This window comes from Hemibagrus wyckioides, linkage group LG19, assembly GCF_019097595.1.
Source record: "Hemibagrus wyckioides isolate EC202008001 linkage group LG19, SWU_Hwy_1.0, whole genome shotgun sequence".
Lineage (NCBI taxonomy): Eukaryota > Metazoa > Chordata > Actinopteri > Siluriformes > Bagridae > Hemibagrus > Hemibagrus wyckioides.
Genome location: NC_080728.1, coordinates 14,417,691 through 14,561,869, shown reverse-complemented (window position 1 = coordinate 14,561,869; position 144,179 = coordinate 14,417,691). Strand labels below are relative to the sequence as shown.

Here is a 144,179-nt window from a genome sequence, read left to right as displayed (position 1 = left end):
GAGACCTGTTGCTACATTTACTCACTGCTTTATGTATATGCATATTTATCTGTTATACAGAGACTCTTTAACTCAGTGTTTTGAAAATCTGAGGATACAGTGCAATAAAAAAAACTGCAAAATCTAATAGGCAATACATTACATATTTTATAGTGTGTATTTTATTGTAGTTTATAGTGTTTATTTTTGTGTACAGAATTACATCACTCTTTTTATTATTATTATTTTATTTTTACTTTATTTTATTATTACTATTTGTTTAGTCATTTTATCTCTCGTTTTTCTTATTGCTGATAATTTGCACAAACATTCCTATGCACCCATGTACAATTTGTACATGTACAAATGGCAAATAAATCTCTTTATCTTTTAGGATATTTCAGATGTGAATTGGCAGTAACCAAAATGAACAGCCTACAGCTAAAATGTTCAATTAAACACAAATGAAATTATGCACTAATCAGTATGTAAATTGATTGTTTGATTTACATGTTATGTGACAGTACTTATACTAGCTTTGCTGTCACATTAGCAAAATAGTAAATGTACCAGTGATGAAAAGAACCAACAATTTTCTGCTACTTCTTTCCAAGCTTTATTTTTCTTCATGGATCTATACACATTTAATAAGAGGTTTTAACAGGATATGACAGGATAAGATGAAACCACAGTCAAATTCTTTGTGCGTTGAACAGTAAATGGGAACTAATTGCAGGTAAATGCTCATGGGTGAAAAAATGCCTAAAGAACATCCTCTCTTGTTTCAGTGTAATTAGCTCATCATGCGCATTCTGCTTCAGTGAGTGATGCAGGTAACCCTGTTGAAATCATCCTCACTCAAAAGTCCTACAGCAGCATTTGAACAAGGGTCACTGATTCACCTCAAAGACCCCAAATGAACACGGCAAAAAAAAAAAAAAGGGGTCAAAATGTCATGTTTGCTGTGCCTGGGGCTTATCACAACACGCCAAGCCAATAGCGTAGACACAGGGAGCTGAAAGATCTCACGTTTGGACAAGCTGCTTCTTATCAACATGTGAGAGAGAATAAGAGAGAGGGTGGGTAGAGAAATAACAGCAGGTTGAAAGAAAGGTAATGTCACAGACAGACAGAGAGAAACAAGAAGAAGTTGCTTGCTGGAGATGGATCCGAGACACCGGGCGAGATGCAAGGAACGAGACGTGGACAAACAGGGTCAACAATGGAAGAGAGACAGAAGGAGGCTAAATGTGAAAGAGCTTGTTCTTATCAGTGTGTGCGGAAGGAGAGAGGACAATAAGGTGCTGACAGAATGTCCTGATTGGTGTCTTCTATCAATCACTGAGGGCCATCAGTCAGACTGTTGACGGAATAACAGGTTACAGACTCATCCACACCCAGGCCTTCAGGCTGCCCAAGAAGCCCCCAGTACACACAGGACCTTTCTATTACTGCTGTGAGACTTAGTCAGTTCTCATGAGATGATCTCAATAAAATTGTGGCTGAATTCTATAACAGACTACCAGATAGCATGTTCTCCATGTCAGAATTTCCGATGAAAATCCCCGTAGAGAGGTGCGATTACAGAAAATGACTATGCTCTGCTTAAGTCATCAGTCATGTGATCTGAGCTTGAGAAGAAAAGGGGTTCATAAACAAAACGTTATTCACCGTAAAAACAACAATAAGGATATTTTTCTGTCTCTGAGCATGTTTCCTTTAACGTTTTGGCTATTGCCACTAAGATATCGGTAGCCGTCCTGCAAGTTTAGCATAATTCTATGCAGTTGGTTGCGGTTAGACAAGTGCACTATTCACACTTTGAGATTTTAACTGAAAGATTTCTTGCACTGCCAGAAGTATGTCATCAACAATTTAGCACAATGACACTAAACCAGTCATCGCTAAGCATGTCACATTAGACGTTTTAAGACCTTTGATCTCAGCTCATGAACAAAGAAGTCTTTTAAGGTGTGAGATTTGTGTCTGTGACAGAATAATTGGGCTGAAAATAATACTGTCTGTCTTTTTCATGAAACTCCTCAAACAGCATTTTAGTAACAGGAAATAATTTGATTATTATATATTTCAATAATATGATGTAATATATCACATGGTGCAAACTTTCCCGAACTGAAATATGTTCCTTTTTTGTATTTAAATATCTTGGTAGCCCCAAAAGTCAAAAAGGAGAAAGGATTCATAGGTAGATTTCATTTTGTAGAGCAGGAGCATCACAGATATTTTTGGCTTCTGGTTTCAGATTACAAACTGAATATAGTAGTCTTATGGCTATTTTGCTATGGCACTTACTCTTGACCAAAAAAATATAAATAGTAAAAAAAAATAAAATAAAATGAAAACAAACAAACAAACAAACAAATAAATAAATAAGAAGAACAATACTAGAAATATAGTATAATAATAATAATAATAATAATAATAATAATAATAATAATAATAATAATACCAAAAGTCTTGTTTAGGTTTTGTAAAAAACTGCTTTTTGAAAGATACATAAAATAATCTTTACTATCTATCAAACATACACAGGTTTATCAAATAGCAAAAGTAATAAGTGAAAGCACATACTTTGCTGTTTCTGTTTAAATAAAATTGTGTTGTCTTAAAAGGAAAGATCATCACTGAGGAGAAAAGCTGTCGATTTGGATGCTTCAGTTTTGGAGAGTGTCTTTTCCTGAACAAATATGCTTCCCTGTTCGAAGACCTGTTTCCGAGACACACAGCAGGCATTAGGATCATAATTCAGCCTTAAGGGCTTACTACTGCAAAGGTCCAGGTTAACAAATTTGCATCAACAGCCATGCTGCAGAAAATAGGTTTAATGGTAAATATATTTCACTGAGGCTCATAGAAGGGAGTCAAAATATGAAACCAGAACCAGAATTGGTGTAAAAGTAAAATGGCATAATGTGTTGGAAGAGGGGGAGAGTTTTAAGAACCTTTTATGACTCATTGAAGGGGGATTAGTGGTTAGCATGTTCACCTCGCACCTCTGTACTACATGCATGGATGTTATTGCCACTCTTTGTGGGTTTCCTCCGGGAACTCCGGGTTACTTTTCCCAGTTCAAAGACCTGTGTTTGATGATAATTGGCATCTCTAAAGTGTTAGCTCTGTGTATGTGTGTGTGTGTGTGTGTGTGCGCGTGTGTGTGCACCATCCAGGGTGTTCCCTGGCTTCGACCTCGAGTCCCCTGGGTTAGGCTGCAGGTTCAAAAAATGGCTGCATGGGATGGATGGATATGACTCATTGACAAAACATTACAAAGCCAGTGAAATGAAAATGCTTGGACGATGTTATGAGGTGGAAAATGGAATATATTGTGAGACTTATTTCAGCACAATATTGAGGCAAACAAGTAAAAATAGCTAAATCCTGTTCTACTGAATACAGTATTTTGCTTCTTCTATCCACTATAATTCCTTTCATCTTTGTTTTTGTATTTGGAATGCTTTTAATTTGTTACACACAGCCTTGTGCAACAGCATTAATGTGAAGAGACAAGTGCATACATCAAAATTTCATTCCAATCTGAAACGTGGTGGTGGAAGCATATTGTTATGGGAACGCTGTGCTACTTGAGGGTCTGGAAAGCTTACAGCCATCAAGGGAGAAATTATTTTAGAGTCGTACTGAAATTCTGTAGCTGTATATCATGATCTATGTCTGCCTTAAAAGAGGTTTTGGTCATGCAACATGTCAGTGTTCCAATATGCAGAAATAAATCAACAATAAAGTGAAGATGGAAGAAATTTTATGTTTCAGAGGCCAAGCTTTGACCTCATTCCGACTCAAATGTTGTCACATGATGTAAAGCAGGCTGTTCAAGCGAATCATCCTGAAGACTTACATATGAACCGACTATGTTTTGTGTAGAGTATATAATATGCTGAAAATAATGGTTACAGAAAGAATTACAGAAAGCAGTTGTCTTGGTTATTGAGTTATTAGATATTTATGCTTATTATTTTTTACATCAGCATCATTAAGAACGTATTTATAAAAGGTTTCTCTGGGTAGTTTCTGAAGGAACCCCCAGTTATAGAGAAACACTCATTTTTGTTCCCTCAGAGAGACAAAGGGATGTCTGTATATGATATACTGTATAGCTATCAGTATCTATCTATCTATCTATCTATCTATCTATCTATCTATCTATCTATCTATCTACTGTATAGCTATCTATCTATTATCATGGCTTGACCACTTGATTTCTGGCTGCATATTTTTGCTGACAGATGTTCTGCAGCTGGTCTTCTGTAACAGAGTATTACTGCTGCGTGTCCATCAGTGGCTATCGATAGGTTTTTGTGCAGACCCGACATTGACGTGAGCTCCAAGTTCTGCTGAAGTTGACCCATCAATGGTATCGATGTCCATTTGTTCCAGTTTAGATTGAGTTAAATGGAAACTGCACATGCAGCAGATTAGCCACAAAGCAATGCAGTGACTGGTGTGGACATTAATCTCTGGGTTTCTGCTGAAACGTACTGCCTAAAGTGATTAATTATCTGATCAACTATCTAACACTCAGGAGTGGTATAAGTCTTTCAAAGCCAAAAGATTAACAAATGGGGCTGGGGCTGAATCTTCCTAGCCTAGACTGCAGATTTGTAGATACTTGATACAGTAACAAAAGAGAACAAGGTGGGTTATTTACTCCATAATTCCAACTAAAAAGAGTAGAGAATAAATAATAATAGAGATAAATAATAAATAAAACGCTCAAGGTAGATAACCAACCAAACAAAAAAATGTACATTGTTCGAGTCTAATAGTGTCACTGGTGATAGTTTTAGCCTTCCATCTAATTTCATGACCATCTATTACTGAGAGATAAAAGTTTTCACCATGCATTTTTTTCCTAATTGTTTTGCATTTTAGTTCATATGTATATATTTTTTGTGTGTATAGTAGATGTATACACACACAGCTCTCAGTAGGTCTTGGGGGTGCAGCTAACAACAGACAGGACCAATTTTCTGCTAATTGGAGCTCCGGAAATTGCACCTCATTTCATTTTACTGCAAAGATCAGATGTGGAGATATGTGATCCACTATGACTCCCACCAAGCCCCTGGGCTGCAGGTGTGAGGGTGCGAGAAAAGAGAGAGAGAGAGAGAGAGAGAGAGAGAACACGACACTAACCATTTTTTTTCAGCCACAGGTGCAGAAGGTCAGGCCTCTGGACATTAATATGGCTTAAATACAACACGAACTCTTCCAGAGGCCAGGCACACAGGGGAAGAAAACACAAGCCAACTGCTCCCATTTTGGTTTTTCATCACCAGACACTAAAACCACCATGCTAATTCAATTGATGGACATATTTTTCTTTGAACCCCACAAGGGTAACGGTCAGCCAATTTCTAACAACTGTCACAATATTTTTAGAAAATCACAAGACACCTCTAAATATTCAAACTCGCTGTATTTATCTACTTGTCACCAAGCACAGTTCATCACTGCTAATGTGGAATTATGTCACCAGCATGTGACTCATGTGGACTGGGATAATGATGAAAACATTAGCTTCAACACCGCAGTAATAACATTTCTAATGGGATTATTCTATTAGACATGACCCGAGAAGTCTACCGGGAAAAGTGCTACTTCCTGATTCTTAGATAAAGGCAAAAGTGTTGAGGTATAAAAAAAATAAAGTAAATATCCTTTTGTTTATTAAAAAGATTTCAAAAATCAACACTAAATGCATTTTAAATTGCATTATAAGGGCCAAATGAAGCCAACAAAATGCAAATTGCATTTAAAAAAATAAAATAAAAATACAACTTATACTGATTACATTTTAGATAAAATAACTAAAAAATAGTGAATATTCATGCAAATATTTTGTGCTAATTTTATTTTGGAGATAAAGTGAACGATGCCTGTGCCATTACTTGTGCATTCTTTTACACAACTATAAATAAAAATGATATTTTACACAATGCAATATTTAATTGGAATTTTGTAAGAGGATTTAATCATTTTGGTAGATTTAAAATTGATTTTGGTCTCTTTTATTCTTCTGTTTTTGCCTTATTCAGTAGACAAACTGAGTAAGTTTTATTTTTTTTCCATTTCATATATATATTATAAACATGCTGTAATAAAATTACAGATTCCTAAATAAAGAATTCAAGTGACAAAATACCCAGTGATTTTTCCAGTGATCTGTTGCACTGTATGTGTGAGGTTTATAAACTGGAGGTCAGGGATCCTCTGGAGGCCCCAAAGCCATTGATTCACTCATTTACGTTTATTATATCTTGTTCATAGTCACGGTGGATCTGGAGCCTATCCCTGGAGTAATCAGCCTGAAGCAGGAATACATCCTGAATGAGATGCCATGCTATTGCAAGTCAAGATACCAGGTTTTGAGAAATAAAACTAAAATTATGTTGTGATTAAGAGTTTCACATTCATAGACAAATCAAAGTTTTGCAGTTGTGCTGACAGCGAAAGTTATTATTCTAGTATCCTCACTAGAAAGCACTTAAAATCTCCAGCTTTACTTGAATTTTTTTTTTTATTCTTATTCATTCTTTTTTGTTTCCATAGCTCAGATTTTTTCATTGCACTGCTCCCTCATTCTTGCTCTCCTGAACTGTTTGTGTCTCTGCCTTCTTTCATTATTGTTGTTTCAGGACTTGCAGAGCTCACCGTCTAGGTGAAGAGATGTCAGGAATGTTTATTTGGGATGCATGAGGTTGGCCACATCTTTGACAGTTTATATTCTTATGGAGAGAGCAACAGTCCTTCCTGACGGTTTTGGTTCTACATGTTTGCTTCCATTTTAATGGTGGTGAATGGGACGTTTGAGTGTCTCAGTGAGCTATTTCCCCAGGGTCAGAGCCAAGCCCTATGTGGCAAGAATCCACCATGCTGAGTTTATTTACTGTGGGATTAGGGCAAAAAACGAGACCACCAAACCTAATGAGAGAGAATGAGAAGGAAATGGAGTTGAAATTTTGCTCTCCCAGCCACACACATGAACATATAGTCTATACAATCATGCTTAAAAGGTACACACCCAGACTGAGGAGCATGCTTAACTGACCTTCTCTGACATTCACACTTGCTCATGCATTCCCAAATGGCTTATTTCTGATGCAGGATCAATCCAGTCATGGTTTAACACTGAATCTCTCTCTGATCGATACCCAGACAGATCCAAACACACACGATTATTGGCCACTCAAACACATGCTTTATCCCTCACTCATCAGCAATGATCAATGAACGCTTTCCTCATGTGTGCATCAAAATGCTCATCTGAGACAAGCTTGCCAACGTTGCTGTTAGCCAGGGTGTAAAGGCATGCAGGGGCTTTGTATCACTGACAGGGTGGAGTTATTGAGTCTTTGACCTTTCCTTTATGAAATGCCAGCAGCACGGTTCAGAGCTTAAATAAATCCCTTTTTCCTGTCAAACCACCAGGGTCTGGTAACACAACCTCTCTTTATCGATCCCTGGAGTCGCACACCACGATGCAGAGACTCCATCAAATACTTTAAAACACATTCTCTTTTACTGCAGGTTCTCCTCATCCCTCATTCCTGTAAGCACAAGCTCAACTATTTGTTATACTTGTAAAACTGATCTAATTGCTAAAACTTCTGTTTTTATAGACAGAAAGTTTCTCAATTTTATCCCAAGTTAGTTATGATGCAGTAAAACACCAAATCCAAACAACTGGCTCAAAAGATAAATGGACTAGCTTTTATAGCATGTATGGTCCAGTGTTTCATTAGTTCCCCCACTTAAGTTTCTATATGTAATCTGTTCCTACTTACAGATTTCCACACAAAAATTAATGACCTTATTAAATGTTTATAAAGCCATTAAGCCTGGAAGGAAGTAGCAGATTGTAGAAGTAGAAAATTGTTGGTGCTTCTGGTAAATGTTCTGAGTTATTGCAAGGAAAAAAAAATTCATGACTGTCATGTGTGTTAACTCGATGATATTCTTAGACCCTGACCATTGTAATACACATGAGGATATATTTTTAATAGAAGACAAGAAAAGCGAATCACTCTGTAGCTCCCTCTGGTTAAGGCTGTTTGCTAAACGCTGCGAATGTTTCTTGTGCTAACATGCCACTGAAGATAAAACTAAACCTAGCATGCAATGCGTAAATCCAACAGGTTGGCTTTAAAAGCTGTATAGAGCTACTACTATTTCATATTGGGGCTAAATAGACAGAAAATGGCCACAGGTGAAAACATGCCCACAAACTGTTGCTTTGTGCCTACAAGAGACACAATTGACGTGAGCGATTTGTCATTTTCCATGTTAGATATTACAAGATATTGCTTTCCACTTCGATGTATTTGTTTCACTCCACTGATTTCTCAAAAGTCTATTAGGAAGAAAGCAAGTCATGTGAGTTCAGTGTCACATAAAAAAAAAAAAATACTCAACAACTGCTTTCAGCTAATTAGGAAATGCTTCACTGGCTCTCAACACATCTGTGGCCTCTAAGTTGCCCTCAAAACTCTCCCTGTTCTGTTTTTGTTTTGTTTCGCCCTGCCTCCCATCTCCGTAAGAGCTATGGGTCATTCAGTAAGAGTATTTTCCATCTGACACCTCTCTCCCCCTGTCTCTCTAACTATTTTCTCCCTCTCTCTCTTTTGCCCCTCTATCTCTATTTGCCTTTCTGTTTCTCTTTCCCTCCCTTTGAGTGCGTGTTATTAAAGCAGATGTCCGTGACAGTAAAAGTGGTCTGTTGCGAATGATATAGCCATCCATCAAAGAGAGTGGTATGTGTCTCCTGAGGCTTTCTTCTCCTCTTCTGCCCTTAATGAAGTACACCAATCACTCAAAGATCTGTTCTCCCACTGTGTGTGTGTGGGCTGAACCCTTATAAAACACCGCTCAGAAACCCATTCGCTTAAATGCCTAATTATACTCAGGGACTAATAAGGTTTAATGCTTTTGAAACACATTCGCCATGGATAGAACTTAATGATAAATGTATGAACTGAATATAATAAAGTGGTATAAGTCATGTTTAGTAAAAAGTGGATCGTTATTTGAATTTATAAATATATATTAAATCCTATACTATTTTATTTAAGGTGCTTAAAAATGATAGGCACCATATTTTGAAGGAAAAAAAAAGATTATAGCCTATGCAATAAACATTACATTAAAATTGAATAATTCAGAATTTCCAGTTGAACCATAGGAGAAATTATTTATCCAAATTTGAACTGTATTGTGAATAGCAATATTTTAAAATAAATGCACATAGTCATTTTTCAAGGAAAAAATACACATTCTAAAAGGATCTTTATTTCAGTCATGTTCTGTTTCCCTGGGGTATAAATATAAGGATGCACACATGTAAAAACCTTTTTCATCCATTACTGTGTGTAAAACCCATCTATATTAAAAAACACAAGAGATAAAAAAAAGCACCAGGGTAATAACCAAAAACTTTCACATATCTGATACAAACTGAAAAATTTCCAGGAATTGGACCCATGATCATGTGCCCCTAACCCCCACCCCCCAAACCCATGAAATATGTACTTCAGCCATTTCCTCTGGGCAATAAGCTCAACAGTTAAGATAGCTGGAGTTGAACTGGTTATGATAATGTAATAAATCTCCCTTCAAACCTTCTGTGATGAATGTAGTTGCTGTTTTTTTTCTCCTTTACTGGCTTCTATTGTTGTCTTCTTTGCACTTTCTTTGTATTTAGTCTTTTGCTGACATCACACACAATGGCTGCCATGCATGCATTTGTCAGTCAGATGCTTTACTCTACTTCCCCCACTGTTTATGCTGGTATTGCACAATGCCCATGCACTCAGGTTATTTTTTTCAGATGTACACAATTGGCCCATTAAAATAATGTAATATATACGTGTTGCAGTCTCTTGTATGTTTGTATAAGGTATAAATCAATTTGGTCATTACTAATTAGCTAAATGTTCTTTTTTTATACTATTAATCTTACTGTATGTAAATGTCTGTAACTCTACTGTGTGGAAATGAATCGGTGTATCCACCGTACACACAAGTCAGAGCAATGCAGCAATGCAGTAGCAGACAGATGGTCAATGCAGCACTGAAACCTTCTTTCCCAACAGCAGTATCATGCAGCAGCTTGTACACCCTTAAAATATTAATGCAATTAATGCAATAATTATGATAAGTGAAAAGAAAGAAAAGGGGAAAAAAGGTACACCTTGATCACAGGTTCAGAGAAATCTACAGTGGCTCAGTCTGTCTAAAGAATAAGGAGATTGTGAAGAAGTGTGTGAAGTAGTGCAGAAACAAGCTACCTAGATATTTTGTTATAGAGGTAACAAAATTTTATAACAAGGGCAAGAGAGAGACAGCAGGACACAGAGATGGGGAAAGTTTGAGTAATGTGGCTTTAGCTCAGTGGAACTTATGTATGAGTTTTATTTAAATAAACCATTTATTCAGCTGTCTCTGCTACAAGAACAGAGAGGCAAAAGACAGAGCACAGAGGCACAGATCCAGGACACACACACACACACACACACACCTGAACCCTCACAAACTCTAAAATAACTTTACCAGGAGAGAAAGATTAATAAGCACTCTTGCTGTCAGAATGGCCCAAAATGACCTTTACTGTTCAAACACTACCTGAATGTTCATATTTTCTTAACATCCACATATGCACAGGAAAGAAACTCTTACATTTAGCAGCCCATGTTTTCCTTTCAGTCGACTTAAACAGTGACTCTCGATTCTTTTCTTCCCAATGTTGCAGATTTTAAAATGATGTGTTTCCAAACTATATAAACAGTGGATATGTCATTACAATCACTCTTTTTCTGTCACTGGATCCCAAATAGAGGTTTTGTAAAAGTGCACTACTGTGTTTACAGAACAATTTTCATACACTATGTAGTAAGCATTTCTACTGAAATTTCTATGGTCCACATGTTTAACAGAACTTTCAAGGGAAATGTGCATACATGACATTTAGAGGTTCCAAGTTTAAATGACACAAAGCCCAAACATAAGCAGTCAAGGGATGTATATATATGGATAAGCCACCACAAAAATAGTCCTCACATTAGGGCAAACCTTCGACCTCTAACCTCAGAACTTGCTTACTAATTACTCAACACCTCTCCTGGTTTTGGAATGTTCCTTCTTCTGGAAGAGATCTGCAAGTAGGGTTATGCTGAAGTTACACATCTTTAAGTTGGGGTGTGTGTGTGCTGGGTGGGTTGGGGAGTTAGAAATATTACCCTTATGTAATGAAGAGGTGAGGAAAAATGGGGGTCAGTGGCCTTTGGCTTAAGGGCTAAACAGAAGCTCAGGGCGTATTGACTGTAAACACAGAGAGGAGTGATCTCACTGATGGAGAGAGCTTGTGTCCTGCTGCAGAAAGCAGGCCCTCAGGAGTTCCAGAAACATACACATACACTCGCACACACACACTCCATGTTTCACTTCAGCCAAAGGACTGTCAAAGTGAAATAAACGCCTCACACCCTTCTGCATTTATTGGCCTTTCAAGGACATCATGTCAACCAATCATAAACATCACTTAGTCCTCCATGGCCCAATGAGCTCCTCCGACACATACACCCTCACCCAAAGGCCAATGCAGCCATCCATCTCTTTCTTTCTGCATTTCCCTCAGGCCCTTAAAAGTAAAGACATAAACTTCAGGCCTCCTTGATAGAATTCTCAGTGATTGATGGTAATTGCCCATACCTCAAAATGGCAGATTTGAGAGCTGTGTAAACCTGCCATTTCTCATCTCTCTAAGATATGTAGCCTCGAGCGGGGCATGTCACCCCCATCCAACCACCGGCAAGTCATGTCACACACACAACTCACGATTAATGTCCGTCCAGATGACTGAGTGTTTCTGTTAGTGCCATATTGTACTCGAATTATAGCTCAGTATAGTACCAGCTTAGAAACGATCATTGTGTAGTGTGGGAAGGTAGAAACTAAGAGTTGGTTTGAAATCTAAACCAGATGTGTATGTAGAAACAGAGCGAAGTCAGCCAGCTCCTGGATGGTGATGTTTTTTTGTTTTTTGTTTTTAAACAGGTCTGTGCGGTACAATTAAGAAATGAGTAAAATGTGGGTAGCATAGGAGACGGCAACACATTCTGGGGCTGCAGGAGGTTTTCTTGTGTACGCGTTATGTGTGTGTAGTCAAGAAGAAGTAACCAGAAACAAAACAACAGTTGAGAAAGAGGAGGAGATAAGGAACTGTGAGAAACAGAGGAAATGTTTTCCATTAAACACCATGGCATGGCTTGGTAACTAATCCAAACTCAGGATTGCTCATGTTCTGTAAGAGTTTCCAGTGATTTAAGGGGGCATGAAGCCTTTATTATCGCCACACATACATTACAGCACAGTGGAATCCTTTTCTTCGCATATCCCATCTGAGGAAGTACAGCACCCCTGGAGCAGAGAGGGTTAAGAGCCTTGCTCAATGGCCCAACAGTGGAGCTTGGAGGTGCTGGGGTTTAAACCCCGATCAACAACCCAGAGCCTTAACCACTTGAGACACCACTGCCCCATATAATGCAGTAATTCTACATGAACAGTGACTGCATCAATAAAATATGATTTAAAATTGACAGAATAAATTGATTTGGCAGACGTACTTTAAACACTAAAGTGACTAAAGTACTGCAACCCCCCCCCACCTCAGGTTTGAGTACTATTGAGCACACAACACTGTAAGTTTGATCTGCTGACTAGGGTACCAATACTTTGATCTCGTTGGAAATGCAGCACAAAGTAGTCAAACATTTAGTGTGTATGAATTAGAAATGATGTCGATCTATGTATGGATGCACAAGCTATGGTGCCATTATTTTTTCTACCCACTGAAGTGAAGAAGAACATCATTTGGGATACAACCTAAGGAAGATTTTACTTAGATCATGATTATGAAATCTGAAATCAATTAACTACATAGTGACGCAAAAACACAACATTGTATTATATAATTTTGTTGCCTCTTATATCAACTAAAAATAGGGTTTGTTTTGGCTTGACATTTGAACCAGAAGGATATCCAAATTCAGCTTAAGCAATTAATGTAGGATCTGAGTCACTAGGTGGTGAAAACAGTGACAAAATGCTGCCTCATGATCATGCCAGATCAAGCCCTTAATCAGAAAAGGAAATTAAATTCACAGATATGGATAACTGGCGAGAGGTAGTGAAAGAGGAAGAAGAAGCAGGAAAGGGGGTGTTAGAGAAACATATATGAGAAATGTGTGGAGGTGACAGAAAGGTGAACACTGGAAAATGAGCTGAGGTCCAAGGGGAGGTCTAGAAAAGACGCTTTGCTCTGAAGGAGAATATTTATAACCTCGAGGCCGTGACACAACAGAACTCTTGGCGGAAACTGTCACAACGTGACATCCTGAGTTCATATCATACTAACAAGGGAGAGTCCAAAACATGAAGTGCCCTGCCTCTTTATGGGAACACATCCATCATCAGGCACATACCCCACACAAGGCATTTTCACCACAGAAAAAAAAATCATTCTTATCATTTTTGACCAATATATAATCCTTTTTTATAGCACAGATCTTTTCACTTTTGATTCAGAATGTTTTGGTTTACTTTCAGAGCCAATAACAGCAGAGCAGTATACAGTAGGAGGCAAATCACAGGTTTATATGAATGAGCTTCTCTAATACTGTAGAAATGTATCGCAACATAATCTACGTTTAAAAAATATTAATTTTAGATTAATAAATTGTTTATTTAATGAAGCTTTTATATGTAAATTTTTTTATAGAATCTCAACGCTTTGTAATGGAAAGTCTTCAGGATTTTGCTCTTTCAGGTTTCTTGGTCACAGAAAAAAAGAGAGGATGTGATGAAAAATGTTTATAACACATTTTATTTATCATATATAGCTGCTAAAATGTAATTGATAACAGGTTTAGAACTAATTTGTTTCATAGACAGTAAAGTAGTATAAACGGATGAAAGCACAATTCATTAATAAATAAAAAATTGTAATTATTTTTGTAATTGTAAAGTTTGATGCATGCTATTTTAGGACAATGATCTACCCTGGGGTGGTAACATTTACTCCACTTTGTATTGAGTCATATCACACCACACTATACTGTATTTTATTCCATATGCAGGGAAGGATGCCAGAGATCTGAACTAAAAATCAGACTATTGTTCTGCCAAAATATCATGCTGTATAGTCTGTTATTAAAAAAATATACTAATGGAGCAAATGTGATCCAGGTGGAACTGTGAGCGGCATCATTGGTAGTGTTAGGACTTGGTTGTTAACAGGAGGTGTGAATTCGTGTAGGGTTTACACCACTTTTAAGACCCCTCCATAAAGCACATATTTCACCTCCCCCACTGCATACAGTATCAGGTTTTATTGACAGGTGTCTACTCTGCTGATCGCTCCTGCATATGCTTTACAAACCCACAGGAGTTGCACAAATACATTGGCAGATGTTGAAGCAATAAGCCCTAATGCTGAGAACGTGAATCTGTGCCAGCTAGCTTCAGATATGATTTAAGCAAAATACAGGAGCACATTTTGGCAAAAATCTACAAATAGAAGTCCAGATTGTGACCTCTGCTTAGGGTTCATATTTAATTTCTTATTTACTAAAACTACATATAGTACTACACTCCATTTCAAACACACACGTGGATACACAAACACTATTTAACCCACTCTACAAACATCAGCAGTCAAAAGTTTGAACACAACAGAAATTTATATTACCTTGAAACTCAGTATTTTGCACAATACAGTGCCTTACTGCAAACTCTGACTGAAACATTTCCAGAACTTTAGCTGGGATAGGTCTTTAACAGTTCATTGAATCTTTATGATGCTGTGTTGATTAGGGATGTTGTTAGGTCCAGGAAAAGGGAAACTAATACCAAGATCACATGACACTAACTGCACACAGGTTGACTCCAGTCAACTAATTATGTGGCTTCTAATGGAAACGCTGGCTGAATCTGGACTAATTGCAGGGTTTCAGACGAAAAGAGGGAAATAGTTGTGCAGTGAGCTTTTCTATTTTGTATTTATACATAGTTTTGCATCCAAAAATATTCATTTGGGTTCATACTTGAAAGAGATCAACAATTTTGTGTAGATTCCCAACATATAACTCAAATTAAATCCATTTCAGTTTCAGGTTGAAACATTACAAATTGTCGAGAGTTCAGTGGGCGCTGGATGAATATGTATTACTTAAGCTACTTTACAGCATAATACACAGCATTATTTTATGGTGTTTCATCTCTTTACTGAAAAACAGAACAGTATATGTGGATTTATAGAATAAAAAGCTGACTTTATATACTTCAAAATGCATTTAGCTCAGCTTTATTAAATTCCACTGTGCAGTGCTTTAAACTTGGCAGCATGTCATTGTTTTTCCTCCAAATAATGCCATCTTCATTGCATTTGACTAAAAAACAGTGCAGTATTTGTGCTATAATGAAATATAGAAACTGTCCAATTACAGTACGATATCTAGTAATATATATACTCAATGGAAACTTTATCAGATTATCAGATACCATATATGTGCGGCTTTTAAGTTATTAGTTGCAGATTGTAGCACAGCTCCTACTACCTACAGATTCTTTTATACCAGATGAGGGAAAACTCTTATCTGAAATGAGCCAGTGTGGGTGCAGGGCTAAGTCAAAATATCGACTGATTAAACTGGTGGAATCAGGTGTGTCTCGTGCTGGATTGGAATAAGTGGACTGGACCATCACATTGACCAGACAGTGTGGTGACTCATTTCTCAGCACTGATGTGATGTATTGGCATGAGAGTTTGTGTAGTGCTGTGTGTTGTTGGGCTTTTTAATCACTTCAATGCACAAAGCAAGGAAATCTCCTCTGACCTCTCTCATCAACAAGAAGTTTCACTGTCATGTATGGAAATCCCTGAGAATAATACATAAACTAGGCACCAACAACCATGTCAAGTCATAGAGATCACAGTTTCCCCCCAATCTAATGTTTGACTTGAACATTAATTGAAGCTCTTGACCTGTTTCTGCATGATTTATTATTGCTTTAAGCTACTGACCCTTTTCTTGTAATGTCTGTAGCATCTTTACTTGCACTTTACACAATTACAGATATGTGTACTGCTCAGTGTCCACTATTGAATTGGATTATACTGTATGTCCTGCACTGTCTTTATATAACTCTGCATTTTTGAATCACCATGGTCTTTTCCATGGTGTTTGTTTTTTTTTTTACTTCAGCTATATATATTGAAATGACAATAAGGTGTTCCTTTACAGGTGTTCCTATTATAGTGGCAGAGTGTACATTTCCAGTTTTATACACATACCATTACACAAGCTAACACACAGAACACTACAGTGAAATACGACCCAGAAACGAAGCACACTCAGACCTTGTATAAATCATTGACTAAAGAGCACAGTCTCAGAATTACCCCTAAGACTCAGTCCTGCACTGACCACTCTGAAATTAATGACTACCTCAATGTATTGGCTACTGTAATGGATTGAGCATTTCAAGGCATCGGTAGCCATAAGGGCACATGCAGCCCCTAGATCCTACAGTAAGTAGTGGAAAATATCGACCTCCATTAAACAATGTTTGCTACAAGCCATTGGCTGAAAGATTGCTTTGTGACATATTACACCCTGGAGCAATAAATTGAACACTGAATGCTGAGCCAACAACTCGGTCTGTGAAGACTCAACCACTTTGCCTCTCCACATCATTTAGTCTGTGGGCACCAGCTCTAGTTGCTTTTATTCCCTTTCCCATGAGAGAGCTGTAATTCATTAGGTGTAAATCAAGGGGTTTGTTTATTATACAGAGAACTGTTTGATTGAAGCCACTAATGCAAGTGACTTCAAAGAATCAAATCAGAAGTCATCACCAGATTGTGTTTAAATGTGTGGCTCAAAACCAAGACGCTGATTTCAACGCATGCAACAATGACTTGCATACAAAGCTTGGAGACTTGAAAAGTCTACTAATCGAAAGACGTGTGAATGTATAGAATACAATGCTGTGTGATGCTTTAATCATGGCATGTCGTTGCTTTCCTTGTGGACTTTACTCAAAAGAATGCAGTGCCCTGGGATTTTCACACACAGCAGAATGATTTCTCTCTTTTGTTGATGAGAGAGGTCAGAGGAGAATGGTGAGAATGTTCTAAGCTGACAGAAGGCAAATAACCGTTCTTTACAAGAGAAAAGCCGAAAAAGCGTCTCAGAATGCACAGCATAGGTGACAAGAGTGGAGCTCGATGTGTTGTAGCCCATCTTCCTCAAGGTGAGACGTGTTGCATGTTGTAAGGAGTGGGAAATGAATGGGAAATCATTTGATTATCAGCAACCATCCACGTCTACAAGCTTTAAATACACAACAAATGAAAGGAAATGCAAGCAATCAGGAAAAAAAAAAAAACAGTTCTGAACAACTTTTCCAACCCCCCCAAAAAGGCAAATTTAATTTCCCCTCAGTGAACTGTTTTGATGATAGTTGCTGCTCTGCCGGGTAAGAGGAAATGAAACACAAATGTCCTTTAACCCTGATATTAGAAAAACAGTGGCTGTGTTCCACCGACATCGCTGTCATTGTGGCATCAGAGTTCTCTGGAGCTGGCGGAGTCCTTTCATAGTCCCTGGTGCGGAACGGTTCTCTGCAATGAGAATGTGACCTTCAGTATACAACACACTCTGTGCTCAGTGAGTGCACACTTTAAAAACCATGACCTGAGCCTCAGAAAGGGAGGTACTGCAGAACATGGCTGAGCTTTATTTATTTATTTTTTGGATTTTATGAAAAGGAGAACTCGTCCTTTGTTGAAAAGCAGGCAGGATCTTCAGTGAAATGGGTCAGGGCTTTTGTTGAAGTGGCAAAACCAATACATTTTACAACAAACAAATGTGCGCATGTGAATGTACCCATAATCTGTTCCCATAAGTGCAGTGCTGTCCTGAATATTTGGCACCCTTCATTAAAATGAGTAAAAATAAATATTTGCAAATAATTTTACTTAAATCTCTTTAAAGATCATTTTTTAATGTTGTAAAGCAGTGCATTTTTAACAGGAATTTCTGAAACACTGCACAATTAATGTTTGTCAGGCCTGTGCGGATTACAATAACAACACTAATGCTTGTGCTATAATGCCTAACAAATTTTGAGACACTTTTAGTATGATCACTGTTCACTCCTCCATGAAATGGATACACTTTATTTTCCCCTTTAATTTAAGCCTACAGGTTTTCCACATTAAATTTATATTACTTCTGTTCAATAGATCAATAGCTTCTCTTATTGCTATATATATATATATTTATTTCATCAATTTTTTTTGCTTGAGTGCAAATAATTCTAACTTCACTATGTTATAGTGTATCTCAGTGTTTAGTAAGTAGTTGTGAATGGATTCCTGCAACAATCCTGCTCATTGGAAACAAGGTGCCAAGTAGGTCTCAGAACAATTGTTCCATCTGAGAGGAAAGTGTAAAATTAAACACTGTGGACACAGTATTTAGCTGAAAATGACGCAGTCCACAGTCCCAGAGGGACACTCAAGAGCAGCTTGGACTGTGTTTGTGCAGCAATTTCCAAGCATCTCTAACACAAATGAAATGCATGAACAGGAAGCTGGTTGAGAGGTTAATGTTGGCATTGTGGGGATATTTTTGGCAGAATGGACCCACAGTCGTTTATGGATTTGGTTCAATTTTGCTCTTTAAAACTGAATAGCAGTGAAAATGTCACTTCACAATAGCACTTCCTGTTAGGAGTCTGACTTCTCATTTAGCAAAAAAATGTATTAGCAGAAAAAGTGTACTGAAAAATAAAAAAACCCAAAAAATCAAAACGTAATTACAGTCTATGAATAAGAAAAAATACAATAATCAAGGAACTTGATAATGTGTGAATTTACTGGTGGAATGAAATGAAAAATAAAATAGGCTGGAATCTATCTTTGTTTTAGGTTGACAAAATTTGATACCGTGTATTACCATGCTGCCTTTCAATACCGTCTTATCATAATTCAAATAAAATAAATGGAAGAAAATGTTTAAATAACAATAGCTAATTGTGTTTCATGAGGGTTTTTTATAAATAGCTAGGACTTTTATTTATGCAGGTTAATACTAATAAAATAAAGTTTTTTTTTTATTATAAAACACAGTGATAAAAAAAAACCATTTATATGCATATCATTGTTTTAGATACATTAATTAAACGTTTTATAATATGTCAGAAATTAATTAAATAATATTTAACATAGAAGTATTAAAAATGATAATAATTATAATTAAAAAATAACCCATCCATCCATTGTACTGCTTATCCCAGAACCTGGGCAGGGTGCCAACCCATTACAGTACACAATGGATAATTTAGAGATGCCAGTCAGCCTACCATGCATGTCTTTCTACCAAGGTAAGAAACCCCCAAAACATAGGGAGCGCATGCAAACTCCACACACATGGCAGAGGTGGAAAATTAAATCCCTAACAACAGAGAAAACATGCTAAACACTAAACCTAAACTAAACATATCATAAACTGTTTCAGATGAAATAACAAAAAAAAAAAAAGATGACTCAATAAAAAATTAATTCTTGGGTTTCTGAGGGCAGAGAAAACAGTAGTTGTAGTGTTAAACTTCAATATACCACAACAGTATATGAGACTTTTATAAACATCTAACTACTGTAACTCTTTTGTGTTTTTGCATTATGGAGCAGACTGGAGCACACCTCAGGACTGCAGGTGCAGAATACAATCCTGCACTTTCTTTCAGTACATTATTCCATGTGAATTGGCAAAAACTGCAAAGAAAATCCATCCATCATGGTCTGCTAAAGACTGACTCATAAATACCATGAGGACACGCTATGCGCACTGTAAAGGGGAAAAACTAGTGAATGGGAGATGAAGTGAGTGCGACAGTGGCCCAGAGGACGAGACGAAGGCATGGAGAGTAGATGAAGGCCGGGTTTAGTGCTGCCTCAGCAGCCGTGGCTGCTTCTCATTCACCATACTGATTGCACTGCATTGGCCTCCTGTCTACCACAGGATTGATCTCAAAACCTAACGCTGCATTTAAAAAATGCATCTCTCCCATGTTTCCCCTCAGTTTTTCCCTCTTTGCCACTGTGCTGTCTCGCCTCTCCACATTCATCTCACATTTATTTCCCCTACCTCTCAGAGCAGTCTGCAATCTTATTTTCATAGTGCTTTTTTCCCCTCTTCACATGACTCCTTCTGCTGATTTCTCACTTTTATTTTCTTTTATTTCCTGCCAAATACTTCTCATCTGTGTCTTTTTAAATCCACTGATCCATATCACTGATTCTATAATTGGATCACTGGCTTTAATGCTTCAAGTTGTGCAAAAAAGAGAGAAAATTCCTGCAATGAAAATCATGTAGGATGTCAAAATAAGTGATGGATTAACTGCTACTGAGGAATCAGTTTCAGCCCTGTGCAAACAAGACTCCAAATGCGAGCTTTGAACTTGAATTGAATATTATTTTTATAGGACACACAACAAAAATGATATATATACATCATTTTCATGGACATAAATAGACAATCAAGGGGCTCCTGAGTAATATAGATATAGAAAATCATTAGGAGATTACAAGTTCAAAATTGGCTGTGGGAGGAATTGCAACATCAGTTTAAAGTGACACCTACCAATCATGGGCATCTGTGAGCTCATGTATGTGGAAGAAGGTAGATAGCGCTTTCCTCAGGGTGTGTTACTGTGATGCAGCATGAGCAGCAGTTCAAAATGATGCGGTTGGCTTGCTTTACATGTGTCAGAAGAAGCATGTGTTAGGTTTCACCCTCTCTGGCTGGTAGCTATCATATGATAGGAGAGAGCTAGCTGGTGGGTGGGAATTGGCAGGTGACCAAGGGGAAAAATAGAGCAAAAGCCAAGTATCTTCATATGTATCATTTTCAGAGAACAAAATTATATTTGTGTTAAAAAATAAGATTTACGCATATAAGCAGAGATCTTGAGTGATTTCATATGCTAATGTTTCTAACCAAAGAGCACTGTCCAAGTTTATCTCTGAACTCACTGCCCTTAAGAACTTTTCATCCTTCTACAACAAAGTACTTTGGTATAATCTCCTGTGACAGATCCAGGCTGCCTCCAGTATTCGTGTCACCATGGAGAAAGTCAAACACAGAGGCGGTTTTATTCTCTACAGTAGAAAGCTCCTGACACGGTAAATACAGCTCTGTCGTTTATCATAGACTCATCAGAGTGCTTGTAAAAGCAAGGAACACGACACCAAGTGTCAAGGTGGGAAGGTGGGAACGGTGCTCAGTCAACATACGTGGACAATACAAAAGAAATGCCTCAACGTCTTTGAAGTCCCGAAACCTTAGCAGGGAGAGGCGCTAAGATCTTCATGAACATGTGATGATGGTTTCATGGAAATATCACACACACACACTAGCCTATAACTGGTTCTTCGGGTTCTACCTGGCAGATTTCAGACTTTGTGCAGAAAATGGAAGCACACAATCTGTAGACTTGCCAATTCGATCCGGACAGACTGAGAATGCATCCAAAGCGAATTTGCTCTCATGGGCCATGCAACGGGCTTAACAAAAATCAATACTGTAATTTTCTACTTAGATAACCCAATTCTTGCAGAGTGATTTTCTAATTTCCTCCAAGAGCATCTTCGATTATTCAATCAGGGAGCCCATTCTAGCCCGCTCCGGCACTGAGGCGATAGTTTTCAAATCTGTCTCGCTGTCTCACAAGTCAATCGACTTAACCACCATGCCACCATCTGCACTTCACACTGCGGTTTTATTAGCTACCAGGTCGCTCCTTTTGGCGGACTTGCGCGTCATTACTCTCTGCCAAATGACAGAAAACCACCAGGCATATTTCAGATCAGCAGGATCCAATAAAGCAGAATTGTCTAGACGTATAAAGCAGCTTGTTTCTAACTGAGCCTACACGGGGGTTTGAGGTTGGTTTATAACCGCACTATAAATTAAAATCCTACACATATGTGGTCTAAAGCTTGGGTGGACTGGTAATGTTCTGCTTTATTAAAAATGAAACAGGAAAGGGAGTGGGGGGAAAAACATTGGTAGAAAAGCTGCTGAGGTGTCAGGAGGAGGGAGGATGTAGGGGGTGGGGAGAGGGGGTTATCGAAGGTCTTTCAGCCTTGACTTCAGAGCAATCTCTAACGTACATTTTGACCGGGCTGAGAACAATTAAAACAGAAAGATAAAATGATTTATCAAGTCTCGTGTTGGAGATAAGCTGCTTCCTTTTTCTAATTTTCCGAGAAGTGCGAGAAAATTAATTATTTTGCTTTATCTAGATGCCTTCAATCAAGCGAGCCACTGTTTCACAGGAGAAACGACACACACCAAGAGAATGACTCCATCTTTGAGAACTTACAGTTGCCAAAATGTGTCTTTTCAGATACACAGGAACACATACTGAAGGAGACTGCTGCAAGGTTAGGTTTCATGCATTTCGCTCTGGTTTGCTGTTGGGTGAGGTAAGTGTGAAGTGATGCTTTGCAACAGCTGCACCGAGCTCATCTGTCTCTCACAGAATCGTTTCCTCTTTTTCTGTCCAAGCTCAAAAATCCTCTTTTATTCCCTTGTCTTCCTTCCATTGCCAAAGGAAGTGAACAAACCATTACCAGACCTCCGTGTGAGATAAAACTACCTACAAGGCCTACACTCCACATCTGGACCTGATGAGACATCTATAGGTACCACAGTTCCATGAGTGACCTAGAGATTACTGCGTACATTGGAGCTGATCCTCACCAAGCAAATAGCCAGAAGAAAGAAGCAACACAATTACGAAGAGTTTCATCCTAGTGCTAGTTTTGCATCAATGGCATAGAGTCTCAATTTCTTTGTTGTTATTTTATCTCTTTATTTAACTCTAAAATAACTACCACTGACCCCTTAAGACAAATGTATTTTATGAGCATTATTTAAAGGTGTAGATTCATATTAGTTTTTATTTAACTCCTTTTACCATATACCAAAAACATTCATTCTGCCTGTTTTCTTGTGTCCATATTCAGAATTAAATGTCTTTGTCATGTCACACTCAACAGAAGTATTTAATGGCTCCTATAAAATAGACACTCAGGGTTTTAAGAATTTGTATTCTTTATAAGTATTTTTGTTTTTACCCAGCCTACTAGGGGCAATATATTGATAGAAAACTATTTTCTTCCCCACACAAATGTTTTTATCTTCAAAGTGCATGCTGATATTAAACTCACTTCTGCTCTCAAGAAACACTTGAGATGCCTCAAGTGTTTCTTCATAATCATCTAAAATCAGAAGCTGTTATCTTCACCTGCTAAAATTAAAAAAGGTTATCCCAACAGAGGTTAAAATAAATGTCTCACCCTGAAAGCCAGTTGTGTCCTGACCTGTGGCGATAAAATTCTGATTGAAAATGTCAAATGAGTCAATTTCAATTTCAGTGGCAAAATAGAACACCAGTGTACTGGCAAAAAGGGTCAAAGAGCCTTAGAGGATCTATTCCTGAATTTTCTTTCAACAGAACATGATAGGTTAAAATTTACATTATATATAGGTTATCTATAATATCTAATTCAGTGGATCAATCAAACAATCCAATAGCTACAAAGACTCAATAATAAATACAATAAACTGATTTCCACTGCTGTAAATAAATAAATAAATAAATAAATAAATAAATATATATATATATATATATATATATATATATATAGTATAAAAAGATTCTCTTTGCACTGCTTCATGGACTGCTAAGCTTCCCTGGCCCTCACTTTGAGAACCACTGATGCAGTGCATGTCCTAAAGACAAAAACAACTGTACACACAGACGAGTCTTAGCTCTTGAGGAAACAACCAGGGCACTATTGAGTCCCACGAGAAATCGAAAGCATTCTGATTTTTTCTTCCATCACTTTATTCATGTGGTATAAGAGTGCACGACACCATGCTTGGGCCATTATTCGTGGCCAGTGGAAACACATGGGTTGATATTACATCCCCGTTGTAATAATAAACCCGTTTCATCTCAGGCGAGATGGATCGAGAATTCCGACAGCACAGAGTCATGAAATTACATCCGCAATGCTGAGGGCATCTCTCCAAAAATGAAAATGAAATCCTAGAGCAAACAGGAAGACAGGGTGAAGACACTCATAAAACTGCCTTACAGACTATACAGAAAATGCCACTATTATAGTCAAGTTTAAATAAAGAGATCTTTTCATTTACACAAACACACTCGCTAGGCCGTGCACCAATCAGGAAGAACCAAGAAAGAGAAATGAACAAGGAAAAGGTTTGGCGAGTTTCAAATGGAAACAGTGGCAGGAAGTGCCAGTCTGCACAGTGCCAGCTGTAAGAATATTCCTGCTCATTAAAAAACAACAGAAACTCTCTGACAGAACAAAAAAGTGCATGGAGAAGAACAAGTTTTCTAAACTCACAGATTGCTTCACAAAATTCACAGCAGATGAAAGCTGAATAAAACTCACTGTCTGTTTGGAAACTGATGAAGAAGTCAACACAGGAAGTAGTTTTCTATGCTAGTTAACCTTGGCAGGTTGTTAAATCGCTGATCACTGTTCTGTAGAGTTCTGTGGGCATCTGTTCCCTATCGGTCCTCATCAGTGTACTCCCAAGGAACTGAGGTTAAAGGTCACAACATGGGAGGCCTTCTTGCAGATGCATTAACCTGACTTAACTCTGTAACATGAATAGATGAGGACTTGGCATCATCTGTGACCTTGTGAGGGGGAAGAAAACAAGTGATTACTATAAAGTTCATATGTTAATTATTAATAATCAATGCCACTGATTATTGCCTTATGACAGCAATTCTAAAGGGTTCGAATTGTTAGCCATTCAAATAACTTATAAGGAACCCTTTGCTAAAAATCTACAACTGGTTTCAATGTTCAGTTCTTTTTTCCAGCATGTATATTGTGTGCACATATAACCTGATACCTGGCAAGTCTCACACAAAAGATCTCTCTTATACCACATGCATGCAAATCTCACCACACTTTCTATCACTCTACACACATCAAGACCACCTTGAAAGAAGATGCATGAGGTTGGTGAGTCCAAGTACCTCTGATGCTCCAGCTGTAGAATCTGAGTCAAACCCAGCTGTCAACACTTTTTTTTTTCAAGTTTTCAGCTATAACCAATTGCAAACTTCTCCTGACATTCTCATCTTACCAACCAGCTTACCTCAGGTGACAGTATGTGTAACTGTTTGGCTGAATAAACAATCTGAGTCAGTGCACTAGAACTTGTCTGTAGGTTTGCACTAGAACCTGTCTGCATCTATAGATTAGCCTGGTGGAACTGTCACAAAACAAAGACTTGTAGTGGAAAAATGAATCATCTTTGGGGTCATGAATCAAATTTGCATGGGGTCTCAAATTGAGTATGCTGTTTTACTCCTCTTACATCACACCAATTTACCAATCCTTATATCCCTTATATACCTACCATGCTTTTTATCTATTTATGATTACATTTAATATTGTGGGCTGGCTGCAAGAGAAGTTAGTTCCACAAAAATTAGTATCTCACTCTCTGTCTCTCTCTCTCTCTCTCTCATAAATCTTAAATTTTAAAATTTAACACGTTGGAATGGGTTATTATTAGTATTATTATTATTATCATTATTATTATTATTATCAGTAGTAATAGTAGGAGTAGCAAAAAAAAGAAATAGTAGTATTAATATCCTTGTTCCTATGGACAGACTCTGGGTTGCCACTATGTAGGTCCCTCGAAAACCACTCTATTGTATTGACTTGGAATCAGCCTTGAAAAGGAAAACTCACAACTCACCAACTCTTGTTTTATGGCTTCCTCCAATTTCCTAAAGAGGTACAGACCGAATGCCTCCACAGCTCCTACCAACACGATGATACTAGAAAGCTTGCCAAAGAAAACTGGATGAGTTGGAATTGATGATAATGATCTGTCAGACCTTGACCTGGATATCTGGAGTGTCACTCTACTCATTCATTTATATACACTGAAGAAGAATACAGAAAATATTCCTTGTTATTGTTTCATTGTTGTTTTCAGGCCATCATCAGAATGAGTGAGCTGAACCATTACTGAATTATTAGCAGCCAAAAAACCCTGTGCTGCAACCAGCTCACAGGAAATACATAACCTGATACACTATTAATAAGTGTGTGGTCGTCTGGGAAAAGCTGAAGGATGTTGCTGTGGCTAAATTCTGGAAAACTTTTTTGTTCACTTTTCTGCAAATATATTTTGAGAGATCTCCTTTAAGAAACAGAACCTTAACCATAAATATATGTGTTCACCAAATTAATATGAAAATGATTAGAAATGAATAATGTTTTTTAATCATATATATATATATATATATATATATATAGAAAATAAGAAAATAAGAAAATCATGGCATTTATCAGGTGTGTTCCTTTACTCAGAAGATGAAATTATTTTAATTATTTGCACAGCTTGCAAATGGTAATGACATCATTACTTTATTTATTTATGTCACTGTGTTGTATGGAACAAAATGTATGCAACTGAACTGTGGGATTGTAACTACAATCTATTTCATTCCAAAATTTCTCAGTACATTCACTCCAGCACAGACTGATCTCTACTGGCATATACTGTAATTTCACAAAGGATTCTTCCATTCTTCCCTCCCGCCATCCATCAATCCATCCACCCATTCTCTACACAACTGATCCTGCTGGTTAGCGGGTAACTTGGAGCCTTAGACAGGTGACTCAGGGCACAAGGCAGGGGACACCCTGGACAGGTTGCCAGCCTATCACAGTGCACAACCCATTCACAGACAATTTAGAAATGCGAATCAGCCTACTATACATGTCTTTGGACTGGGGAGAAAACCAGAGTACCCGCAGGAAATCCCTAAGGCACAGGGAGAACATGCAATCCTGACACACACAGAGGAAATGGGAATTGAGCCCGGAACCCTGGAGCTTGAGGCAAATGTGCTAACCACTAAGCCACCATGCCCCCCTGCCCCCCGTTTTTTAATGACTAAATAAAATAAACAAAGAAATTATGGCCCTCAGGTTTGTTTCTTTATTATTTGATTGCCTTTGGTATATAATCCAAGTTCAATTTTTAATCCTATAATGTCACTTAAGACCCAGTGTAAGATACGATGCTGCAGTGCAAAACATGCTGTCAAGTTGTGTCGTCTTGAGGACACATGAATGCTGAATGGGTCTGCTCATAATTTTATGATTAGGTGAGATTTTCCCAACAATTGCTTATGACTAAAGAGTTACAGTCCAGTGATATTGGCTAGTGTTTCATTCTCTAATGGTGCCAAATGGCAGCTGGAAAAGGGAACCGTGTGTTGAGTGATTTGCAGATTTGGGGGGACTTCTGAGAAGTGGGTTTCTCACCTCTCCTTGCTCCTTTAGTCACACAGTGGGTCCTTCACTTGGCTCTTATTTCTGTTCAGTTCTAACAGCCAGGCGTCACATAAATATAGCTGCTCTTGTTAGCTGAATTTGGGCTTGAACTTAATGAGATATGACTGTTTTTTCCAGCTACAGTGCGGTTAGAAATTGAAATTCCTCTTTGCCTCACACTTTAATGCCAAATCAGTAGACATCTCCATATAAATATGTCATCTTCGGGTAAATCAGATAAATCTGAAAGTCTGTAGTGTTGAAGAAACCTGAATAAAAAACTGCCTAGACCAGAAAATCTAGATTTTATAGATTATCTATAATTTGATCAAGTTTGGAGCATTTGCCTGTGGTAAATTCATATCCATCTAGAATTATATTGGGTTCTGTCAGACCTCAATCGTATCCAGATGCAGGGCCGCACACGCTCAACCAGGGGTAAAATGGATTGGTATTCGGCACGCTCCTGAACACCCTGAGCAAACATGACCCTGGGGTGACCCTTCCCCTTACAATTGGCCCCACAGGGTTTCAAACATGTCCATTAAAGCCACCCTGATATCCTGGGGCTGACCTGCCTCATTTCATACTCAACCAGCATAACCTGCACACGCCATTGCTATACCCAACACTGTGCTCGGCTGATCAGAACAGCGCTGTAGTTGCACACCAACAAAATATGTACAAGTAAACAGACATGAAAGGAAACAGATCTGAAAAGAGGCCTAAAGCATCTGCAAAAAGAGACTCAACAGAATGTAATTCTGTTCTCAACAATAACCAGGACCCATAATCAGGGTGTGGGCCAATCCTCTGAAGAGCATTGCACATCCAACAAGCCTTCGTTTAGTTTACATTGTGCACAATGTTGAATATCTCTGCTTATTTCCCCTAATGCATTCCCTCTGCACTCTGCTCAAGAGCTTTGGCTTTCACACTCAGTTGGAGAAAACAGCATGGACTCGGAAAATCAGCAAAGCTTCCATTTGTGTATGTGTGTGAGGGAAAAAACAGAACACTGTCATTTGTAAAACAGAACAAAGACGTGGATTATGAAATTGGCACCATCAAAAACATGCATGCGGTTCGAGCAAATAGTGCCTTTCTTCATTAGGAAGTATTTGCGTGTAGGCAATGATATGAATGGCTGAATAAATGCTTAGATGTGTGAAAGAAAAAGGTCTTGTTATATGCTGGGCTTTCAGTGACGGAAAATCTTTTTCCGTCTGATTCTGACCAGACATAAGTAGAAAAATCACACCAATAAATAAATTATAACAGAAAACCTACAGGGTGTAAATTAATTTGAAGAAGAGTAGTCAATTTACACACGTCATGATTCAATCTCTTAAAGAAAAGAATCCACCCTGAATAACTTTGTGTATAAATATTAAGCACATCAGGATTTAATTAGTATGCAGTAGCTGATTCTAAGATTCATGTTATAAAGAAATTCTTACTAGGACACAGTGGCTTAGTGGTTAGATTTTGTATGTTTCTTCCGGGTAATCTGGTTTCCTTCCCCAGTCCAAAGACACTGCCCTGCACTGTAGCCTGATTGACATCACTAAATTGTCCATTGTGTGTGAACTGTGCCCTGTAATGCCTTGACACCCCATCCATTGACCCCACCTTGTGTCTTGAGTCCCCTGGCATAGTCTTCAGGTTTCCTGCTCCTCTGTGTAGGATAAGCAGTATAGAAAATGGATGAAAATCTACAAATATTGCCCTTATTCCAATGAATTTCTCGATTCAGTTTGTTCCACTAGGCCACCCTTCTCAATGACTGATGGCCTTTATCAGTCACAACCACAATGTGGAGAAAAACAGAGAAAAACAAAAATGTGTGATGGGGAAATAGAACTGTTGGAATGTACCACAGTTTATCCAAGTTTAACTTTTAAAAGAAACAGCTAGAGCTGAAATCATGCAAAAAGAAATTGATATCAACAGCAGGCTAAGTGAGTTTAGTTTATTTTGGCAAGGGATGTGCTTTTTGTTCCACTGGAGTAATTATCCCTGGTTAGCTGTGTAGATTGAAGTATTCACATTCTAATCATTTCGCAAATGAAGGATTAATTCAGCTTCACATTCCATTGTTCCATCTGATTTTACCATATAAGTTCGAAGACAGTGCTTTTCCCCATGTCCTAAAAATAGAATGAAATATGAAATCCACTACAGTGTATTGAATAAAGCAGCATTTTAGACACACAAGGATTAAAATCACTTCTAAAAGAGCAACAATGTTTACCCTTCTTAGTCTTCATTACTGGGGTTGATTGCTTAATCATGTTGAGAGGCATCTGGCAAAAAAAACATCTTTTCTCTACACCTGCCAGCTCCCTCTGGAGTGGAAGTTATTCTGCAGCCCCCACAAAATGATCTGAAAGCTTGTCAAGAGCCCCAAATTAAAAACCACAAGTAGCATGTAGTGCTTATCCAAAAAAGCACCCTCCTGCTTAATCAGATTGGAGCCTTGGAGAGCAGAACAGACGTTCTCACAGGTACTGAAGAGAGTAAAAAGATCACCTCAGAACCAGCATGGGCTTTCAAGCTTTAGTGGAGCACCTGCCAAAAGGCATTCCACTCACTTAAACAGCCCATGATTTCCCGCTGGCCTTTACAACATGACCTGAGCTGCTGTGGTGCTGTCCAAAGTTTCATTTCTACATCAACATTACTGCATAATTTTGTAGGATTACAATAAAATAAGCAGTGGGTATAATCACTGCCTCCAGTGTCCCTGAGCTCAGGTTACTTTGTGTGTCTGTGTGTGTGTGTGTGTGTGTGTTTGCAAGTTTTGCATGTTCTCCCAGGGTTCCTCAGGCTTCTCTGGTTTTCTTCAACCTTCCAAAACATGCTGGCAGTTGAATTGGCTACTTGTGTAATAGTAGACATGATAGGCACAGAACTTTAAATAATTCACCGTACATTACTGTAAATAAAGCGCAGTCAAATGGGTTAATTAGTTTTCTTTATTTCGGTTTACGTATTGCATTTCACATAAAATTTTCATGAATGTCAAGCCCATTTTACATCAAGAGCAGGCATGCATAAGAGCAGGAGACATTCATTGTGGCACTTTCTAGCACTGGTTTAGTAACCAATATGAAATAAATACCTGTAATAAATATTACCACTGCGTATGATCACATAAATGTCATTATTCCCATGAGACATTCACTTCTACACTCTGTGTCAGTTAAACTGTTGGTTTCCAACTGATACCAGAGTGCACACTGATACAGTAAAATACAGACAGCAGGATCTATTGCCTTTGAGCTGTTTAGATTCTTGACATACACTGCAAAATATAGCATTGTTGTATTTTGTAGTATTTCTAGCTAGAAACCTCGACTGTGCATTGCATAAAAGAAGCTTAATTTTAAACAGTCCACTCTGTGTACTTTAGATTTTCAAGCCACATTTATATAATGTTAATATTTTTTGGTGCCATTCAGTGCAATAAATTGCTACATGTGCAATAACTTGTATAACTTCAAATCATTATTGTCTGACGTTTTTCTGTCATCTGTTTCACTGCTGCTACATATTTGGAACAGTGTATTTCAATAATATTGGAATTTATTCACAGCTCCTATTCTTTTAACTTACTATGTATATACACTATATTGCCAAAAGTATTCGCTCACCTGCCTTGACTCGCATATGAACTTAAGTGACATCCCATTCCTAATCCATAGGGTTCAATATGATGTCGGTCCACCCTTTGCAGCTATAACAGCTTCAACTCTTCTGGGAAGGCTGTCCACAAGGTTTAGGAGTGTGTTTATGGGAATTTTTGACCATTCTTCCAGAAGCGCATTTGTGAGGTCACACACTGATGTTGGACGAGAAGGCCTGGCTCTCAGTCTCCACTCTAATTCATCCCAAAGGTGTTCTATCGGGTTGAGGTCAGGACTCTGTGCAGGCCAGTCAAGTTCATCCACACCAGACTCTGTCATCCATGTCTTTATGGACCTCGCATTGTGCACTGGTGCACAGTCATGTTGGAAGAGGAAGGGGCCAGCTCCAAACTGTTCCCACAAAGTTGGGAGCATGGAATTGTCCAAAATGTCTTGGTATGCTGAAGCATTCAGAGTTCCTTTCACTGGAACTAAGGGGACAAGCCCAGCTCCTGAAAAACAACCCCACACCATAATCCCCCCTCCACCAAACTTTACACTTGGCACAATGCAGTCAGACAAGTACCGTTCTCCTGGCAACCGCCAAACCCAGACTCGTCCATCAGATTGCCAGATGGAGAAGCGCGATTGGTCACTCCAGAGAACGCGTCTCCACTGCTCTAGAGTCCAGTGGCGGCGTGCTTTACACCACTGCATCCGACGCTTTGCATTGCACTTGGTGATGTATGGCTTGGATGCAGCTGCTCGGCCATGGAAACCCATTCCATGAAGCTCTCTGCTACTGTTCTTGAGCTAATCTGAAGGCCACTGAAGTTCACTCCATCTGAAGTTTGGAGGTCTGTAGCGATTGGCTCTGCAGAAAGTTGGTGACCTCTTCGCACTATGCGCCTCAGCATCCGCTGACCCCGCTCCGTCAGTTTACGTGGCCTACCACTTCGTGGCTGAGTTGCTATCGTTCCCAAACACTTCCACGTTCTTATAATACAGCTGACAGTTGACTGTGGAATATTTAGGAGCGAGGAAATTTCACGACTGGATTTGTTGCACAGGTGGCATCCTATCACAGTTCCACGCTGGAATTCACTGAGCTCCTGAGAGCGACCCATTCTTTCACAAATGTTTGTAAAAACAGTCTGCATGCCTAGGTGCTTGATTTTATACACCTGTGGCCATGGAAGTGATTGGAACACCTGATTCTGATTATTTGGATGGGTGAGCGAATACTTTTGGCAATATAGTGTATGTTTTTTTAACTATTTTTTTAAAATTATTTTACACATATTTTACTTAGATTGTACTGTGAGCAACTACAATTAACAATTTCCCTGAGGGGATCAATAAAGTATTCTAATTCTAAATCTGATATCAGTGTCTGGTGTAAAGGTGTCTATCTTTAACATGAGAGTGTGCTGGACTCAGCTTCGCTGTTGTCTGGGGTAAAAACAGGGATAAAACTCCAAATTGACCATTTTAATTATTATTAAATACTCTATAAATTTAAAGGTAAATACACAGAACCACATTATAAACAACAGTTCATTTTTTTTATTTGTTACATGCACAGTTATATACAGTATACAACTTGCAGTGAAATAAAAACCCAACCTACTCCTCCTGTGCAACTAAATAAATTAAATTTAAGAATTAAGAATGAATAGATGTAAGAAGAAACAAGTAGTGGTAATAGTCATGAACTGATAAATAAGGTGATGTTCTTTTGGATGGCCAGTCATCTGACTTTTAGGTGTACGTTAACAGTCTTGGAACAAACATTGTTGGAATATCAGACACAACACAGGCCAGACTATTGTTACTCAGAGGCTTTAATCAGCCAGTTCCTGTCCGAAAGGCAGGAATGTTTACTGGCAAATAGAACTTGAGATGAATCTGCACAATCTCCAAACATTATTTTGCTTGTTTACTTCCTCGTTCACACAATCACACAATTTCCTTTTGACTGATGATATAAACCTTTCATTGGGTCAATATTGATGTCTGCAGTCACGTATATGTTCATCGTGGACATAATAAATTATACAAATCTGTCAATTCTTGACATGTGTAAGATTTGTCTGATCATGTTGTACTTAATATGGCTTAAACAACTGCTATGCAGATGGGCAAGCTTAGTACATGTTTATATATGTCAATGTCCTGAGTGGTTTGATCAGCTGGACGTTATTTACCCCATTGTTTTACTAAAGCTTTGCTTCTTGCGTCTGAGCTCAGATCGAAACCATACTGTGTCATTAGCAGACTTCCTAAACATTTAGACACGTCACCTTCAATCACGATCAGATCCACGAAAGCTGCTGAGTGTTTAAATGTTTTGGGGAGGTTCTTCTCACACCACCCACTGCTATCTCATCAGACAGGCAAATAGGTTCCAGGTACCACAGAGTTTGAAGTCATGGTAGGATTTGGGTCAGTGTTTCGCCTGAGAAACCACCAAAGAGACATAACAATGCATCAGAGTATCACTAATAAATCCCTTCACAAAAGTCAGGTCCAAAGAACTGTGAGGTCAATGAAGTTTCTTACAACTGTATCAAAAAACTGCAGACTTAACTGTATTATTTGAAAGTGGTTCAGTGTAACACAGAGCCCTTAAAAACATGGTCCCTTTGAAACAAATACAGCCCATCTGAGATCCATTACCCAGCATACTTTGCTATCTGATCCATATGGGAGAAATACTAACAAATGCTTAGCCTGAGTCTCTCTGGCTGTTTATCATTACAGATTCTGGCATAATCAGTGTTTCATAAACTGGAAGGAAGTAGAGCCAAAACCTGATCGACAGAAAGTGACAGCCACCTGAAGAGTAAGAAAGGAAAGAGGGAGCAAGAGGCCAACCAATAAGTGTGTAGCATCCCTTTGAGGGTGGGCAGCTTGTCAGTAAACAGTTAGTTAGAGGGGGCAGTTGATTATATGTAACAAAGTACAAAGGCATGTTATTCAATGGACTGTCAAACAAATCTGCCACTGGTTCAAATACGATGCTTTACCAGACTGGACATGCCTATATTGTCTGAAGGACTGTAACCTCCTAAACCAGATGAGAGCCTAGTGCTGAGCCAGCTGAAATGTATGAATGGATGAAATTGAAAATGTAATCTGATCTAATGATTTACATGTTGCATCGCCGGACCCTGTGGAAATGATTCAAACCACCCGTTCTGTACAGACTCAGTGCAGTCTACAGTCCAAACCACTAACAGAGTCAGGGTAGAGTTTTATTACGGCGCCTGGCATTTATATCGAAGGGAAACTATACGGGAGAAATAAAGCAGACAATATGGTAAGGTTTCCTTAAAGTTCTATGTATTAAACAGATGAGTGTGTACTAAAAAACACTGGTGCAAAAAAAATGATGAAACCTTTTAACTAAATTTCACTCGACTAGATCTGACAGATTATGTATTAAGAAGTAGTTGATAATTTATCTATCCATTTTCTGTACTGCTTATCCTACACAGGGTCACAGGGAACCTGGAGACTATATTAAGGGACCTAGGACACAAGGCAGGGGCCACCAGGAACAATGCACACACCCTTATTTTAGAGTTGCATGCCAATTAGCCCACAACACATGTTGCTGGACTGAGGGAGGAAACCAAAGTACCTAGAGGAAACACCTGAAGCACAAGCAGAACCCCCAACCCCGGAGACAACCTCCAAATAGTCGTATCTGTATGGAGATTTACAGAGATTCACAGTGCCTCAACCAGATTCCTTGTGAACCTTTCTTGAAAGAAAAAACAAAACAAAACACACTTTCTGTTCAAATCTATATTTGTATTTTTGTACTGTTCATTGCAGATGTCCTAAGTCATGTAATTTCTGAAAATGTTAAATACACTGTGAAATAGTAAAATACACTGCATTTCACTATAGTGCAATGAGGACATTTAGTAAAGGCAGCAAATTTACTGAGATAACAAGGACATGTCTTTGTAGGTTGTTTTTTTGCGTGTGTGTTGATTTTGGCATGCAATTAAAAAGCAGGATGAATTCCAAATGTTTTTTGGAGACATCTCTGAAATCCAACAATAAATGATAGCAGTTATGTGAGCCGAAGCTTAAATGCGTACATGCACTTAATAATATATCTGTCACATTGCAAGACATGTTTATTACCATGTACATTTCCACCTGTTCAGGAAGACCAAGCAGATGTTCAAATATCTGTCCGCAGCTTATCTTCACAATAACTCCTATTAAACACACAGCCTGCGTCAGGGACTCTTCATTCTTGAGCTGGCAGCAGCCTGTGAACGCCTGCCCAGCTAAACTGAGAAACTCAAACAGAAAAGATAAACATGTGGTAAAACAATCATTTAGTCTCAGTGTGTGTGAGAGAGGGGTGTTTCTTCAAACACATTTAAATATAGTCATTATTACTTCCATGCTAGTGTGTGTGTGTGTGTGTGTAGAGATGTATTTTGATCCTTTCTGAGGACCAAATATTATGTCCCCACAGTCACCTGGTCCTCACAAATGTGATATTTTACATTGTTTGTGTGTGTGTGTGTGTGTGTGTGTGTGTGTGTGGACACATATTTAGGTCCTTTCTGAGGACCAAATATTATGTCCTCACAGTCACAGTCCTCAAAAACATAATATTTTTCATGTTGTGTGTGTGTGTGTGGATCAAATATTATGTATTATGTCCTCATAATCACCTGGTCCTCACAAATACAATGTTTTACTGAGGACCAAATATTATCTCCTCACTGTCTCCCGGTCCGCACAAACACCCTGTTTTACATCATGTGTGGGTGTGCGTGTGTATATCCTTCCTGAGGACCAAATATTATGTCCTCACAGTCACCTGGTCCTCACAAATATGATGTTTTGCATTGTGCATGTGTGTATATCCTTTCTGAGGACCAAATATTGTGTCCTTACAGTCACATGGTCGAATAAAGTGCGTCAGGGTTTGGAGGTGGAGATAAAAAATTGGACAAAGTTTATTTTTTAACAAAAACAATAAACACAGACATGCATATCTGACAGATTAGACCTTGTAGGGAAATTTGGCAGGTCCTCATGAGGATAAATGTTTTGGTTTTTTTTCTAATACATTTAATAGTAATTATACTGCAACATTTGTTTAAAATGCCAAAGTATTTACATTTGGTTTCAAAGGTTAGGTTTAGATTAAGGTTCTTCACAGAATTAATGTGCTGTATTAATTGTTACGTCAGTACAAGGTCCTTAGAAGAAGACTAAGACAAACATAGTCAAGTAGCTCAGTTCTCAGAAAAATAATGTTTTTATGTTGTTTACACGTGTGTGTGTGTGTGTGTATGTGTGTGTGTGTGTGTGTTTGAGAGATAGAGAGAGAGAGACAGAGAGAGAGAAAGAGAGAGAGAGTGAGCGCGTGTGTGACCAGACGGACAGAAACAAACAGGACACACCAGTGTGTGGACACAAATGGTTGAGTGATCACAGACGAGGACATCAAATGGCTCCCCCAGGACCACTTTCACACGGGTCAGCTGTCTTTCTAATCCCACACACTTCAAACCAAGCAGCCCAGCACTTAAAAGGACCAAGCTTCTCATCTCATATAACAGAAGCCAATGGCTGCATGTAGGAACTACAGAACCGTCCTAATTTGTCATCTGGTCAATGAGTTAAGACATATGCTTTACTGAGAAAGCAGAAGTAAGCTGAAGCGATCTGTTTTGGAGTCTCACACTTGCTCAGAGGCTTTAAATAGGGACTGTCAAGCATCTACAAGTCCAACAGTCTGCACAGGGGAGCCAATTAGACCTGAGACGTTCAGTGGCTGGGGATGAAATGACCAACTCCATTAAACTGTGCTGTTCCAGGTTTACATTTGAAAACCAAAGTGACTCCTTTTCACACAGTACCTGAGATGTCATTGCTGTCAGTCAGAATGGCTCAAGTTTAATGACAATCCCAGAACATGCAGACTTCAGCTTTAACAACTTTCCCAGATAATGACAACGTGGACTGATCCAAGGTTAAGAGTGAATACAAGGAAAGTGTCCTTGCTCCTACTTCACCTTGATATGAGAAGCTAAAAGTAGACAGTTTTCTGTTTTCTGTGTAATCAAAAAGAGAAAAGAAACAAATGATATCTGCTCGTCTTACAGACGGATAACACTTTTATGACATTTTGCTAGCAATAGATAGATAAAAAAAATTCCAAAAGAACAATACAGTTATAATATTTTAATTATAAATCCAACGCCTGCAATACTGAAGTTGCTGAACAACTCAGGAATTTTCTCCATTACAAAGCATTTTAATTGTTAAAAAGCACTGACACTGGAGACTCTTTTTAAAAATTCTAAATAAATATCTGGTTAAAATAACAATTTAACTCACCATATCAACAATTACAAACTTTTTTAATGTGTTTAGGAGTGACTGCCCTACAGGTTGTTACTACAGAAACAAAAATGTTTATACTAGATACCATACCAATCATACTTTTGGAATGATGTAAAAAGAACATATGTGTAAAGTTATGATACTTTGATTTGTGAGAAAGAAATATTGCTAAAATGCCAGTTCTTACAAACTTTGCATGTTAAACTTGAGTCATTATGATTGATAGCAATGAGACAGCTAGCACAGAAAAAACAGGACATCTCACTCTATGATGATATTCAGGTTATCCTGGTAGATTTCGATTTAATTTTAAAAGGTTTTTCGTACAGCAAGGTTAACATTAATGGCTAAGTGATTTTACAGAGCAGTTTCCGGTTTCTTTATCCTTAAAGTTCTTGGAAGTAGTTCTGAAGTTATTTTTATTTACAGTCTTGTCTTAGGAGCTTTACTCTGATTTATTATTAGATTTGAAAGTATCGGTAACAGCAAAAGCTTATCCTGACTTATAAATATTTATGTCTATCTATAGATTAGATCATTTAAAACAATTTATCATTTCATTTCAATCTTTTACCTGAGAATTTCAAATTTATGGGTAACACTGATGTGGGTTACATCTTATTTTATAAGACCAAATTATTTGTGTCTCTTCATTGAGTTGCACTGGTAACACTTGCAATTTATTATTATTATTATTATTATTATTATTATTATTATTATTATTATTATTATTATTCATTTTAGTTAGCACCATTGGTTAGACCTATTTTCTTATCATATCTTTCTATGCACTGATGATGTCCTAATTTACCAAAAACTAGAAAACCTTTTCACTAAGTACTTCAAATTTTGTTTTATTATTATTATTATTATTATTATTTTGTTACACACCTCTGCAATTTCAATTTTCACTCAGTGCAGATTTTTGCTCAGGCCCTAATTAGAAGAAAAGAAAAAGCAGAGACAAAGGGTGGGCCATTTTTCTTTGTCCTAATATATGTGTGTAGTTCTTAGGAGATGGATTCCAGAACACTAAATCTGGTATGCTTTGTTTCCGTGGAGACCGCGCAACCATAGCGATAAATGCCAGGTAACCATGACATGAAAAAAAGGACACTCCCCTCCCCAAGCCATGCATGCAAATGGGAAGTAGGGACTTAGCATTCACAGATAATAAGGAGAACACATAGAGTGAACAGTAAGGATAATCTGATGGTCTAAAAAAGCTGAGGCGAAAATATTTTAAGAGAAATTTTTAAAGCAATTACTGATTAGATGCATATAATATTCATTAACGGTCTACAAATGTATCCTTACGATTCCTTTATATTTACCTGCCCTGGGCATCAAATGAATCCTTACCAGAAATATTTTTTGTATCACATTTTATTGCCTACTTTCAGCTACAAGTAAGCTACTACAAGCTAGCTACAGTAGTCCACAAGCCTGAGAGTACTACTAAAAATACTTCTGTTTTGCATTTTATTTCCCCCTATTTCAATACACCAAATTTTAGTACAAGTTCAATTATTGACAAGAACTTAAGAGAACTCCACAATGCCCTAATCTTATTATAGTACAAAGCATTAGAGTACAAAGCAGATTACACGCTCAATATCACACATTTGCTTACATTTAAATAGTGAAGAATAAATACTGATATTGAACATTTACTTTCTTTATTTTAAGTGTTCAAAATGCAAAGCTACTTGTTTATTTATTTATTTATTTATTTTAAAATATCTCATATTTTCAATGTGATTTCAGACCTTTGGAACCCATAGTGTATACGTCTTCAGTTTAGTCCCACAAAGCAACATGCAGCAAATGAAACAGATTACACTGTTTATAAAAACAGCTGTGCATTCTGAACAACCAGAACGTTCTTCAGGATAATAAAATAGCCCTAGGCACTTGAGAACAGATGATGACAGAAACTTTCAGAATTGACAAAAACTTCCAGAATCATTGATAGAAACTTCGATTAATTGGGTTTTGGGTCCCATAATCTTGATATAACATGTTCTTGAGCAAAATAACTGGCTTTCACTGACACTTGTATAATTGGGTCATTTTAAAAAATTAAGGAAAATTCTTCTTCTTCTGATTCAGTGCACTGCACAGATAATACAGGGTTTAGTTTTATTATATTTCTTTATCCTCTTCTGAAATAAATTCCTGGATATTCTATTGAGTCAGAGGTAACAACACAATGACCTTATGCATGCTTCTGTGTGTGTGTGTGTGTGTGTGTGGTGTGTATCTGGAGGGTGTAAGTCCTCCTCTGTCAACCCTCTGGGTGTGGGACTGTACTATCTGCTATATATAGTCCTGTCCCTGATCTTTGTAGCCTCCTCATTTTACACTCATATAATTGCCATCCAGTGCCTGACATTCTGAAAGCCTTTAACCCTCGCGTATAAACCAGCACAATAAAAGTTAAACGAGGCTGTCAAGAGACCATGCATGTGGTTTTGAAGTCATGTCCACTGTGTCGACTGGCGGTCAGGAAATAAGCCCCAGTGTCAGCAGTTCATCATATGCAGGAAAGGCCGGTATGCATGGTATATCTCACGCTCCTGCTTCACATCAAACTCTGGCATCATGCCACAGCATCTGCCACATGTGCCAATGCGCCTGAAGAATAATTACATGTCACATGTGGAGCAATGACTGTAATTCATGTGCTTGAAGACGGTATCAGGAACACATGCCCCTGCCTCTGACTGTGTATGTTTGCAGCGAGAGGGCGAGAGAGCGAGAGACAGGAGGAATTACAGCTTGTCAGAAGGGAAAGTGCAACAGGACTGTCTAAATTATGACAGGTATTAATGAATGGGAATGAGCGAGGCAGCGAAGAATGGGTGGGGATAGAGCTAGAAAATGGTAATGGAGCTTAAGAGTTGCTTGTAGGAACTCTTTAGCTTTAGGTAGGAAAGAGAATGTGACGAGAATCATGACCTTTCTGAACTAGGAGCCAAACAAATATATAGCAATATAGCTTAATTACAATCAAATGATTTATAATTATTTAAATGATCTAACAATTCTCATTATGAAACTATGATTAAAGACAATGTTCTGTTATTGAAAAAGTTTTTTATATCTCAACCTTCATATAGTTATGTTTAATTACCAAATAATTTAGCTACTTACTTTAAAAGAATTCATTAAACAAAACAATTTTAAAGATGAAATAAATAAAATCGATTAAATAATCATATATGTTTTACCATAATTTGAGAAAACAATTGTCTATATTCTGGAGATTTTTGGACATGCAAAAATATAATTTCTGAAATTTGTAGTTGACATCTGTAAAGTTGTGCTTAAGGCTTTTACTTGTGAATATGTAAATATGTTGTAAAGTTACAGTTAAACCACCAGTAATACTGTAAATACAGCTCATTTTGCGAATGAAAGCACACTTAAGCAGCATTCGAAGAAGTCTATTTTCATTAAGCGAGTGTATTTGTCTTTCCAAACCAATCTGCTTATACATGAGATGTTGCAGATGAGATTACGTTGGATGTTAATAAGCATTCGTATGCAATAGTGAAAATTCAAAATGTCTAAATGATTACTTCATGGCTTAACATGAGATGTCCTGATATAGACAATGCAAGCTGGTGTGTAGTTCTCAGATATGAATAATGATGATGGTGAAAATATGAAAAGTAATATGAAAAGACTGGAAATCAGAATGACAACTTTAAAAGGTGCTTCACAAAAGTATTATGAGTAGCCATGAAACACCCATGTTCATCCATAACTTCCAAATAAAAAAAAAATATATATATACAGAAACAGTGTTGATTTTGCACATGGATGTTTAACATTATATAACATTCTCTTGTCTGTGAAAGTTTTGAATGTTCTGAAATGGGAAATTAATCAAATATTTTCAGAATCAGAATCATTTTATTCCTCTGATAAATTTGCATATATCAGGAATTGGTCTTGGTGTTTGGTCGCAACATGTTACATAAAATCCACACATCTCACACAACACAACACAATTACCACTCTACTACACAAATACTGCTCCCTATATACAAATATTACACAATAACACATTATTACAATAACAGCTGGATGCAGTTCAGGGTGCATAAAATAAAATGGAATACATGTGATATGTCATAAATAACAGTAAAATGCAATATGTAGTGTTAACAATATTAATAAATATTTGTTCAATAATATTCAAATAATAATATTAAGCAAGTATCTAGTTATATAATTTAACATGTTCTAATAATATAAGTTAATTTATACAATTTATATATCCATATTTATAATATTTATCGTAACATACTAATTTCTATATGCAATTACATGCCACTGTAACATCAAAGCTTCAAAGCTCTACAAAGGCCACATACTTTTACAGCAGGTTCCCTTGGGAATGTCCACTGAAAGCATCTAAAAATGGAGCCCGAAACATGTGAAACAAGGTCAGGGGTCACAGAGGTGGCAGGTCAGGGCCAGTCATCACATGCCCTTGGTCCTTACCGATGGCTTCATCAGTTGTTAAGTGTTATGTTATTTGTTTTACTGTCAACACTGAGCCATATAGTCTACACTGAAACCTCTTAATAAGCCCCTCAGTACGCCTGAAAACCAGCGTGTAATAAGAGATGGAAGTGTTAAAGAGCGGACATGGCGTACTTAAACGAGAACAAGTGCACCCAGATAGAGATCGGGATAGCAGACACTGCGGCAGCGCTAAAGCAAGATACTGTATCAAGATACTGTAACTTAATGATTTTATTTAGCCCAAGTGCTGATGTGAGGATGATGATTTATTAATAGAGATGGATTGAGCCTGTTAGATTGCCATGTTTATGCCTAGTGGGATTTTGCTGCCTATTTCAGGTGTCGTTGAGAGACGGCATGCAAACGGGGCTCGTCTTTCCAGCCTGCACCCGAGCTCAGATTCCTTCCCCTGTGTACTAACCTTTGTCCTTTGCCCTGCACATCACAGTGTATTCCCATATCAGCAGTCGGGTCATGACCAGGAATGGAAAACTTGAAGCAGAAAAGTGCTGGCACCTGATTTTACACCAGTCTGTCCACTCCGTTGTGCTTGCTCTGCCACTCTTGGCTGCTTTTCTCACCCTGTGGGTCTTTCACTGCTATTATATGAAGGTGAGTCCTCTCCATTACAGGAATCAGACACTGCACTGGAGGGGTCTGTAATTAAACACATCCAGTGTTGGTCATTACCAAATACCATCCCTAATTGCCCCTTATCTGAGGTAATTACTGCCTAACAGGAGAAAATGACTCCATATCATGTGGCGAGAGGCTGTGTGTGTGTGTGTGTGTGTATGTGTGTGTGTGTGTGTGTGTGTGTAAAATAGTGCTAAATTCACAGAAAAAGGGTACTGAGGGCTAGGGGATGTGAGAGCTGCTTGTAATGCAGTGGTAATGGCCTGGTTCTTGGTACTTGAACGGGTGCATTAATGTTGAAAACACACACACACACACACATCTCTAATAAAAGAGGAGATCAGAAACATAAGGGGGCGAGTAGCTCAAACATACACCTTGTTGAGTCTAGTGCTGAAAGAGACAACACAATCAAAAATGTGTTTTGGTTGGTAAGAAGTTGTTTTGGTGGACACTGAAAGTACATACACAAACACACACACAGACTCACAGAGAAAAAAGAGCTGAATATCATCTTTGTGGCTACACACACGGATCATTCAGTCTGAACCGATAGATTATACACACATGAGTGAGCTCTACCTCTATCTCAGCGCTTTTGGACCTGCTGCTGCTCTAAGCATATCACTTGCTCTCTCTCTCTCTCTCTCTCTCTCTCTTTCTCTGTGTGTGTGTGTGTGTGTGTGTGCGTCTGTTACACAGCGCCGGAGGATCGATGACTTATTCTGTCTGACACAACTATGTCGATTCAGCATATACCCGAACACACACACACACACACTAACTATGGCAAACTCTTGAAAACAATTTCAAGGTCAGCTCACTCGTTACAGCAGCCCATGGGACCTAAAAGCACATGTCCTACTTTAATGTCGTGCTCTGACACTAAAGGTGAAGTCAGTAAGTAGCACAAAGAGTCAACACAAGCCATGCAGAGGCCTCCTGAGTTCAGAATTAGAGTTTCCTCTCTGTTTTGAAAAAGGATGCTCATAAATGTGTCTTAATGAGCTACTGGCTATTTGTACATGCTGTTTTATTAAAGGAACACTCCACAACCTAAGGGCCATTCAATGGGGCCACCGATGCTCTTCCGAATGAAACTTTATTTTTTATCTTTTTTTTTTTAGCACTGAATCTAATAACACACATACTCAACTATTCAAAATGCGTATCTCAAGTAATTAATTTCATTTTTTACAAGGTCAGTGGTATCTCTAGATGCACTTTCAAAATAATTCACTGTACAGAGGAATAATGAAAGCTGCTGTCAATTAAACAATAATGCAAAGGTAACTAAATTACAATTAAATTAAGTAAATTAAGCTTTTGTACAGTTTTGTCCTTTCAGAGATGGATATTGGATAAATCTATTAAAAAAAAATGCCTGTTTCATCCATAAATATATATTGGTATAGTGTAATGATTGTGGTTTGTCTTTATATATTCACAGCAGCTTCCCTTAGACTTGCATTATACCAGATTTTCGACTGAATAGGTTCGTTTCTCACTACAAGGAAATATATCAGAAAATACTCTTGCTCAATAACACAGTACAATATGCTAGCCATGCAGTGTGTAGATATTAGGTTGGGGAAATGGTCGACTATTCGTTTAAACACAGTGATTTAGAGGTGCAATTAGTATTACGCAGAATATAACCTCCTTATGTCCCCTGTCCCTGGAGAAATCCCTTTACTCTTGTGTGAACTGAAAAAAAAAGAGCAAAATTACATTAAAGTGTTTGCCTGTTATTAAGCACCTTCCTCCCATTATGTGTGTGAAATTGGATGGAAAGTGACAGCATGAGTGCATCTGACAAGCACTAAAGTGAAGCACTCAGAGTGCTCCTGCCTCACACTCTCGCTCAGATAATGGCATTTCATTAGCATAGCGTTGGTCTAATTCCTACACACCAGTGTTGAGGAAGACATCTGTTGTGGGCTTATTTTTTAAGAAATATCTGGTGAATATTTTACCCAGCCTATGGTAGCTCTTGTATGCACATCTTGCCTTTATACAGTCTTTGGATATTATTCAAAATTGTTTTATACTATTTGCATAAAATGTTTAAAGTCTCATGCTACACATTTCAGAAACTTGTCAGCTAAATAACCCACATGCAGGAAATGTAAATAAAATAAACGCATGTCATTTGTGCCATACTACATTTAAATTGTTTTAGAATTATAGTTTTGCAATCAAGAAAACCTTATCAAGGCAATTTACAGATTTCTGCCACTTATTACTGAGACAAGAGCAAGAAAGCAAAGCCAAGTATGTAACACAGCCTCAGATCATCATGCTGAAAAATGTTTATAATTTTCACACATTTTCAGAATTCATTAGATTATTGCAGTCTGTTCAGTGCAGCAGTGTCAGCCGTTTATAGCTGAGGGCGCTGACACTGCTGCAATGAACAGACTGCCATAAGTAATACATTATAAGAGTAAACTTACAATGTTTGAACTGGGGTATCATCGTTTTTATATTGACAGTTTTATGAAAATTTCTGGTTAAAATCAAAACAAGATTAGATAACAAGGGAATACAAAAACTGTATTCACTTTTAACAGACTATATGTTGGAAACAAATACAAACAACATTCTGAATAGGAAGAACCAGAATTCACAGAGCATGCCGCAAATGCTGTCATTTCTACCTCTTTCCTTATAAGGCCACGCCCACTTTAGGTCTAAATCCGGATATAGCTTCCAGATATTTGAAGCACTAAACAGATACAGGTACAACTGGTGAGAATGCATTCCACCCATGGTACACTGATTGCAAAAACTGCAACCCAATATTCATTGTTGCAATTAGACAATACTTTTTGTAAATAACAAACTATTTCCTAGGAGACTTTGAATTTGAGTCTGTCTTCTTCTGAGTCTAAATGTCTAAGCGTGTTTCAAGTATACAGTGTTTCATCTGTTTGGATCTAACCCCGGAGCATGTTCCCCTGCTGTGAGGTTCATTTAGGCAGATGAGAACACAGCAATCATGCTCTGCTGGGAACCAAAACGACTGGTCCGAGGTGGCCTGGAAAGTGATTCAACCCTGAACTGACCTGACTGCATGAAGTGAAGCTTGGGTATCATGGGTAGTATTTAGGGTATTTTATGTAAATATACAAACTGAGCCAAAGGACAGTTCTGGATGTGATACACAAAATGATTGAAATGGGTTTTTATATCATTGAATAATTTAATTAAAAAATAATTTATACATGAAAAGGTGTACGTGAAAAATCCCAAAAGTTTACATACCCTGGTGATTTTGGCCTGATAACATGCACACAAGTTGACACAAATGGGTTTGAATGGCTATTAAAGGTAACCATCCTCACCTGTGATCTGTTTGCTTGTAATTAGTGTGTGTGTATAAAAGGTCAATGAGTTTCTGGACTCCTGACAGACCCTTGCATCTTTCATCCAGTGCTGCACTGATGTTTCTGGATTCTGAGTCATGGGGAAAGCAAAAGAATTGTCAAAGGATCTGCGGGAAAAGGTAGTTCAACTGTATAAAACAGGAAAGGGATATAAAAAGATATCCAAGGAATTGAGAATGCCAATCAGCAGTGTTCAAATTTTAATAAAGAAGTGGAAAATGAGGGGTTCTGTTGAAAATAAACCACGGTCAGGTAGACCAACTAAAATTTCAGCCACAACTGCCAGGCAAATTGTTCGGGATGCAAAGAAAAACCCACAAATAACTTCAGGTGAAATACAGGACTCTCTGAAAACATGTGCTGTGGCTGTTTCAAGATGCACAATAAGGAGGCACTTGAAGAAAGATGGGCTGCATGGTCCAGTTGCCAGAAGAAAGCCATTACTATGCAAATGCCACAAAGTATCCTGCTTACAATACGCCAAACAGCACAGAGACAAGCCTCAAACCTTCTGGCACAAAGTCATTTGGAGTGATGAGACCAAAATTGAACTTTTTGGCCACAACCATAAATGCTACATTTGGAGAGGCCTATGATGAAAGGTACACCATTCCTACTGTGAAACACGGAGGTGGATCGCTGATGTTTTGGGGATGTGTGAGCTACAAAGGCACAGGAAATTTGTTCAAAATTGATGGCAAGATGAATGCAGTATGTTATCAAAAAATACTGGAGGAAAATTTGCACTCATCAGCCCGGAAGCTGCGCATGGGACGTACTTGGACATTCCAACATGATCAACAATGATCCAAAAAACAATGCCAAATCGACCTGTCATTGGCTACAGCAGAATAAAGTGAAGTAGCCATCTCAGTCTCCTGACCTCAATATCACTGAGCCACTCTGGGGAGATCTCAAACGTGCAGTTCATGCAAGACAGCCCAAGAATTTACAGGAACTGGAGGCTTTTTGCCAAGAAGAATGGGCAGTTTTACCATCTGAGAAGATAAAGAGCCTCATCCACAACTACCACAAAAGACTTCAAGCTGTCATTGACGTTAAAGAGGGCAATACACGGTATTAAGAACTGGGGTATGTAAACTTTTGATCAGGGTCATTTGGGTAGTTTCTGTTGTAATTATGATTTAAAAAGAGTAGTTGATTGATAATAAATGGCTTCAGCCAAACACTAACCATGAGTGAAAGAAAAGTTTTTGTGTTATCATTTATATTCTCTCAAGAAATCATAAATTCTGCCAGGGTATGTAAACTTATGAGCACAACTGTATATGCAATGTACATCCATAACTAGGAAATCTCATTCCGAAAAATCAATAAAGAAGCAAACAGGTACACCCTATGTAGTGAGCATACGGTATGTATTGAGATGTGATGACAAGCTGAAGATTTTTTTTATATGAATTCTATGTAACTAAATATTAGATACTATAGGTAAATAATGAAAGCTATTTTGATCTAAAATGAATGTGCTATAGTCATTACTTTGTATACAGTCGTAGTATTATTTTCAATCCAGATTGCTAGAAAAGAGACACATTTTTCATTAAAAAGAAGGTATGAAGACAGAAACACTTAGGCAGCTATGTGGATGTCAGGATGCTTGTTATTTCTTGCCAGCTCTCTGCAAGTTCATGAGTGATGTCTCATGTCTCTACCTCCCAGTGGCCCTATTAAGCAGCACAGCCTGTCCAAACGTCTCTGCTCCAGCCGCCATGGATATCCCTTCTCTCCCTTCACAACCTGAACAAGGTCTGGACAGGGCTAAAAACCTGCCATCCCCCAACTGTCTCGAATGAAACAAGAGCGCCGCTGTGCACCAATACGGTCCTTCTGCAAGGTGATGTTTTCTGCTAGAACCAAATCAATATCGACTTTCCGCCTCCGCCTGGTCAAAGTGACCATCAGCTCCTGGTCATAACATCTGCCTGAGGGCTTTAAATCCCCATTCATCAATTCATCAAGAGCTTTCATAATATTTACAGCATGCGGCAGTATATGAGACCTGCACACATGTCCCATGTGGGGGGAGGGGGGTGGCAGCGTCGGTTTAACAGATGGGAGAAGTTGACATGTATAAGTGTCTGCCATAATTTTTTGCTCTTAAACGATTCCAAGGAGTCTGTTGCTACTCTGTTCCTCACCATAAATGTGAAGTGACGTGGTAGTATTTCGGTGTCACAGACTCCGTGGGAAAATGCGTAGAATTTAGTGCATGATTTAGCACTTCAACTTTATGAACTATACAGGGCACAATGCCAAAATTATTCTGAATAGGAAAAACCCTATCAAGTTGAAATGCACAGCACATGACTATCAAGGCACCCAAGGCAACAATAAAGAACAAAATATATCCTAGAACCTTCACAGTTCCTTCCAGAAACTAAATAATGTCCTCCATCCAGAAACATCCCTTGGTATTGTTTGTATCAAACTTTCCGATGTAAGCTCCTGCTGATGTGGAATCAGCTCTTCCTTTTATACCTTAATGAAATCCAGTGCTGCACAGGAAGCTAATCCAAGATCGACAGTGATTGTCTTCCACAGTCCAGCATGATATACTGTTTAGGATACTGATTTGCACTGACTGGAGGAAAATTGAGAGAGTTTTGAGAAAGAGGATTATTGACAACACTTCTTGGAAGATGTCTGCAAGGGAACAAAAGATGAGACAAATCAAGCTGGATACATGGAAAACATCACAATCTGTGGAATCGCAGCATTTCTTGGACATGAAGCACTTTCATATGCCAGAATGTACTGTAAATGAAAGTTGCAAAATATTGCATATGATACAGTTCAAGTTCAAGTCTCTTCTTTCAGAAAATGATTTGAATTCAGAAAAAAGCTTACTTGGATAAAAAACCTTAATCAAGGAATAATCAAAAAATCAAAAATCTCTAGCCTGGGTACCTGTGACAAACAGGGCAATTACTGCGTTTTATTTTTTTGTTTGTTTGTTTCAAAGAATCCTGCTGGACAAGTAGATTCAAAAATCAGAAGTAGAGAAAATTATCTGTCACATAACGAGAGAAAATAAAGACAAAAATAAAATCTTTTACTCATAGCCATGTTGTTAACTAATGACTTGTGTCTTATGCGCAAAAACAATGTGTAATAATAATAATAGTAGTAGTGAAAATAATCACAAAAAACATAATAATATATATTTACATTTATATATATATATATATATATATAAATATAATATATTATATTATTATATAATAATATATAATTTTATATATTAAATAAAAACATATTTAATAAAAACACTCATACTAATACTATTGATAATTATAATTAATAAAAATAATTATAATAAATTGTTGCCTAAGAAAGTTGCTTTTTTACATTACCTTATGTACCAATGTATACAGGCAAATAAACCTTGGGACTGGGTAGCACTCTGAAGCTTTCTTGCATTGTGGGCTAGCAATAAATGCATGATTTGTCCTCCCCTGGGGAGGACCTTGACAACCCGGGGCCTAAAAAATTGGTGATCTGTGTACTGGGACATAGCTTCTTTAATCAGCATATAATCTATTCTAATTTGGCTTGCAGTGATAACCCCCATCACCCCAGGACTGGGAAAAAAAGACTAAACACATCAAACAAGTGGCCTTTCACACAGCCTGCTCCTATTTATCTTCCTGAAAAGGCTTTCTTATAATTGGAGGCCCCTCACTTTATTAAGCAGGAGAATGGATATGCAGTCTATAGGAAGCATGCCCTCGCAGTCGGATGTTGAGCCAATTAAGTGTGTGACACGGATGCGATACAAACGAATAACTCGATTACTCTGGTGTTAACGCTTGATTGGCTCTTGAAGTTCCTCATCGATATTATTGACTGCAGACTTGCATTGGGGAAGTTATTTCTGACACCACAGCAAAGCTTCTCGTCTTACTCCTCAGAGAGTCCCATAAAGGAGAGGATATGAATTGACTGTAGTACCCATGTGCCGTCTCTCTCTCTCTCTCTCTCTCTCTTTCTCTCTCTCTCTCTCTCTCTCTCTCTCTCTCTCTCTGTCTGTCTGTCTCTGTTTCTGCTTCTCTCATAAATGTCATCCCACTCTTTCTACACATTAATCTCCATGAGGCCAAACGGATTTTTTTCTGGGGCTGCTGGCTCATGCCCCACTGGACTACAGGATGGCAGGTTTTGAGGACTTGTGTGTGCATGTGTGTGTGTGTGTGAGAGAGAGAGAGACAGTCCATTTTTCATACAGACGAGGCTACAGCAGCAGGGGTACGAGTGGGAAAATATGAGGGGTATTATGAAGGCGGTCATTCCTGCAGTCAAAGGCAGACACAGAGGAAGCATGGATACCGACCAGCACAAAGAAGAGAATTGCAACACTGTGTGACAAGACAGCAACCACATTAAAAAAAAAAAAAGACTCAATCAAACAATTGTGTGTATTTATTTGTGCATCACAGCATTGCGCACTGCTGCGATATAAATAACAACCATCAGAACCACTTGTGCTCCAACATTTGATATCTTATAAACAGGAACAAATGAGGGAGCTTTTGATGCTTAGGACAAACAATCTGACATCACTCTATAAACACTCCATTGAATACCGGCCTGCATCATGCCAGGGACTGTGTGAAACTGCTGGAGTGTGAAGGAGGGGGTTCGAGGGCAGTCTCGCATTGCATTTGGGTGCTGAAGTTGAAATGAAGCATAATTGGGATTCGTTCCTTTGACTCTGACCTATAGCTGCTTGTATAACATCTGATGACCTCTATGGCACACACCCAAAACTAAATGCGTAGATCTCATTGGTTGAGGGCTTAAAACAGAAGATCGTGACCTTTGGCTGAGAAATGGTTTCAAATGCCACAGCGATTTTCCTTGATGCTAAGTTTAAGGTGGCTTGTGCTGGATTATAAGACTTTATTTTGAGCACAAGATGAAACAACAACAGCAAGTCCAGTTTGTAATTAAAAAAAGCATAAAAGTGTCACGTCAGAAATTAAATATCTGTATTTCTATAAGCTGAGCATGAATAATCACAGCTCTGTCCTTAGTTTGGTGCAAAAAAAAAAATCCATGCATTTAGGCACAGATCTATTCATAAATTAATGAATGAATATAGCTTACATGTCAATAAATAGCCTCAAAACCTCCATTACTTTTTAGAAGACAAATGAATGGCTAAACCCTTTAGCAACAGCGTGTCCATAGCAACTGCAGCACCATCTCGTTTCCTAATAAATGAGGGGTCAGAACAGTGTTTTATTTATCTGTCACTATTAATGCTGGAGGAACTGGGAGACTGTATGAGTGATGCTCCTGATGATGTAGAATAGCTGCACTCAGAAAAGCTTAAAAAAAAAAAGTCTGGCAGGATGTCAGTGTCTCAGTTTGTGTTCACCTCGGACCCTGTCACTGATATCTTTCTGTGTGTGTGTGTGTGTGTGTATATGTGTTATGCTTTTTCAGCATCTATAAGCATCTTTTTGAAAACAAGATGGTTTAAGCAACTAAATTTTGTGTTTGGTGTTTTTGGTTAATTTTGTGAAAGATTCAATAGTATCTCTCTCTCTCTCTCTCTCTCTCTCTCTCTCTCTATCTTTCTATCTATCTGTCTGTCTGTCTCTCTTTCTCTCAATCAATCTATCTAACTGCCTCTCTCTCTCTCTCTCTCTATCTGTATATCTATCTGTCTGTCTGTCTATCTCTCTTTCTCATTCTCATTCTATCTATCTAACTGTCTGCCTGTCTGTCTCTCTGTCTCTCTCTCTCTCTCTCTCTCTCTCTCTCTCTCTCTATCTGTATATCTATCTATCTGTCTGTCTCTCTCTCTTTCTCATTCTATCTATCTAACTGTCTGCCTGTCTGTCTCTCTCTCTCTCTCTCTCTCTCTCTCTCTCTCACTCACTCTCTATCTGTATATCTATCTATCTATCTGTCTGTCTCTCTCTCTCTCTCTCTCTCTCTCTCACTCTCTCTCTATCTGTATATCTATCTGTCTGTCTGTATCTCTCTTTTTCATTCTATCTATCTAACTGTCTGCCTGTCTGTCTCTCTCTCTCTCTCTCTCTCTCTCTCTCACTCACTCTCTCTCTATCTGTATATCTATCTATCTGTCTGTCTCTCTCTCTTTCTCATTCTATCTATCTAACTGTCTGCCTGTCTGTCTCTCTCTCTCTCTCTCTCTCTCTCTCTCACTCTCTCTCTATCTGTATATCTATCTGTCTGTCTGTTTCTCTCTCTTTCTCATTCTATCTATCTAACTGTCTGCCTGTCTGTCTGTCTGTCTGTCTCTCTCTCTCTCTCTCTCTCTCTCTCTCTCACTCTCTCTCTATCTGTATATCTATCTATCTGTCTGTCTCTCTCTCTTTCTCATTCTATCTATCTAACTGTCTGCCTGTCTGTCTCTCTCTCTCTCTCTCTCTCTCTCTCACTCACTCTCTCTCTATCTGTATATCTATCTATCTATCTATCTGTCTGCCTGTCTGTCTCTCTCTCTCTCTCTCTCTCTCTCTCACTCTCTCTCTATCTGTATACCTATCTGTCTGTCTGTATCTCTCTTTTTCATTCTATCTATCTAACTGTCTGCCTGTCTGTCTCTCTCTCTCTCTCTCTCTCTCTCTCTATCTCTCTCACTCACTCTCTCTCTATCTGTATATCTATCTATCTATCTGTCTGTCTCTCTCTCTTTCTCATTCTATCTATCTAACTGTCTGCCTGTCTGTCTCTCTCTCTCTCTCTCTCTCTCTCTCTCACTCTCTCTCTATCTGTATATCTATCTGTCTGTCTGTTTCTCTCTCTTTCTCATTCTATCTATCTAACTGTCTGCCTGTCTGTCTGTCTGTCTGTCTCTCTCTCTCTCTCTCTCTCTCTCTCTCTCTCACTCTCTCTCTATCTGTATATCTATCTATCTGTCTGTCTCTCTCTCTTTCTCATTCTAACTATCTAACTGTCTGCCTGTCTGTCTCTCTCTCTCTCTCTCTCTCTATCTCTCTCACTCACTCTCTCTCTATCTGTATATCTATCTATCTATCTGTCTGTCTCTCTCTCTTTCTCATTCTATCTATCTAACTGTCTGCCTGTCTGTCTCTCTCTCTCTCTCTCTCTCTCTCTCTCTCACTCTCTCTCTATCTGTATATCTATCTGTCTGTCTGTTTCTCTCTCTTTCTCATTCTATCTATCTAACTGTCTGCCTGTCTGTCTGTCTGTCTGTCTCTCTCTCTCTTTCTCTCTCTCTCTCTCTCTTTAAGATGTCAGTGGTTTAAAAAATGACTCCAAAGCTGAGAGGTTGAATCCATTACTCACGTACAGTTGTTCAGGATTTACCAAAACCATCCCCCAGTCACTCGCTCAGACCCTGAAAATGTGCTTTTAATTTAATAAGTATTATCTTAAAATGATTTTTGTTGCATAACTTCAACATCGCCACATCTGGCAAGCCGCAGATCATTCTCTTGGTATCGTATTATTCTCTTGGTATTGTAGTAAATGTTACCGTGATTTTCTTTAATGACCCGCTGAAATAAGCTGTTTTGGGCTGAGGAAAATACCAAGTGGTCAGTAAAGGGTTATTAATAGGTCATTCCTGGTATTTGGTGATCTGAATGATCTGAAAATTACACATAAGTCTTTTGTGGTTTATACTGCCTTGACTTGTTTCACAGAATTATCATAAATACAAGTTTCCTACTAGGAAGACACAGGTGAAAGACCCCTTGAGTTGTAATTACGACTGAAAAACAGATCATTTTAAAGCCTGAGTTTCCCAGATGGGAGGAGTTTTAAACTTTTAGCATAGCGTGAGAGAATATAGTTTCTGTACTGAATGACAGGTTTTGTCCATTTTTCTAAATGCAGCTCATTGTTAGTGCTGGCCGATTTGGTCATATTCTTTTATGTACATCAGCAATGATTCTATGCATGTTGTACATTTTTACAACATGAAAATTGTGTATTTGACCAAAATTCCATTACCGTCGGCATGCTAGCTAAGTGAATAATATGTGTCAGGGTTTCAAAATAAAAGTAAGAAAACAAAAATAAGAAAAAATTAACATGGCATTGTCGTGTGGGGACAGTAGATGTGTTGGACTACTGATCGAAAGGTTGTGAGTTTGAATCCAAGGTCTACCAATCTGCCACTGCTGGGCCCCTGAGCTGCCACTGCTGGGCCCCTTTACCCTCAGTTGTATAAAATGATGTTGTAATTGTAAGGTTATCTGCCAAAATGCCAAAAATATGAATATAAATGTGAACAAATCGTACGAACGTGACATACTCTGCAGTAATTACCACTCGAGAAGTAAGCTAATATCAGGATAAAAGTACAATAAGAAGTCAGCGTTAATAATAAAAGGGATATATTAAGGTTTAGAAAGGCATATAGGTCAAGATATAACTTGTAGAACATAATTATAGTTAGGAGATTCATCCAAAATGATCAACATTTTAGGTGTTCTGATGTAACTGAATGGACCATAACAAGCTGGACGTACTCTAGTATCAAGATCTAGCCATCACATGGTTTTGTAATTAAGAATTATTCAGGGTAATCACGTCAGAGTGGGCATGTTATAATTGAACACATCAGCCTATTAAGGCAATATGAAAAAGAAATGGAGAATGATGGAGAATGAAGGCTACAATGAAATGGAGTGACATTCTTACCTTCCAGAGCTGGTGAAAAAAAGTGATGATATGATTCACAAAAGAAGAAAACGAAAGAAGAAAACAGGATGGACTTTCAGTTTCTTGGTGGAAAGAAGCAGATTATTTTCCAGTAATAGAATAAACATCCTGCAATGTTTCATTACTCTTATACCACAGCAGATTACTTTTGTTAATAAACAACCTATTACTCTTTACACTCGTTGTAGATTAATATTAAACTGTAGATAATTAATTATAGATTCATTATAATATTTTAAGGGTTCACTAGACAAGTTAGTTCCACTTATTACTTACTTTATAGCAGATATAACTAATGGTTCCCATACTAGTGTCCTTTTTTTCTCTGCCTCTTGATGTAGATGTTGTCAAGTTACAGAGAAACTGGTAAGACTCTTCCATGGAGAAAAACTACTACTAGGTACTGGAGATTCCTTTTCCTAAAGACTAAAGAATGGTCTCCTTATAGAAAACGTCCCTTGTTCAATAACAACACATTTTTACATTTTAAAATGTAAAATTAACATCTAAAAATCGTTAAACTATTTTAATTAGTATTATTAGCATCAACCTTTTTTTTTTTTTTTTTAGAGAAATATGATTTTAAAAAATCTTTAAAGGTGTAAAAAAAAAAAAAAAGAAAAGAAGAAGCTCTAGTCGGAAAACGTATAAGATTCCCATTTGTTAAACTTTATTGTTGAACATCTTACATAATAAACACAATTATATATACTTGAAAGACAAAAAGCATCACATTACATGCCATTAAGGGTCATTTATATAATTAATATTATTGTTGTGGATTTACAAACTCAAATTGTGTTAAAGCTATTAATTGATATAATGTTTAGAAATATTTAGAATACCAGTAATCACAATTGTTTTTTTTTTGTTTTTTTTTATAAAAAGGCACTTTTGAACACTAAAGTTTTGGTTTTTTTCTGCATAGGAAGGCGCGCTTATTCTTAGATATTCTGGAGCAGAATTTGGCAGGAAGCTCACATGCATGGATTTAAAGGCTTGTCGTCATGGTGATTTGTCTCAATGCCCATGTGATCTGGCCCCCCACATCTGTTTTTCTTTCTCTTCCTTCTCTTTAATCTGTCTAATTATTTATCATTAATTATTTATCTCTCGCCGCTGCCATGTGTTAGAGTGGGCCATTCATCGGTAATAGCAGAAATATGTCTGTGCTCAGGTTTTTTTTTCTCTTGAGTCCTGAAAGTGATAAGCATCAATGCAGAGTTTTCAGGGTTTAGGTTTATTAATATATTGCATGTATCATATTTCTTGTTATTTTAAAAAATATAAAGTGATCGTAATAGTTGCTCTCAGTCCTGATAAGAGGTAAATGCCATCACTGTCTAGAAAGTGTGCTTAAAGTGCACGACTTTGGCGCAACATTGCCCTCTGCTGGACATCTTCAGCGCTGCACAAAAGATCAGCCATTTTGTATGGGTTTTTTTTTACAGTTCACTCATTTAAACACAGCCATTAAATTCTGATAGACGGCAGAAAAAAAAAAGGAATATAATGAAATTCATATAGCTCATTTCCACACACATGGAAATGCCTCTTATAGCAGCAGTGAAGACGCCAGCTGTAATGTGAGGCATGTGTGTCCCCGACCATACGAAGGCCTTGCAATGCTAAGCATGACTGTGGTGGGGTGTGGAAATGATCTGTGTGTGTAATGATATGCATAGCTCTGTGTCAGCTGAAGTTCGATACAAAAAGACACATACCCACACTCACCCCTGGGCAGTAATATGCCGAATCGTCTGCAGTTCTTGCTCCAGGACAAAGGCGAGGGGAAAAAAGGGAAGAAAGACAGAGGACAAGTGAGAATAAGAAACCAAGAAAGCACTGAAGAAGGTTCAGCATCGACTAGCGGTCTCTCTGACGCCACCACTCACCACAACAACTACCAGAAAAGAATTCCATTAACCGCTGACCTGAACTTAGATTCCTCAGCCGGTTTCTTCTCTTGAGTAATTCTTAATATTACCTCGACAAACTAGCAAGCCAGAATCCAATATTCTCCAATAAGATATTACACAAATCACTAAATTCCAGGTATGACTCACATACACTGTAGAACGTCAAAACTAAGCTTAACTATAATTTAATGTCATTTTTATTGCCTTAAATAAAGACACCAACAAGTTATTTGACACAGATCATAAATTCTGATCTAATTTTAATCAGTATGGACAGAATAAGAGCCATCCTCCTACTTTTTTAAATAAATATAGACACTAAATACAGCACAGATGAGTGTATAGGCGTACTCAGAAACGTTGCATTGTACTCAAAGATCAAATTTCTACTGAGATCTACATTGTCAGCTATGTCAAGTTTACTGCATTACAATACTTATACACGTGAATATTCCATGTAGCTTCCCTGTAGCTAGCACAGAGTACATCAGCTGTGATCAGTCTAGCTTGTCTACTACAAGTAGCAAAATTACAAGCTTTCTAATTATGGTTTATTGTGTGATTGTCAGATCGATGGCCATAAAAGCCAATCAAATCCATTTTAAATTAAATCTATAACAAGTAACGTGTGCCCTGGTAGCTAGTTATGACAATGAATAGACTCATTCACTTACTTCTCTATGTATGTATAGGAGATGTATGCATAACCTGTCCTTGACAACTGAATTATTCGTCCTATAAACACTTCCAAATTTCCTAGTCAAATTTCTGCCATGTTTGGATTGCAGTGATTCATTTTGGATTATAAGCATCAGAATATTTTCATTGTACTGTTATCACTGAGGCTAAAAATAAAGTCAGGGATTAACAAAGGATGAAGAAATGCAACATTATGTAAGCCTAAACCACTTTACACAGCAGGGACTTGAGTAACGTAGCGCAGCACCTGTTATTCCCGAGTCAAGCCTGTTTGTTTACGTTCAGTCTTTGATTATGTGATAAAATATCAGGGGAGAGAAATGTTGGTTGTCATTCAAAGGTCGACTGAAGGTGCGGAACCATTCATCAGGTGGGTAATACAACATACAACCTTTTGTGTACTTGTACTACGCCTTCATGTGCATTGAACATCAATTCGGCTATCACAGATATGTAAGTAATGACATGGATGTTCACTTTAAAAGAAAAATCGTATGCTCGCAATTTAGCCAGTTCACATACTTTACTGCGAAGAAAGCCCAAAAAACTCTTTGAGAAAAAAAAAAAGGATTTTTAGCCACAATTACGAAAAAATAAATAAATAAATAAAACTTGAAATCCAGGAGAAACTCAGATGTGCTTCATTTGACTTCATTCAGAAGTGAGACGTCTGAACTTGGACTTATATTAAGGATACAGAGTGGGGAAAAAACATGTGTCTCTGGGCAACAAGCTATCCAGCTAACATGATCATTACTTTATAATGTATTTACTTTCACAATACAGCAGACAGTATGAGCAGTGTTACAGATTTACCCAAGGAATGTGTCAGTGTTGGCTCATTTACTCAGACATCGTTGACTTAACATCATATGTCTTTCAGACTTTCTGAATAGAATTTCTGTGTTGAAGAGCCATTTTTGTTTTTCTTCTTTTGTTTTGTTTTGTTTTTCTCAGCCAGAAGTCAGATTTCAGCAACAGGGTGCTTTAGTCAAAGGTAGCAGTAGTTTTAGCAGAGAAACAGTGTGTTTGGGTGTTTTCTTTGGGATTGCAATTCATCTAACAGGCAGCAGAGGGTTGTAAAAATAACAAAACCCTCCTTTAAGGCACACAGTTACTATTTTTCATTGTCTTAACATTGTCTCAGTGTTTGGTGTACTGAAAAAAATCTCAGTCCTCAAGACCTGATCATATTTGATCAGTCTGTCTAAGACGTGATAAAATTCCACAAAGCATTGATCTGGAGCAGGAAGTGCACCACACCACAGCATGATCAGCATCTCAAACACAATACTAAAGTCAAAAGGATAACTGCACATAACTGCATGCAAGGGATGGTTTTCTTTTTTTGTTCCAATCTACATCTACATAACTGAAACGGAGTCAATGATCCAGACAAGACAAATTTAAAGTCCAATTAAAGTCATAAGTTGTTTATTACCTTCTAAGCTGTCTTTTTTAAATGCTTCAATTTGGAGTTGTGATATTACTTTACCTGAGATATTTTCAGGAATTGGATATTCATTATTCTCTATAATTATATGTCAAAGCATATTAATAACATTTTAAATGTGTTTTTAAAGTTTTATATATATATATATATATATATATATATATATATATATATATATATATATATATATATATATATATATATATACACTACCAGTCAAAAGTTTGGACACACCTTTTAATTCAATGTTTTTCGTTTAGGGATTTATTTTCTCCATTCTAGAACAATACTGGAGATTTCAAAACTATGAAATAACACACATGGACATAAGTAATCCATATGTAACGACAACAAAAAAACAGTCAGTTGTTATTTTAAGACACGAAGGTCAGGTGTTCTGGAATAGTTCTTGCAAGAACAGTATTGTCAAGTGCATTTGCAAAACCCGTCAAGCACCATGATGAAACTGGCTCACATGAAGACCATCCCAGTAAAGCAAGACCAAAACTGACCTCTGCTGCAGAGGAGAAGTTCATTTAGAGTTACCAGCCTCAGAAATCACCAATTAACAGCACCTCAGATTACAGCCGTTATGAAGGCTTTACAGAGCATCAGTAGCAGACATATCTCAATATCCATTGTTCAAACTACATTATTGTGTATTTCGGCCTTCAGCAATGTAGAAAGAAATAAACATCAGGAAAGACCATGGAATTAGAAGATGTGTCTAAACTTTTGACTGGTAGTGTATATATATATATATATATATATATATATATATATATATATATATATATATATATATATATATATATATATATATATATATAAGAGTGTACATGATATTGCTTGTTATATTACTGATGACACATCTAGAAAGACTTGTAGAATGGAAGAGCAGGTGAGGTCAATCTGAATAGTCCAGTAGGTGTGATATTACAGTTACTGTGGAAGCTCAAAGCTCCTCTTCAAAATGGGTTTGATTACATAAATGCAGGGGAAAAAAGAAAAAGGAAAAGTAGAATTTAAAAAGACATTCTTTTAATAAGCTGTATTTGCTGATAGGGTGGTTAAAACTATTCTCAAAAAAATACAAAAAAAAAAAGTAAAAAGGCACATGATGATGTAGTAACTTCCTATAGTTTAAGGCTTTATGCATATTGATCCCCCCATGAACATTTCTGTCAATGCAGTAGAGTGTAATAAAATTGCTATGTTGAATTAATACTCTGTTTAACCCAACAAACTCAATTCCTCTGCACATTATTTTGTAATGAGTTCTCAAGCAGACCTGACCTGGGAAACCAACATCTGGAGTACTTGATCTCTCAGAGGGCCTGCATGTTCCTGACACATGTCCACATGCTGACAGTAATACAGGGGCAGATTTATGCTGCCGCAATGGCTCTGGCTCTGGACCTTCTCACATGCAGAGCTTTTGCTATCTCAAAGGCAATATCTTTCATGCTTTGATCCCCATCCTAAATCTGTCTGGCACATTTACTGCAGGGTATAGCACAGGTTCAGGAGTCAGGGCTCACTGAGTCTGTGTTACAAGAGCCTCATCACTTGCACTTGAGCTTTATGGAAGGCTGATCTATGACCTGATGTACAGTATATTCATGTATGTTATACAAAAATAATGTGATTTATAGGATCACAACAGAGAAAGAGAATGAAGCTTTTTGGCCAACATCCTACCAAGCTCGGGATCCTTCCTGAAACAACATCCTGTATAAATAATATTTAAGAATGTTTTGAGAGAGCACACTCTACAGTATATTGCACTTGCAGTGTAGGTTCTTCAAAACTTCACACTCTTACAGGTCTTCCTTATGCGTGATGTGTAGAAAGAAATAACACCTATGCTATCTCGCTGTATAAAGACAGTTTGGGGTGGGAGGCAGTTTGGCACATCCACCCACATGTACATGAATCATCTCCATGCATTACATAAAGAATAAAACACTTCAAGCGTTCTGTTATAGAAAAATAATCAGTGACAATGTGGTGTGATGCAACAAAATGTTTTTTTTTTTTACTATAAATAGTTGTATACCATGGTAATTTGCCAATGATGACTGAAGAATGACATGAATTTTTATCCATTCATAGTTACATTATAGCTGTATGTTCCACAACAGTAAAAACAGTCACCTCCTCATTAGCATCCCTCTTTCTCTTTTTTCTCTTCATTTTTTCATTGCCTTGTCAAGCAATGGAGCAACCGCAAATCCTTCCATCCTGAAGACTATCCTGGCTTAGAAAACTTAATGGAACAGATTTACCGCTGACTCTTACAAAGCGGTCACTGGAGACCAAAACTCCCACAAGACTCACCAGATCAACAGTTAAACACAATTTAAACATTTGTTCATGTGTTATATCTGCCATACTAATCCCTGTGAAGTAGCTATTGCTAGAAAAACTATAACATATTAGAAAGAGGAAATTTATATAAACCTGTGAACCGGAGATACACTATCGTCAGAGCTGCGGTTTTAGAAAATGAATCAAAACCTTCTGGCTAATCAGACTGGGAATTCAGCAGTACTGTTGGGTTAAATGGGGACATGATGTTGAAAATCAGAATCCAGTTCTTTCCCTATGAGAAATCTGTGTTTAATTTCTCTAGGGACTATGACCTATACTTTTTTCCTATACTTTCAAATCAGACTTTGCCACCATGTGATGTCAGGGCTGCCATGGACTAATCCATCTATGAAACAGCCCCACATTTTGACCCCAGCTGGAACATCTTTGTCATCTTCTTGAATGCATATACTCTATATTTAACACACCAGTTAACATTGTAAGTTGATAAAAATGCTGTTTCTGTCTCCACCTGCTGGCCAAAGCACATCACATTCTAAATACTCACTCACTTTTAGTGTTGCTTTATGCTGAACCTTATCTCTCCAGGGTTGTGAAGGATTCCTGGAAAAACTAATGAGATGAGGTGGGAATACACCCACATCCTTCACATGGCACCGCACACATTCACACACCCATTCACACTTAATCTTAGCCAATTCATCTACCAGCATGTTTTTGGGAGCTGGAAAAAAAAAAAACTAGAAAAGCCAGAGAAAACTCACACAAATACAGGGAGACTCAAGCTTGTGATCAAAACCCAGGCCCCTGTGATTTGACAACTTCTCACCATAAACACAAATCAGCATCAATATGCTTTCTAGGAGCAGTTTGCATTTATACCCTTAAGTAAGGAAGTGACCTTATCATGTCTTTTTGTTTTCCAGAAGAGTTGGCAATATCTCATAATAAACACTACACTTGTATTCAAATTTATCCCCCAAACCTTTTATTTTCAGTAACAAGGATCAGTAAACACACCTAGTACATAGTATATGCCATTGCTACATCTGCCTAAAGTAGTACATCTGCTGTCCTTTGAATAAGGCACATATTTGTCTAAAGGCATCTAGGCAACAAATATATGACATACTGGACAGACATCATCATAGTAGCACAATATAATGTAGCTGAATAAATGATAAACCAGTGACATAAAGCATAGTCTGTTATGTTAACATCCATCATCCACCCAAAATGCTTCGCTATGCATCTACATATAAATATATGCACAAGCCAAATTAAAAGAAGTGTCTTTAAATATCAGTTGCTGATAATAAAATGTAAAGATTGCATTCTTTTCCCAATGAGACTGAACTTCAATGAGATGAAGGTTGCTATGGCAACCACATTAAGCAGTGGCAGAAAATATTTTTGTATTTTTATGGTATTTGCTTCAATAACTCAGGGAGACTGCATAAAGGTTTCATGTACCTAACATACAGACCTCCAGATCTTTACAGCCCTTAAAGCTCTATAATTAAAGGCAGTTGTGTGTTAAAGGCCTCTTTAAAAAGATAAGAAAAGTTCATCCTTGCAGGTTAATGCATCAGTTATCAGTGCACTGTTTGAGAGCCTAATGTCTGAACTAAGAAGAGTAGATAACATATATAAAACATATATACTGACAAACAGCTGGCACATGACATTATAAAGATAACAAGAAACGGAATGAGTTTTTCAAAGAAGCGCCCAGTGAAAATAAGAGCTCTATGTATCCAAATATACGAGTGTCTTAGGAATGCTCATTAAATACAGTGTCTTGCACCACTCCTGAGCTATTCCACATGGTGTAGTGTTGCAGCCTGTAAATTAAATGGACTAGGAGTAATATATATTTTGCAGAAATTTTCAACAGATATATATGACTCTATGAATACTATTGCCACCGTGAAGCATGGTGGTGGTAGCATAATGTTTCATTTGCAGGGACTGGAAAACTGGTCATGGCTGAAGGCAAAACAGATCAGCCTAGGGTTACATAGGGTGAGGCTTTGCCTTCCAACTGCACAACAACGTAAAACATTCATCCAGTGCTGCACTGGAGTAGTTTAACAACAAGAACCTGAATGTGTTCAAATGATCAAGTCAAATCCCAGACCTCAATAGAGAATCTGTGGCTTAAATCATTCATTCCCATCCAACCTGACTGAGCTCGGACAATTTTGCCAAGAGGAATGAATAAAAATACCAGGATCCAGATGTGCAAAGCTGAGTGAGACATTTCCCAGAAGACTTGTGCCTAAAGGTGGTGCCTAAAGTATTGGTCTAAAGGGGTGAATACTTTCATAAGTAAAATCTTTGCCTTTTTTTTTTTAATGAACCTTTGTCTGTCAGAATCAAGCAGCATTTTGAATGTTAATCCCAATTCACATGGTAACGGAGGAAAATTTCAGAGAGGTGTATTCTTATGCAACGCACCGTAGGGTGCTTATAGAGTATGCTATAGTCCAGAAATCCCTGTTATTTTTAGCATCTCAGTAGTTCTCAGGCTCTCCGTGTACACGGTGTTAGCAAAACATATACCGCTACACATATTATTTATAGTTCATGTGAAAATGTTAAAATACCTTTGACTGCATCACATGACCTTTATATGATTTATGTACATTGTATTAAGCTTAAGAAAAAAATAGCATCTAGTTGCATAAAGATAGCAGCTTTAACTGGTTACAGATACATAGTTAAGAATATACAGTGCTCATATAGAAAATAAAATAGATTTTTTTAGATTATAAAAAAAGCCTCTTTATGTGTAATTAAAACACCAGCATTAGAATAACTGCATTATATTCTTGCTGAGACTCTTACATTGCAGAGGCAAGCCCCTTGTAAATAAATAATTAATGTAAGGTTAAACGTAGGAGTAAGACAATCATGTAAGGCTATACTGGAGGGAGAACACATTCATGCATTTTAGGAAAAGAAAAGAGAGGAATGTAAAAACAAGCATGTGATCTGGCAGCAAGCAGTCGAGGCAACATGTAGAGCTCCTGCTGATCGGTCAGTACGGGTCGAGCTTTATCCGTCTGTGCAAGCAACAAGTAAACACCATCCCACAGATCTGGAAAAAAAAAAAAACACCCCACACACACATACATGCAATATGTTTATATAAAGTTGCATATAAATGATTTTGCACTTGCATCGCAGAAGCCCATAGATGGATATTTGTGTTCTAGCGGAGCATTGTACTGCACTGAGCACTTACAGAAATGAAAAAAAAATGTAGTTCATTTTTGACTTAAAGGTCAGTGCTGTGAAAAAAAATCATCTATGGGCATCAAGATGTAGAATAAGTGACTGGATGCATAGTCACAAGTGACAAAAAGAAAGTTCTAGCCTCAAGCCAAAAACATCTGAGCATTTTAATAGTGAATAGTTAATAGTGATTTGCCATATTGTAATTAGATGTGTATGTAGTTGCATTTGTAGAAGAAGCTCTTTATAGAAGCATCTGATGAAGAGATTGAGCAGCATCCAGTTACTATGGGAACCGAGGCGTAAAGCAGCCCTTATGTCAGCAGTTCTGCAATCGCGTCAATTAGCATGTGTGGGAGTGTGTATCTATTCACGTGCATGTGTTTGAAGAGTTAGACTGGTGGTGACTATTAAAATCAAAGAGAGAGAAAGAGAGAAAGAGAGAGAGAGAGAGAGAGAGAGAGAGAGAGAGAGAGAGTAAATGAGAGAGTAAATACCCTGTGTGTAAACATTCAATTACAAATTTTTAAAAAATTATTTTTTTCTTATGAGGTTGGCGAAAGGCACAAAAAATATTTAAAGAGCAAAATCTGATGATTTGTGTAAAAGAAACTGAAAAGTAAGACGTCACTCCTTATAAATCATATTCCCTATAACATGTATTCAATAGCATCTATACAGAACTTAATAAAAAACTATAAAATATAAAATTCCCTATAAAATGGTGGATCTGTTAATGTTCCCTCAAAAAACACCACGAGTGAATCAGGTTCTATTTTAGCTAATAGGTGTTAAATTTGTGAAAGGTTTTAGGTTTTTTTTTTTAACTATTATTATTATTATTATTATTATTTTAATTTGTTTATTAATGGGAGAGAGAGACTCTGCACAGAACTATAGTGGACACTTACTTCTATAAAAATAAGTGAACCTTCTCCTACTAATAAAACAAGAACTCTGAAAAGAGGAGAAACCTGAAAAACAGTGAACAGTTGAATGAACAGTTCAATGACATAAAAAAATAAAGTAAAAATAAATAAATAAATAAATAAATAAAGCAAAAACAAACAGCCCCCCCAAAAAATAAATAAATAAATTAAATTAAATTAAATTAAATAATAAAATTAAAAAAATAAAAACAGTATATTTCCTTGGCCCAGATGCAGCTGATCGGTCTGAGCATGTTTAATGTCTGATTGGATGTCTGAGTATATAGATTTGCATGAGTTATGAGGATAATATAGTTATACATTACTGTAATCCTATCTTTAAACACTACTTTACGAATAAATTCATACATAACGTAAATATTGAGTATACCTAAAAATACATCCAGTTCTTACATAATGATGTGAGGAATTGTGTGGAGCTGCCTATCATCCTCACAGTCACACAGGTGGATTGGTCACTATTAACTGCCCCTCAGTGTGAATGAACGTGTGAAAGCCACAACCAGACCTCTATAAACAATTACTAATAAATAAAAAAAATAATAATTAGACTTAAGATGCAATTGATTAATTAAGTGATTGTACGTATGCTCATAAAACACTAAAAATGTCTAGGAAAATTGCTCACACATGATCTTCCACTTAGTCTTATATCATGGCATGTACAATCTGAACTAAATTTGACTAAGAAGCAGTCACGCTTCAATGCAGCATGAATAGACCACATCTATCTTCAGAGCTACAAAAACTGATTCCTCCTCTCTTTCACTTGTCTATTAGAGAGACAGAGAGAGAGACAGAGACAGAGAGAGAGAGAGAGAGATGAAGGAACATTACAGGCTTTAATTCACCCATAAATGCGAAGTCACTAATTATTAATGAAAGGTAGAAGCGGTCAAGTATTTTTTGTGTAAGACAATCTCTTAAAAGCATCACGAGGAAAAAAAAGCAACAGAGAGGAATGAGTGGAGACAGATGCTCTACGTACATAATGTGCAGTATATCCTATATCAGATAATCAGTGTATTCTGTTTCACCATCAATTTTCAGCTAAACAAAATATCTAAAGTTGGATACAGTTGGGTTCACAGTGATGGTGTATTGTATTCTGCATTTGCTGTTTAGGTGAAAGCCAGAAGAATGGTGAATGAAAAGTTGACCACGTTAGTCACATCTCTCTCAGAAAAGTGGAGGAGGATCTTCAGCATACTAAATCAACTAAAATACTGCGGGGGAAATCCTTTGTTTTAAAGTATATTTTGAGACTTTAGAGGTCTTTAAAGGTCTTGGTTTGTCTTTAAATATAAAGAGGTTTTAAATCTGTATAAATGTAACTGTAGTGAACAAAGTAGTGCCTCACAGTCTAAAACTAAGAGATAACTGTACTCTTATAACTTATATGGCCTAAAATGTCCTGACACTTGTCCATCACACCTGTAAGAGTTTCTGGAAAAGCTTTCTACTAGATTTTGGAGTGTGGCTGTAGGGATTTGCTCATTCAGCCATAAAAGCATCAGTGAGTCCAGGCAATGATTATGGGTGTGGAGGTTTGGCATGTAGATGACATTCCTATTCATCTCAAAGGTGTTCAGCGGGGTTGAGGTCAGAGCTCCGTGAAGGATGCTTGAGTTCTTCTACTCGTAACCTTGGTAAAACAAGTCTTCATAGAGGTTGCTTTGTGCACAGGGACATTGTAATGCTTAAACAGGTTTAGGCCTCTTAGTTCCACTAAAGGGAAATCTGAATGCTACAGCATTTAATTACATTCCTGACAAGTTTCAAATTTGTGCCAAAAGTTTAGTTAAGATCCACACATGGCAGTGATGGTCAGGTGTCTGCCATGAAGTGTATTATCTTGTCACCTTAATATATTAATTTATGGCTACAGTTATTCAAAATATGTTGTATGAATATCTTGTATTCCACACTGTCATATACCTCAAAAATGATTTGCTCTTCTGTTTCATTTAGGGTGAACTACCAAACACACATCTCCTGCTCTCCAGTTGGCTGACAAGATTGTCTTGTAGCTTTTAAACTTTATATGCCCCTGTGTGTTGACCTTTTTGGCACTGTGTCCGCTGCTAATCTCTGGGAATGTTATGGGAAATAACATTTTAGAAAGAGTAGTGGTGAAGTTTCTATAAAACTAACCAAAATGCAGCACATATTAAGCTCATGAAAATAGCTGTGATGGTTTACACACTTCTATATAAACCCTCTAGTTGATGTTTTCAAAACAAAAACAGTCATATATTTGTATATATGATCTATAACTATAACTTAGTGCATGAAGAAGGAAGGGAAGCCATGCAGTGTGGTCTGCATACTGACTGAGCCTGGTGATGTGCAAGCGGCAGAACAAGCATTTACCGTTCTCATGTTCTGAAAGCACAGCCATGGTGAGGTGATGACAACATGCTGTATTAACATGCATGATGCACTTATACACACACACAGAAACACACACACGGCAGACCTTCTGCCCACATGGCTGATGAGGAGCCAGATAGCGGGACCTGTTCATTCAAACATCAGAGAAGTCTTCTTCCTCTTCTTTATAAAGCAGATAAATAAAGCAGGCAGTCAACAGTGCTCCTGCTAACTACAGATACAGAACCAACACATACACACACATACAGAGAGAGAGAGAGAGAGAGAGAGAGAGAGAGAGAGAGAGAGAGAGAAGACAGACATGATTTAAGACAAAAGACAAATCATTAAAATACATAAACATTAATTGAACGACAAATATATGTTGATCAGCCTATTAAATATTACTGAGGAAAGAGAAATATTACTTTACACAGAAAAAAGGAAGAGAGAGAGAGAGAGAGAGTAACAAGATAGAGACTTAAGAGAAAAGACAAACTACTAAAACACAATGTTAACTGAAGCACATGTGTGCCATATATTTATGAAAAATAACTGAGTGAAAGAAAACACACACACACACACACAAAACACACACACATAGATAAAATACACGTACACAGACAATACATATATTATCATCTTAGTCTGAAATGAAACATTATCCAGATCTCATGCATGCCTACTTGTGCTGTTTTTCCACAATTATTTCTACAGAGCACTTGACCTCTGTGCAGCAATACCATCTGTTTTATTAAAATAATAACAGCTCGTTGAAGAGCATCAATTTAATTATTGCACTCACTTGAGAGGTGCTTCTGCCCACTTTGAGTTTAACTTATTAATTTATTTATTTACTCTAAAATTATTTCAAGAGTAGAATGGTTTCCACGGTGACTTGACAGTCATGTGACACACTGGTGCAGGTCCTGAACAGTGCTACTGCAGTTAGCTGACCATCCTTATGATTTATCAATAATTAAACTGACTGTTGCCTCTTTATCAGGAAAAAGGAATGTATTAGTTGTGTCTTAAAAAACAAAATGCTGTAACAACCTTATGGAAAATCCATGCATAAATTTAATATCATTTTAAAAGACAACTGTATACACCGATCAGGCATAACATTATGACTACTGACAGGTGAAGTGACACCGATTATCTCCTCATCATGGCACCTGTTAGTGGGTGGGATATATTAGGCAGCATGTGAACATTTTGTCCTCAAAGTTGATGTGTTAGAAGCAGGAAAAATGGACAAGCGTAAGGATTTGAGCGAATTTGACGCGGGCAAAATTGTGATGGCTAGACCACTGGATCTCCAAAACTGCAGCTCTTGTGGGGTGTTCCCGGTTTGCAGTGGTCAGTATCTATCAAAAGAGGTCCAAGAAAAGGAACAGTGGTAAACCGGCGAAATGGGTGGCCAAGGCTCATTGATGCACATGAGGAGCGAAGGCTGGCCCGTGTGATCCGATCCAACAGACGAGCTACTGTTGCTGAAATTGCTGAAGAAGTTAATGCTGGTTCTGATAGGAAGGTGTCAGAATACACAGTACATGACGGGTCAGGGCTGTTTTGGCAGCAAAAGGGGGACCAACACAATATTAGGCAGGTGGTCATAATGTTATGCCTGATCCGTGTAAGTGCAATTTGGAAGCTGACAACACAACGTAACTAAATATACAGTTGAAAGCAAAGGTTTGTATATTTTTTTTAAAATTTCACTTATTTCATAAAGGCATTTAGCGTCTTAGGTTTCACATTTCAGCAAAAGCAATGAACAAAAAACAGGTAATCAGTGTATGTTCAAGTATTATTAGCGATTCAACTCTAAAAGAAATGAATTTAAGGTGTCTCTTGGTTAATATTTCTACATTTTGCCTTCCTAAGTGCCTCAATCCCTTTGTGACCCAACATTGCCTTATTTTGGGTTTTCCATTTTTTTTTAATTAAAAAAAGAAAAAAAAAATTCTTATTTTAACTAGCAGCCATGAAACATATCAGTTATATCAATAAATTATATTTATTTTTACTGTATTTATGCTGTACACAAACAGCTGCTCACAAATGAATAAATGAAAGCCCAGTCCTTTAGTATCATGGGCTCACCTTACAATATCATTCCACACCACCAGAGGGCCCTAATATCATCTCCGGGTTACAGTTCCATGCTAGACATCACTTCCTTTTCGAGTGGCACTACTTACATACTGCTGCAATCCTGAGCCATGTCTTACATTTTGTGTTAGACATTCTTGTATTCTGAATCCCAGGCACTTGATTCTGTTTGCTGGGTTTTTCTGAGATATGACCATTGACTGAGTCTTCATGCCCTGTGAATGGGGGCAGGGTCATATATAAAGAGACCACTCCCACCAGGATGAAGAAATGTTTCCTCATTGGATAAAGATAATTAGCCAAAAGTTGGCTGCAGTGATACGTTTATTGAAAAACTGAGTTAATCTGTGCCAGCAAAATAAATAAATGCTCCCTCAATATAATAAGTACTGTTTTTCCTTTAATTTGTCACTTGTCTGTACTTATATGGTAACACTGATCATGTATGTACATGCATCGTGAAATATATAACTTTATATGACAGCTAATAACAATGTCGGATGCAAACTTGTGCACTTGACAGTATAATACTTAAAGAAATTAAAGAAAATAAATCTGCTATATTCCCTACAACTTAAAGATAAGACATATAGTGCAATCCAACTCAAAAAGAAATAAGTGCCTGGGATTATATTAAGGGAAACAGATCAATAGCACCCAACACTCCACCAGTGGAGCATAAGACTAAACTTGGAAGTCGTGTTATAGCGAGGGATCTGTCAATACTGCCTACTCGAGGTCCGAGGTAAAAATAGCCTTCCATTTCAGACTGACCCACAGATCTAGGTAACAGTCTATTTTAGTCGTCACTTAAACATCAGATCAATGTTCAAGTGCCTGATTGTTCTGTGTTGAATCAGTGGCTCCATGTAGATTCAAGGTTGAGGTCGTGTTACAGCGGACCTTAAAACCACTATACCTGCTGAACATAAAAGGTCCTGAAGGAAACTCTGAAATGTGCAGCATTAATGTTTAAATTATAGTTAATATCATCTTTGTCTGGTAAAGAACATCCATCAGTTGTTTTGTAAATTTTCAGCAAAACAACCTTATTATATTTCATGTAGAAGAAGAGCTTTTTTTCCCCATCTTCCTTCTTTTCAACTATAATTAAATAACATTTAAGCACATAATATTTGCATGTTAAATTTTTCTTGAATTAAATCTTGCCATGGTGAATGCGTATTACTTGTCAAATCTTTAGTATCACATAGACAATTTTAGAAGTTGACATTTGAATCCATATCACCAAGTACTTTAAAGTAAAATAAAATAGTAGAAGAAGAAGAAGGAGAAGAAGAAGAAGAAGAAGACGAAGAGATAAATTAACCTATTTAAATATTTAAATATGGAACTATGGGGCACCACTGCAAAAGTTCCTATGTTTTGAATAGCATCACTATACTGTTTACAACAGATGTAAAAGGTGGAGTGAAAGGCACCGTCTTTATTATAATAGTTGCAGCAAAAGGTGTTGCAGTAGTAGAACTACTGGCACCTACTATCTAATTCAACCCATTAGAAGATACACTATATTGCCAAAAGTATTCGCTCACCTGCCTTGACTCGCATATGAACTTAAGTGACATCCCATTCCTAATCCATAGGGTTCAATATGACGTCGGTCCACCCTTTGCAGCTATAACAGCTTCAACTCTTCTGGGAAGGCTGTCCACAAGGTTTAGGAGTGTGTTTATGGGAATTTTTGACCATTCTTCCAGACACATTTGTGAGGTCACACACTGATGTTGGACGAAAAGGTCTGGCTCTCAGTCTCCACTCTAATTCATCCCAAAGGTGTTCTATTGGGTTGAGGTCAGGACTCTGTGCAGGCCAGTCAAGTTCATCCACACCAGACTCTGTCATCCATGTCTTTATGGACCTTGCTTTGTGCACTGGTGCACAGTCATGTTGGAAGAGGAAGGGGCCAGCTCCAAACTGTTCCCACAAAGTTGGGAGCATGGAATTGTCCAAAATGTCTTGGTATGCTGAAGCATTCAGAGTTCCTTTCACTGGAACTAAGGGGCCAAGCCCAGCTCCTGAAAAACAACCCCACACCATAATCCCCCCTCCACCAAACTTTACACTTGGCACAATGCAGTCAGACAAGTACCGTTCTCCTGGCAACCGCCAAACCCAGACTCGTCCATCAGATTGCCAGATGGAGAAGCGCGATTCGTCACTCCAGAGAACGCGTCTCCACTGCTCTAGAGTCCAGTGGCGGCGTGCTTTACACCACTGCATCCGACGCTTTGCATTGCACTTGGTGATGTATGGCTTGGATGCAGCTGCTCAGCCATGGAAACCCATTCCATGAAGCTCTCTGCGCACTGTTCTTGAGCTAATCTGAAGGCCACATGAAGTTTGGAGGTCTGTAGCGATTGACTCTGCAGAAAATTGGTGACCTCTTTGCACTATGCACCTCAGCATCCGCTGACCCCGCTCCGTCAGTTTACGTGGCCTACCAATTCGTGGCTGAGTTGCTGTCGTTCCCAAACACTTCCACGTTCTTATAATACAGCTGACAGTTGACTGTGGAATATTTAGGAGCGAGGAAATTTCACGACTGGATTTGTTGCACAGGTGGCATCCTATCACAGTTCCACGCTGGAATTCACTGAGCTCCTGAGAGCGACCCATTCTTCCACAAATGTTTGTAAAAACAGTCTGCATGCCTAGGTGCTTGATTTTATACACCTGTGGCCATGGAAGTGATTGGAACACCTGATTCTGATTATTTGGATGGGTGAGCGAATACTTTTGGCAATATAGTGTATTTCCTCTTATTCCTTTATTTACTTGCAGTGCTGACTATAAGAAAATCACAGATTTATATTAATGCACTCGTTCCAATATGTTATCGTTTCTATAGTAACAGCTCTATCTATCTATCTATCTATCTATCTATCTATCTATCTATCTATCCATCCATCCATCCATCCATCCATCCATCCATCCATCCATCCTCCCTCTCTCGCTCTTTCCCTCATCCTTTGTCCTACTTATCAAAACAATAAATAACAGCTGTGGACTATCAGAAAGATACAGAGCTCTGATATGCATTACCTGTAGACAGGCCACACCGATCCCTACGGCGCCGATGATGAGCAGGTGGTCAGCCAAGAACTGCTCCAGCTTAGTAATACAGCCACCCTGCAAGACACAACAACACTTCAAACTCCATAGAACAGCTACAAACACCAAGCTGTGCTCTGCTGTTGTCAGGTGATAGCGGGTCACCTTCACACACATGGCAGATATATTTTCTGTACAGACTACACCGTTTTCTACAACCTTGCCACCATATTTTCTGTTCAGTCAGACAGAAACTAAAACATTCATCAGAAAAAAAACCTGCAAAAGCTGAAAAGCTTTATTAACTAAAACCTTTTATGAAAACCTTTTGTATTTCTCTGCTTTGCCAAACTCATCAATCACGATGATGTTTTCACTGTTACAAGACAATGTGAAAATGTGCCCCAGACATCACCAAACATCACAAAACTCCTAGCAGACACAGAGGCTTTCATACATGGCCACCAGGCGCTACTCTTCCTATAACACACACACACTCAGCTAAGTCACCCAGCTAACATGTGTTCAATCAGTTTCACACACTTTCATTGTTTTTAAGAAAACGTCATTCATTACACACACTGCATAGTAATAAAATCAATTTAATAAAATCATCAAATATGTCAGTATACTGTCATTTTAGAGTTTAAGCTCAATATACACTCAATAACTTTCTAATAGCTATTGGTTAAACGGACACCATCTCAGGAACAGCACACAGAGAGCAAGCCAGCTAATGTTAGCCAAAAACATGTCCTGCTAGTTATAAAAACAACTCAAACTGAATGAAATGTCAAATTTCAATATATATCGATCTGAAAATTAAAATATATACTCCGGAAGTGATGAGGCATGAGAGTTTCATTTATCGAGTTAGTTGTCTCTTAGCTAGCTAACTAGTTACTCGTCTAACTACTAACTACTAGCTAACTACTACAGGTTTTAAAGCACAACGCTATGTCAAGAAGAATGTCATGCTCTGCAGTCCTGTACAAACTGTGTAACCTTTTCCCTTAAAACAAAACAACGTTTGTACTTGTAGTTATTTAGCTAAGTGGTGAATATCAATTACGGCTAGACAAAATAATGGCAATTTCTCTCTCCCGTGTTAATTCCTGTTACAACTGTTTAGTTTCCTGTCTAAAGCATATTATTCTGTAACAACAGTTAAACGATTTGGAAAGCCATGCAGTCATGAGTAATAACAGTAAAGCGGATCTGCTGACAGGTCCTGAAGTTTAGGGAGTTCAAATATTTACACTCTGTCATCTGGCATTAGAAGATTTTATTTAGTTAACAGATTTTGATGTATGACTACACCCCTCTCTTAAATCTCACCCCGATGGGGCTAATCAGGTTGTGGACTGATTTTGTAATGTAATGTACTATGTATGGCTCAGTAGGGAGTTAGCTCTAGCATTAGCACCTTCCCTTCAGACCAGAGAGAACTGTTATAATGTCAATATGAGCACCTGCTAGACTTACAGCTGTACTTTCCTCATCCACACCTTCCCCAAGTGGCGTATTAAAAGATTATGCAGTTCCAGTGCTGGTCACATCTTTATCTCATTTAAAATCACTTACGCTATGGAAATGAGACCAAAATTCGCTTAACACATACCTCCACTTTGTAGATGTTAGAAGGGTGGTCTCTCCGTCCACAGTAATGGGTCACTGTTTTGCAGCAGCTGTCAGGAACCACCCTCTTGTCAGCTTCTTGGGACTGGATATACTTGCTCTGCTGCCAGTCAATGGAGTTGTTGCTTCCACAGCACTTAAACTGCAGGGTGAAAGGTCATAAAATTCTCAATAACATCAGCTCTAATAGTAGAGGTTTACATTAAACCCCTTTTTTTTTCCAGTGTGTTCCATAACCTTGCACAGACTTTTAGTGGTTGAAGGTAGCGCCTTCAAATATTAGTGTGAATGAACCAATCGCAAAATGAACCAACCACATTCAGTCTCATGTTCTAAAGCAATGTTCATATAGTTGTCATCAATCCAGTGAGTTTGATTAACCCCAAATAAACATAAGCTGTTTCTGTAAGATTTTCTTCATATTTTCTTGGTGGTTTCATCTGACTGCCAAAGCCAGGAGTTTGCAAAGCAAGTAAAGAATCTCATTTTTGAAAGGTATCAATCAGGAGAAGAAAAAAAACCCCACTAGACTTACCAAGTGGAGAAAAAGGAGTACCACAGTAACATCACCAAAAATTGTATATCTATCCAATTGCAAACTCCAAAATTTATCAGCGATACTGTAAAGTGACCTAAAACAACATAGGAGTTGGCAACAAAATATTGGTCGCTACCTGCATATGACAACAATCTCTCATATTCTTCAGATCAAGGTAGAACCATTTGGGATATTAACAGAAGACAGTTTATGACCCACCATACCATTGCTGAAGCATAGTGGTGGCAGCGTTAATGCTTTGGGGATCTTTCTCTTCAGCTCGGAATAGGGCTCTAGTCAAGTTAAAGTGGAGTCATGGATAGCTCAAAATACCAATCTATTTTTGGCACAAAATCTGCAGGAACAATGAAATCCCAAAGCACAAATCCAAATGAATAAATCAATGGCTTGAGTAGAAGAAGATCAAAGTTTTGGAATGAATATAGTCAGAGTCCTGATCTAAATCTTATGGAATGGGAAAAAAACCCACTGTGGAATGACTTGAAGAAAGCTGTGCACAGGAAATCCACCCCACCCCACAAATGATCCAAAGAGATCTGGGAGGAAGGGCAAAATAATTCGGTAAATAATTAAGGTCAAATCTACTGACTGCTATATAACAAGCAAAAGGTGATATTAAGTATTAGGTTACAATATCAGCTTGTTTTCTCTTCAGAATGGTGTTGATTGTTATCTCACAAAGCCGATTTTTTTTATATTCACAGTACATAAATAGCTGCTTTGTAAGAGGAACAAACACTTTGGGAAATTGCTGCTATATATAAAAAAAAAGGAACAGTAATTTGGCTTTGAGTAGTCCTTAAATGTGGTATGTTGTTTACATGAGGAATTGAGTATTATATTAATAATCAGGACTGGATAATATGCTTGTCTTCGTGAACATGTAAATGAACTCAGTGACTAAGTGCCTCAGTCAACCCACACACTTTTGGAAACAACAAAAAAACTGGAGACTGAAGTTTTCAGATGGTGGGGAAAAAAATGTTTATGTGCTGGTTAAAAATAGAGAATGCTGATAGCCGTGTTTCCTCTCACAGTGTGTCTTTCCTTTTGTGTGTATTAATCTGAGCTCACTTGACGCACAGACTCCACTCAAGCATGTTTACTGTCTCGTGAATTTGTCAAATAAGATCGGAGAGATCTTAAACCTGACTTTGTTTTAATCGTTACAAATCCCAGGTTACTGTACAATTATTTGTTTATATAATATAGATAATATGTGTTTAAACATATTATCATCTAGTAACTACTGTACTATCATTAGTATTAATTGTTCATTAAAATTACTAGATAACTATGTTTTTGAGATAATGCTCTTATATGACTTCAAGTATAATAAATATATTATTCAAAAATAAAATAATAAAGAAATAATATTATAAGAATCCAACAGAAAATTGCATTCAAAGGCAGTATTACTTTCCAAACTGCGCTCAGATTTAACTTTGTCACCGTTTCCTTGTTTAATTGCTAGTCATTAGATGTCAGTAAACAAAAAGAGTTTCATTTTTAAAATTAAAAAATATAAAGGAATAAACTAATAAAAATAGAAATGCAGTATTATTCCTGCTTATCACAAATATGTTAGATTATACTGTATGTTGACATGTTCTTGTTAAAATTGCTGTTAACTGAATGATCACACTGACTCTGCATAAGCATCATTATATACTCATCCTTACATAATACTGGCATCTATGTAAAAAATAAAAAAAAATATATAAAAAAATACTATCCCCATGCAAAGTTTATGATCCTATGACCTGGTCAGGATTTTTAGTTTGGAGTTTCTTACATCCTGCTGCAGTTGGTCCACTGCCTTAGTGATGCTCTCCTTCCCTTGCTGAGCGTAGTTGTCCTGCATTGTCGTACTTAGGTGCTGCTTCAGCTCTTCACTTAACTGAGAGAAAGTGAGGAGAGACGAAGACAAATAAATGAGGGACGTGAGGAAGAAGTTCAGACTAAAAATCAAGAAGAGTGTGAGACATACAAGAGAGTGAGAGGGTTTGAGGATTGAGAGAAGAAGAGGGATCTAAAATCCTCATGAACAGTCATTAATGATGCTGTATGTTATCTAGATTAAAAATGTTGGAGGTTTGCTATAACTGTGAGCAATACGTAAATGATAAAAACATGTTGTGAGAAAAAAATGCGCATAATAGCTGATATAGAAGGAGTCTCCAGTGTCGGAGCTTTGTAATTAAATAAGTGTTTCAGCTTGGAAGTCTTAAAGTGCGTCCCACATCTTGTGCATTATTCTATGCAGTTTTGTAGTATAAACAGTTTAAGTAGTATGATCACACAAAAAATTCCAACAAGAATAAATGCACGTCAAGTACCTGAAAAAGAACAAAAAATTCAAAATGGCTGACGACATTTAAGTCGTTAAATATGACTATGTTAGTGTCCGTGTCTTTCTGCATGTTTGAATGGGCTTGTATATGTGTGCACAGTTGTTGACTCACCCTTTGATAATACACATATGCTAGAATTCCAGCAACAAGTTCAATCAGGAATATCACCAGCAAGCAGGAGAAATACTGCAGGAGGACAAGAGCAAAGAAAAGCGCAGTAAGCACAGGTTAAATTCCATTAGCTATCAAGGTCTAAATTATTATTCCAATAAAGCCTGGTACAAGCTCAATAATGAAACGATTAGGGCCGAGAAGCACATTCTATCACAAAGTCTCATTGACATCATATCAAGATTGATGTAGGGTGAACTATGACACACACATACACTTCCAGGCAGATAGGCAGCTGCTTCATGATTTCTTATTAAATGTTTGAAGTTCTTAATAATCTATTAGGTTCTGGTCGTGTTTCATCAGTACAGAGTACACAGAAAAGCTGTTCTTGCAGTTCTGTTGTCTGATCTGACTGGACATGTGTTCAATCTGTCTAATTTAGTTTCTTTAGGCATTTTAGGGAAACAGTAAAACAAAAAAGTTTAATATATCAAAATATTTGATCAATTATACCTTGTACTATCAATGTACATTGTACATAACTGCAGAAATGACACTGTTCAGGTGTTTAGAATAATTTATAATCACACTCTCCGGTGTCACCCAAATGAGGATGGGTTCCCATTTGTGTCTGGTTCCTCTCAAGGTTTCTTCCTCATACCATCTAAGGGAGTTTTTCCTTGTCACAGTCGCCACAGGCTTGCTCACTACCCATGATTTTGTCTAACATCTAGGACTTTTTGTATGTTTTTTGTTCCTATGTTCTGTAAAGCTGCTTTGAGACAATGTTTACTGTTAAAAGCGCTATACAAATACAATTCAATTGAATTGAATATCACCAGATTTCATTTAAAAGTAATCACCTACCTTTGTAGTAAATCATATAACTTTATGTACAACAAGGCTGAAACACACAACCTACAAACGCGGCTGTTTACTTTTGTCTTCACAAAAAATATCTGAGACTTATACAACATAGAGAAACATGCCAGTACTACAAACATTCAGTGCTGCAGTGTAATAAAGGAATGTAAATCAGGTACACAAAAGGTGACAAGAATATTTCTTGTTAGTTAAAGGGAAAGGGAAACAAAGGAAAAGCATACAAACTGAGTTAATTAGCAGTGTAAATGCACCTCCAGGCTGAATATATCTCCTCAGTACTACTACCAGTACCTTGTCTTTTACTGCCTCCTTCACTATCACCTATGTGCCTATGCACCACCAGAACCATGCAAAATTTATGAAGCATCTTTTAGTCAGGACTAATCTCCATTTTCATCTACATTAGCTCTAAGAGGTGCACTTAAAGAAAAAAAGAATACCCATTCATCCTTGCATTTTTAATTTGTTCATAAGTGAAGTGTAAACTGTGAAAGAATAACATCACAATACCACAGTATCATCACTAACATTCCCCTCATTCCCAACCATGTACACAAAGCTCCGCCCCCCAACTGTAGGACTCAACAAAAGGAATGATTGTCATGGAATCAAATGCTCACTCATCTGCTTGAAAGCCAAGTTATAGCACTATAAACATTCAGATTTTGGCTCATATTGATTTATAAGAATTTATGATACCACTTATATTGGTTTTTGTGGTCAAATGTGCCTTCACTGTATTGTTTATTCTTTCAATTCAAATACACAGTGCATTTATATAACTGTCCAGAAGGGCATGGGTAATTCTGTGTCTAGTTTTATCTCATTCACCAGTAACAAGCGTTGCCAGTGTTTATTTGGTTTTTACTGTGTTACGTATTGTAAAGGTTTTTCGAAGCACAGAATGGTTTACTGCTCGAAGGAGAATTATCTGGCTGTGCTGGGCACTAACATGGGGGATAAGTGAAGGGGTGTTAGGGAGCATCTATATAATGACTGACCAGAGGATCGTGTAAACACAAAACCACGGTCATGAAACCACGGCTTAAACAATCAGTTTTAAATCATGATCCAAATATATTCCAGGTTATGAAAAATTGATTATTGCACATTTCACTTTTTTCAATACAAGCATTTGAAGTCTAATTGAATTCATTTGAAATCTAACTTACTTAATACATGCAGCGATCCATCATTTTCATCATTTCATCACCCATATTTTCAATGCTTATTCTAGAGAACATTTCTTCTGCTAATAATTTTGGCACCCGTCAAATTCTGCTATCTGTCAAACACATCTTTTTAAACATTTTAAACATATGTTATAAGCACACAATACAGTGTACACTGTGTATGGGATGAAGAGTATGGGATGAAGATCATTAATCATTAGCATGATTGACAGAGTGATTGACAGACAGGAAAAACAAACAGACAGAACACAAACACTGGCAGTGTCAATGTCAGGAGAACAGCTGGCACAAACACAGACAAACATACACACACAAACACACACACACACACACACACACACTTAGATGGCTGAAGATAATTCCTGTCAGCAAGACAGGAGGCAGAACCTTTAAAGAGGCAAACTCAAGGCCACTCATTACAGTGCTGTACAGCTGCTCGCTCTCTCTAAGCTGTGACCAGTGTGATTGTGATTGTGTGTGTGTGGGGGTGTGTGTTTCTGTTTTTATGATTAGATGTATGAGAAGTTTCTTTTCAAAGCAAGCAGAATGTTAAATATACACATAGTTCAGTCGCAGAGAGAAAAAGAAAGACGGAGATAAACCTAAAGGTGGCACCTTTTCTTCCCTGACTATCATGCAGCACAGAGAGGGTCAGCTATAAATAGAACAGCTCTAATAGCCACGTAGTCACAACCTCTCTCTCTTGCTTTAAAAAATGGAGGAGAGTGGGACGAGTGTCAGCTCATTTGTCAGACAGTTATGCTCAGAATCAGCAGCAGGCCGTCAGATAGTGGACAGGAAGCTGACGACTAACAAGACATGTAATTACATGATTTATCTGCTTCTTTTTTTTTTTTCCACAGTCTGTTAGTGTGAACAATAACTTTAGATACTGGACATAAATGACCAGTGGTGTGGGATCAGTAAATGTGAGTGTACCATAGACAGGAGGCTCCTCTGCTCACGGATGACAGCACAACAGCCCAGGAAGCCCGTGACCATGACCAAGCCACCAGCCAGCAGGAGGATGTAGGCTGACACGGCGAATGTGCTGGAGGCCAGTAGGCTCAAATAATCTCCTTTATCAATCAGAGTCCAAATCCCCACCCCCATCACGGCCACTCCCCCCATCTGAAAGAGTGAGAGAGACAGAGAGAGAGAGAGAGCAAGAGAGAGCAAGAGAGAGAGAGAGAGAGAGAGAGAGAGAGATGAGCTACATCTTAATTAGCAAAGAACAATTTGGTCATTCCATCAAAATGCTAATTTTCGCAATTTCTAAAATGGAAGATATTACACACATCCGATTTTTCACCTTATAGGCGAAAATGAATTATCATTTAATTCATTTGAAAAACATTCATAATATATTCATAACATGATTTTCATACATCTTAAGCATTTCTGAGTCATTTCTGACTCAACCTGAAAACATCAGATTTATCATTTTTTTATATGATGTAAAACCTAACAATGAACCTACATTGCACATTTCACATTATACCTGCAACTCAATCTGTTACACAAACAAGTAAAACTGTTAAAACCTCTGAGATCAGTAAAACACATAAGGAATAAAACATTTTGGGGTGGGATGTTACAGAGCATTTATGCTAATACAAAAGCGTGATGCAGAACTGATGCTTTTCTCGTAACACCACAACTAGACCAGTGTTTTATTGCATTTATACCACAGGAGTTTTATTCATTATAAAATGGCATGCCAATTTTTTTGTTACATTTATAGTTATGGAACAAGTTGGTTTCTGTAATCACTTATGTTATGATAACATTCCCTTACCAGCCACTCATATTTCTCTTTATATACAGTATATAAGCCAATATTGTAAAACAGGTTTGCCAGATTACTGAGACACTGCAAAGCATTTTGCATAGTGGAGTAAAGTGCTGACACTGGAGACTCCTTCCATTCATGTTAAATAAACTTTCTCCTTATAGAAAGCTTCACCACAGTAACATATTTCTTGCTAAATAACAACATTTTTGGATTTTTGTTTTGCTAGAATTAAATGACGTAAAGTTGTCTACTGTCAAGCTCCTGTGTGCTAGTTGTTATTATTATTCACATAATCATGTATTCTGTCTTGCAGCTGATACATTAATACATTAATCAACCCTCAGACCAGATCAGTATAGAGACTTTAACAGCAGTGTGGTGTATTCAATGTTATTGATTTATCCCTTTAAATTCTTATAATAATATAAATGACTTTTGCCAGTTTGCTCTTTCAAAACACTAGTTTAATTTAATTTAATTTAGTGCAAAGTGCATTTTTTTATCATAAATTATTTAACAAGTTAGTTTGTCATATATTAATTTGTCATATATTAATATTTTTTGTCAACCTGTAATTGACAAGGCAGGAAAAAATTTCTGGGACAAAAAGAAAAATAAACAGAAGACTAGAAGGAAAAAAGAATAAACGAACAAACACACAAATAATAATAATAATACTGAATACATAACTTCCTAATAAATAAACAAATAAATAAATAAATAAGCAATAATAAATAAATAAATAAATAAATAAATAGCTGGCACCAATATTGCAAATCATTCTACATTTTTTTCATATCTTTCAAATTGCATGCTTAATAAAGCTGTTAAAAATAATTTTACAGCTTTCTACACACTGCAATTTGATCATGCACTTCCATTCTTTCTTTCTTGACCCATCCCTCATACTTTAAGGAAGTTCCAGTGAACTCTCCCACATTCCAGCCCTCCATTCGCTTTCCTTCTAAATCTAAACAAAAGCCACAGCAGAATCAGACCCACCCTCCGGGGACTTCTGCCTGATGAGCTACCCCGCATACCACTCTGCCCACTTCACTGCTGAAGCCAGCTTTGTTTCAGACCAAAAAACAAAAAACATCTGTGTTCTCTAGTTTCCTAGGCTCTGGAGAGGCTCAGATTTTAACAGACGTGAAGAAAAATATTATACACATTAAAGAATAATAACAGCAGCTCAAGATTTAGATTCATGTGCAATATATTATCGTTTCTATAGTAACAGTTCATTCACAGGGACTTGTATGTCAAACGCTCACTATAATCAATGTCTAATAATCAAAGCCTGTAAAAAAAAAACAACTGTTATTTAACAAAGACATAATTGTTATGGTACAGCTTTCTCTAATAAGATTTCTATGGAAGGAGTCTCTAGTGTCAGTCAGTTAAGTCTATCTGCTTTCTCTGTAAACTGACAATCTGAGGTATTTGTTCACTTATTAATTTTAAGTGATACCTCTGTAGCTGCTATAATGTAAATGATAACTGGAGTTAAATTGTCCCCCCAGATGTTTCACAATAAAATTAATATATATATATATATATATATATATATATATATATATATATATATATATATATATATACTATATTGCCAAAAGTATTCGCTCACCTGCCTTGACTTGCATATGAACTTAAGTGATCCTAATCCATAGGGTTCAATATGACGTCGGTCCACCCTTTGCAGCTATAACAGCTTCAACTCTTCTGGGAAGACTGTCCACAAGGTTTAGGAGTGTGTTTATGGGAATTTTTGACCGTTCTTCCAGAAGCGCATTTGTGAGGTCACACACTGATGTTGGACGAGAAGGCCTGGCTCTCAGTCTCCGCTCTAATTCATCCCAAAGGTGTTCTATCGGGTTGAGGTCAGTCAAGTTCATCCACACCAGACTCTGTCATCCATGTCTTTATGGACCTTGCTTTGTGCACTGGTGCACAGTCATGTTGGAAGAGGAAGGGGCCAGCTCCAAACTGTTCCCACAAAGTTGGGAGCATGGAATTGTCCAAAATGTCTTGGTATGCTGAAGCATTCAGAGTTCCTTTCACTGGAACTAAGGGGCCAAGCCCAGCTCCTGAAAAACAACCCCACACCATAATCCCCCCTCCACCAAACTTTACACTTGGCACAATGCAGTCAGACAAGTACCGTTCTCCTGGCAACCGCCAAACCCAGACTCGTCCATCAGATTGCCAGATGGAGAAGCGCGATTCGTCACTCCAGAGAACTCCAGAGAAGATTGACTCTGCACAAAGTTGGTGACCTCTTCACACTATGCGCCTCAGCATCCGCTGACCCCGCTCCGTCAGTTTACGTGGCCTACCACTTCGTGGCTGAGTTGCTGTCGTTCCCAAACACTTCCACGTTCTTATAATACAGCTGACAGTTGACTGTGGAATATTTAGGAGCGAGGAAATTTCACGACTGGATTTGTTGCACAGCTGGCATTCTATCACAGTTCCACGCTGGAATTCACTGAGCTCCTGAGAGCGACCCATTCTTTCACAAATGTTTGTAAAAACAGTCTGCATGCCTAGGTGCTTGATTTTATACACCTGTGGCCATGGAAGTGATTGGAACACCTGATTCTGATTATTTGGATGGGTGAGCGAATACTTTTGGCAATATAGTGTATATATGTATATATATATATATATTTTTTTTTTTTTTTGTCACACACATCTATGCACAATATGACATAAAGTGAATGCTTTTGATTGAACATGTCAAAGAAAAACTGAATAAAAAAAATAAAAATAAAATTAGAATTACAATAAAAATACAATTTAATTATACAGGTAGGACAGGAAAAATATAATGCATATAATCTTAAGAAGCATAAGACTCCTTGTTCATTAACATATTAGAAAAATTGCTGTTTTAAATGTTGTAAAAGTGATATAAAAGGAATAACACACTTCAGAATGAGCTACTACTGGAAAAATCAGCTTTGGCTTGGTAACCAGATCACACCTTCACGCCACTATTTCATAGATTATTTTCCTCTAACAGCTTACACAGTTAAACCGAGCTTGATATAATATCTAAACCTGTTTTGTTATATTATCATTTTTACCCACCACCAAACCACTCATATGTGAATTTTCTTAAGAGGAACTGTTTTAAAAAGTGCATGATTTCACTTCCTGAGTGTAGCTGCTCACTGTTTGCGCCTGGATTTTTCCACAGCTTGTTCTTGATGCTGTGAAATTTCCCTGAAGATCAGCGTCGAAGTGATTTCAGGCTACAGACATATTTGTATGACAATCTCAGGGAATCAGTACACAACGCACACACACACTCGAATGTGTTCAGAAATCTTATCAGGCTTCGCTTTTTGCTGTTAGCTTTAAAACAAGTCTACAAACAAATCCGACTCTAGAGGGTGCTGTCCCAGTTCATGGGCTACTGAGCTGCCTGATCAGAAGCAAGAAATGCTGGCAGGCAGAAAGGAACCGAGAGCTGAGAGGTGGTGGGGAAATAAAAGACTGACTTGTATTTCTGCCCCCACATCGCTACTGACAATGACTCACACACATACATAAACATACGCTCAAACTTCCTCCCTTTCAATTTAAAAGTGATTTCTCTTCTAGCCACGGGCTTTGTGAACCATTAGGGCTTGACTGAGCTCTATTATTAAACATTCACTGTTTAAGAATATCCTACACACACACACACACCACACCCACAACCCACCTGAGACTCTCCAACACTGATTTGATCTTGTGCAGTCTTTACTTCCACCCTCTCTGACTCTAGTTTTAGCCCACAGATCAAACTCCCACACTTTTTCCTTAAACACCGAAATGCATAAAGACAGACATAAAGCACACATTCTACACTTGCTCCAGACTCACCCAGAACAGGAAGTTGAAGACAAAGAGAAGGTACTTGAGACAGACTGTCACCCAGTCATCCTGGTCATTCTTATACAGGCTCCCCATCTTTCCTGCAAAACAAAAGAGTAACACAGATAACAATACAGCCATATTATTTAGGGCTACATGATAATAGCCACAAGTGTTTCACAAAGATTGGATTGACATTAGTTTTATAAAATCACACTGATGTAGCAAATTTGGGAACAGATTGCATTTTATCAATTTAAATCAACTGAATTATACTGTACATACACAATATACATAATATACATATTCCTGTGTATTTGTATATAATGAATCTAGAAATAAAATCCCAGTCCAATACCGTCTTATAAAAAATTGTACCAATTGGAACAAATGAGTGTAATGCGCTTCAGATTTGTTTGCTTTTTCTATTAATAAAGTCTAAGAAAATATACAGATGCTAATCGCGCCCCAAAAAAACCATTTCTCGTTCCAGTCAAACCGAGTTATGTGTTAATTGAGTTAATTGACTCAGTTAACACATGACTCGATTTGACTGGAATGAGAAAGGTTAATGTGTATGAAATGTTACATTAGCCACTGTGATTTTAAAAGCTGAATATAAGCAAAAATAACACGAACAAATATGTGAATAACAAAACGAATGATACTTCACATTGACGACTGATATAAACCTGTATAAACAAATGTAAAGTCTTATTTCAAGAAGCAGCAGCTGTTATACAGTGACTCTGGCAGTCGTAAAGCGGATGTAACACCTCATCCACTGAGTTTAGGTTGACCGTGAATTGAATGTGTTTTTACGTAAGAAAAATATGGCATATGAGAATTGTGAATACTGTAACCATAACAACGCTCTTAATGAAACATTTCACTGGTTTACATATACTCACTAATGATGCAGTATGTTTAATGAACTGTTCACAATTACAATCAAAACATTCTTAACTTTGCAGCTGAGGTATTATTTGAAGTAGAATTAAGGATAATGCTTAGAATAAGAAGACGACTTTATTATTGATAAAGTCCAGCTGTAAGTCCAGTACAGCTGGATTTCTTTACATATCCCAGCTTTAGATGTTGGGGTCACAATGCAGGGTCAGTAATCGTACAAGGCCCCTGAAGCAGAGAGGGTTAAGGGTCTTGGTCAAGGAACCAACAGTGGCTTGAACCCCCTTCTTCCAATCAACAACCCAAAGCCTTAACCATTTGAGCCACCATTGCCCCTAAATTAAAAAGCACTATATAAATACAATTAAATTGAATGGAAGAACTAATACACAACTAAAGGAGTAACAACAAAAACAACAGCATCAAGAGGCTGATGACTGGAGTGAGCCATTTTTTTTGGTTTTGTTTACCGGAGAGACAGCAGTCAAACTGCTCGTTTCTGTGACATGTTAATTACTAGCTTGGCCCATGAATTGCCAGCGTATACAAGTGACAAAGACTATCTGAGGGCTGAGCGTGGTAGCAACATGTGTCAAAACAACAGGCAAATAATGGCCCCCGAAATAAGCATGTTTGGGGAGAAATGGTCAAAAATATACACCAAAAAACACCCAAATCCACACAGCTGGTTCACTGAGGACAGATCAAATATAAGACCACATTGGCCTCAGGTTTTCTTATTGCTGGTTGGTGTATTTATTATTGACTTTAGATGTATGTACAGAATGTGTCAAGAACAAATGGATCCATTAGAGTGCTAAATGATGGAGAACAATTCCCTCATCTCTGAGGTGCTCCATCAGGAGATCTTCTTTTGAACATTAAATACAGATGAACATTAAATGGTCCAGAAAGCTAATACCCAAATCCCAAAGGTTTAACGACGATGAATAGAAACCTAGAATGTGCAGAGCAAAGTACAACAAAGCTGCAAGTGGCACCATTGATAAACTCTATACTATCTATACTATCCTGATATCATTTGGTAGTCAGGTTCCATTTCCTGATGCATGATGGGATAGAGTAGCGCTTAAAATGTCCATCATTCCTCGTTCATTCATTCTGAGTTGTTTTAAGTATATCCTACATTTGTTGTCCCGAATTTTTCACCATTGTTATGTACATTCATTTAAAACACTTATATAAATAGTTCCTAAACATATCTGAGGCAAATAATAAATTGATGCAGAATTATTAGCACCCCAGGTGCCCCAGACTGCTGCATGCAGTAATTTTTCAGGGTAGACGTACTGATTGACACATAAAACGTTTTCTTAGGTTCATGAATTTTTGTTTCCTGAAATCTGAAATAAGGGAAGAACAGCTGAGCCTCCTGCTGTAATGTTTAACAAGGTTGGATATATGCAGGTAATATCGCATTCTCCCTTATGCAGAATATTTCAAGCTCAACACCATTCCATTCAATTTTTATAGCACTTTCACCACTGCAACGAAAAAATATCTTAATTCAGGATATGAATTATGTATTTTAGATTTAGCCCTCCTTTTAAGTTTCTGCAGACCACAAACTTTTAAAAAGGTTCAAATCCAAAGACTGAGATGGTCAACGGAAAACACTGAATTTCTGTCTCGTTATCAAGTTGATTTATGTATTTTGGGGTTTTTTAACTTGTTTAAAAGTCTATCATCCAAATATTAACCTCATGGCAGAGACTTCCCAGGTTTGAAGTTTTAATATGGCTAAATATTACTTCAGGTTTCTGCACATTTTCTGTGTTTTCCACATTTTCTACACAGTTTCTACATATTTTAGGATGTCATCTTCTTCACAAAAGCTTCTGAACCACAAGCCAAAAAACAGTTCAAAAAAGCATCAGTAAAGCATCCACCACTAAGATTCACACTGGGCTTGGAGGTTTTCTTTACCAGTGGTGTCCAGAAAAATAAAATTGCATGTGTTCACAAAACACAAATCCAATGATGCTTGGTGAAGTAACTGCTGGCTGCTTCTTTGTGGGCTGCTCTCAGAAAGGGCTTTCTCATCTCCACACCAAGCAGCTTGGATGAGGGCTGAATGCTTATGCACCCAAATCCTGGCCAAATCATAAATGTTGTAAAAGTTTCAAATTTGGCCCTGTTTGCGTTTAACTGTATTTCTATCTGTTTTCACTCCGCCTATCTGACTGCCTTAGATCAACAAACCTTTCTCTTTTGAGATTTTTAGTTAAAGGCAAATGTGAAGTTACTGGAATTTACTACACATTATTCCCATTGTGTGCTGGTCAAACTGGTAGACCATCTCTGGAAACTGGTGAGCTACTTTCTAACTTTCTTATTTCCTTGAAAGCAACTTATCCATAATGTTACAGCAGTAGCAATAATTCAGAAAGTTTCCTTTCTAGGAGTATTTGCTTTGTTCAGGCAGCTGGTAAATGGTAGTCGGATCAGGCGGAATCAGAGAATAAATAATGCAAATATCATTTGTAACTGAAGCTCAAACTACTTTTGAAAGATTAACTCAATTCCCAAGGATTTTAACTTACTAACCTATTTTCTTTCTGCATTTGCCCTTTATACACATGCTGTGCCTAGTGGGATTTTGCGTTGAATTATTTTTATTTTCAAAGGTTGGAAATTTCCTTCAGTTTCCATTGACACAGCAAACATCTTTTGAAATGGAAAATTTTCTGCTAATGGCTTTAGAGCTATATTAGCCCAATTCCCAAGAAGTTGATGGTTGGTGGATCTGTTTTTATGGCTGAAGTTGAACCGAAAACTATATATGATTCTGTTCTTTTCTGGATTTCCATTGCATTTCACATTTCCGTTTTTCCTCAATTTCCATTGCTGATCCCAGAAAGCAGAGAAAATATAATGTGTAACTGAAGACGTTAGAAATAGTAACCTAATTTCCAAGCAGTTTAGGTTAACGATCGTGTTGGGTTTTTTTTCCACGGCTGAAGTTGATCCTAAAACTATACACTTCTGTGCCAAGTTGGAGTTTTCCCTGGACTATTTTTATATTGAAAGGCTGGACAGGAAGTTGAGTAGAGATCATCTGAATCTTCATGTTTTTGGTTAGTAGCCTATTTTAGAAATATTGATTCCCTGGGATTTTTATGTTATTTATGTTATTTATGTTTTGATGCTCTTTCATGTCTAGTGAAATTCTTTTTTTTCTCCTCAAATTATTTTTACACACAAATACTGCAGTTTCCATTGCAGACACAGGCCTCTCTTTGCCAAACATCTAAGTGAGATTTATTTTAGTTTGTTTTTGTTTAGTTTTTTTTCTGGCTGTACAACACGACTGCGGGGGAAAACACTTGGTTTCTTGGCAACGGGGAGCAAAGGAGTATAAAGCCGCCAGTGTTTCCACACCATCACTGGCCTCAGTGTGTGTTATGTCTGTTATGACTGTATGGAAGCTCCTAAAATGAGAAGCGGAAATTTAAGCCCTCTTTCTGCGCCCTACAACAGGACTTCCTCCGGTGCTGTTATTTTTTCAGGAAACTGACTTCGACGTGAGTTAGATCAAATGTACTATAGGCTACAACCTTACTCTAAATCTAGCAAAAAGCGTGTGTGTCATGTGTATCTCCGCTCCATCAGAGCACCTGCATTTCTCTCTGCTGCATTGTGCATGTCGGGGAAAGTAGCCCATAAAAACCCCAGCGCACATCCGTGCTACTTTTGCGATGTAGGCCAGAAAGCGGCTTGAAAATTAAAGAAAAACTCACCCAAGACGAAGAAACTCCTCGTGGATTGTCTTCTTTTCTATTTCCCACGGCGCGCGCGCGTGTGTGTATATATTTGTTTGTGTATGAGTGAGCGAGTGCAGCTTGTTGCTTGTAGAGTGTCCGAGTGGAGGGTCAGTGAGGGGCGGGGAGGAAACACGGCTCCATCCCGCCCCTCTGCTGCAGGCCATTCCGCTCCACTTTCTATTCATCTTCCTGCACATGCAATTCCACACAGCATCCTAATCAGCATTTCTGATCAGCACATGCACGCTTTAGGATAGATAGATAGATAGATAGATAGATAGATAGATAGATAGATAGATAGATAGAGGACATGGTGATTTAGCATGTTTGCCTCACACCTCCAGGGTTGGAGGTTCAAATTCTAGCTCATGTTCTACCCATACTTTGGGGTTTCCTTCAGATTTTCCAACCAATTTCCTTCCCCAGTCCTAACAATCTGACTGGCATCTTAAAATTCTCTGGAGTGTGTGAACAGGTGTGTGTGTGTGTGTGTGAGAGAGAGAGAGAGAGAGAGAGAGAGAGAGAGAGAGATTGTGTGCCTTGGGATTGGTGTCCCCCACACTGTACCCCAGTCCCCATGGATAGACTTCAGGCTCCCTGTGTAGAATAAGCTGTACAAAAAAATGTATAATAATAATAATAATAATAATAATAATAGTGTAGTTATGAATTTTGAGATTATGCCCTAGTATTAAATTAATAATTATTAAATTAATAAAGAATATTTTAACTTCCTCAGGCCCCCCTTTATGTAATATTTTATGTAATGTTTCAAGTAATTATACATAAGTAATATTTCATTACACGGTTAAGGGAGAAGTTTAATTAGGAATAAAATAACAACTACTATATGACCAAAAGTATGTGGACACCCCTCCTAACGGTTGAGTTTGGGTGTTGCATCTACACTCATTCCTAACTGTACAATCAGTGCATATATATACAATGTAGACAAACACTGGCTGTAGAATACAGAGTGCTGAAGTACATAATGTGTAAAAAAAAAAAAAATTAGCTATCCTCTGTCACATCACATCACTTTTTGACAACTTCTGATGTGTTTTGAAATTGCCCCTGGAAGTAACATCAGTCCAAGAACTGTACATGAGGAGCTTAATGGACTTTCTTCACAAAAGCTCAAGATCAGTATATGCAAAGTCTCAGCTGGAGTGGTGTAATGTACGCTGCAACTGGACTCAGTGGAAACTTGTTGTCTGCAGCGGAAATGTGTTCTCTGCAGTGATGAATCATGCTTCACTTTCTGGCAGTCTTATGGGCAAAAGTGAGTTTGGCAGATGCCAGGAGAACGCTACCTACAGGAATGCAGAGTGGCAACAGTAAAGTGTGAGGAGGAGGGATAATGGGGCTGTTTTTTCCCAGTATTTTGCCTCCTGAGTTCCAGCTGAAGGGTACAGTTCATACATTATAGACATTATATGCTTCCTACTTTGTGACAACAGTTTGACTCTGCCTGTTCCAGCAAGTGGGTTTCATGAAGACTAGTTTGGAGGAGGAACTCCAGCTGCCTACACAGAGCCCTGACCCTCATCCCCATTGAATTGTGAGAAAGGATTTCATTTATCAAACATCCTTGTCTTATCTCACAAATGTTCTTTTGACTGAATTGCCAAAAGTTCCCACAGACACACTCAAAATTTTGTAGAAAACTTTCTCAGAAGAGTGAAGGCTGTAATAAAACAACAAAGTGGCTCTAAATCCATATTGTCACTTTAATAAGCCATGTCTGAAACTAAAGTGAAGTCTAAGTGCTTATGAAATCCCACAATGCACTGCTTAGGGTTGAAGTCTAAATAACGTACACCAGATGTACAACTGTGATGGACTAGCTTCCCGTCCGAGGTGTAGTTCCATCTAGCGTCCAGTGTTCCAGTATCTGCTTTAGGCTGATATGTTTAGAGTAATAATAAAATATAGCTAAAATATTTCACATTCAAAAGGGAAAGCATCAAGTATGCGAAGTAATCATATGAGTATGACTGTTTAATCTTATATACCAAAGAAACAATCAGCTGTCTTCTACTGATTTAACTACACATAGATTATACAAAATTTGTAAATTAACCTGCAGTAGCCTTTACAGTTTCATTATGCACCTTAACAATTAATTGAAGGTATCCTTTAGAATCCTTTAGTTGCAAACATGTATCTCCAAACTCCATTTTGGTACCACTTTCAAGTGTATGAACAGTCCAGAATTTCAAAATAATGTTGAATATTAGGACATATCGGGCTGGCACTGCACACATTAAACAGTATTTGCTCCTGGAATACGTCTGCACTTCACAAAAATAGTCCTAGTCTCACTTGAACACTGTAGATTTGTAAATAAATAGCTGCTGCTGTAATCATAAAAAAAAGACCTGTGCTCATCCCAGGACACTTATTCACAATATTCTCATACTCAAAATCCTTTCAAGACACTTAGAACTGGTTGTCTATTCTCTCCAGTATATAGAAATTATTTATCGCCACTATATTTAGTCTTGTTTCTCTTCCCATCATCTCTGGCTTACTTTGGATTTCTGCAAAGCTCCTAGTGTTTAATTAGCATTTTTCCTGTAATAAAAATGGTTGTAAACTCATACTCATGAAGGGCTTGCTTGTTAATCCAGGTGTTAGTGTAGGAATATTTGTAAGCTTTTCATTACTTTCGCACACTAGGTCCAAAATTAGGAGATGCTGGCATAAGCAGTTGGCTGGAAGTATGCAAATGCAAACAGTGACATTTTCCAAAACTTCCTTTTCATTCCCTCCGAAAACAACCTCAGCCACCCTTTCCTGGTCAGACAGGATGGTGAAGCAAGAGGAAGATTTGTCACAAGTGTCCTTTTCATTATGCAAAGTACAGCATCTGCTGATGAAGTGCTAGATCTTGTCTGACCCTCAGTGTTTAGGTTAATTTGATATTTTCCACAGTGAGCCAAGGGCTTCATTGATTAGACAGGCCTGTTCAGCTTATTTATGCCTGCCAATAGCAGGAAGGACTTTTATTAAAGAAATAGCCTGCAGTGTCCTTTTTCTATAGGCTGCAAGAGGTGTTGTTGCTGAATGAATACCCGATGCAGAAAAAGAAAAAGGAATACTGCCTAATCCAAAAAAGGAAAACGTTAATATGGTATGCCGGAGAACACAAAATGGCAATCTTATTGTGTAGGGCATTTGTGAGATGAGTGATTATACCTTGCTTCCTTGTTGTCTTTGGTCACCAGACCTAGGATTTCTCAATTTGTTCTCATTTCCAGAAACCCACACTACTCTATATCTGTAATTCAGAAAGGCCAAAACTTCATCAGAAGACAGAATGCCACAGAAAGTGGGTACAAGCCAAATTCACCCACCTCCTATGCAACATCCGAGCCTATATGGAAGGTAAGAGGTTTTTTATCTGTATCTGTCATATCTGAACCAGCGCAAAGAGTCTAGTGAGAAGCCCTGTGGGCATTTAATGTGCCAGATGTCATCAGTAATTGACATTCGGACTCTGATAAGATGTTTAATGAAGTTTCACTGACATTGTCTGAAAGGGAATACAAACAAGCCTATTTTTCTGTTCAGTAGCAAGCTCCACATGATGATTTTTCATTTCTCACAGTCTGGATTCAAGGCAAATTAGGATATAGGAAGGGGAATATGATTCCAAAACGACCAGCTGCGGTCTTGCAATTTGAAAAATACAATCATTTTCAAACCACATTGTCACTGAAAATTGAAATTCATCAAGCATAGGAGAGGACTTGGCAGTAAGCAAATAGCTAATTAATTGCATGGAATAAATAAAATTGGGTGACTGAGAAGATATGAATTAATTTGATATTTTTCTTTTCAAACCCTCATTGTGATTCTAGTTTGGTTTTTGTAAGGCACATCCCTGTCTGTTTTCTTGTTAGTTCAATTATCACTGGGGTTTGTGTGTCCTGTTTAAGGCTTTTTAAATGGTGCTCTCACGGGGAGGGGGATGGTGACAGTTGTGTGTTTTGAGGGTACGGTCCAGCAAACACAGTCAAAAAAGGAGCGGAGAGAACACAATACAAATTCTCTGACTCAGGCAACCGCACACACACACACACACACACACACAAACACACACACACACACACTATGAGAGAAAGAAAGAGAGAGAGAGAGAGAGCTGCTTTTTGAAGTGTTTCTATAGATTAGACATTGATTTCTATTCATTTGTACATTCTACTTGTTTACTAACCTCAAAGTTTATCTTATTATCCATCCAGCCATCTATTGTCAATACCCGCTTTATTCCTAATTAGGGTCACAGGGGTCTGCTGGAGCCTATCTTTGCCTTCACAATCATAATTTTGACTTCTTGCATCTTTAAAGTGATAAATACACACGCTGGATAGCTTCAGGCTTTGAGCTGTAAACCTTTCAATAACCATATAAGGTTAGAACCTTCTGAATAAAATGCTGATATATTAGTAGAACTGGCAACCTTAGGTAAGCTATCAGTTAAGTATGAATGTCGCTACCCTTAACCAATTAACCACCGTATGTGTTTCAAGGCCAAGCAGGTGGCAAATGTTCTAGCCTGAATTAGTCTTTTGAAAGCATCAGACTTTTAAAAAAGTGTGATGGTGATTAACATATGTGGAATACTGAATAGAAGAACATATTTCAAATATTCTATTTGTATAAGAACTCACTACTTTAAGACTAAGAAACATTTGCTGCCTACATCTATTCAAGGATGGATGGCACATGTATTCAGCTAACCGAATAATAAAATGGATCCTTGGACACTACAATACATAAGGTCGGATTTTCAGTTGTGTTGGTTTATGCAATGCATGACTGCCATGAGTGGGTGTGTGTCCTTCAGTGTAGCACCTGAGCAATATTGTATATCCACTAGAAACCCCCTCATCAGGAGATAATGCAGAGGCAACAGTATGAGGGTTTCAACTCAATCAGGGTATTGAAAAAACGTTTACAATTAAAGCAGGTAGGTTGGAGTCATGTCAGCTTATACATATAACTGTAAAACCACTTCTATGTAGAGCCTACATATTTCTAACAGCTGCTTAATTGTAGCCAGGGATAGAGTCGCACATAGGCTGGCACAGAGTTTCTTGAATGTTTTGCACCCAGTGACACCATCCAGAGTAGGAGGATTTCCCTATGATCGCAGCACATTATGTAAATTCCTTTCACATTCTTTTGGTCCCTGGGCTTTACACTCCTCAAGCTGTAACTCCGCATTTTATTCAGATTGCTGGATGTGTCAATGTAAGTTTGTTTGTGAGTTAGTGAGTGACTGAGTTAAGTAAAATAACCCCATTTCAAGTGGCCACATAATATCCTTTCACCACACCTATCATATCACATGTTTACTAGTTCATGGTAAAATTTCATCTTTTTTGTGCTCCTGTAATCATATCTTATATCACCTGCTCACATGCTTAGAAGAAAACTAGTAAAATGTACTATTCGCTGTCACTGAGTTGGTACAACAAGCATACATCTTCCTGTAGCTTTATTTTTGTGTTATTTACCTAGAAAGGTGCACCATTAAAACGTTAATCTATAAGGCAATTAAAGTACAATTACGTAACGTATCCTTTTTCTTTGCAAATTCTTTTTCTTGGTAGCATGTGTGAGTTACATAACAATCAGCATCAGAGTAACCCTTTTCTCATTAAAAAAATAATAAACAATACCCTGAATCCTGCAAATTTAAATTGAAAAATACACCAAATGCACATTCATGTACGGTTGTACAACCAAGCACCAAATCCGGCTGAACCTGAAGGCCTGTAAATGTTAAAGATAATCTTGCCATTTATGAAAAACATGGCAGTGTACCTTCTATATTTTTTAAAGATATTCACATTTCCAGTAAAACACAGGCACACCTCAGCTACAAGGATCACAATTCATTTATTTTCAATTGATCACATATTATTGTGAAATCATAGGTCTACATATGAAATGTAAGATAAATTCAGATATACTGGGACACATTTTGAAAAAAAATAACCACTGTTTACTTAAATGTAGTATGAACAGATGAACAAAAATAATAGTCGCAGTAGAAAAACACTAAATGGCATTAAGAGTAACATTTTGTCATTCATTTCTTGCATTATAGCAGCATAACTTGGGATAAGAGAATAGTATTCTAGGTAAAAATCACAGCAAAATCAATAGTAGCAATAAATAATGTACAGTTTTTACCAGTCTACCTTATTCCACTGCTTAAGCGTTATGCTTAATGAAACACCATTTAATGCACATCAAGGCATAATATAACCATAGCAGTGGGGTGTTTCATATGCATCCATTCATGCATCCATAATATCCTTTTACTTCCCCTTGCTCTGTGTTTTGTATTTTAAGACTGTCCCAGTTAACCTGAATCATGCTGTCTGGAGAGCCATGCTGAACAATTACGGTAGTAACAGTAGTTTACATATCATATGTGAATATATGCCTAACTATGTTGAAGACATTTTCATGGCACTATTATTACCTTATTTTAGCATATGCAATTCTATTCTATTAGCCTTGGCTTCCAGCTTGCTGGGTCACAGTTAACACATATGTCTCACCCTTCTACGGTGGTGTTGGAGTTTGCTTCCCATCTCCGCTCTGTGTGTGGAGAGTTTGCATGTTCTCCTGTGCTCTGGGGATTTCCTCCAGGTACTCCAATTTCCACCCACAGTCCAAAGACATCTGTTGTAGGCAGATTGGCATCTCTAAATGGTCTGTACTGTGTGAATGGGTGTGAGTGTGTGTGCAGTTGGCACCCTGTCCAAGGTCCCCCCCCACTTTGTGTCCCAAAGTCCCCTAGGATAGGCTCCTGGCTCCCTGCAAGACTGTGTAGGATAAACAGTACAGAAAATAGATAGATGGATGGCTTCCAGTTTGATGTTGATCACAGCTTCTAATATGATGTCATATCATTTCTATCGAGCATTTCGACTTCAGTGGTTTAGGAACAAAACGACTTTATCAGACAAGAAAATACACGCTTCTAAGTTGTACCTGATGTCGCAATACACCTGAATGCACCGTATATGAAATGCACGACTTGAGAAATCATCATCATCATCATCATCATCGAGAAATATGAGCGAGGATAAATATAGACTTGCGCGAGCGGAATTGCTGGGGGTGTTACTTGTTTTCAATCCATTTGACAGAGAAATGACATAACTATAGTGCATTTGTTTGATTGTGGACTTCTCTCTTCACCTTCCCGCTTTATCATTCAACGCTCGTGTTATTTTTAAAGTGCATTCTACACATCCATCTCCGGCGCAAAAATGCCTAGTTTTCGCACCAGATCAAGAACCGTAAATCTGTTGCCCTATATAGGAGAAATAAAAATATCCTCGGTCCATTTAACTGTAAGAAATTGCGCTCGGCGTGTTCAGTCAGTGTGTAAGATGTGTGGGCAGGTGGAGGTGCCATTGCGCGTGTAGGAGGCACCGATATAGTTTCGGGATCATCTCCATGTACTTCATTCGCTTTAACCCGCTCTTGTCCTGCGCAACACCGAGCCAACTTCTTCTATTCGGGGCTGAACTTTCTTTCAGGAAGATCTGGACAGATTAGCAAGGCGCTCGAATTACTCCTGGATACATAGGCTATAATTACATTGGAGTATATTATAAAACATGTCTATTATATACCTATAAGACGAATGGTATTTAAGGGATGTGTGCAATTCGCAACGATGCTGTAATCCAACAGTGTCAGACACTGAGGCTTTTTACAGGATCAACTGGTTTCCTTAAGTGTCGCTTTCTAGGATCTTTCTGTTAACTTTGCACAATGGACTACAGGACTCGTATGTTTCTTGTCTCAAGTCGCGTCTTGACGGAAGAAGGCAGAGCGACAAATCTGTTTCAAAAGTCCTTATGACAATCTCATAATCAAATTCTTGATCTAGGAGAAGTATTTTTTTATTTTATTTAAGAAGCGAAGTGCGTTTATAAAGAATAAACCTACCTGTCACATTGCACACTTTAGTGTATGGTAAACTTCTGCAAAGAGATCTATAGGCTTACATTCCACTAAAAAACATAGGAGGAATTTGAGTTCATCGGAATCCCGTTGGCTCATATGGGACTGAGGCACTCATCACGGTGCCTGCTCCTGCGCAGAAAGATGGCGGAGGCTGAGAGCTCGGAGGTGAGTTAAAACATGTATTTGTATAACGGGATCAGTCCTCGTGACACAGAGCACACTGCGATTATAACAGCGCGAGGAGCGTTTGTTCTCGAGTTGTTTGCACATTTGGTTGCGTTCAAAACGTCAAAGCGCCGAATTTGAATAGGAATTCAGAGAGCAGAAGCCGTGCAGTTTGCATGCAACATCACGAGCCGAAGATTACAACGATACAACCGGCATGTGCTGCTAATAAATATGCTGCTAAAATGCAGTTTTCTAGAAATGCACATAACAGGACGTGCAGCTAGAAAACACAATTTGAGGACGCTTGCAACGCGTGCGGTCAAAAGGACACCCGATCACTGGCCTCAGTCGACGCTGCATTTCGCGTGCTAGGAAAATAAACACATTGGTAACCGACAAATCTGCGGGATTTTTTTTTTCTTCCCATATTTGGTATTAATGACGGTCGCTGATGGAAAATCCGCCCCATAGCGAACTGCCTCCGGTAGCGCGAGCGCTGTCCTTGGTGCTGCAGTGAAGGAGCCGCTGTACTGCACAGAAAAATCCCCAGGGCTCATCCCTCTATAGTTGCACTTTCTGAACATTGTATGCAGGATATTAAATAATGCTTTCATTCATTTCAATGCATTAAATACCGTATTTTATCCTGGTCATGCATAATCCATATGATGGCATGTTTTTAATAAGTAGGAGGAAACTAGAGAACCCGGAGGAAAGCCAGACTGACATTGAGAAAGCAAACACTCTTCAGGGTCAAACCAAGGACCCTAAAGCAGTGTGGTCACAACATTAACGTCTTTGCCATTGTGCCGCACAAAAGAAATGCTATATATTCATTCATTCTTCAGTAGGCACGGTTTCTGTAAAATCACTTCTGACCAATAAACCAGTAAGATGATAGGATCCACCATACTGCACCCAGACTTGTGTAATCCAAAGAACACTGGAAAGGAGGCCTATATGTCATAAGTTACAAGTTTAAAGTCAGTAGAAAAGTTAATTATTCTTTCATCTCTATTTGCCAGCAGAAGCAGCAGCAGCGGCAGCAGAGCACTAGCAATCCTCCCTCTTCACAGCCTCCCCCTGTGCCTAAGCCCATGGCATCAGTTCATCATGTCCCTCGTCCCCCTCACACCCCACACGTCTCAGCACTCTCCACCTGCCCTGGACGTGGAAAAATGGCGAAACTCCTCAATCCAGAGGAAATGACCTCACGAGATTACTACTTTGACTCATACGCACACTTTGGCATTCATGAGGTACATAGTGTAAAATCTTTCTTTTTTTTAATGGTTTTTAATTGTTTGTTGGATAATTAGGTGCTTTTCAATGGGGTTCTATGTAGAATTCCCTGTGAAAAACATATTGTGATAAAATATAATAATAAAAAAAATTATTCAATTATTTTGTCAAGGGCTTGATAATGATTCAATGAGCTAAATCAGATGCCTGCAATTTCAGTTCTGTAAATCTCTGTAGTACACTCAAGGCCTCTTCAAGAAATCACTAAGGCTGTCAAGGGTTCCCCCTAACTGAATGGGTTTGTGGGTATTGTCAGTTTTTTATACATTACCCAATCCCATTTCACGATGATGTCTGTAACTCTTGTTTCAGAATTGTTTACTGTGCTTGTTAAATATGTTTTAAAGTGGTTAAATAGGCTTAGAATTGAAAGAAGTTTTGCAGAGGTTTGAAAATATGCTACGTGCTGACATTTTGTCACCAAACCAAATATATCTCCATATATATTAAGTATCTTAAAAAATAAATTGAGGTATGTTATATTATTGTTTTATCATATTTACCAACCCTAAAATGTTACATTTTGTACTGCCCAAATTTATTGGGTAATCTGTAATGCAATGTAAGCTGCTTTAATCGTGAAAACATACTGATAATTCAAGTCGGCCTGCCTTAAAAACTGCTCACATCCATTAAAAATATCTATTTAAAAATCACTCAGTCTGGAGAAAATATCCATGTTTGTGATGCAGAAAGAGACTGGTACATGTTGAGTTTTTGGGTCAGGTCGAGCTGTCTGCAGATAAAGGAGCTATTCCTGATAACAGAAAAAGCAGGACAGGGAAGAGCAAGAAGGAGAAAAGAAAGATGTGTATCAGTTAATCCCTACAGGGTGATAATGGATACTTGTCTCTCTAAAAAAGAAAAAAAAAATAGAATAGGAATAGCATTGATACAGTGCTTGGTGTCCTATATATTACACTATACTCCTGCAGCAACGCTGAATATGGAGAGGCTATGCTATGAATGGCTCTTCAGTTTGCATGTGTGTCTTGTGCCTCTGAGCAAAGGCATTTATTTCGCATTTTTTGTCTCGAGTGTCTTTTAGTGTGTTGCAGCATTTGGAGGTAACAGTGTATACATGGAAATCTGCTTTTTTTGTGATGGAATGAATGCTATGATAATGTGATTGGAGGATTTAAATATAACTATAACAGTTAAGAAGGTATTATTTTATTTAATATGTAAATTATATAAATGATTGTAAGCATTGGTCAATTGCTGTAGTATATGTACTATATAAACACTATATATAGACAAACAGTGTAATACAAATACCTTTAAAACTTCCCTCAACAGGAGATGTTAAAGGATGAGGTGAGAACACTGACCTACAGGAACTCCATGTACCACAATAAACACATTTTTAAGGATAAGATTGTTCTAGACGTGGGCAGTGGAACGGGAATTCTCTCCATGTTCGCTGCTAAAGCAGGAGCCAAACATGTCTATGGGGTAAGAATACGACTTCAACTCGGCACTAAGCAAATCCACAGAATCAAAGAACTACAACTTGATTAGTTACAGAGTTTATAAAAATGTGCAGACTGAATTGTAGGAATATGCATATGAGAGTGTGAGATTGAGTGTGTGAGAGAGAACAGCTTCTTTCAGTTTTTTTACCTTTATAGCATATTTGTACCTACTACGAGCTGATCTGTAACTGCAGAAAGGAAAAGGAAAGGGTTTTTTAGTTAGAAGAGACAGGAATGGATGTCTGGGAGTGTAAGAGCCTAAAAATAAACAAGTCTAAAGTCTGAACTGCTGTATTATAATAATATATAGGAACATCTGCACTTCTGAACAGGCAAGCCATTGTCCAATCATGCAATGCAGTGCAATGCATAAATCATGCAAATATAGGTCAAGAGTTTCAGTTTACATTCACATCAAACAGCATTCACTTTGACTATGACATGTTTTAATGCCAGATGGGCTGGAGTGAGTATTTCAGAAACTGCTGATCTCATGGGATTTTCACACACACACACACACACACACACACACACACACACACACACTAGTCTCTAGAGTTTACACAAAATGGTGCAAATAAATGAAACATTCACCGAACAGCCTTGTTGATGACAGAGGTAACAGGCGAAAGAGCAAACAGGTTCGAGATGACAAGAAGGCTACAGTAACTCAAATGACCACGTATTACCAGAAAAGCATCTCAGAACACACAACACATCTGAACTTGAGGAAGATGGGCTACAGCTGCAGATGACCACATCAGGTTCCACTGTTCTCAGCCAAGAATGGGGATCTGATGATACAATAGGCACAGACTCGGCCGGCGATTGGAAAGGGAACAGGTGATGTTGGAATGAGTGATTGAGTTTTCATAGCCTTTCTAGACTTGGTCTCCTCTACTTTTTTTTAAAGATGGTCAGAACTGAAACAGATAAACACACATGAAGAGACTGTTGTGTGTGAAAATCCCAGGACATCAACAATTACTGAAATATTCACACCAGCCCATCTGGCCCCAACAACTAAAAAATGCCACGTTCAAAGCATTTTAATGTTTGTTCTGAACATCAGCTGAAGCTCTGGACCTGTATCTGTATGAGTTTATACATTCCACTGGATGACTGGATAATTGCATGGATGAGCAGATGTACCTATTAAAGTGGTCAGTGAGTGTATTTTCTCTGCCACTTAGCAAGCTATAGCAAGGAAATTTATGAATGAGAGTGTGTCCTTATTGTGGAGTAATTTGTGGTCTGTGGTCTGGTCTAAGTTGGGACCAGAGTTCACCACAAGTGGACCATAGACATCACATAAACAGACATTCAGACAAAGGAAGCCTGTGTTATAGCTCTAATTTCCAGGTGGCTAATGTACAGTAGTAGAAGTATCAAGCAGTGTGTGGGAAGTAGAAATGACTGAGATGAAAAAATAATAATAACAAAGTCAACCTGTGGAATATACACCGATCAGCCATAACATTATGAGCACAGGTGATGTGAATAAGACTGATTATCTCCTCATCATGGCACCTGTTAGTGGGTGGGATATATTAGGCAGCAAGTGAACATTTTGTCCTCTAAGTTGATGTGTTAGAAGCAGGAAAAATGGACAAGAGTAAGGATTTAAGCAAGTTTCACAAGGGCCAAATTGTGATGGCTAGACGATTGGATCAGAGCATCTCCAAAACTGCAGCTCTTGTGGGGTGTTCCCGGTCTGCAGTGGTCAGTATCTATCAAAAGTATCCTTCAAGTCCTGTAATGTCCTTTAAGTCCTGTAAGTTCTGAGGTGGGGCCCATGGAGATACCACAGCGCACCTTCAGGGATCTAGTGGAGTCCATGCCTTGACAGGTCAGGACTGTTATTTTTCAGGGCTAAAACATAACAGTGATATTATTCAGGGCTAAAACATAACAGTGATAAAATCAGTAAGAGAAATATGAATAATTGCAGATTAACAGTAATTAGATTTGCTGTCAATGGCAATAGACCAATAAATTGTGCAACACTCAATTTGTTGTATGTCTACTTCTCTTTGCAGATTGAATGCTCAAGTATATCAGAGTACTCAGAGAAAATCATCAAATCTAACCACCTGGACAATGGTAAAGGTTAAACATCTTGTGTAAACTATTGTGTCTAATGAAATATTTACAATGGAATGTATTCAGAATTGGTACCTCAACAAAAAAACATCAAAATATATGCAAATACTTTGTTCAGATTCCCTAAATTACCTCTAAGCTTGTTTCTATACATGTTTTGGTCATGCAGAGCTCTTAGGTCAGCAGCATCTATACCAACCTCTATAATAATCAAGAATCAATACCAAGATTGTTGGTTATTTCATGGAGAAATGCAAAAAATGTCATGACCAATATGAATAAAATATACAAAAAAGAAGGGAAATATTTAAATAAACATCTAATAGCAGCAGAATTTGCCAGATTTCTTGCAATTTGTCTCAATTTGTTTCAAGCAAAATGGATTCCACCCACATTAATTGGCATAAATAGCACTGGAGTATACAACCAAGCCTAATAATAATAGAAGTAGGCCAAACAAAACAGGTCTCTTTTTTTCCCACACATTCAAGTCTTGTCTTTGCAAATCTTCATATTTTCTATTTAATATACTATTTACATATCATACAGAAAGTGAGAAAGATGCTATAGGAACGTCAGACACATGCATGGATCATTCATGTGATTATTAGCATTATATTCAAGTCATATTTACACCTTTAATGGGAAAGGACAATGTTTTTAATACTTAGTTCAGTAGATATAAGTAGATATAGTTTACAGTCACGCTCTCATGTTAGAGAAACTTCTCTGTGCTTGGCAAACTTCACCCTGGATTATGTGAGCCATGGCTTTTAAGTGCATCATTAATTGTGAGGTTCATAATTTCAGGATTAACACTTTATTATGCACAATTACCTTTAAATACTGTTTATCCGTTAGCTGAACTGTTTCTGTTTTTTTCTAAGGGCACGGAGTTAATGCTTCATGCCCAGGAAGAGGAAAGGGTGACACACTTGCAATTAGTAAACAGTGTTTCATTACACAGGAAAAAGCAGCCATGTCCCCACTCACATCCTGTGGTGTGACAATGTTGTTTAAATCACTTCTCTACAGTTCTGATTAATACAGTGGTGGGTAAAACCTGAGTCAACAGGAATCATTGCAGTGTGCTTACAAACACACACATGCACGCACACACAAACACACACACACACACACACACAAACAGCACCATCTTCCTTTGCAATTAGTAAGAGATTGGCAGCTTGCCTGCTGGAACAAAAAAGGAAAAAGAGAAAGAAACAGGGTGGGCAGACAGACTAAATGAATGAAGTCCATTAAAAAGCTCACCTTGAACTTCAAAGAAGGAGATCCAATTTCATGGATACACTTTCCATGTAACTGGTATCTCTGCATTTCATTTTCATCCTTTCCTTTGGGCAAAATCAGTTCAAATAATCTTCATATAGATAGAGTCTTTACATGATGCGTGTGTGTGTGTTTTATGTGTTGCAGTTATTACCATCTTTAAAGGGAAAGTAGAGGAGACTGAACTGCCTGTGGATCAGGTGGACATTATTGTCTCTGAATGGATGGGATACTGCCTTTTTTACGAATCCATGCTGAAGACTGTCATTTACGCCCGGGACAAATGGCTGGTTAGTAGCTATGGTTACATGCAGCACAATAATCTGTTCAATAATTCCACAGATTTTTTTAATAGTATGTATACAACTCTGTAGGAATAGTATAAACATGAAATTCCTATTTGAAATAGAAGAATAGCAGCTGAACATGTAAACTGTTGTGTTATGTGTCTGAATCAGCATGTACCTTCTGTGTGTTTGGACCGCTGTGCTCCTTGTGCATATGTAGGATGGGCACCAATTTCGCCCCTTAATTTTTCTGGCCAATTTGGTAACCAGTCAATTCCCAAACCCACCAGTCAGCTCTTCCCTATCATACAACAGCTTCCAACCAGGAAGATGAACACATGCTTCCTCTGAGATGTGAAACCAGCCTATCCTCTTCCACATACTGTACATGAACTCACAGATCTGCTGTGAGTTCTGTGATAGACAGGGGAGAGTATAACATCCCTACCACCCAGGCTGATTTTGCTGCTGGGATTCAGGATTTTAACTTTTAGTCTTTTAATAATAAGGCAAAAGATTGACTCTGAAAACTTCTGCTACATGTATTTTGTATTGCTACCACAGTTATTTATTTATTTAATTAATTAATTATTAAATTTTGGTAGCATTATGAGACTGAAATGTTGAACAGCTTTACTGTGGTCACAAACGTCTTGTGGTCGAAAATGTCTAACTGTACTTATGTGGGGGTTTTTTTATAGTCATTGTAATTTTGGTTCTAAAGCACCCTTTTACATTCATACAACCTTGGATCAAATTACATTTAACAGGTTTCTTAGGATCTTATCTAGATCAGAGTGAGACATTTTTTTCCATATGGTTAGACATGTGTATTAAGGCTCTATTGTATGTGATCCCCAAACCAATTCAGTGTTATTCACAGTGATTCAGTACAGAGAACAATTTAATGCATAAATATTGGCTGCATATATAACAAGAGGCGAGTGTGCTTTGTGCCGAGAAGAGGGGTAGAGAGTGTGAATGAACATCATGATGTTTTGACATGTGTGAAATATATATGATAATTGCTTGGTGACATAAGTGATATGATACTGACCTCTTTCAGAAGCCCGGAGGGTTCATGTTCCCAGATAGAGCAACATTACACGTGGTGGCCATAGAGGACAGACAATACAAAGACTTTAAAATCCACTGTGAGTATACACACACACACATACACAACCACACCAACACATAATTTAAGTAAATAAAGTCAGATAGAGAAGTAGCTGAAGAGTCCCTCATAGGGTTTTGGGTCAAACTCGGGGTTTCTAACTTCTTCAGTGTTGTCTAGAGGAAATCTAACACTCATCTGCAGCCAGCGCAAGGGCTGGACTGGGCTAGTTCACTAAGCAAGAAGTGACAAAACATAACTAATCAAATTTTTGGGAAGAGAGGAGAGAGTCATGTCTCTACGTACGCACAACAGATGGTGTCAGTTTCTTGTTCTCAGAACATCTCATGAGCTCTGCCACATAACAAAAACCATCTACTGCATACGCTCGTTTTCATTTTCCCTTCTCATGTCATGTCAACGTGCATGATATCACTTTCACATATCCAGTTCAACATTCCATCAAATTCAAAACACTATACAGTTACCCCTATAAAGCCTCGGGGTGAACGCTCCTCCATACAAAGAGCTAGCATAAAGAATACACCACAAGGTCAAACTACATCCACAGCCTTATTTTCTTTTTTTTAATTCTGTTGTTTTATGTACTATTTATCTCCTTTAAGTCAATTCATGAAAATTGTTGCATTTCATTTTTTTGTTTTGTTTTTTCTTCATATTATTCTCAGTATAGCCATGCTATAAAAAATAAGAAGAAGAAGTAATGACTATTCATTTTATTTGTTATATTTTAATGGGTATCTCAGTGGATGTCAAACAGATGGCATCAGATCATCATACCTTCTTACAGCATATGCTCAGAACTGATGACTCTGCCAAAGAATCTGAACGTTAGCATCCGTATTCCACACACTGACACGTTATACAAGTGCTCGCACCTCCTCTCCGCCTCCTGCTCTACTCCACATTATCGTTTGCTGATTTTATTCTTACTTTAACCTACACTTTGTAAAAGCAAAAGCAAAAAAAAAGCAAAGTTTATACCACATCTCTGCTGAATTCTAATTCATTTTTTATCACAGCACATTTCTGACTGTAATTCCAGGTATAATTCAAATCACAGCTATAAATTGTGCTGGTTGGTTTCTATAGTAACAGTATTTTCATGCATGGTGGATGAACCACATAATTGTCATCAATCCCAAATGGATGTTTATTTAAATTATTTGAAAATGTGAAAAATGTTTATATGTATTTATGATATGTATAAAAAAACTGTTAACTTGTTCAGTCTTTCTACAAGGAGACAATTATTTATCATTTATTGAAGGAATCTCCAGTATTTTTCCTCAGGAACCTTGTTGATTATTTTCCTATAACAGCACACCGCCAAGTGTATTATTTGTTATATAGTAATGACTCCATCTGACTTTTAGGGTGGGAGAATGTTTATGGTTTTGACATGACCTGCATTCGCAATGTCGCCATGATGGAACCACTGGTTGATATTGTGGACCCGAAACAAGTGGTGACCAACTCCTGCCTTATTAAGGTAGGAATATTCTGTTTGCAAGTGTGTGGGTTGGCAGACGTAATATGAGAATGTGAAGATGAGTGTTTGATCTTTTTGTGAAAGCCCTCCTCTGATTCATAGAGCAGATTGACTAGGCGCTACCTCAGGACAACATGTGTTGTGTGAGCGTTACATAATGACCTGATGATCATTAAGAGGCTTTCTTGATGACTGGGTGCTAATCTGTTCTCATTTCTTCTGTTATTAGTGCATCCACACTACAAGACCAAAATATCATTGTGTAGTCACGCAGGCTTAGTGGTTAATGTATCTGCAGGGTTGTGGGTTTGATTCCCATCTCTACCCAAAGTTCATGGAGTATACGTTCTCGGTGCTTCAGGGGTTTACCGTTTCTATCCCTAGTCCAAAGGCCTGTGTTGAAGGCAGACTGGCAGCTCGAAATTGTCTGTAGTGTGTGTGTGTGTGTGTGTGTGTGTGTGTGTGTGTGTGCAATTGTGCCTTGTGATTGGCGGGAACCCTAAATCCAATGAGATAGGCTTCAGGTTGTTGTATCATCTTGTCATTGGTCATTGTGCCAAAATCCTGACTGACTTTTCTTTCTTTCTTTCTTTCTTTCTTTCTTTCTTTCTTTCTTTCTTTCTTTCTTTCTTTCTTTCTTTCTTTCTTTCTTTCTTTCTTTCTTTCTTTCTTTCTCTCTCTCTTTCCTTCTTTCTTTCTTTCTTTCTTTCTTTCGACCACTTCATGATTTTTATATTTAGCACACATGTTTAGTCTCAGAATTCTTCTTGAAAAGATTTTGCTATTTTCAGTGGGTTTCATCACAGCACCTTATCATTACTTAAAATATCAGAGAATAGAGGCAACTCCAGAATAAAGGGCAGAGATGAAACAGGGTGCCAGACACATTCAGATAGAAGGCTCGAGAGAGATCTCAGCATCACTGCCTCTTCAGATGGTGTATTTATGAAATACCTGGAGGATAAGTGTCTGAAATGAAGAATGGAGTGTCATCTCTTTGTTGGGTTTACTGAATGACACAAACAAAGAGGAAGGTGAAGGAATTTAATGAACTGCTGTTTATATAAATGATTAAAGGCACAAAGGGAAGCATTGCACCTTCTTCGCCAACCCATGTTTTAGAGACACGAAGGCTTGTATTGTGTGATGTTAATGGAGGGAGCTAAACAGCTTGCCAGGGTTGTGCAAAGACTTTGGCAGGGGCAGAGGCTCCAGTGATTCAATTTGATTTAAGTGTATAAAAATAGCTATATAGAAAATAACTATGTTTACAGCTAGAATGTGTTATTTAGTATTCTGATACAATAGCAGTCTTTTTAATTCAAGAAGTGCAACCAACAGATCAAATAAAAACCTAAAAAACCTTCCTTTCTTATTCTCTGTCCGTTTTTTTTTTATGTTTTTTAATGGTCACAGGTTTGCTGATTTTTATTTTATAATGATCAATTTTACTTAAAAAATACTGTTGAAAATGTATCCTGCAAATGTTGCCCAGTTTATATACTGCTGCATAAATTTCATCCATCAAAACCAAAATCAAAATGAATAAATTAAGATTTTTTAGGAGCAACCAAACCCGTTCTGCCCTCCAAAGAGAGTTATAGGTTTCATAGAGGTTTTTCTCAATTACATTTTAAGTCTTTAACCTCGTCAATAGTAGTTCATTTTAAAATGAAAGGAAATGCGGCTTATGTATTTGCAGCCTCCTTTCTGTGCAGCTTAAGATTAATGAATCATCTTCATCCTCAGTAAGGGCTTTATCTTGCTCAGTGTCATGGTTGATCCGGGGCTTGTTTCAGAGATACTGAGCACAAAGTGTTAAAATACAGCATGAATTACTCCCAGTATATCACAAGGCTCTATACACAACTACAAGCAATTTAGAGTAGCCAGTTCCCCTGCATGTTTTTGAGAAATGGGAAGAAACTGAAGAATCCAGAAAACCCATGTAAACATAATTAGAACATATACAGAAGCTCCAGATATACGGTAACCCCAGCTCAGAATCAACTCGGGGAACCTGGAGCTTACTTGCAGTACCAGAGGGCTGCCTGTTATATAAAATATAAAAATATTTTGTCAAAAATGCAGATCCAGTGTGCTAAAATTAGCCTTATAATGTGGCTGTGTGCTGGTGTGTGCTTTGCAGGAGGTGGACATCTACACAGTAAAGTTGGAAGATCTGACCTTCACCTCAGCCTTTTGCTTGCAGATCCAGAGAAATGACTACATCCACGCTCTTGTCACCTACTTCAACATCGAGTTCACCAAGTGTCACAAGAAGACCGGCTTCTCCACAGGTTCACTTTCATCTACCAGCTCTGACGAAGTAGACCTTACAAATAAAAGCTCATATACATAAATTACAAAACACACACACACATTCATAGATATTACTCATTTATCTCTCACATTCTCAGCCCCTGATGCTCCTAGTACTCACTGGAAGCAGACAGTATTTTACCTAGAGGATTACCTGACAGTGAGGAGAGGGGAAGAGATCCTGGGCAGCATTGCCGTCAAGCCCAATGAAAACAATGAGGTGAGTCGGTGATCAAAAAGAGAAAATGCAGAGCGGTTTTAACATAAAGATTTAACACTTATTCGGTATGCAGGCCTAAGACATGACTCTTCAGAAAGCAGTATTCAGAACTTAAGTGAGACCTGCACTTAATCAGCTCATGCAAGTCCACAAAAGGTTTTGCTTTTCTTAGTTTGCTTATCAGATTATAAGATATTCATATATTAGGCTTGCTTAAGATATTGAGATCTTATCTGGATGTGCTCGGTCAGCTTATCTTTCAACCCCCAGGGCACGTTTTTATTTACAAAGGAGCACATCAAAGAAAATGACTGGCATTTGTTCAGTAATCTGTCACATCATAATAGCAAATCGAGAGTGTGAGAAATGATCCTATATGTCGTGCACATTTGTCAGTATCATGCACAAAAATGAGATGTGTTGGTTGTGCGCTATTTTATAAGCCATGAAGTTGACATCTTCATGCAGAAATATATTAGCAATATTTTATATTAGCACTATTAGATAAAACAAACCATCAATTTAATTCCTCAGTCAGCATTTTCTATCAGACGTTAAAAATTTTCCTAGATAGTCTAGAGAAGTCTGTCCTCTCAATCAACAGCTGCATAACCCACATCTGAATACGAGTAACTTTTCCCAGTGTATGACTTTGAATGCCTATATCAAAAAAGATTTTTTTAAAACTTCCAGTGAGACCCTCATTTAAGTCTGTTTTTTTTTCTCTAGCGTGACTTGGACTTCACCTTTGAGCTGGATTTCAAGGGGCAGCTTTGTGATGCAGCGATTTCCCACGACTACAAGATGCGGTAGGATTCCAACAGAGGGAGATGTTCCCTAACAGCTCGACCAACCAGAGGACCACGCAGGAGGCTGTTATATGCTCTGACCGAACACCGAGACCAGCAGCAGAATATGAGACCAGTGTGAATCATGTTCAAAGAGCAATAGTGTCATCAGTCCTCCAGTTTTGCAAAACTACCAGTCTGTGAGAGAGAGCACCACTTTGAATGTAACTGTCAATGAGAATGTCTTAGTTGTTATTTATTTTAGTAAGAAAGCATGACAGCCAGTACAGTGTTGAATAGTAATCTACAAGGTAATGTCATTAAAAAAAAATGAGGCATCGTGCCCATCGTGCTTGAGCACAGTAATCGGATTTACAGAATGAGTATTCTAATATCAGACAGCATGGGGAAAGATATTAAAAATGAGACATTTGATTGTTTGTTTTCAAATATTTCATTTACTCCTTATTACTAAACATGTTTAATTGTTACTTCTGGGTTTTTTTTTTGTGGTTGAATGATTTATATAGTAATTGGCATGTTTTATTCTTCATGATGATTTTTTTAATGAATTAAAAATTGTTTCTTTGGCCTAATCAAACATTTTATGCAAACATTTGTTAGTAATTTGGGATGATGGAAGTGGTGAATAAATCAGAGGTGTGAAAATCATGTGTACATCAATTTTTATTATATTTAAAAAAATACACAGATATAAAAAACAAACAAAAAAATGTATTAGATCACAATTCTGTACATCTTGTATATAACAAATATATCTGTACATGGAATGACAGTAGGAAAAATATTTATACACGTTATTAATTTAGTACATAACATTTACATCTCAAATGTTTTACTCCCAAATTTAGACGGAGAATCTTAGTAGGAATATTGGTCTGTTACTTTCATGCCTGCTTAGTCACCGTGGCTAATACATGGCATTCACACTTGCGTATAAATCTTGTAGTACATGTAATTGTATTTGAATCCTAAATAGAATCCAACTGTACTATCTCATTAGTTTATTCTACCACTTACTGTCACACAAGTCACACTTTTGTCAGTCTATTAAACCAGCAACAACAATGAGAGACATAATGAGAGCACAGTGCAGAAAAAATGAATTTGTTTCAGATAATGTTTCCTAATTACAGATGAATCATCTTTCATCTCCAACACTACTTCTCATATTTTACACATTTAATCTACCTGTGTGTGTGTGTGTGTGTGTGCGTGTGTGTGTGTGTCTGTGTCTGTGTGTGTGTGTTTTCACATGCAGGAGGTTTTCACACACAGCAGGTTTTCTTCTTCCCTGGCTGATCCCCCAGACGCACTGTGTTCTCCCAGACTCTGTCCTCCTGCTCCTTCAATACACTGTTTCCAAAAAAATGTGAATGATCAAGATGTACACATCAGTAAATAAACAATACACAAAGAGGATTCAGAAAACAAAAAGTCCAAAATCCTCATTATAAAAATAATAATGTAGTGAAAGTTATTAATTGAATTATTTCGGAATATGAAATTGAAATGATTTTATTCATATACCAACGTATAAATCCAACTAAAACAACTATTTATTGGATAAAGCGCGCATTAAAGTTTATCCTAAGCCAGTTTATCTTAGTGAGGATTTTATCATACTGAGAGGATTTAATTCAAACCATTGTTCCCGAACAAGTAGGCTTATAAACCTAGTGCTTGAATTTATTCAAATATAATATTAATAAAAAAAAACCCTGTCCTCTAAGAGTAATGTTTAGGAATAAAAAGATCTCTGTCTCCAGCAAATATAAATGAATATAGTAATAGCAAACAAATATTAATGTACATATTTACACAATGGAATGAATATTTGAAAAGCTAGATTTTGCTCATTTAAAAAATTGAACTGGGGGTGCCTGTACATTTTGGAATACCAATAAAGTCAATATAAGCAAGATGTCGTGCAATCAATATAACTATTATAATAGTACTATCGTGAAATATTTGTAGAAACGTCCAAAGATTTACTGATCACAATACAGTCTAATTGTCTTCAGAATGATTTAGCTCACAGCATATGTTACTCTCTAACTATGCCATTATCTTCAGCCTGGAAAACGTGAAAGCTAGACAAACTGCAAGATCTATTTAAATCCGACGGTACCTGCTACATGCATAAAGAGTAAATGATCTACTCTATGATCCCATTCATGGACTGGATACTGTTTAGTTTTCCATTGCTGTCATTAACTCAAGAAATTGAGTTTATTTATTGTCAACTGAGCAACACATCTTGACAGAATGAAAAAATAGCCACAAGGCACATCATAGCTCGCTCGCCTACAGCCTTTCACTGATTCCTGGCAATTTTTCTATCTTTGCTTTCTCTCTCACAACACCATTCACACCAAATAACTGGATCGCCTCCAGTTTCAAGAATTCCTGCTACCCAATGATATAAATACATCAGCCGTTTTACACTTTCGCTCAAAACACAAAAAAACAAATCACAATAAATTCTATTTTCCACACCCACATCTTCCTGTTATAGGCAAAACATACTTTGCTGTGGTTTGCCATCAAAACTACATACTTCACTCTGACAACAGAAATTACAGAAAGTGATGTCAAATATTAAGATATAAAACACTTGGGGGTGTGCTGCTAAAGGAACCCAACAGAATCAGAGCTACTGATCCCATCCCAGAGCTGATTATTTTTTGCCTTGGATTATTCAAACCAATCAAATAAGAGAATTAACTAGGAAAGTGTGTTACTGTACCTGGCTAGGTGTACCATGGCCTCTAGCACATTGTAGCCTGTATAAGCACTGCACTCATAGAATAACAAATGTGCTTCCTGTTAGACATGACAAGAAATTATGATGTTAGACACAAATATTGAAGTATCTCTGTAGTCTAGTGGGCATGAATATATGAAAGTTTTGTAATTTGAGTTTTTAATGCCTTACCTTAGCAAGCTTTTCCCCTTCCTTGGTTGCCACCTCCCTCATACTCTCCCTGTCTGATTTGTTGCCCAGGAGCATGATGGGAATTGGGCCCCCAACTGCTTCCTGTATGCTCATCAGCCAGGGGCGAACAGATTTAAAACTGTCACGCAGCGTAATGTCATAGGTCACCACCACACCATCAGCCTTGCGGAAAAACTGCTTGGTAATGCTTTGAAATCTGCAGGAAAACAAGACAAACCTCACCTCTATACTTTGTTCATACACACAGAAGGGTTACAGATAACTCATTCAACCATTGTGTTTATTCCTTATCTTGATTCAGTCTGCTGTGCTCTAAAGCATGTAATGTTTAGATTTATTAATGTCTAGTCATTAGTAAAAAAAAATAATACAGAAATCTGGATGTAAATATAGATCCATAAAACAGGAGTGCAGAAAGACTCAAGAAAAAACTCATGTTCTTCTGGTGACACCAAATAATGGGATTATAAATCATTACTTTTGTACAACTGTATAATATAAACAATATTAAGTGTGTTCAAAGGATGATCATCAGAGTCTTGATGATTACAAAAGTGAGCAAAAATATATTACATGGACAAAAGTGGACACCTGACCATTATATGGATCTTCATCAAACTACTGCCAGAAAGTTAGAAGCACACAACTATATAGACTGTCTTTGCATGCTGTAGCATTATGATTTCCCTTCACTAGTACTAATGCTCTTTCTGCATGGCAATGACCCTGTGCAAAAAGCAAGATCTTTGCCAAGGAACACTGACTGCACTCCAGGCCTCCTCGCCAGTCTGACCACACTAATGCTCTTGTGGGTGAATGAGCAAATCCCTACAGCCATGCCCCAACATCTATTGAAAAGCCTTCCCCGGAAGAGTGGAGGTTATCATAACAACAAAGGGACGTTCATTAAATCTGGAATTGGATGTTCACAAAGTACATATGTGTCTGAACGTCAGGTCTCCAAAAGTGACGTATTAGTTTAATCCGATTTATGGTAGGTGGAAAAAATTCCACATTGACAGAAAATAATACTGTGAAAAAGGTCATAACATTTATAGAATACATTCTTTGAAGCAAACAAATCGAAGCTAAAAAAAAGAACTAACCTCTCTTGTCCTGCAGTGTCCCACAACTGCAGAGCCACATGACTGTCCCCCAGTTTCAGAGTCTGCACACTGAAGTCGATGCCTTAAATGGAAACAGAATTATTCATTCTTTGTATAGAAACACATGGCCACACTCAAGTTATAGATAATTCGACTGTATTGAAAAAGTGCATAACCAAATCTTGACCATGATAAATCAAAATTCACAGCTATAGTGTTTGGATTCCGATTCAGTGGTTAATAGGATAACCCATATAATAATGAACTGATGGGATCTGACATAATTGCCTGGACAAAGTGATCTGACTTCTGACTCTGTTTTTGCAAATTCGTTAACAACTTTATAGTATGGGTCCAGAGATACAGATAAACACGTAATTTCTGGGCCAAATCTGTTTCTTCTTCTCTTTCTCTCTTTCTCTTTCTCTCTCTCTCTCCCTCTCCCTCACAGTCATGACAACATTGTCAAGAGTTTATTGAAATTCAAAGGTTAAATGAAACTGTGGCGCAGTGTGTTCCAGAAGAAGTGACCAAATCATTATAAATTCTTAAAATTACAGTTACATTTCATTATCCATAAAGAAAACGCAATTACTAATATATTTTTGAAATAGAATTTTCTAATTAGAATGTGAATAAAGTCCACACAGCTGCACACAGCCACAACCAGAACATGTTTATTCATTTAAAGACTCAAAATGAGTTGTGTAACAGAAAAAGGCAGAGGTGGTTAACCACTTGAAGCTTGTAGCACCTCTTTGGGCATAAAATCAATAGGATTGTGAATTCTGCTAATGCCCCATCAAGGCCACTGAAAACACACTCAGTCATCTCTGCATATGTACATGTTAATAATAGAACAAACTGGTTTACAAGTCACCGAGGTAAAGTAGCGGTTAAATAATCTTATGTTATTTCATGGCGATAAATCATAACACACTGAATTGAACTACTTTTTGTATTTTTCCCTTTCACCTTCATCATCATTTTGATCACACAACTACAGTGGCTTGGAGTGTGATTATGAATATAGACTCAGACTCACCCACAGTGGCTGTAGTGTCTGTGCGAAAATAACCATCACAGAAACGGTGTAGTATAGCAGTTTTACCCACACTTGAGTCGCCTGCCAGAATAATTTTAAAAAGGCGCTGTGGGGTGGACACAGAACAATCCACTGGACCCTGTGTATGTATAACACATAAAGTGATATTAAAAGCAACTTGAATGATATATGCAATATGTAAATATGAAACTCTATAGTGTTACAGGAGTAACCTGCTGTATCGCTGTCATATATTCTGAATATATCTTGGCATGCTCTGCCCTGGGCTGACTGGGTGATAGTTTTTGTTTATGATCTCATCTTATGACCGTGATATACATTGTTGTGTCCCAGAAATTCTTTCCGATCTGCTTTGTTGAACATTTGCCGAACAGTTGACAGTTATTTAGATAACCATTTTCAGTCTGTTTCTGCTGACATCTTTTGTTTACCTATAGATAACACTAAATATTACATCTTTCTTCTGTTTAAATATTTCCTGTTCATCTCAGTACATTTCGTGGAATTTTGCTGTTAAATCACTGTCTCTGTGTGGTTCTTTGGCAAAAAGCTTCCCTGACATCAGTAGAGGCAGCGGCAGCAGTGCGAGTCAGGTTTTTTCTCCGAGTGAACCCAAAAATTCGAACACTCCCTTTAGATAGTGATTGAAACCATGCCACTGACATCTCTAGGTAGTCAAATGGCATTGTGAGATAGAAACCTGTTAGTCAAAGTGAAAACTTTTCTCAAATATACTGATAAAAGATGCTTCAATTTATGCTTATGCAGTTATTTAGGTCGTCCTTCCCATTTTGAAATTCTTCAAGCACACAAACCATAATTAGATGTTAATCTCCCAGTTATCAATCCTTAAATACTTTTAAAAGTACGAGCAACTGCCCAAAAAACTAAATGTAAATGCAAAAATGCTTGTGTAGTTACATAAATAAGACATTTTTAATAAGTCATTTTTACATATTTTATGTACTTTACAAGAACCATCCTTTACCTTCTGTATAGCCTCCCTGCCTACCGGCTGGCCCCTGGTCAAAGAGGGCAGGGACATGTTTGAAAAAAACATGGGGCTCATCTGCAGATCTATCTGGGCCCCTTCTTCTTCCTCATTCATCTGGTGAAAGAGAGAATAGGTTTCTCCTTCTAGCAGGTGTGGGAGGTGGTCCTCCTCGATGGAGATAACCCTGTGGTGTCGTGGAGAATCCACTGGGTTTGGGTTCTTGGATGCTGAGTTCCCACCTGCAGTATTCTTTGCCGTTCTTATCATCCCATCATCTCCGGAGGTAGAGTGTGGGCTAGAGCTATGACATGAGGTCTTCCTGTTAGCGTGCTGAGTCACTTTTGTACCAGCCATGCTTGTGTAAGATGAGAGATAAGATGTCTGTTACTGTACTTTTTAACTGAAGGAGCTGTTCCAGGAAATGAAAAAGAGCCAAAAATCTATTACACTTATTCAGAAAAACAAATAAATATCTCTCACCTTTCTGTAGTCTGCTTCCTGTCAGAATGAACAACTGAGGTTGAGCTCTGTTCAAGGATGGCCTTCTTCTTGCTGCAATTCTACAAACGAAAACAAAATGTGTTTTTCATGGACACATTTACAACACGTACAGTACAAACAGATTAACACTGAACACTTACCAAAGAGTCTTGTTCATCTCTTAAATCTTTATGCATTTCTCTGAAAGGGAACACTTATTGTGAGAGAGATGTATAAATATTTACTTCAATCACTTCATGTGTATGTGCAAAAGACTTACCTGAGCAGGTCTAATTGATGAACTAGGGTTTGTTTCTCCCTCTGCAGTCTCTCAATGATTCTGTACACCTCCCTATGTGCAAGACATTTGGTTGTGAGTGTGTGCGTATGGCGGATCTGATCTTTAAGAAGATAAAGGAAATGTACATGTATCTGTATCTGTTTAGTGCCTGAAAAAGTTTTATGTGTCTGCATTCTTATTTACAAGTGCATGTGGCCTAAACTAGCAGGTTTTGTTTTGTTATTGCTATATTTTTAATGGATCCTTTCACAATGCCCCTGGAAATACAAGAACACTCTGGGAAAAAAACATAGGGAGCCAACAATGTCAGCATGATGTCAGGCGTGTGTGTGGCAAACATGCTAACCACTAAGCCACCATGCTGCCCATTTTTGCTTATATCCACCTATAATATTTTCTAAGACATTTAGTTGGTTCTATTGCCCAAACTAGAAGCCTAGTATAAACCATCTCACCAATGACTAGTCAATTACTAAATGTTTATAAATGCCTTAGTATTACAGGTATGTGCACTTGCTTACATGTCTTTTTCTTGCTTCTGTCTCAAAGCTTGCTCCTGCAGTTTTTCCAGTTGCTCCTGAGCCAATGATAGCTCATGACAGGTGTGCTCCAGCTCACGCGAGAGCTCCTGATTGGTCATTTTCAGTTTTAGGTTTTCCAACTGACTTTCCTTGTGTTCACTATGCATATCGTGACACCGTTGCTCCAACTAAAGGAAACATATTATATATAATGTTATTTTCAAGGAATAATTTCGTCTGCATTTGGAGATGCATGAAAAATTCACACGGATTTTGACCCATTTTCCTGTGCTGGTATAATAACAATACAACCTTCTCACTCATATTCCCTTACAAATGAAGCTGTTGGGCAGTCACTCAGTGAAGGTTAATGAATAAAAAGATATAGTCAATATAGTCAAGTAAGAAAAGGGAAGTTTGTGCCTGAATGCACAACAATATCAATATAAATTACTTTTAACCAAAAGTTGGATAAAATTATATGAAAACAGCTATGATAAAACTCTTATGTCTGTCTTCTTTATAATTACAACGTTAAAGATCTTGTTCATCGTAATTGCCTACAGCTAGAGAGTAGGTTAAAAAATGGCATTCCTTTAAGATCCATCAGTCTTTACTTTGGTGAAGTGGTACTTTTCTCACATTGCAAAACAAGAGCTACAACATCCGTTGGACATTTTCATTTCATTTAATTGTCTGTACCACTTATCCGATCTATCCTCGGGTCACGGGGAGCCTGTGCCTATCTCAGGCGTCATCGGGCATCAAGGCAGGATACACCCTGGACGGAGTGCCAACCCATCACAGAGCACACACACTCATTCACTACAGGCAATTTAGAGACTTCAGTCAGCCTAGAAGCACATCTTTGGACTGTGGGAGGAAACCCACCAAGCACAGGGAGAACATGCAAACTCTACAAACACAGAGCAGGAGTGAGACTTGACCACAGGACGCTGGCGGTGTGAGGCACACGTGCTAACCACTAAGCCACCATGCTGCCTCTGTTGGACATGTTATATCTAAATCTGCCTCAGCTGCACTCACTCTTCTCTGTTTGAGGAAGAGCCACTCAAGTTCTTGCTCTTTGCTGCTCAACTGCTGCTGCAGATCCTGACTTCTGAAGTCCTGCAGATAGATAGGGTCACCAGTTAAAAAAAATGTACAAATAAGTACAAATAAAAATGATATAAAGCATGTAAAAAATCATAAAGTAGCCTTTGCCAATGATGATTACAAAGAGAAATTGCACCTTTTGACTCAGTCGATCTTTCTCATTTTTTAGCTGTTGCTCCATTTCCTCATACAGCTGCTGGATTTCACCATTGTGTGTTGCAGCTTTCCTGTTAAAAAGGAAACAGAGATATTTGCTCATCTGTATTCACCTCAACTGTTAGTGAATTGCATCATCTCAAGCACAGTGAGTGATTAAAGTTGTTAAAAAATGTTACATCTTTTATCTTTTTTTTTTTTTTTAAACCCACTGTTCTACATGGTGTCCTTGAAACTTGTGATGAAGTTGCAAACAGGCTTACAAAACGAAACAGAAAAACTAATATGCTCGTGTCAGCATACCAATACAAGATCACTATCAGACCGAAATGAAAACAGCTGTGGGTTTTACACTTCTTCAATATGATTATAACACAACCGTAACACAAGCTACCAGATTGAAGACAACTGATTAAACTAGAACAGTGAGCAAGGTAGCACACAACGGTACGAGCTATCTACTATTCTTTTACAGATTGGATGATTAAAGCAAATGCTCAGCATTAACTGTATCTAGACAGCTCAAAGAATCTAATTTCACTAAGTGTCAATTCTCTTAAAGGTTACAACTTTGCAGCAATAATTTTTCAGTCTAAGGCACTCATCATGGATAGCCCCCAAGCACTACACACATGCAAAAGATGTGAGGCTGATCTAAAAGACATAAAGTCTGATTTGTCTTCTATAATTTTCTTCATCAAATAACTCTTTTTGGAATTTTTTGCAGCCCCTGAGCTGCCATATTGACAAGGTGGATTTAACCCACTTGTTGGACAACCAGTTCAATGGGGTTATGATTGTATCCACACAATGTTAGTGGTTTGAGTACGCATTAATAGTTTTCTCTAGTATCCTACTTTCTCAAGGCACTTTCCATCTCACACTTCTCTTGTTGGGCCACTCTGATCTGAGATGTAACTCGAGCCAGGAAATCTTCAAAGTTGTACAGGAGATGAGGTTCATCTTTTCTTAGCTGAATCCACAGGGTGCGCACTACACTGGGACTTGATAGAGAGAGAGAGAGAGAGAGAGAGAGAGAGAATCAGCTGCCTGGAAGCACAGTGCCTCATTCTTATAAAGACAAAAATATATTGATCCTGTCAAATACAACTAAAGACACTGACTCTTCAAAGATATTACTAGCCCCTAGGCTTTCCATCAGCGTGCTGAAGTGACTTTCTTCCTCATAATCCTGTGGCTCATTCTGATATAGAGCTTCTGGAGAGTCCTGTGAGAGACCCATGAGCTGATCCTCCACCTGGCTCATTCTACGTCCCTGCAGAAATGTACCTTGGACAGATAGATGATAGATGATGCACTCACATTAGGTTTTTTACTCAAAATTCTGAATTTAAATCAAGACTTAGACTTCTTAGAGACATTCAAAAAAAAAGAAACATGCATTATTTTGTATGTTTAACAGTAGATTTACTTCACTGCAGCATGATTTAATTATGTTTCTTACTGTAAAAATAATTTTTTAACTCACTGAATCCAGAGGAGAACTCTTCTAGAGTTAGGCGGCCATTTCTGTCCAAGTCCAATGAGTGAAAGACGTCCTCCAGTTCCTCTGCAGAGAGTGGTAATTCTTTGTGCAACCTCTGAAAGGCAGGATATAGAATGACAAAAACATTGCATGGATCAAAAATATGCACATTAAACATGTGTATAAATAGGCAGTGGTAATGTCCTCTGTAACTTCCGAGTGGCACACAACTGCTTACTTCTCGCAGAAAGAAAGGATGTATTTCTTTAATGTGATTCCTGGTAGAGCCTTAAATTACGGTACATAAGAATAAATATATAAATATAACAAAACTTGAAGTTATACACATTATTATCTTAAACAGAAAAATAAATTAGCAAGTCAAGTATAGGAAGTCATACATTTTTCCTCCCGAACACAAATCACAAAAAGATTCCAGCTCATTACCCTCATATCAGTGGCCGTAATATAACCCTTGCCCTCACTGTCACAGATCTGGAAGAATTCATCAATTTTCTCCAGCTGTGAAGCACGTAGCAGTCTTGATCCCCTTCTCTCTAGACTCTTCATTATGTCAGGCTCTGGTTGTCTCTCTTCATGATCTGAGCTTTTGTAGACGACTTTCATGCCCTGCTGATTTAGGAATTCAGACATACTTCCCATTTCCTAATCCACGTCTGTTAATCTGTGATGTCATAGTAGAAAGTTGATATCATCCACAGCAAAGGACGTTGTTTTAAAGAATCAGATTTTGCGTTTTGCTCCATTGCTCTTTAGAGCTGTAGAGAACAATGAAACAAGCATCACTTTCAGTCCTTCAGCTATTACATCATAATGTTGTGAAACATATGTGTCTTTGTGTGTGTTTGTGTGTGTGTGTGTGTGTTGTGGATCCCCTTGACCAATTTCTTAGTAAATGCAGCACCACTAATTCTGCAAAGTGACGTATTAGTAAATATTCAGGGCCGTTATTGATAGCATCTTGGTACATATGAGAAATCGCAAGTGGAAATAAATTAGATGTCTGTAATCAGATATCGAGATTCACATGTGCATATTTACTTCCCTATAGTCAGGCTTCTCTAAACAAGTCAGGTAAGTTGATAGAAAAAATTTAAACAAGCAAATCCAACATGTTCGTAGTTGTAAGAAATGGACACCTACCTTTTCATGAAAACCCCACGTCATCACAGAGGGGGGCAACAGGAAGTGGTTTGTGTGGTCTGAAGCTGCTAAAAATTTCCTGTAATCTGACAGAGTGGATTCACTTAACATCAGTTATCATTCTTTCACATCAGGTTCTCAACAGACGCAAGCGTTAACAGATGCAGCTAAAAGTTTCTCGAATTGCTCATTTAAAAGCATCTCACTACGGCAGACGTGGTTTGCAAAAGTTGAGTCAAATATAACATTCTGTACGTTTTGTATTTCTAAAAAAAATTGCAATTTTGCCTCAAATCTAATTATAAAACTAGGAAATGTATTTCAGTAGCCTGTAGCTCTTTCACCTTACAGTATTCAAGTGGAAAGAGTTACTTTTTAGCTGCCTTAACACAAGGTAAAACTCACCTTAAAGTGAAGATAAAAAATACACCAAAAACCAACCTATTCATCTACAGAAAAAAGCCACAGACAACTTAAAGAAACTAAGTATCCTAATTTTATTAGTTAGCAGTTGGCTTTAGTTTACTGCCCCTGATCGAGATCGCTACAATTGAGCACACAACAGTTGCACACGCAGACAACAGTTGCGCTTGTGGTCGCTGCATCGCAGTTTCCATAGTGACGAAAACCCTCCACCTCAGGGTTTTTTTTTCACCCTTAGTCATGATAAAGGCCAAGTCCTAAATATGAAACTCCTGCACTAACTACTCTGTCAGAACAACCATACTGCCATCTCTAACAACATGTTATTTAGTGCAGCATGTATGCACGTGCCATTTTAGGACGTAGCCAGTTCCGCTCCTGACCTGTAATTCTCACGCTAATCTATGTAGCAAACTCAGACTGATAAATACAGTCTTAAACAAGTCGTACATTGTCATAATTCATCTTTGTACAGTTTAGAATTGTCTATAACATAAATATAGCCATTTTCTAAAACAGGGGTCTTCAAACCTTTGGTTCTCGAGACCACTTTATAAATTCCATGCACCTCTCATTACATATTTTTTCCATTAACATTAACCATTTATAATAATATTTGTATTTTTTGTCCTATTTGCCTGGGATAAACCCATTCAATTCAAAGGACAGGTCAAACAGGCTAATAAATAAAACTTAAAAAAAAATAAATAAAACTTTCAAAATGACTTCTTTTCCTGTGCAAAACAAACAAACAACCAAACAAACAAAAAATAAGTTTCATTGACTTATTTTCTGACAATGTTAGTATTAGTAAAGGAAGGAACCCTTTCAACTCCAACGGACAGTTTATGATTGTAGAAAGGAACATTATTCATAACCGCACGCTCCAGTGTTTATAATAATTTATAATCCCACTCTCTGGTGTGACCCAAATGAGGATGAGGTTCCCTCCAGAGTCTGGTTCTTCTCAAAGTTTCCACCTCTTGCCATCCAAGGGAGTTTTTCCTTGCCAAAGTTGCCTCAGGCTTACTCATTTTCTCTTATATTAATCTTGGACTTTTGTACTACATTTCTTATATTCTGTAAAGCTACTTTACAATGGCTATTGTTAAAAGCGCTATACAAATAAAATTGAATTGAACTGAATTAAATAATATACAACACAGCTGCTTGTTTGTCTTACATTTTAGACCTTACAATCATTCGTCAGTGTTCATTTATTCATCCATTCATCAGGATGAGGATAATGTGGCTAAAGACCAATTTGAGTCATTTCTAAGTATAATTCTGACACCAAAATGTGTGGCTTACAGCTGGAAACAAAACAATACTGAAATGCCAAAAATGTGTGGAAGAATTCAACAACAATGCAGGGTTAAGTACTGTACATGAAGTAGACGTAAATGATAGTTTAATGAAAGTGGTAACCAACTTTATGAAGCTTTAATTCCAGAAATGATAAAAAGGGCATAAATTGCTTTAATTTACATTAGAGTTTGGTCTCATTAAATCTGAGATCATAAAATTACAAAAAACTACAAACAAAAGTTTTTGTAAGAATCACACAAATCCCAATGCATTAAACAGTTTATAACACACAGGACAGCACCATCTGCTGACTCACAACCGTCACAGACAGAGCGATTAGGACACATTACTCTGTTTTAGTCTCTGTGTAATATGGATACATTTCCAGGTCTCTCTCACAGTCTGCAAGATTCAGAAATGCCTTTAGACAGTAGGTTGCAGGTTTTCTGGTTATTTTCGCTGAGCCTGGATTTTTTGAAGCAGCAGCTCCATCTGCAGATTCAGGTTCGGTTGACCCTTCTTGGTCTTCTTCTTCAGCAACTGATATGTGGCCATTTTCTTTTCCTTGTATCTCTTCAGAGCCTCTTCTCTCTGTGCTTTGTCTTTCGAGTATTCCTAAAACAGAACACAAAGATCTGTGTGCATTTATAATGGACAGAAAAAGTCTACTTCCAACTAAAAAATGGCAGGTTTGTGTGAGATACATCATGTCAAATTGTTTTCAACGCTTAATGAGAAATTAGCACATATAAAAACCAGAATGAGAAAAAGCATGCACAGCCTTTTAATCATTGAGGATGTGGCTGTTCAGAATGAACCAATCACATTCAATCTCATGTTCAAAAGTAGCCATCATTCAGCTGTCCTGAATAAAACTATTCAGATTAACCTTGAATAGAGATTGTTGTTTCTGTATGATCTCTCTCTGTACCAATGCATTGCATTTTTAAAAAATCTATTTAAATCATTTTAAAAATCAATGCAAATGTGCATTAAGAAACAGTTTACATCCTTCAATTTCTGTTATATTGCCTACATTTACTAAAATACATTAATAAACAGTCCAAATCCTTAAAGAATATTTAAAAAACAAAGCTTTTCAAGTGTCAGCTTAATGTTTGCCCATCTATGAGATAAACTATGAATAAAAAATAAAAAAGTCTAATAAAAATGATTAATTATTATTAATAATAATAATAATAATTATTAATTATAAATTATTAATATAATTCAATCAATTTATAATTAAAAATACCCTTGTTTCTGTATGATTTTTTTTTTAATCTCTCTCGGTTTTATCTGCTGAAGCCACGTCCCAACAAGTGCTAATAAAGCATGTATGGTATCTAGCTTGTCGAAACGGACTGATGAGGAGGGGAGTATAAAAGTGTTTGCAAAACATTAAATACACCATGGAACACTGTGAAAGCCATCATCAACAAACATATTAAATGGAGCGCCATAGTGACCACCAACAACAGGACGTCCCTCTAAAATTCATAAAAGGACAAATGAAACATTTATCAGAAAGGCTGACAAGAGAAATGAGCTGTCAAGTACTCATTACTCTCTGCAGATGACACCAATCTTTCATATTCTATGTCTGGGTTTCTGGGTAGGGTGGATAGACCTGAGCCCTTTCTGCTCAACTAAGTCACCTCAGACCATGTTGCAAAATGTGTTATGGTCTAATCAAACCAATTCCAAGATAATCATTTTTAATTATTTTAAAATGTATGTTTAATGCAAGAAAGAAACGCATGACCAAATTAACACCATAGCCACAATACAGCACAAAGGTGTTGTGAACTGGGGCTTTTAACAAAGTGAAGGGAATCATAAGTAATTACAAATACAAGCTTTTGGTGCAAAATCTTCAGGTTTTTTTTGCTAATAAGCTGAATAGGAATTTCACAATGTCCCAAAGCATGCATTCAAATCGGTGCTTTTAAATGAGCTAGCCAAAACCCAGACCTGATTCTATTTAAAAATCTTTGGGGTGACATGAAGCAGACGGTGCACACGATTTGATGGATTTATAATGGTTTAACAAGAAAGCGTAGGAAAATATTACCCACTTAAGTCATCCCACATCTTAATCAAAATGTCAAGATGTGGGATGACTTAAGGGGGTAATATTTTCCGGTTTAATATATTTTCAAGTCAAGATGTGTCTCTTAAAGACAGAGTGGTGTAATAAAATCAAATGGTATTTCAACAAAGTATTTTAACTTACTTAGTTGTTTAGGAGTGTGCAAACCTATGCAACTAAGTTATTGTTAATTTTTTTATTTGATATATTTTTTTTTTCTGCATACACTGCGATCGCAGTATAAATGTGGTAAATGATCTGACATGATTCATCTTGCCTTCATTTATATACATAATGATAACATTTCACTATTCACTTGCAATGACAAGGCCTTAGGAGTAGTAAAGAGTTTCATGTTTCCTCACCTCTCTTTTTCGTTCTCGCTCCTCTTTTTGTCTTTTATACTCCTCTATCATCTTCTGGTTGGAAGACATTTTCTTCCACTTCTTTTTCTTGAATTGGTCCTGACCAGAACTGCTGACACAACAAGACAACATGTAGACACTGGCATTAAAGCATCTTGTGTTGCTACAAGTCAATGATACTACACAGTATATATAAATATATAATATAAGAACAAGTTGAATGCGAGTGCAGCTGCATTTAAGCACTGATTTTTATTTCTTGTGTAACTATGGCTGAAACTATTTCATGAAATCTCCCTTTTACCAAATTAATATTAACCAAATTAACAATTATCAAAAAAAATATTACCTTGCACTGCATTTTTAGAAATCTATTTACATCATTTTAAAATCAGAAAAGCAATGCAAATGTGCATTAAGAAATAGTTTGCATCCCTACATTAATGGTATTGTGCCTACATTTACTAAAATACATTAATGAACAGACAGGATGTTTCAAGAATTAAAGACAAACACGGCTCTTTAAGTGTTTTTAAGTGTCAGCTTAATGTTTGCCCAACTATTAGATGAACTATGCATGAACCTCCATTTTCTGATGACTTTTATTCATTTCTACTCTTTTAGCAAAAAAGTACAGATGTAGGTATAATAAAAAGTCTATAAAAATTTATTTATAATTAAAAATGTAAATGCTACAGCTAAATCACAAGTGTGTGGATTATTTGTGCACAGTGCATATGTTCACAGGTTTCGGTAAACCTGCATGACTTTTTAACAAACCTCTCAAACTGCGAAGTCTGTGGTCCTTCATTCAATGAAGCAGCTGATTTCTCGGGGCTTCCTGTCTCAGATGTCCTTGCGACAGAGCTAGCAAAAGTAGACTGTTCTTCTTCTTCTCCAACATCACCGCTTCTTCCTTTCCTCCTGCGATCCTTGTTTAGTTGCTCTTCTTCGTTCATTTTCTGCCGTTCGGCCATGTACAGGTGCCTCAGATGCTCGGGGTATTCGTCTTCTAGCTTGGGCTTGGAATCTTTCATTCTCCATTTCTCTTTCCGCAAAAGTTTCTTGTATTCTTGTTGTACTTTTTGCTTTCTCTGGAAGGCAAAGCCCTTACCTATAGACACATAGCTTTGTTAAAATCTGACACTGTTTAGAAAAAAATGAATACATACAAGGATCAAAACGACCATAAAAAAAAGTGTTCCCTAATTATCACAATTAACAGTGAAATAGGAAAAACAGTGTATGACATAAACAAACAAACAAACATACATACATATATATATATATATATAACATCAACTAAAAGGTTTGCATCTCCTTTTGTAAATGTGAGATCAAGGCAAATATATAGGTTTCATTTAAATATTTATCGTTCTTTTACTTCTTTTTATACTTTTCTGTGGACTTTTAAATAGATTTTATGTTTTGATCAGTCCTTTTCATCAGGACACACCCACGTTACATTTCTGTTGACTAATTTAATATTTTTATTGGTAAATACATTGTAAAATTACGATATAGCCTACTTTAACCTTTGCATTTAAATGGCTGGGTTCACTTATATACTTAATCGTTTTAGTTGCTGAATACAAATCATTTTGTTTACATTTTAGCAAAGCACAACCAAAAGATCTAATATATATATATATATATATATATATGTGTGTGTATATATATATATATATATATATATCAAATAAATAAAATAGAGATTTGCAAAATATCACAAAATCTAAACTATCTAAATATAATATATATTTAAAATCTCAATCTAAAATTAATCTAAAAATCTAAAAAAAAAATAAAAATAAAAATAAAAAATCAACCAATATAAACACTGCAGTCTTACCTTCTTGTAAACTGCCCTGGAAAAACTTGTTCTCCGGATTCCAAGTTTTCTTCTTTTTACTGACAGCTGAATTATGACTATCTGTATTTCTCCTCTTCGGGTTTCTTCCTTTAAATGAAGGTTTTCCTTTAAAATGTGGATTTACAGGCGCCATCCCAAAGCAAGACAAATCTCTGAATATCAACGTAGAAACACAAACCTAACCATGCTGCCAGAAGACTATGTCGCACAGTTATGACGTAGCCTGGCCATCAGACATTAGCAATCCAGCACGAAGGCGAATATGGGCAGAGACTTTAGAGTTTCAAACAATAATTTGCAAATAATACGCTCTATTTAATTTAAAAAAAACCATTTTATTAAGTACAGAAAACAGTAAAGCAAACATGGCCTCAGAGTAACATATAATGTTGCCCCGAGAGACAAACAGCAACTAGCACTGTCTGTGAAAGTGTAAACGTCACATTTGTGCTACGTGTATAACAAGGAAGAAGCAGTTCTGATGTAATTTCAGTACATCATGTCTTTTTCTAACATCTCCGCCGACTCTTTAAAGGAAAAGATCGACGAGGTTCGCCGTTTTCTTTCCGTGACATTACGCATCGCGAACGCGCACACCGTCGATTTCTACACGCGCGATGTGTGGCGCGCGTTCATGGCTGTGGAGCCTGGGGAGGTTTTAACGGCTGTTAATGCAGCTCGTGACCGCACGGGGGCGCCAGAAGGCAAGTTCAACAGAGTAGAATATTTTATATTGTGATATTAGATCGTTAAAAACATCATGAAAATGGGTGTAAATGGGGTAACTAGCTATTCCAGCAGACTCTTACGAAACAGAGGGAGAAAATAGAGAGTCTGGAAAGGGAGCAATTGTATAGAGTTGCTATAACATAAGTGAAAACAGGAATGTGTCCAATGGACATTTCACAACATTAAGTGTAGCTATAAATGGACAAAAAATTAGACGTGTTCTATAGTGAGTAAAAAACGGTAATCATTTGCAAAGTTTGGTGTGGAAAAGAAGAGGTAAAAACAAATCTTTAGAACATACTATCACTGGAAAACCAGCTAGTAAGAATAAATCTGGAGTGGTAACACACTAATTCACCACACACCACCATAATTAATTGATTATATTCCTATAACCCCTTATTTAAAGACGATGATATCGATATTGTGATGAATTGTGTCACTATTAGTCAAGTGGAATTGTTTCTTACTAATGGATATTGTGATATATATATTTTTCGTTTTGCTCACTCATGTCTAAGATGGTTATTTGCTCTCTGTGTTTGTGTTTTTTTTTTAATGTGTATTTTATAGTGAGCACTAGTTTCGGGTTTTGCGATGTCAGTAAGAAGCTGGTGGATGTGTCGGCTCTGCTGAGGGCGGCTGAAGCACACTCTCTGCCAGGGCTGGGAGTATGTGTGCAGCGACAGACACTGATGGACATGCTGGGAGTAATGGATGGAGACACGCAAGGTTAGTGTGCTCCTAAAATACAATATCTCTCTATCTATCTATCTATCTATCTATCTATCTATCTATCTATCTATCTATCTATCTATGCTGGAATTATTTCAGATGGGACATCAGGTGGACATCTGTTGCAACCTGACGAGTTCATGAACTCTAAGAAGGCGCATGAGGTGCCAGCTATGGCTGAAGTGGTGGCTGCTTTATCCAGATTCTGCAAAGTCAAACAGGTAAGAAACATCTTGTAAACTGAATAGTCCCAATTATTGAAACTTGAAAGTGGTTGGTGTCAATATATATATATTTTTTAGTTAATTTTCTGATTTACAGTTTTTTTCATTGTTTGCACCGCAGAGGTCAGAACATTTTGTTTAATGTTAATGCTGTTTTTGAACCTGGGTGTGGCTCCAGGAACTTCAACAAGTGTGAAAGACATTGCAGCCCTTGGGAGTCAATCATGTGATTAATTGCTGGAACAAAGACGCATGTTTTAGTGTGCAGTGGAAACTGATGTCAGACTCAACTTATGAAGCAGGTCAAATCTTTTTAAGTACAGTTACCAACATTTATGTTTAAATCATGATCCATTGCATTTACAGGTTTTTTTGGAAACCCTTTACAGTTATGCACAGTATATAACTGGAAACTACAAGTTCGTTCTATTCAGATAAAACAGCAAAACGAATAAAATTCACCTGGGGGGAAAAAAAGAAATGCAATGAAGTGGAAAGACCACAGGATGTGATAGACACACATTTGCTCCTGGTAGCAGTTACTTTTAACAAAGAAACAAGCCTTTAACTGAGGTGCTTAATACTTTTATTCCATTAATTTTTTCACTTGAAATGTTCTCTCTCTCTCTCTCTCTGTCAGGTTATAGATGTGGGCTCAGGTAAAGGTTACCTGTGCTCTTTCCTCTCCTTGCAGTACAGCCTGCAGGTATTTGGCATTGACTGCTCCAGCACAAACACACGTGGTGCTCAGGAGAGGAATAGGAAGCTGAAGAAGTTTTCTAGAGCCTACCAGAATCATGGACAATTCAAAGGCAACCCGGAAGTTCAAAATAAAGAACTGATAGACAGGAAAGAAAATGATGATGAACAAGAAGAGAGAACGCAAGGCCATCAAAGACCCAGACTTTCTCAAGAGCAGGAAGAGGAGGAGGGTGGTGCAAAAGAGAGAGATAGGAAAAAACATGTCACAACAGATTGCAATAATGATGTGGCTGAAGTTCAGTGCTGTTCTTCACCAGGTCTGGACAAGAGTGCTTTCTCGGACCAGACTGAATCGGAAACAACAAATGCTGATTTAGAGAACTCCTTTTTTACAGCCTTGGCGCCTGATATTGTAGAGCAAGCCTCTCCTCGGGTTCCCCCATGCCAGCTGAGCGCAGAGGAGAGAGAGAGGAGGAAGAGGGAGAACCTTGAGAGGAAGGCACGGGATGGAAAAGGCAACAGGGATGCTAAAAACCTGTACTCACCTCTGACGTCTTATGTTACAGCTGAAACAGAACTTAGGACACTGATTACAGAGCTGGAGGTGAGGGTTGAGCAATACTCTGATCAAGGAGTAATGCGTTTTTATAAAAACTGTTTAGATTCTGAGAATAAGTTTAAGGTCAACCTTTATTTATCCAGGATAAAAAGTCATTTAATCAACAAGAGTAGCTTGGCCAAGAAGGCAGCAAAGACACAAAAATGAAAGGCAGAAGAACAATCAAAGACAACAATATTTATAATTGCCATAAAATCAGCAAAAGGAGCACCGTAAGTTATAACTGTTTCTTTAAGTTTTTCCACGTAGATGAGGCTTTAAAAAAATAAACCTTTTTGTCCCAGCTTGGACCTAACACAAGGAGCAACATGTTGTATAATATCCTTTTAGCAAAGATGACTAATATTACTAATAATAGTAATTATTATTATTACTATTACTACTACTAATATTAATGATAGTAATAATAATGTATTAATAAATAATTAACAATAATAGTAGTATAGTGTATATATATATATATATACTATATAGTATATATATAGTATATATATATATTATATAAACAAATATTGGATTAGATTTCAGTTTATTTTTTGTATTTCAGCTTTTTGTATACACCACAGAGCAGTGCTATCCATTTCACCAAGAAAAGAAATGAATCATCAGAAATACTTTGAGGTTGGGTGACAGTTTGGATTGCTTATTATTATCAAAAGTTATAGCTGCTTATCTGTTCCATCCATGTAACATTTCAGATAGCCAGCAATAAGATCCAAGTATACACCAGAAACTTGACATTTCTTCATTCCTTTGATGGGATCATTATTCTAATGATGATCACAGCATGGTTTCTGGGAAGTCAGCCTCAGGAATGACACATTGAGGTGCATGAGATGTTTGTGTTACAAGGCAAACACTATGCTGTGTGCTGACAAATAAACCTCTCTGTGTCTCTTCCAGGATGCCGTCATGGTGGGGTTGCATACGTGTGGAGATCTGGCTCCCAGCACACTGCGCATGTTCAAGACCAAACAGGAGCTTCGGGCCGTGTGCAGCGTGGGATGTTGTTACCACCTACTTTCTGAGGAGTTTGATGAAGATGCACAGGGTGAGTGGACTCCCAGCTATTGAACACACACACACACACACACACACACACACAGTTGATTTTAACTATGCGGTATTGCAGTTACTTCAGGAGCCAAGTGGCTGTGATCCAGTGATCGTGACCAAGTTCATGATTTATAACATGTAATTATGTTGAAATGCCTGATGCAGGGTTTGAATAGAATACTAATTAACCAACATAAACTGCCTTTTCACATATAAAAAGTGCTGTCATTCATGCTTAATTAGGTACACTCAATTAAACAAGGAATTTGACTCACGCTCATTGTTCTTATGGATATCACACAGTGTAATAAAATAAAGACAATAACGCACACAACAACAGCAATCACAACCCAAGCATTCACCTGACACACAACGTTATGGTTCCTAGGAATATACCTAAATCCAATTCAGTGGCATTGGATTATTCAAGCTGCCTCTTTTGTCCACTCCTGCATCACTATAAACTCACATAAGAGCTCTCAGTCGAAGCGTTCTCTTACACTACACTGAGAGAAATTCTGCCTTTAGCAGCTTTGTCTCTACTAACACTACTTACCTTCAATCAGAGCGCAGCTTTTGAGGAGCCAACAACAACAATAATGAAGAAAGTGAAAACAAAATTATTGAGACCAGCGCTATGATGTTCAGCTCACATTCCTGCTATTCCTGACCTTAGGAAGCCTCTCTCAAGTTGTTCTGGGGTTTACCACAATTCATGCAGGAGATATGCGATAATGTTATGGTTATTAATGCAACTTGGACAAAGTCCAGCTTGGAGAACACGGATTTTAAACACTTAAATACTGTGTACAGACAAATGCAGACATGCACACACGGATGCAGACACATGCACCGTATCACTCTGAGGCCTGAACACTCATTACAGGACTAGTTTTCTGATCCACAGGAGCAAACTCATTAAAGCGCAAACACATTGGCTAGCAATACAGTAATTGTTTTTGTAGCACTAGTCTCGCAAGCTCTGCCTGTGGCTCCTGGAATGTCTCAGTGAATATCTTATGGTCTCATAAACTGGTTCATGGAGCATGTCATAAAGAATCTCATTGAACATCTCATGGACCATCTCATAAAGTGTTTCATACACCAACTCATGGACCATCTCATGTTCTTTTCATGAAATGTGCAATGAATTGTCTTGTATCTTGTGGCACAACTCATCTCATGGAGAATTTGATGAAACATATGATGGGGTATTGCATGAGGCATGCCATGGACCAGCTTATGGAGCATATCATGAAGTCTGTTGCACGTCTTGGATTGTCCCATGGAATGTCTCATGAAGCATCTCATGCACCTTCCAGTGGACTAAGGCTAACTAAATGTCTCATGGAGCACCTCATAGAGTATCTCATGGAGTGTTTTATGGACTATTTGATAGAGCATCTCATGCAGCATGTCGTCCACATAGACCACCCCACAAGCTCTCCATGAAGTGTCTCATGAAATGTCTTATATCTTTTGTACACTGAAAGATGCAGGATCCTGAAGTTTGCAGTCTTATCGGCTCTTCTCAATTCTGAGTATGTGCACTCCCATGCTCCAGGTTTCAACAAGAAAACAAATGAGCCAGACTAGCAAAAGGGTCTGACCAGCAAACATTTTATTGCAGTGAAGCAATAATGTATCACAGTCTAACTTCTTGTTTATGTCACGTTTCATTACTGAGATATGTGAACAATTTTAACTATATAAGGAATTTTTCATTCATTCTGGATTTCATCTTTTCTGTTCCATGAACTGCCCTTGACCAGAGTGTGAGAGTGGTGTGTATGGATTTCCCATGAGCCAGTACTTACGGGAGCAGGCGTGTTTCTGTGGACGAAATGCCAGAATGTCTGCATGTCTCGTAAGTTGTTGGTTTAACTGGTTTATGATATTATTGGCCTTATTATGTATTGATTGAATTATTTTTGATAAACTCTCAGTCCCATACTACCTTACAAGCCATGTGTTGTTGAAGTACATCAGGCTCATTTCCTTTCTTTTCATTTACAGGCTCTCGAAAGAGTATCAGTTGGAGGAGGGGTGAGCAGCTCATTAAATCAATTCATACCTCCATTAAGCAAATGGAGAGAGATGTTGTGTGACAGTAATGAAAACATGCTAAATACCAGTCCTGCCATTTACAGTGGAGTGGAGAGATATGAATATTTTAATTTTCTGTTTACATTTTTGATACTTAGCACAAAATTTCCACATTTATATTTAGTCATTTAAACACAAATATTTTCTAATCACCATCTTCACCTCTTCTTCTCAGCTGCCTATGGAGTCGCTCTTCTATCGGGCCGTTCTTCATGTTATATTACAGGATCACTATGATTCCCATAAGAGGTACCTATAATAATAATTTAAAAATTTAGAAAGCACCAGGGCTCGCAATCAGCTCTCTAGTCCAGTAGTCAGGGCACTGATCAGGTTTTAAAGGCTGTCTTCCTCTCAGTCGTGACATCCTTCCAGAGCACTGGATATTTGCTCCCTAAGCAATACCACAACTCAAAGAAAACTTTTTTTTTTTTATTGAAAATAATGTCATATTTTCTGAAGCTTCTCAGCTCTAAAAATGATCAGACAAACATTGAGCCAACTTTGTCTACAATTAGCTCTCATGATTAGCTATTTTTAACTTTAATTGACATCGTATATTTGGTTTGTTTGTCTAACAACTTTTAAAAATACACTAGCTGGCCTATGATCCTGCTTGAAGTACCATAACAGAAACCGTTGTGATTAAGCTAACAAGTTTATATGACGTATAAAATATTTTATATGTATGGATTTTACAGTGACTGATGAGGAAATTAGAATATCAGCAGAAACTCGTCAGAGTCTCAATGTGTCTTAAAAGTACCCCAACTGATTCACAACCTAGGGAGCTGATTGATACGCACCCTTAGACATAAGGGAGTGTGAAGAGTGGGTAAGATTAAGGTATTCCAAAGCCAGAACAGTGACTTAAGTCTGTCAGTTTTATTGGTTTAACTTCTGCTGTATTAATACAGAATTCAGTTGCTGTGTGTATATTGAGGATTTGCCAATGCCATCTAAGGGAGTTTTCCCTTGCCACAGTCGTCTCAGGCTTGCTCACTAGGGATGATTTTGATCTTGGACTTTTGTGCTATGTATCTTGTGTTCTGTAAAGCTGCTTTGAGACAATGTCCATTGTTAAAAGCGCTATACAAATAAAATTGAATTGAATTGAAATCAATGAGATTTTAAATCCAAAGTCATGACAACATCATTCTGATCAGTTTTCCATTTTGCAGTGAGAAGCGTGTTGGGAACGTTTATTCCAAAGCGTCCTCGTTTGTGGACTACGTAAGGAGAGCTCTCAGGAAACTAGAACTGGACGACTCAAAGGTCAGAGATGGTGACAAACTCAAGACCATGTCATAATCCTGCTGCTTTTTGTTAGATCTATTATAATCTGGGTTATATGATAATCCTGGTTTATTTTTTTGAACATAACCATTTACACTTAATGAGTGTATTATATTGATAATGAAAGATAACAGTTACACTGAAGTGAAATTATTTTTTTTACTGTCTATGAACCAGTTTTAGTGCAATTTTGTAAACACATTTCTCATGATTTGTTTTAAGATTTGTTTATATTGTTGTTGTTGTTGTTATTATTATTATTATTATTATTATTATTATTATTATTTGTTTCTCTGATTCCTCAACAGCTCTCAGACAGTGTGATTCAAAGTTATCATGATCTGTACATCTCTAGGATGAATGAAATGGTGGCCTTCAACATGGTGAGATCTGTTAATTTGTAGTATATTGAATAGGATCCAAAAATATAAAAAATCTTTTTTTTTCTTAAAAAAAAAAAAGGAAATAAAATTGTATTTTAAAAAATGTAAAACAGTTTTTTTTAGAATTTTTAAATATTTAAAGCGAAGAAAATTAACTTATTAAATTCACTTTAAAATTCAAGAACCAGCACTCTTTTTGATCCCTGTTTAAATGGAAACATGTGTGTGATATTGACCGTGTACAAAGGGTCAGAATTTCCTCATGCCTAATCTATTTCACTATTGGTCTCAGACTTTTGGACCCCACTGTACATAATGTGCGCTATTATCAAATTAAAGACTAAAATACAAAACAGAAAAAAGTGTATTCAGGGAGGAGGTAACATGTGACTGGAGAGGATTTTGTTGTGAATAGAAGGCACTTTAAATGAACATGGAGTCAGATGCAGATGTTAGTGTACATGATATGCTATATTTTCTTTCTACTGTCTATACGTGCTTGGTGCATCACTGAAAAATCAGGAGACCTTTAGAGATAGGTAAATGTTACTACATTTTTAATAAAAATTACAAAACAAGCAGGATGGAATGAATTTATTTTAAAATGACTGACACTAAAGAATAAACTAGCAAAAATGTTTATATATGTATATATATATATATATACACTATATCGCCAAAAGTATTCGCTCACCCATCCAAATAATCAGAATCAGGTGTTCCAATCACTTCCATGGCCACAGGTGTATAACATCAAGCACCTAGGCATGCAGACTGTTTTTACAAACATTTGTGAAAGAATGGGTCGCTCTCAGGAGCTCAGTGAATTCCAGCGTGGAACTGTGATGGGATGCCACCTGTGCAACAAATCCAGTCGTGAAATTTCCTCGCTCCTAAATATTCCACAGTCAACTGTCAGCTGTATTATAAGAACGTGGAAGTGTTTGGGAACGAGAGCAACTCAGCCACGAAGTGGTAGGCCACGTAAACTGACGGAGCGGGGTCAGCGGATGCTGAGGCGCATAGTGCGAAGAGGTCGCCAACTTTCTGCAGAGTCAATCGCTACAGACCTCCAAACTTCATGTGGCCTTCAGATTAGCTCAAGAACAGTGCACAGAGAGCTTCATGGAATGGGTTTCCATGGCCGAGCCGCTGCATCCAAGCCATACATCACCAAGTGCAATGCAAAGTGTCGGATGCAGTGGTGTAAAGCACGCCGCCACTGGACTCTAGAGCAGTGGAGACGCGTTCTCTGGAGTGACGAATCGCGCTTCTCCATCTGGCAATCTGATGGACGAGTCTGGGTTTGGCGGTTGCCAGGAGAACGGTACTTGTCTGACTGCATTGTGCCAAGTGTAAAGTTTGGTGGAGGGGGGATTATGGTGTGGGGTTGTTTTTCAGGAGCTGGGCTTGTCCCCTTAGTTCCAGTGAAAGGAACTCTGAATGCTTCAGCATACCAAGACATTTTGGACAATTCCATGCTCCCAACTTTGTGGGAACAGTTTGGAGCTGGCCCCTTCCTCTTCCAACATGACTGTGCACCAGTGACCAAAGCAAGGTCCATAAAGACATGGATGACAGAGTCTGGTGTGGATGAACTTGACTGGCCTGCACAGAGTCCTGACCTCAACCCGATAGAACACCTTTGGGATGAATTAGAGCGGAGACTGAGAGCCAGGCCTTCTCGTCCAACATCAGTGTGTGACCTCACAAATGTGCTTCTGGAAGAATGGTCAAAAATTCCCATAAACACACTCCTAAACCTTGTGGGCAGCCTTCCCAGAAGAGTTGAAGCTGTTATAGCTGCAAAGGGTGGACCGACGTCATATTGAACCCTATGGTATGAACCATACTTCATATGCGAGTCAAGGCAGGTGAGCGAATACTTTTGGCAATATAGTGTATATTATTTATTTATTTTATGTTGTTAGTTTTACACAGACAGTTCAAGATCTTTTTCAGTGTCTCTAATATTTAGAAGTTAATTTTACAGGGTATGTCATTTCCATATAAATTAATCAATACTCTACATATGATTATTATCAGAGATAAAATATATTCTTTATAATATTTCATTTCTTGGCATTTTAAAAATGGCCAAATTTGGCTTGATTTAAACAGACAATATTACACATATAACACAGTGTTTCCATTCTTAAGAAAACATGTGATGCTTCTTTCACCCATGTTCAATGATGGAATTTTTACTAACATGCCATTTCAGACAGGATATACATTACCTGGAATTATTTTTACAGGACATTTTATAATAGTTTAAAGATTTTGTTGACACAGGAATGTGTAACCTGTAAAAATGACGGACATGACAAATTTGGCTGGACTTCACAGAGATACTGGAGATAACCCTGTCCAGATAAGGCTTTTAAAACTTACTTTAGGATTTTATTGTAATATAGAACATCTGTGTGTTTATCTGTATTACAGAAAAAGGTTAATCTTAAAAAAATATATATATATTAAGATATGTTTTGTTATGTTTGTTATGTTCTGTTTCAGTTAAAGGTGACTTTGGCTCCCTGTATTGAAGGTCTTATCCTGCTGGATCGTCTGTGCTACTTGAAGGAACAGGTAAAGGATCCTTTGAGTTTATCAGTTTATTGTGGAGATGATTTAGAAGTGTGGACAAATCAGAAGCCCTGGAACAATCTCTGGTGTTAGCTTTTCATTTTTAGGTTGTCTAAAGGACAAATAATAAAATAATTCATCTATCTATCTATCTATCTATCTATCTATCTATCTGTCTGTCTGTCTGTCTGTCTGTCTGTCTGTCTGTCTGTCTGTTTTACCCCAAAATGCTATTAAAAGTTCATGACTGACCTGGATTTAGAAATAATGTCCATGTAACTCTCTGAAGTATTTATTTTATCTTAAATGAAATGTTTTAACAGGAGAATGTGTCCTACTCGGCCCTGGTACAGCTCTTCAACCCGCTCCTGTCCCCCAGGTGTTACGCTATTGTTGGAATAAAGGGACCTGGTGTTTTATAAAAGCCATACGTGTTTTATAAAAGCCATATATGCTTTACCACAACTCTGCCTTTTAATGTAGTACTATTTTGCTTTTAATTAAACTTTGTATTAATTATTGTATGTTTATGTCTTATTTGCCATTTTTCATTATAAATATTGTCACACTTATGAGTTTGTGTTTTCTTATATAATAATGATCTAATGGATCTAAAGGCAAGCTCTGGTTTATTCTGTTGTGATATAATTTATTCGAGCTTAATCACAAACATCTGTCAGAATAATTTTAGTCTAAACAGGGTTAGAGACTAATTCACATTGAGTCCAGGGTGAATGAGAAGAAAACGGATATGGCCATGTTAACACAAGTGCATGTGAATTTTCCTAAAGCACTTTTCACATATGTGAAATATTAATCCATATCAGATCACAGGCATACATATCTAATCTTTGCTTTGAAATCTAATCCAAAAAGATCTTTTGTGTTCCTGTTTGAATCACATTTACTCAGTGTATAGCTCAGATAGATACAAGCCAAATGAATACGAAATGCTTATGAATATGAAAATCATCTGCTCCTGAAACATATTATTTGAGCTTTCATGAAGTTACTGATCTAACTCTGAGGTTAGGATTGCCAGAAATGAGCAAATCAAATGTACTTAAACTAAAGGATAAAGGGTTTTAATAAAAGACAATAGTGTATAATTATTGCAAAATAATCATTCACAGGGTTGTGTGATGTACCTTGTCCAGTGTAAGGTTGATTATTTTTCCTGTTACAACATGCTTTAGGGTGCTTTATTCCTCGTATACCACAGCAATATGAAAACAATTACATTTTTTATATAAATTATTTAAATACATTTTTATTTATTAAATAATGGCACATACTGTATGTGTAGTATTTGGAAGGTCCAAAAATCAAGTAGTTCCTTACATCACTTGTGTTTTTACAATTATAGATAGATGTTTCTATCTGCTTGTCATGTTAAAGAGCAATCTGGAGAAGACATTAATGTGGCAGAAAAGTTCCAACTTTACCTCTGACGTCCGACTCCTTCCGAATCTGTTCATGTGCCATATGCGGCATACGAGTTCCTGTTTAAACTGTTAGTACTGAAAAAGTAACATCTATAAATTTGTTATTTGCCTTGAAGATTAAATCACTGCTCAAAATAAACTAAATCAACACCTTGTGACTCTCAGAATTCAATTTATTATACTTATTATATAGCAAATTTATTTATTTAATATATTATATATTTAACTAATGACATTGTAACAAAGCAGTTTTACAGAAATGTCTACAGTAAATATAAACTGAGAGTTGAAAATTGAACGTTGCTGTGATATTAATCAGTTTAAGAAATGAGCTATGATTTGTTCTTGATGAAAATTAGATACCGCTGATTCACTCAGCCAAACACCATAGCTGAATTATTTGAATACAGGACAACTCTGTGTTATTAATAGTTGGCCAATTTGGGCACAGGTTTTCATTCCAACCAAGCAGAAGCCACACTTGAGTCTATTGAAAGACAAAGATCAACTGAATAAATAGGTGGAATCAGGTGGCTCCTGCTTGAGGACCTTGGATTAGGTAAGTTAAAATAAGATTAAAGTGCAGTGTCTTTCTTTTATTTTAAGAGTGATTGACAAATTATAGAGCACTATGAAAATTCTGTCTCTTAAACATGCTAAACCTAAGAGGGTCCCTTGTACTGAGGAACCTTTGCTTAACAGTTCCTGTAATCATTCTACAAACACCCTGTTTATATAAAGAAAAAAACATGCTCATCCGGCTAAATTTTGGATGTTGGCCTTTGTACTAAAGTGCTGCTATTGTTATCCGTGATGACTCTTGCTGTTTCCTTCACTGCTTCCATCAACACTTTTGTTTATCACACTGCAGTTCAGATATCCGTCAACGGTTTCAGCGTTCTCCGAGTGCAGCTCTCCACGGGATGTTTGTGCTGTGAAAAGGTCATGACTCAGTTCTGACACACTGCACTTGTGCTGCTGAAATCCTTCCAGGCTGTGCTCATTCCCACAGCACAAACCATGCAAATCAACACTTTTTATATCCTGTTCTGGTGTCCTTATTCCATTGAATGCCCACTGATGACTACCAAAGGATGGCACATACACACTTGTGTCACTGTCACACACACACACACACACATATATATATATATACATATATACACAGAAAATATTACACACTTCAACCTAGTTATATTAGCTTAGTTCAGTTTGCAGTGTTTTCCCATGTAGACACAGAACAAAAAGCACTTGGAAATGCATGATCTGTTGGAGTTAATGTGCAAAATCAGTGCCATCAGGCAACAAAGCTGTGATTCCTGTGTGTTTCCTGACCTGTTACTAAATCAGGATTTGTGACACATACAGGATATGATGTTATGATGCAATCTACGCAGTCTCTTCCGTAATAATAGACAATGCCAAGGGAAACAGTGGAATTCCTTTTTCAATCTCCGTATTGTTTCTAAAAAACAAGTTTTTAATTTGTTTTGAGAGAAGAAATCATCTTTGGAAGCATGAAAGGGAAGGGAAAAGAAGAATGATTTTTTTCATAATAGGAACTGTCACATGTAGTGCTAAATTGTACTTTTGTGAAACCCAAACAGTTGTTTTGTTCCTAAAAGACATAAGATTTCCTATTAGAGAAGACCTTTTTCATATTATTATTGGTGTGTATATTACTATTTAACTATAATGATTTAAAAAAAAAAGCAGTAAATTACTGTTTTTCTTATACATATGGCTTACTGCTAGCAATAACACAGCACATGGCTGTACCATTTAGTATTGTGCAAAATAGCTGTGTATTACATAGAGAATGAAATAAGACAGGTGTGATGTTATTATACAAATGTGATGAAGCCTGAGCAGGAACCACCCTGAATTTGATTATTTCCCTCTTACTTATTTATATAAACTTGATTTGATTTGAATAATAGAGCTTCTCCTCCATCTGTGGATCCTGACTGTCAGATCAGATATAAGGTATAATACAAAAGATTCACTATTTTTATTTTTATTTTTTAAGTTAGTAAGGCTTGGATAGCATGATTGTCGTACTGTCAGGTGTAGACAGGCCAGTGTGGTCTGATCCCATGAGGAGCTGATCCCATGCAGCTTCGCAGTGAGAGCAATGTGCTTCCGGCCAGAGGAAGCAGAGGAGGAGGAAGTCTAGTGGAGTCATGTAACGCGCCTTATCAGGCATCAGTACTTTAAAAAGGCACCGTATGGGAATACGAAATTCCGGGGGAAGTTGGAAGGAAAGAGAGGTGCAATTTGTCTTTTCTATCGATGACCCACCATCAGTGGGGGCAAACCAAATGCAGGGGATGTTGGAGTAATCACAGATCACATACACACACCCCATCTGTCTATAACAGCACATGATGAGTTCCATCTGAAAATAATCACTCGTGCAGGGCATGAAAAGCAAAATCAACACACAAATGCCCCCCCTCCCAGTTAAAAGAAATAAACATAACAACTTAGTGGAACACTTTCCTTTTCAGTCTCTGGTTCTGTTGTCTCTGGTGGGAAAAAAAAGCAAACTTTTATCCTTTAATAATCTCCAAATGATGTTAAATCACCGTAACGGCAATATAAACATGTGTTTCAGGTTATGGTCCGCTATTTTCAAGGTTAACTCTGTTTCCTACCACTAACTGGGTGAAACAACAACAGCATTGTTGTTGTTGTTTTTGATGCTGTTGTTATTGCTGTTGCTATTGTTGCTGTTGTTGTTGTTGCTGTTTTGTTTGTTGTTATTGCTGTTGCTTTTGTTGCCGTTGCTGGTTGTGTTTGTTATTGTTGCTGTTGCTTTTGTTGCTGCTGTTGTTGGTGGTGTTGTGTTTGTTGTTATTGCTGTTGTGTTTGTTTTTATTGCTGTTGCTTTTGTTGCTGCTGCTGTTGTTGTTGCTGTTTGTTGTAATTGCTGTTGCTTTTGTTGCTGTTGTTGTTGCTGCTGTTGTGTTTCTTGTTATTGCTGTTGCTTTTGTTGCTGCTGCTGTTGTTGTTGTTGCTGTTTGTTGTAATTGCTGTTGCTTTTGTTGCCGTTGCTGGTTGTGTTTGTTATTGTTGCTGTTGCTTTTGTTGCTGCTGTTGTTGGTGGTGTTGTGTTTGTTGTTATTGCTGTTGTTGGTGTTGTGTTTCTTGTTATTGCTGTTGCTTTTGTTGCTGCTGCTGTTGTTGTTGTTGCTGTTTGTTGTAATTGCTGTTGCTTTTGTTGCTGTTGTTGTTGCTGCTGTTGTGTTTCTTGTTATTGCTGTTGCTTTTGTTGCTGCTGTTGGTGGTGTTGCTGCTGCTGTGTTTTTGTTATTGCTGTTGCTATTGTTGCTGTCACTGTTGCTGATGTTGCTGTTGCTGTTGTTGGTGTTTTTGCTGCTGTTGTTGTTTCTCATCTATTTTTTTTCCATCTCAGTAGTTTTCAGGCAAATTGTTATTATGAAAATATGAGTTAAGATATAAGAATGTAGATTTCCTTTTCGTTTCAGTACTCAGACGTTTCAGACGTTTTAGGTTGTGGTGTTGAAAAAACCCTATATCATAATGCCCAGTAAACAAAATATTATAGGTATTAATGCATTCTGCATTCAGGCTGGACAACATCAGTCATAAATTAGAAGCAGACAAAATAACATCTGTTTATAATTACTTATCTGTTCTGTGAAATAGGGGGATGCTGATTTTGGGCTTAGCAATTTGTTTTTCTTTAATATCTGACCAGACACAAGAAACTATAAATGTCAAGCACTGGAGACTAAACAGAAGGGTTGGCTGAACTTTCCAAAACTGCAATTTGTGATAATGAAGGGAATAGAAAAGAAATTATGAGATGGTTGATAAAAGTATTATAATATTGTATGAAGTATTAATTGAGTTCTTAATTTTTCACAGATATAGGTTGCACACATGGTTCGCATGAGCCAGTATAGCCAGTGCTTGGTAGTGTGATAAAAGAATAAAAACATGAGCAAATTGTGAAAGATGACATGGTGTGCTGTTGCAAGAAAATAATCAACAAAGGAGTAATGTGCTGTGGCCTGACATAAAGCAGAGTTACTGTTACCACCCTGAAGTTGCCAAGAACCAAAATGATTTATTCCTGTTACACTACACTTGCCAATGCTTATAAATTTTTAACTGATTATTGTCCAATAAAAACTGTCATAAAGACTGACTGTTATGTAAAGCTGACACTGGAGATTCCTTCCATAAATGAATTGAATAATTGTCTAAAAACTGAATAAT

General features: G+C 37.5%; 5 protein-coding genes across 16 annotated transcripts; 2 read left to right on the top strand and 3 right to left on the bottom strand.

Annotated features, from left to right (window-relative positions):
- Nucleotides 1-62,126: 62,126 nt before the first annotated feature.
- Nucleotides 62,127-90,164, bottom strand: tspan11 (tetraspanin 11). Of its 2 annotated transcripts, XM_058417545.1 has the most exons (9): nt 90,007-90,164; nt 85,346-85,437; nt 80,617-80,808; nt 77,597-77,671; nt 76,927-77,031; nt 74,556-74,714; nt 72,926-73,012; nt 67,848-67,973; nt 62,127-64,281 (listed from the first exon to the last, which is right to left on the bottom strand). In XM_058417545.1, the coding sequence occupies exons 2-8, from the start codon at nt 85,430-85,432 to the stop codon at nt 67,896-67,898; spliced, it is 783 nt and encodes a 260-aa protein (XP_058273528.1). In that variant the 5' UTR covers nt 85,433-85,437; nt 90,007-90,164; the 3' UTR covers nt 62,127-64,281; nt 67,848-67,895. The 2 variants fall into 2 exon arrangements, with proteins under 2 accessions (XP_058273528.1, XP_058273529.1); XM_058417546.1 differs by lacking the exon at nt 67,848-67,973 and having other exon boundaries at nt 62,128-64,281.
- A 1,412-nt stretch (nt 90,165-91,576) lies between these two features.
- On the top strand, nt 91,577-111,288 carry prmt8b (protein arginine methyltransferase 8b). 7 transcript variants are annotated; one of them, XM_058417669.1, is made up of 11 exons: nt 91,577-91,591; nt 93,294-93,420; nt 99,231-99,464; nt 100,807-100,962; nt 103,022-103,085; nt 104,523-104,665; nt 105,729-105,816; nt 107,174-107,289; nt 109,439-109,589; nt 109,710-109,831; nt 110,561-111,288. In XM_058417669.1, exons 3-11 carry the CDS (start codon nt 99,303-99,305, stop codon nt 110,642-110,644), a joined length of 1,086 nt encoding a protein of 361 aa, XP_058273652.1. In that variant the 5' UTR covers nt 91,577-91,591; nt 93,294-93,420; nt 99,231-99,302; the 3' UTR covers nt 110,645-111,288. The 7 variants fall into 7 exon arrangements, 5 of the variants coding, with proteins under 5 accessions (XP_058273652.1, XP_058273650.1, XP_058273651.1 ...); XR_009207408.1 differs by lacking the exons at nt 91,577-91,591; nt 93,294-93,420 and adding an exon at nt 97,332-98,202 and having other exon boundaries at nt 109,502-109,618; XR_009207407.1 differs by lacking the exons at nt 91,577-91,591; nt 93,294-93,420 and adding an exon at nt 97,346-98,202 and having other exon boundaries at nt 109,439-109,618.
- Nucleotides 111,289-111,293: 5 nt separating this feature from the next.
- On the bottom strand, nt 111,294-122,550 carry cracr2ab (calcium release activated channel regulator 2Ab). Of its 2 annotated transcripts, XM_058417663.1 has the most exons (18): nt 122,395-122,550; nt 121,990-122,075; nt 121,273-121,604; nt 120,829-120,940; nt 120,464-120,629; nt 120,197-120,343; nt 119,320-119,410; nt 119,115-119,195; nt 118,068-118,255; nt 117,526-117,597; nt 117,407-117,446; nt 117,246-117,325; nt 116,760-117,120; nt 115,751-115,889; nt 114,706-114,787; nt 113,579-113,795; nt 113,390-113,466; nt 111,294-111,996 (listed from the first exon to the last, which is right to left on the bottom strand). In XM_058417663.1, the coding sequence occupies exons 3-18, from the start codon at nt 121,486-121,488 to the stop codon at nt 111,909-111,911; spliced, it is 2,157 nt and encodes a 718-aa protein (XP_058273646.1). In that variant the 5' UTR covers nt 121,489-121,604; nt 121,990-122,075; nt 122,395-122,550; the 3' UTR covers nt 111,294-111,908. The 2 variants fall into 2 exon arrangements, with proteins under 2 accessions (XP_058273646.1, XP_058273647.1); XM_058417664.1 differs by lacking the exons at nt 121,990-122,075; nt 122,395-122,550 and having other exon boundaries at nt 121,273-121,667.
- A 1,242-nt stretch (nt 122,551-123,792) lies between these two features.
- On the bottom strand, nt 123,793-128,276 carry ccdc59 (coiled-coil domain containing 59). 4 transcript variants are annotated; one of them, XM_058417677.1, is made up of 4 exons: nt 128,030-128,276; nt 126,958-127,291; nt 126,178-126,289; nt 123,793-124,355 (listed from the first exon to the last, which is right to left on the bottom strand). In XM_058417677.1, exons 1-4 carry the CDS (start codon nt 128,181-128,183, stop codon nt 124,296-124,298), a joined length of 660 nt encoding a protein of 219 aa, XP_058273660.1. In that variant the 5' UTR covers nt 128,184-128,276; the 3' UTR covers nt 123,793-124,295. The 4 variants fall into 4 exon arrangements, with proteins under 4 accessions (XP_058273660.1, XP_058273658.1, XP_058273661.1 ...); XM_058417675.1 differs by having other exon boundaries at nt 123,793-124,335; nt 128,030-128,274; XM_058417678.1 differs by having other exon boundaries at nt 126,178-126,286; nt 128,030-128,273.
- A 31-nt stretch (nt 128,277-128,307) lies between these two features.
- Nucleotides 128,308-140,011, top strand: mettl25 (methyltransferase like 25). The gene is made up of 12 exons (XM_058417674.1): nt 128,308-128,754; nt 129,353-129,511; nt 129,614-129,735; nt 130,379-131,044; nt 131,963-132,110; nt 133,888-133,982; nt 134,132-134,161; nt 134,397-134,470; nt 135,403-135,496; nt 135,826-135,900; nt 138,418-138,489; nt 138,810-140,011. The coding sequence occupies exons 1-12, from the start codon at nt 128,550-128,552 to the stop codon at nt 138,906-138,908; spliced, it is 1,839 nt and encodes a 612-aa protein (XP_058273657.1). The 5' UTR covers nt 128,308-128,549; the 3' UTR covers nt 138,909-140,011.
- Nucleotides 140,012-144,179: the final 4,168 nt, after the last annotated feature.

What these genes read in the sequence shown, in the direction of transcription:
- tspan11 (XM_058417545.1), bottom strand. Translation starts at nt 85,432, where the DNA reads ATGGGGAGCCTGTATAAGAATGACCAGGATGACTGGGTGACAGTCTGT. An exon ending in TCTTCAACTTCCTGTTCTGG is followed by an intron (nt 80,809 to 85,345) that starts GTGAGTCTGGAG and finishes TCACTCTTTCAG; the next exon opens with ATGGGGGGAGTGGCCGTGAT. An exon ending in CATATGTGTATTATCAAAGG is followed by an intron (nt 77,032 to 77,596) that starts GTGAGTCAACAA and finishes ACTTTCTCTCAG; the next exon opens with TTAAGTGAAGAGCTGAAGCA.
- prmt8b (XM_058417665.1), top strand. Translation starts at nt 98,134, where the DNA reads ATGGGACTGAGGCACTCATCACGGTGCCTGCTCCTGCGCAGAAAGATG. An exon ending in CGGAGGCTGAGAGCTCGGAG is followed by an intron (nt 98,203 to 99,230) that starts GTGAGTTAAAAC and finishes TCTATTTGCCAG; the next exon opens with CAGAAGCAGCAGCAGCGGCA. An exon ending in ATCTAACCACCTGGACAATG is followed by an intron (nt 103,086 to 104,522) that starts GTAAAGGTTAAA and finishes TATGTGTTGCAG; the next exon opens with TTATTACCATCTTTAAAGGG.
- cracr2ab (XM_058417663.1), bottom strand. Translation starts at nt 121,488, where the DNA reads ATGGGAAGTATGTCTGAATTCCTAAATCAGCAGGGCATGAAAGTCGTC. An exon ending in AAGATCGACTGAGTCAAAAG is followed by an intron (nt 119,196 to 119,319) that starts GTGCAATTTCTC and finishes ATCTATCTGCAG; the next exon opens with GACTTCAGAAGTCAGGATCT. An exon ending in CAGAAGCAAGAAAAAGACAT is followed by an intron (nt 117,598 to 118,067) that starts GTAAGCAAGTGC and finishes TCTTGCACATAG; the next exon opens with GGAGGTGTACAGAATCATTG.
- ccdc59 (XM_058417675.1), bottom strand. Translation starts at nt 128,183, where the DNA reads ATGGCGCCTGTAAATCCACATTTTAAAGGAAAACCTTCATTTAAAGGA. An exon ending in CAGACTTCGCAGTTTGAGAG is followed by an intron (nt 126,290 to 126,957) that starts GTTTGTTAAAAA and finishes TTGTTGTGTCAG; the next exon opens with CAGTTCTGGTCAGGACCAAT. An exon ending in AGCGAGAACGAAAAAGAGAG is followed by an intron (nt 124,336 to 126,177) that starts GTGAGGAAACAT and finishes GTTCTGTTTTAG; the next exon opens with GAATACTCGAAAGACAAAGC.
- mettl25 (XM_058417674.1), top strand. Translation starts at nt 128,550, where the DNA reads ATGTCTTTTTCTAACATCTCCGCCGACTCTTTAAAGGAAAAGATCGAC. An exon ending in GATTCTGCAAAGTCAAACAG is followed by an intron (nt 129,736 to 130,378) that starts GTAAGAAACATC and finishes TCTCTCTGTCAG; the next exon opens with GTTATAGATGTGGGCTCAGG. An exon ending in CACTATGATTCCCATAAGAG is followed by an intron (nt 134,471 to 135,402) that starts GTACCTATAATA and finishes TCCATTTTGCAG; the next exon opens with TGAGAAGCGTGTTGGGAACG.